General features: G+C 52.6%; 6 protein-coding genes and 1 pseudogene across 22 annotated transcripts; 4 read left to right on the forward strand and 3 right to left on the reverse strand.

Moving 5' to 3' along the window:
- The first annotated feature begins 8270 nt into the window (after positions 1-8270).
- LOC137758985 (mitochondrial import receptor subunit TOM7 homolog) lies at positions 8271-14360 on the forward strand (annotated as a pseudogene).
- RNF44 (ring finger protein 44) lies at positions 13788-29249 on the reverse strand. 12 transcript variants are annotated; one of them, XM_068536412.1, is made up of 13 exons: positions 29044-29175; positions 26863-26929; positions 22532-22710; positions 17709-17860; positions 17311-17500; positions 16950-17117; positions 16369-16545; positions 16101-16262; positions 15894-16018; positions 15490-15577; positions 15280-15401; positions 15044-15143; positions 13788-14840 (listed from the first exon to the last, which is right to left on the reverse strand). In XM_068536412.1, exons 4-13 carry the CDS (start codon positions 17813-17815, stop codon positions 14778-14780), a joined length of 1302 nt encoding a protein of 433 aa, XP_068392513.1. In that variant the 5' UTR covers positions 17816-17860; positions 22532-22710; positions 26863-26929; positions 29044-29175; the 3' UTR covers positions 13788-14777. The 12 variants fall into 12 exon arrangements, with proteins under 12 accessions (XP_068392513.1, XP_068392511.1, XP_068392514.1 ...); XM_068536410.1 differs by lacking the exon at positions 22532-22710; XM_068536413.1 differs by lacking the exons at positions 22532-22710; positions 26863-26929; positions 29044-29175 and adding an exon at positions 29185-29249.
- Positions 29250-36988: 7739 nt separating this feature from the next.
- On the forward strand, positions 36989-76327 carry CDHR2 (cadherin related family member 2). The gene is made up of 32 exons (XM_068536420.1): positions 36989-37046; positions 49363-49429; positions 49698-49769; positions 53538-53677; positions 53789-53842; positions 55875-55964; positions 57808-57897; positions 58524-58649; positions 58726-58872; positions 58953-59028; positions 59128-59243; positions 59669-59902; positions 60842-60997; positions 61081-61242; positions 61529-61590; positions 62169-62412; positions 64811-65050; positions 66781-66850; positions 66982-67587; positions 68423-68494; positions 68921-68970; positions 70338-70489; positions 70639-70747; positions 70839-70927; positions 71550-71618; positions 71726-71803; positions 71898-71958; positions 72047-72171; positions 72710-72823; positions 72905-72985; positions 73329-73386; positions 76053-76327. The coding sequence occupies exons 2-32, from the start codon at positions 49378-49380 to the stop codon at positions 76188-76190; spliced, it is 3933 nt and encodes a 1310-aa protein (XP_068392521.1). The 5' UTR covers positions 36989-37046; positions 49363-49377; the 3' UTR covers positions 76191-76327.
- A 985-nt stretch (positions 76328-77312) lies between these two features.
- Positions 77313-80276, reverse strand: GPRIN1 (G protein regulated inducer of neurite outgrowth 1). The gene has a single exon (XM_068534645.1). The coding sequence runs from the start codon at positions 80151-80153 to the stop codon at positions 77313-77315; it is 2841 nt and encodes a 946-aa protein (XP_068390746.1). The 5' UTR covers positions 80154-80276.
- A 16851-nt stretch (positions 80277-97127) lies between these two features.
- Positions 97128-104835, reverse strand: SNCB (synuclein beta). 4 transcript variants are annotated; one of them, XM_068534646.1, is made up of 5 exons: positions 104715-104835; positions 101866-101907; positions 101536-101654; positions 97562-97651; positions 97128-97212 (listed from the first exon to the last, which is right to left on the reverse strand). In XM_068534646.1, exons 1-5 carry the CDS (start codon positions 104833-104835, stop codon positions 97180-97182), a joined length of 405 nt encoding a protein of 134 aa, XP_068390747.1. In that variant the 3' UTR covers positions 97128-97179. The 4 variants fall into 4 exon arrangements, with proteins under 4 accessions (XP_068390747.1, XP_068390749.1, XP_068390748.1 ...); XM_068534647.1 differs by having other exon boundaries at positions 97180-97212; positions 97562-97633; XM_068534648.1 differs by lacking the exon at positions 101866-101907.
- A 12430-nt stretch (positions 104836-117265) lies between these two features.
- On the forward strand, positions 117266-120434 carry EIF4E1B (eukaryotic translation initiation factor 4E family member 1B). Its single transcript, XM_068534921.1, has 8 exons — positions 117266-117282; positions 117421-117433; positions 117615-117784; positions 118065-118160; positions 118774-118837; positions 119572-119685; positions 119819-119958; positions 120320-120434. The coding sequence occupies exons 1-8, from the start codon at positions 117266-117268 to the stop codon at positions 120432-120434; spliced, it is 729 nt and encodes a 242-aa protein (XP_068391022.1).
- Positions 120435-122680: 2246 nt separating this feature from the next.
- Positions 122681-132506, forward strand: TSPAN17 (tetraspanin 17). 3 transcript variants are annotated; one of them, XR_011073207.1, is made up of 9 exons: positions 122681-122857; positions 127373-127423; positions 127515-127661; positions 128455-128625; positions 130487-130612; positions 131178-131221; positions 131698-131814; positions 131903-131964; positions 132452-132506. XR_011073207.1 is itself a non-coding variant. In XM_068536421.1 (9 exons), exons 1-9 carry the CDS (start codon positions 122771-122773, stop codon positions 132486-132488), a joined length of 846 nt encoding a protein of 281 aa, XP_068392522.1. In that variant the 5' UTR covers positions 122681-122770; the 3' UTR covers positions 132489-132506. The 3 variants fall into 3 exon arrangements, 2 of the variants coding, with proteins under 2 accessions (XP_068392522.1, XP_068392523.1); XM_068536421.1 differs by having other exon boundaries at positions 131174-131221; XM_068536422.1 differs by having other exon boundaries at positions 131903-132506.
- The last annotated feature ends 6105 nt before the right edge of the window (positions 132507-138611 follow it).

The following is a 138611-nucleotide window of genomic DNA, read 5'->3' on the forward strand; positions in this document are numbered from 1 at the left end:
TTATCCTGTTCTGGTTGCTACTGGCCATTCTCCAGATGTTGGCAACTGATACTTTCCACCAGCAACCTCAATGACTCACGTCTACATATTTGGATTCCCTAAAATTCCAGTTCTTCTGCTCCTGATTGGCCTTGTGTGGCAGCTGAGTATGGCGGGATGTGGCTTTGGAGTCAAATCTGGATTCGAAACTGCTGCTTACGGATTGATCTAGGGCAAGTTTCCTCCTATGTAAACCTCATGGCAGTACATCCTTGCAAAAGTCCAGGTGCCATTTTGGGGGGTTTGGGGTGTTTTTTATTTGTTTTGGCCGCACCGAGTAGCTTTCAGGATCTTAGTGCCCCGGCCCCCAGCAGTGAAAGTGCCAAGTCCTAACCAGTGGACCACCAGGGAATCCCCTCCAGGTGCCATTTAAATGAGCTGGTATCTGTGAGTGCCTGGCATTGGGTAGATGGACACTTAGATGAGTGGTCGCTTCCCTCCCTCCTATGCCAGCAGTCCCCTGCTTTGAGTGTGGCCTTCACGCAGAACTACTTCACCCTCAGGACTTCAGAACCAGTCCCTCTCACCACAGCTGTTATCACTCCAACTCCACTGTCCCTACTCTGCCCTCAAAGCCCTCCTGTCCCTTCACCCTCGTTTCAGTCTCCCTACTGGCGTCATCTTGGCTTCACACCTCTCTCCACTACAAGCCAGTACTGACTGTCACAATTCCCAAAGTAAACTCAACCGTTTGATTTCTTTCCTCTTGCTCCTTCAGCTGCAGAATCCTAGCATGTGTCACAGTGAGTTGAAGAGCCCTGGGGGTTGGTGCCCACTCCTTTGATCCAGCTCGAGGAAACCCTATGCATTTCTACGCCATAGGCACTGCTTCACTGTGTCCCCCTTTCTCAAGTCCAAGCCCGCCTGCATCCTCCTCGCTCTAAGCCCACTGCAACATCTTACTTCCTGAGAAAACTGAGGTCTTGTCATAGAACTTCCTCATCTTCCTTTTTCACCTCAAAATTGTTCTGTGATGTCACCTGCTTCCTGTTTCTCTTCTGTCTTGTGGGTGTATTTTCTTTTAAAAGAGATGTAATTTACATCCAGTAAAATGTCCAGCTCTTAAATCCACAGCTTGATAAAATTTTACCTAAGTGTACACCAAAACCAAGATGCAGAACACCACATTACCCCAGAAAGTTCCCTTGTGCACCTTCCCAATCAATAGCCTCTCAGACATAACCAACTATTCTGACTTCTTTCACCATAGAAGTTTTGCCTGTTCTTAAACTTTGTATAAATGGACTCCCTATGTATGTGTGTGTGATTTTATAAGTTGTTTTCATGATGAAATTTTAGGAAGTTCAAAGAAACAGAAAAATGTATTATACCACACTGTCTAGAGATGTCCGCTGTTAATATTGTGATGTATATCTTCCCAGACTTTTCATTGCATATAAAAACATTTTTAATACAGAAATGGGATAATATTGTAAATACTGTGTTATCTGTATTTCACGCATTCTTCTATATCTTTTTTAATGGCTATGCAGCATTTCACTGAATGGCTGCACCATAAATTGATCAAAAGCCTATTATGACACTTAGGTTGTTAAGGTTTTTGTTTGCTTTTATCTAATAGATTATCTAATAGATTGATAAACATCCCTGTAGCTAAATATGCACATCCACGTTTATTTTCTCAGGAAAAAAATTTTTTAGTAGTGAAATTACTGAGTCAAAAAGGAATGGAGGGCTTCCCTGGTGGCGCAGTGGTTGAGAGTCTGCCTGCCAGTGCAGGGGACACGGGTTCGAGCCCTGGTCTGGGAAGATCCCACATGCCGCGGAGCAACTGGTCCCGTGAGCCACAATTACTGAGCCTGCGCGTCTGGAGCCTGTGCTCCGCAACAAGAGAGGCCGCGATAGTGAAAGGCCCGCGCACCGCGATGAAGAGTGGCCCCCGCTTGCCGCAACTGGAGAAGGCCCTTGCACAGAAACGAAGACCCAACACAGCCATAAATCAATCAATAAATAAATTTTTTAAAAAAAGGAATGGAAATTTTTACTTTTTAAAATGTTTGTTATCTCCAAATTGTAGTGCAGAAAAGTTATTTATACTCCTATCAGCAGTGTGTGCTCAGTCTCCCATCTGTGTCATGATCGCCAGATCTTTACCAAAAACTATCCCCTTTTCAACTGCTTGGATTCTTTATCTTCCACCAAAAACTGTTTGGCATCTCCTCCCTTACAAAATCTTAATCTTGCTTTACCCACAAGTCACCACCCTGTCTCCTTCCCTGCCAAGATAGTTTGCACAACCAGCCTCCACTTCTTTCTTAACCTCCTGTTAATTATACTTTCATCTCCACTGACTGTCTCTTATGGTCACCTGTGACCTCTTTTTTTTTTTTTTAATAATGTATTTTTAATTTTTTATTTATTTATTTTTGGCTGCGTTGGGTCCTCGTTGCTGCGCGCGGGCTTTCTCTAGTTACGTGAGCGGGGGCTACTCTTCATTGCAGTGCGCGGGCTTCTCATTGCAGTGGCTTCTCTTGTTGTGGAGCACAGGCTTCAGTAGTTGTGGCACGCGGGCTCTAGAGCACAAGCTCAGTAGTTGTGGTTCACAGGCTTAGTTGCTCTGCGGCATGTGGGATCTTCCTGCATCAGGGCTCGAACCCGTGTCCCCTGCATTGGCAGGCAGATTCTTAACTACTGCGCCACCAGGGAAGTCCCACCTGTGACCTCTTAATTACCGTTTTCATTGGCCTCTTACAAGACCTTTCAGAATGTAGAAGTCGCCCAGCTGATATTTGACACAGAGTAAGCGTCGCCTTGTTTCCATTCCCACAGGTTGGGGGTCAGAATATGTAAACGAGGTTAAAGAATTCACACTTTACCCTGAAGGCCATTGAGCGGCTTTAAACAAGGGATTGGGGTTTTAGAAAGCTGATTCTCCAGTGGGGAGACTGGATGGGAGGGGGCAAGATGGCAGGCAAGACAAAGAAGTGACATGATAAGAGTCGTGGATCAGGAGCGGCCTGGGGATGGAGAGAGTCTAATGATGGACTGAGCACTACTTAGGAGGAACAGTGGCCAAGACTCGGAGGCTGATTAGATATGGAGGGTCAAGGAGAGGGAGAGATTGAGGATGGTTTCAGACAACTAAATTTAGAAACAAAAGTAGTCGCTGGTGATCTTGGCTGGTGCTATTTCAGTGGAGGAGTACAGTGTCAGAGGCAGAAGTAATGCATGAGAGGTGAAGTGGAAAGATCGAGTATAGGCAGCTCTCACAAAATTTGTCAGTGAAAGGTATGGGGGGAAAATAGGAGCCAGGACTGAGGAAGAGTTATTGTTTTAAGGTAGGAGAGACTTCATTATGTTTAAATGCTAAAAACAATGAGATTTTAGAGAAAGAGGTTGAAGATACACAGAGAAGGGATAATAGAGAAAGATGCCACTGGAGTGGTGGGAGGCAATGGCTTTAGGAGGAAGGATGGTAGCAGAAGTCAGTGCATTCTGACTTCTGGAATGTAGGTTTGAAGGCAGAAGCTGAGGGTGTCCCCATGTGATGGTGTCTGTTCTCTCTGTCAGGTTGGGGAGAAGTGATGGGCCAGAGGTCTAAGAAGACTGGGGAGATTTAAAATAGCTGTTTTAGAGAGCAGGACAGAGTAGAGGAAGACTCAGAAGTCTGTCTCAGCAAACTGAGGGCCCAAGCGAGACTGAGACCAGAATACACGGTGGGAATATGCACAAAAAGTCACTAGTCTACCTCCCTCACTGCTGCTGATTTCTTTCTGAAAACAGAGGTCACCTGGGAGCATTCAGAGGCTCTCAGTTCCCCAGCCTAGAAGTTGGGGCCTCAATTCTAGGGCCCTGATGGAACTTCATAACTTCATTTTTCTCTGTTCCTCCACATGGTCACACTAAGTGACACACACAGATCTCTTGATTGTTCCCTAGACACAACAGGCATTTTCCTGCCTAAAGCCAGGCCAAGAAAACTCATATTCAATTGAAATGGTTTAAAGGATGTGCTGTCAATTTTTCAAACTCCTCTGATTGCCAGGAAGGCAAGTGCCTAGACCACATGATTCTAGTCTTCCAGAATCAATCACATTGACAAGACTCTTGTTTAACTCTGGCTTCATTATCACCCAGGTACTGGCAGGAGAGTAGATGTAAATCATAACTGGCCTGGCATACCAGTTTTGACACCACAGAGCTGCACACACCTGGATGTTCTCACACAGCGCTTGCCTCTCTAAAGAGGTCTTTAGTTAGCAAACAAACAGGAAACCCATTCTAGCTAATTTAAGGAAAAAACTGATGTGTTGAAAGACTATGGGGTAGGTCGGTCCCAGAATGGAAAGCCAGACCTCAGAAAGGGTGGGGTCCAGGTTTCAGAAAGGGTGGGTGGAGTGCAGTTGTGGGAAAGGGATTGTCGCAGGTAGAGGGCACATTTCAGATGTCAAGCACTCCCACCTTTGGAGCATAACTGGCAAGCAGATTGAAGTTTCTGTGTTTAGTTGCACCCCATACAACAGAGGCAGAGCCTTTTAAAATGGTGCAGAAAGGCTTCCCTGGTGGTGCAGTGGTTAAGAATCTGCCTGCCAATGCAGGGGACACAGGTTCGAGCCCTGGTCCGGGAAGATCCCACATGCCGCGGAGCAACTAAGCCCGTGAGCCACAACTACTGAGCCCGCATGCCACAACTACTGAAGCCCACGCGCCTAGAGCCTGTGCTCCACAACAAAGTGTAGCCTCCACTCGCCACAGCTAGAGAAAAGCCCGCGCACAGCAACAAAAACCCAATGCAGCAAAAATAAATAAATAAACAAAATAGATACAACATTAAAGAAATAAAAAATGTTTAAAATAAATAAATAAATAAAAATAAAATGGTGCAGAAAAGTGTAAAGAAAATAACTATCATTAACATTCCCACCACTCAAAATAATTAACATTGATATTTTTGCATATTTGCTTCAGCTTTTTTTTTTCCTGGATATGCTTTGGTTAAAATCACCTAAAATGTTTATGTATTTGCTAAAATAAATCCATTCATACTCAGCAGATGTGGCTAATTTCTGGCAGATCTGGGCCCTGGCGCCAGCCCCTCGGGCGACCTACCATGGCCTTGAGTACTGACCAGCCGGCCGTGAGCCTCTGCTGTTCGGAGGGCTTTCCCAGCCTGCACGTCATCTGTGGTCAGAGTAACAGTGGAGGATGATGGGTGTGTCCCAGCTTGTCAGTGGAGGCCAGGGAGTGGACATCATCATACCAAAAATAGTTAATAATGAGAGAGAGAAGAGTTAATTTCACTACGCTGGAACAATGCAAAGAGAGGGCAGGGCCTGTGTAAGATCATCTGGGCCCTGGGACTGGGGTCAACTTCCCACATATTTTTCCTCCCAGCAGCTCACTCATTTATTCACTTATTCAGTCATCTATTTAGAAAACACTCACAGATGCCTACTGTGTCCTTGCCCTTTTGTTAGGGTCTGGGAATGTGGCGAATGTGATGGTCCTTGGTCTGGTGAAGCAGAGTCATGGGCAACAAGAAGGATTCATAACAGGTGAGCCATCTGCGTGGTGTGCAGTGGAAACCAGAGTAGAGTGTGGCCTGCTCTGGCTTGAGGGAGGGGTCTGAGGAAGCTCGCTTGAGGAGGGGACATTCAAGCTGGGCTTTGGGAAGGGAGCATACTTACCAGAAGGAGAGAATTCAAAGCATTTGAGGCAACTTAGTGTGACTCATGGGCCAAGGGAGCAGGGGACACACAGCACCTCCCTCTATGAGTCTCAGTCCTCAGTTTCCCCAGTGGGAACTATGAGGAAGGTAGGAACAGCTTTACAGTCAAGAAAACAGAAGAAGGATCCCGTGAGAGAAAAACTTGGTGTGGTGTGTGCTCACGAAATGTGAGTGGTCTTCCAAGCAGAGAGAACAGCACCCAAAACAAGGGGGTGAAAACAGGGCACGATGGAAAAGAAAAATAAACAGAACTCCTTCTGTGGCTGCCAGCCCCCGAAGGACCCCTCCAAGGGACAGAGATCTTCCACTTTCTGTTGCATCCAGGAAGTTGTAGGTGGCAGTCGGGGAGGGCTCGCCTGGAGCCTGGAAGAGGGGGAAGAAGAGACCAAAGGGAGGCCTCCGTGTGGGCTTTTCAGAGGTAGATTCTCTGACGTGGAGAATTTAGAAGTGGAGACTACAAAGCTATCTTGATTCTCGCATTTTCTAACTGTGCCTAGAAACCAGGCCTCTCTGAGCCTCAGTTCCCCCAAATGGAAACCGAAGATAATAAATACCTCAACTCAGGGTGTTGAGGAGCAAACACTATGGGACCTGGCCCCTGCCTCCTCTCCAACTCCACCCCGTGCTCCTGCCCGAACTCATTCTTGCCTCTGGGCCTTTGCACATTCTGTCCCCTCCCTCTAGAATGCTCTTCTCCTGACTAGCTCCTTGTCATCGCTCAGGTCTCACTAATCTCAATGTTGCCTCCTCTGAAAGACCACCGCTATGTCAGGGTGCCCTTCCCTGTATTCTCCTTCTTGGCCCTTGTTATATTTGAAACTATTGTTTTTTTGTATATTGTCTGTCTCTCATTCTGGAATGCCAGTTTCCTGGAGGCAGGAACTTTGTTTCATTCACTGGAGTTTCCCCAAGGCCTAGAACAGTGCCTGGCTTTGGGCAGAAGCACTCAGCCAGGTTTGTTGAATGACAAACCAAGCACCCTACCAGGCCTTGAGGACCCAGTGGCAACTAAACTGCCTTTATGGAATGTTTAGACTGTTACACCCTCTGTGCCCAGAGAAGAACCCTGAATGTTCTACCTGTCAGCATACAAGCTGAGTTCAAAGGACACTGAGCCCAAAAGTGAGAGAGCATCCAGTCCTGGAGCCCCACCCTCCTCCCTCCAAGGACAACTTGTAGTGTGTGACCCTTGGAAAGATGTTGCCAATGACACCAACTGTTATTAAAATAAAGACACACTTTACTGGCAATTCATTCATTCAAAACAATGGCCACCATGGGCCAGGCATTGTTGTAGTTGGTGGCAGGCAGAGCTTTTGACAGAAAGGAGGTAACCACAATAACCTCTTACCCCCCGCCACTGCCACGCCTTACGTAGCAGAATCGCAGCCCAGAGATGATATGATTTTACTCTGATTCATAATGTCGAATCTTTACCCAATTTCCCTTTCTTTACTTTTTATTTTGAAATAAATATAGATTTACAGGAAGTTCCAAAAACATCACAAAAAGGTCTTACGTACATTAATTTCCCTCAACGATAACATCTTGTGTAAAACCAGAAAATTGACGTTGGCACCATCCACGGATTTTGCCAGTTTTACATATCCCATTTGTGTGGGTGTGTGTAGTTCTGTCAATTTCATCACCCGTGTAAATTCATGTAACCACACCATAATCAAGACATGGAACTGTTCCATCACCACAAAGATCTTGCTCCTGCTACGCCTTAGTAGTCACACACATCCCACCTTAGTCCCCCGTCTCTAACCAACCCCTGGCAATCACTAACCTTTTCTCCATCTCGCTAATGGTGTCATTTCAACAGTACTGTAAAAATGGAATTATATGTCACCTTTGTGATTGGCTTTTTTCACTCAGCATAATTCCCTTGAGATCCTCCAAGTTGTCACATGTGTCAATAGTTCATTCCTGGTGACTTCCCTGGTGGTCCAGTGGTTAAGAACCCGCCTTCTTCAATGCTTGGTGTCAGTCTATTTATCTCTTGTAAAAATAAAATACAGTGTGTGTGAAAAAAAAAAAAAAAAAAAGAACCCGCCTTCCAATGCAGGGGACGCGGGTTCGATCCCTGGTCAGGGAACTAAGATCCCACATGCCGCGGGGCAACTGAGCTGGCGCGGTCCAGAGCTAGAGAGAAGCCCGTGTGCCGCAACAAAAGATCCCACCTGCCCCAACTAAGACCCAACCAGCCATAAATAAATAAATAAATAAATAAATAAATAAATAAATAAATAAATAAATAAATACCTTTTTTTTTTTTTTAACCGTTCATTCCTTTTCACTGCTAAGTGGTGTTCCACCATCTGGATGGACTGCAGTTTATCCATTTACTCATTGAAGGACAATTTGGGTTGTCCCAGTTTGGGGATATTAAGAATAAAAATGGCTATTGAACTCTTGGGTGTGTATTTTTTGAGTAGACACGTTTTCATTTTTCTGGGATAAAATGCCCAGGAGTGCAGTTGGTGGGTCATATAGTAAGTGCATGCTCAGTTTTATAAGAAAATGCTAGGCCGTTACCATGGTGAAGCTGGGCAAAGCGGCAGAGCAGGGGCTGCAGCAGCTCTTCAAGACCGGCCAATTTGCCACTTGCTGGGGTTTTTTATGCCTCTCCTGGTTTACCCAGGATTTAAGAGGGGTGCAGATGCTGGGAATGGCTGAGCCAACCTATTTTGAGCTTACTTTGGGGATCAATGACTATTTGGTCATCTGGATTTGGAAGCAATCAATGGACAGGAACAACATGGAAGGCGTGCGCTCTGGCTGGGATGAGCTGGAACAGCGCTCCCCAGCCAATGGCACAGGGCTCTCACTTCACAGATCCATCTCTACTGACTTATTTATGATAGACTGCATCAAAATTAATATTTTAAACAAGGTTTTAAAATATAAAAAGGAAACTGCCAAACTATATGCCAGAGTAGCTGTGCTATTTAACATTCCCACCAAAAACGTATGAGAAATCAAATTTCTCTGTATCCTTGTCAGATTTGACATTGTCACTATTATTTTAGTTGTTTTAATAGGTGTAATAATCTTATTGTGGTTTCACTTGTGTATCCCTAATGGCTAATGGTGTTGAACGCAATAAATATCCTTTGCTAAAATGTATGTTGATGTCTTTTGCCCATGTTTTAATTGGATTGATTTTCACTGAGTTTTGTGAGTTGTTTATATATCTGACATGAGTCCTTTGTCAGATATGTGACTTGCAAATTAGGTTTTAATTTTTTTTTTTCCTTTTTTTTTTTTTTAGGTTTTAATTTTTGATGAAGTTCAAGTTTCAGTTTTTTTCTTTTATGGACTTTTTCTTTTTTAACATCTTTATTGGAGTATAATTGCTTTACAATGGTGTGTTAGTTTCTGCTTTATAACAAAGTGAATCAGCTATACATATACATATATCCCCATTATCTCCTCCCTCTTGCGTCTCCCTCCCACCCGCCCTATCCCACCCCTCTAGGTGGTCACAAAGCACCGAGCTGATCTCCCTATGCGGCTGCTTCCCACTAGCTATTTTACATTTGGTAGTATATATAAGTCCATGCCACTCTCTCACTTCATCCCAGCGTACCCTTATCCCTCCCCGTGTCCTCCAGTCCATTCTCTACATCTGCGTCTTTATTCCTGTCCTGCCCCTAGGTTCTTCAGAACCATTTTGTTTTTTTTTTTTAGATTCCATATATATGTGTTAGCATATGGTATTTGATTTTCTCTTTCTGACTTACTTCACTCTGTATGACAGACTATAGGTCCATCCACCTCACTACAAATAACTCAATTTCGTTTCTTTTTATGGCTGAGTAATATTCCATTGTATATATGTGCCACATCTTCTTTATCCATTCATCTGTCGATGGACGCTTAGGTTGCTTCCATGTCCTGGCTATTGTAAATAGAGCTGCAATGAACATTGTGGTACATGACTCTTTTTGAATTATGGTTTTCTCAGGGTATATGCCCAGTGGTGAGATTGCTGGGTCGTATGGTAGTTCTATTTTTAGTTTTTTAAGGAACCTCCATACTGTTCTCCATAGTGGCTGTATCAATTTACATTCCCACCAACAGTGCAAGAGGGTTCCCTTTTCTCCACACCCTCTCCAGCATTTATTGTTTGTAGATTTTTTGATGATGGCCATTCTGACTGGTGTGAGGTAGTTTTGATTTGCATTTCTCTAATGATCAGTGATGTTGAGCATTATGGACTCTTTTGGGTATCATACCTAAGAACTCTTCACCTAGCCCTAGATCCCAGTGAAGATTTTCATTTGTTTTCTTCTAAACGTCTTCTAGTTTCATGTTTCACCTTTAAATTTATGATTTTTTTCTTTTTGCTTATGGCTATCCAATTACTCCAGTAATATTTGTTGAAAAAAACTATTCTTCATTGAATGTTCCAAAATCAGTTGGTTGTACTTGTGTGGATCTATTTCTGGGTTCTTTATTCTGTTCCGTTGATCTATTTGTCTATCCCTCTCCTGATAAACTGTCTTAATGCATCTCTACAGTGAAATATTACAATCAGGCAGAGTGATTCTTCTCACTTCATTCTTGTTTCTAAAAATTGTCTTAGCTACTCTGGTTTCTTTTGCCCTTACATGTAAATTTTAAAATAAGCATGGCAGTATGTCAAAAAAACCCACAAAACTTTGCTGGATTTTAATAGGAATTGCATTAAACCTAGAGATCAATTTGGGAAGAAATGACAATTTACTATGCTGTCTTCCAGTCCAAGAACATGACATGTTTCTCTATGTAGGTCTTTGCCTTGTTTCATCAGTGTTTTGTAGTTTTCAACATACAAGTCTTATGTTTTGTTAGATTTACACGTTTCTTTTGTCTTTCAAGTGATTGTAAATATTATCATCAGGTTTTTAATTTCCATTTCCATGTGTTCATTGCTAGTATATAGAAATAATACAATTAACTTTTGTATATTGATCTTATATCCTATGACCTGATGAACTCATTTAGTTCTAGTTATTTGTAGATTCCTTGGAATTTTCTACATAGGTCTTCATCATATCATCTACAATAGAGTTAGTTTGATTTCTTCCATTTTAATCTGCATTCCTAATTTCATTTCCTTTTTCTTGCCTTGTGCTGGCTAGGACTTCCAGTATGATGTTGAATAGAAGTGGTGAAAGCAGATATCCTTGCCTGTCCTGATCTCAGGGCTGGTAAGCACCTAGTCTTTCACATCATTAAGGATGATGTTAGCTGTAGGTTTTTGTATAGATGATCTTGCCAAGTTTTATCATGAATGAATGTTGAATTTTGGCCAAAAAATTTTTTTTGCATCCATTGATACGATCTGTGATTTTCCTTTCCTACAGGCTTTTTGAAATACTGAAAAAAAGCTTAGAGACTTCCCCATCTGACAGTTCGCTCAGACTGGGAACTCGGCTCCTACCACTGGTCTAGTTCACCATGCCCCAGTGTGCGCCAGAGAATGCAACTTGGCCTGGCATGTGGCCAAAGAAGCCCAATGTAGGAAATGCTGCCCGGAGTTATGTATCCACTGCTAGAGATTTACAACACACATCAGCATAGCCAAGGCTCAGAAAAGCCCTGCGATATAAGCTGTTATTCTCAACATGGAATTTCCCCAACTTATCTTACCAGAGTCCTTTTCTGCAGAAACGCCATTATGTTCCACAGGACTTTCTCTGAAACACACTTAGGTAACCACTCAACTGAGCCTGACCCTTATTTTGCCGATGATCCAAAGGTTGAAAGAGAAGTCCCGTGACCAAGGTCACAGATGATAGTGGCATCACAGACAGGCACAGCAGGTCTCCTGCCCCTGGCCCGCTGCTCCTGCTCCCAACCATGTTGCTTTGACATACTATCAAGTCAGCGGGCAGCCCTGCCATACCACAAGCCACCGTGGAGAAGAGGAACGTACCCACATCACCAGTCTGGCCCCTTTAGTGGCTCTCGGGCCCTTCGTCCCCACTGAGCTTGAGGATGAGAGGCTCAAATCCTTGTAGGTTCAGTGCGGCCCATGGGTGGGTGGGTATGTAATGCAGGCTGGGCCACTCATGCTGTTCTAGCTCCCTAACAGTAGCACACGGTTCGGGGATGGGCGTGCAACCTGTTGGTCTAACAAGACTCCAGACCAGGAATTATTAGAATTACTGGGGGGGGGGGGGGGAAACAGTTTTTGCATGGAGATGATGCTAAATTAGAAGAAACTGAGCTAGAGTTACCAGGAAGCACCAGGCAGAACAAAGCTGTAAGATGAAGAGATACCTGGTTCCTTAGGACACGCCTGAGCCCCATCTGGTCAGGCTGAAGCAGAACCTCCCTCCAGAACTTAAATGACAGACTAGTTAAGTGCCGTTTCCCTCAAACCAGTTAGATGGAATCCTGTCGGTTGCCAACAGAATCCTAATTTGCCCATGAAGCAGTCTGGCCCGGAGCAAGTTGTCACTTAACTGGCCCCGTAGATCCCTCTCCATCAGGAGGTATCATTTTCCCCAAGATTCCACAGCGAAGAACAATCTTTTCTGGCCCCCTCATCCCTGTCCCCTACCCACTCTCAGACCGACACCCCCACCCGCACTTCCCATCAAAAGGACGAGAACACAGGCAGCCAAAGGCAGCTTGGGCAGTACTCGATATACATCATACATTTATTATTAGTGAATATCCCTCTGAAATCAGCAACAATATTAAAAAAAATAATGATTGCACTACTTGGTCAAGCAGAACTAGCAAGTTTCATTTTAAAAAAAGTACAAATCTGTTAAAAATTTCAATCAGTATACACATATATAATACAACATACTAGTTATGTTAAATGCTACAAACCAATGTGAATCCAATGGAATGGAGAAAACCACACATTTAAGCTTTAAGAACCATTTTTTTCTCTATATATTAGCATTTTCTCAAATACATACATGGGAAAAATGAGGTAACTGTAAAATGTGCAAGGAACAGGGCTCCCCAAATTACATATATTTATATATATATATGTAATTATATATATATATATACATATATATATATGTATATATATATATATATATATGTGTGTATATATAAAAGACCTTTCTTTCTAACACAGAACACAGGCGCTGGGCCCAGCCAGGGCTGGGGGACGGCACCCACTGTCATGCCTAGGCCAGAAGTTGGTAAATAAAAGAGTAAACAATGACAAGCCCCCACCACAGGAAATCATTGGTAACATGGCATCTATAGCAAGGTCGGCAAATCACAAACATCCTAAATAATTGTTTTATAAATCTTTTTTTTTTAACTTTTTTTTTTTTTAATGTTGTGTTTCCCCCCCAATAGCTGCTCGTTGGAATCACTGCTGCAGTCAACACACCATCCGTGAGCCTGTTTCCGCCTGCCCCAGGAACCGTTAAGGGTTTCGAAAACCTTTTTTTTGGGGGGTGGGGAAGGGAGGGGGCCGGACAGGGTAGTTCTCTGTGTAAAACAGGTGGGGTTTCAACACTGCTATAAATATAGAAATGTCACCTGGAGTTATATACAGTAAGACTCTGGGTTCTCCATGGGGTGGGGCCAGGCTGATGGGGCCCCACGGCGGGCTGGGGGGAGGCGGGGGGCCAGGGCCGCTGCGGGAGAACGAGGGTGGTTGGAGCATCCCTGAGGCAGCAGGCGCCAGGGGCTGCCTGCTAGGATGTGCCGGCCCCACACGCGGTTCGTTCGGGGCAGCAACCCCAGCGGGGGCTGAGGAAGAAACGGAATGGGACCTGGGTGGGCGAGGGTAGGGAGCTTGGCCAGACCCTCCGGGGGCTCCTCCAGGTCTTGGAGGGCAGGGCTCAGGCTGGGAGGGGGCCCCTGGAGGCGGGGTCCACACCCTCCTTGGACCCTGTCCTCCTGGGACTTCCCTGGAGGAGACACGCCCAGGCAGGTGGGAGACAGGCCCTGGCTAGAGAGGGAGAAATGCCCTGAAAAGCGTACGGTCCCGGTAGGCTCTGGGGACGTGTGCAGTACAGTGCATGGCAGTTATCAGCTGAGCACAGACCCCCTCCCCCGCCCCCCTCAAACCCCACCCATGACCGACAGCCGCCCGGCCCCGCCCCAGCCGCGCACATGCATGCAGACCAGGCGGCACCACCAGACCATTCCCTGCCCCTGGGCACTTGGTCCTGGTTGGTCCCTATACACCCCCCCCATTAAACCAAAAGAAAATAAATTGTTTAAAAAAATCCACACCCTCAAATCCTACACGCGATTTCGGGCCAAATGAATAAACAAAAACTGCTGCTCCTCACGTTCATGCAAAACGACAGAGAGGGGAGATCGGGCATGGGTCTGGGCCCTGTCACCGCCAGGCAGAGGCGGCCACCTGCAACACAGGAAATCACTCTCCCTGGCCTGGTCCAGGCCCCCTCAGGATACATGCCGCCCTGGGTCAGGGCCTGCCTCCCACCTGCTTGGGAGGTTGGCTCTGATGCCCTCCAGCCTGGGCTTGGGGCAGGAATGTTGTGCCCGAGGTTATGGTGCTCTAGGGAGCCAGCCCCACCCCACAGCAACCTGGGTGGGGCTGGCTGCCTGAGTCTGTCTGGGGTCAAGGCAGGAGAACCCACTGGCCTCCTGCCACCGTCTGGCCATGGCTGTCAGTGCCACCTGAGCAGAGACCACACCACTTCAGTGCAAGAGACCAGGCGACCCAGGACAGCACCCCCTTTGCCCATCCCGGGGCCAAGGATCTCCACCAGCCACACGAGGGGGATGAACCCCTGGCTCCCAGTGCTGGCAGGGAGAGGAGACAGACCCGAGGGCAAACAGGAGAAAGACTGAGTTAGGGACTCTCAGGCCACTCCCTGGCAGGCGTCTTTTAGACTGGTGGGCAAATGGGGAGGGAGTCTTTGGAGCTTGGCAAATGCAAGGGCTTATTGCAGGGGCTTCTCTCGGGCTGACCCTGGCACCAGCTCTGGAGATGCAGGCAGGAACGGCAGGGCAGGCCTGGGCCACGCCCTCCCCGGCCTTCCCGGGCCCCCGGAGTTTCCAGAGCTTTGGGCAGGGTTCTCCTGGGTGGCTGTGGACCTCACTCAGCCTCCCGGGGCACCTCGGAAGCGTCAGCCCGACAAATGGGACACGTCCGGTTGGCCTGGGGGGAGCAGCCACACATCAGGCTCCACTCTCACCGGACTCCCATCCCATCCGGGGCTGTTTCGCTGCCCGGTGGGGACCTGGCTCCCTGAGTGGAGCCGGAACTTCTGGATGCTGAAGAGGACACGAAGGGAAGCCCTCCAGTCCACCCCCCTCCCTCACCACACCAGGAACACCTGGGAGCGGGCGTGGCTACGTTACCTTCAACCACTTGTCAACACACTTGGTGTGAAACTCGTGGTTGCAGGGGAGGACCCGGAGCAGCTGCCGTGCCTCGAAGTCACTGAAGCAGACGACACACCTGGGAGGAGGGCACAGAGCGTCACCCGCACACTGAGGGCGAGGGCAGGTTCGCGGCAGAGCACGAAGCCCTACCCTGGGAAGACCGCAACCCATCTGTGCTCACACAGAGGCAGGAGGGGGCGCAGGGCACTCACAGCGTCTGCTCTGACTGGTGGCTGTCGGGATGAAAGCGGTACGATGGAAGTTGCTCGATGTCCGCTTTGGTGAGGCCGCGAGGCTTGGCATCTCCCAGCCGCTCTGCCAGGTTCAGGAGGGCCTGGACATGTGCAGGAGGGGAGGGTCAGTGGCAGCCAGGGCTGGAAGTCCCCCAAGCCCCCACCTCCCAGGACAGGGCTCCACGGGACCTCATAGTTCTCCATCTCCACGTCATCCACATCAAGATCCAGGCTGATGGTGGGCCCCATTGCTGTTGGTGACATTGGCAGCATCGAGCTAGGGGGAGATAGGTACGCGGGCCCGGGGTCAAGGTCAGTAGGCATAAGGGGCGCAGAGCTGCTCCCGTCTCCCGCCACGGAACAAAGCCCAGAACTCTGCACTGTTCACACCAGGGACCCCAGTGTCTGTCCCAAGATGCCGCAGTAGGGCAGGGAGCCCAGCTGGTGAGCGTGAGTGTGCATGTATGGTTTGGCGGGGATGCTAGGTGGCTCGAGAGGCCCCGGGGCCCCACGGGGCTGTGTTTGGGTCTAACCACTAGAGGCCCCAGAAGAACAGGGCGCCACAGCTCTGGGGCAGATGTGCAGGTACTTACAGGAAGTAGGGCAGGAAGCTGGGGTAGTATGGTGGTGGCGGAGGCGGCGGGGGTGGCGGCGGGAGCGGCTGTTGCAGGCGGTATCTCTGGGTGCTCAGTCTCCGGGGCATCACGTGGGAATATGGCTGCGAGAGGGGGGCCAGGTGCACGTCAGCCACAGGCCTGTCTCCCGGTCACCCTAGATCCTGGGTGGGGGGTGGCACTTACCACACCAAAGGACAGCTCCTGGTGCAGGGTATCATGGGGCAGGTAGTGCAGGGGCACGGACGGGGACAGAGTTGGGCCCGGGGCAGAGGTGGAGTAGGTGAAGCTCCCCAGGGGGTGCTGATCCCCCCGCAGGTCCACGTCACTGTCAAGGCGCTGCAGGGGCTGGAAGAAGCAGAGGTGGGTCAGCAGAGTCAGTGACAAGGGAAGCTCCCACTTCCCTGCCCCACTTGCCATCCCCTCTAGCATCAGACCCATCGCTCAGACTCACCATACGTGGGTGCTGGGTCTGCAGCGACACAAACTGCCCAAGAGGCGCCATATGAGCGGGCTGGGGGTGTGGGGCTGGCGGTGGAGGGTGCAGGATATAGTGGTCACTGGAGATAAGGTGGGGGTAGGCCTGATAGGGCACAGGGAGCTGCTGCATGGTACACGCCTGGATCAGCTGCTGAGAAAGAGGGCAGAGGCTGGAGAATGTTCTTCTGGGCTCTGGGCTGGGTCTGCTTGTGGCTGGGCCAGGGGCCATTCCACCCAGCGAGCGGTCCCAATCAAAGGCCTCTGGACCATCCATACCTGGCCTAGACCTCCCAGGCAGGATGTTTTGCTCTTAAGGCCCACAGTTACCACTCCAAACCATAAAGCAGGCACTGGGAGCAGGGAGGTCCCTGAACTCTGAAGCGCTCTCCCACTGGACGTGAACGCACATACGCCGTTCTGGACGGGGCTGTGGCCTGGAGCCGAGCAGACACTGACAGCCTGGATGGGCGCTGTAAGCTCAGCTCAGTTCTGACACTGGCCTGTGCCTGGGGCCTTCAGGTGGGGGTGGGGCAGGAGGCCCAGGCGCTCACTCACCGGGGGCGGGAGGCAGCAGAGGGGATAGTGCTGCCCGCTGAACATCACGGAGCATGCTGGGAGCTGCTGGGTGCTGCAGCCAGGGATGTGTTGGCCTGTAGGCAAGGGGAAGCCTTGGGTTGTCACTGTGGTGACTGTGTAGGACAGAGGGACAGGTCCCTGGTGCACCTGCAGGAGGAGAGAGACCCAGGAACTGTAGGGAGGCCACTCGGCTGCCCCCAGGTGAAAAGGAAAGTCCTGCCGGGCCAGCTCTGGTGAAGGTGAAGTCAGGGCTTGCTCCCTCTGCTCCCCAGACTGGCTCGCCAGAGGCCAGGGGCAGCGGGGCGTGGGCGTGGGCATGGGGGGGGGTGGTTCCGCTTACCTGCTCGTGGAGATCAACCATGAACGGGCTCTGCTGGGAGGTTGGGTGCAGCATTCGGGGGCTCCCGCCGGCAGGAGCCGAGGCTCGGCGCTCCTCTACGGGGAGGTATGCTGGTCGGGTCGGCGGCTGCTGGGAGGGTAAGCGCTCATCCTGGGTAGGTGGGCTGGCCAGGGGGCCCTCACGGCCAGGGCTGCACCACAGAGAGGAAGCCCCAGTAGCACTGACGGGGGCCGCTCATTCACAGAGCATGGAGAGAAGCCAAGGTCACTACCCACTGGGGAAGGAAGACAGCTCAGGGCCCTGTGCCCTACCACCCCTGGCCCCTGTGCCCCAACCCAGGCTGACAGCTCCAGTACCAGGGGCTCCGGGCTCCACAGGACTGGGAGGTTCCCTCCTACCTTCCCCAGAGCTGGCCTGGGCTGCTGCTGGGTCCTGCAGAGAATCGCCGCTGACCCACAGGGGCAGAGGGCGGCCACCTAGTCACTGCCAGAGCCCATGGCTGCATCAGGGGAGGCAGAGGGGTGGAGGGGCTGGGCCAGGGCTCACAACCCTAGGAAGCAAACCAACAAAGGAACTAAGGTACAGAGAAGTCCAGTCCCTTGCTCCATTAGGGGTCAGGGAGACAGAATTAAACCTCTGCAGCCTGGTTCCAGAGGCCACTGATGCCCACCACACCCTGGGCTCCCCAGGCAGCGCTGCGCTCTGGCACTAGGGTTCAGGTTTGGCCTGCAGGGAGTCCAGGCCTTAGTTTCCTGCTCTGTGAAATGAGATCAGGGTCCACCTCAGGGTAAGTTCAGAGGACTGGCCGGCATGCTTTCAGGCCAGGGGGCTCTGGTAAGGCTCCCTCAGGGTGGGGTCTCCAGGAAACCCTGTCCTGGCGTGGGGATCTACAACTCTGACCTCTAGGTAACTGGGGCTCCTGAGGGGACTCCAGCGTCCTCCCTTCTGTCTGGTTGGCTCAAGATGGATTGCAAACAGGCCTGGGGCCTAGTTCTCCTTCCACTGGTTAACAGGTGAGACGTTCTGACTGGTTCTTGCCCTCGGGGTTCCCAGTCCAAGACAAGTCAGTACAGTCGTTCCTCAGTATCCATGAGGGATTGGTTCCAGGACCCCCACGATACCAAAATCCGAGGATGTTTAAGTCCCTTATATAAAATGGTATAATATTCGCATATAATCTACACACATCCTCCCATGGACTTTAAATCATTTCTACATTACTTATGATACCTAATACAATGTAAATGCTATATAAATATGATGTAAATGCTATGTAAGTGACAAATTCAAGTTTTGCTTTTTGCAACTTTATGGAATTTTTTTCCCTAAGTATTTTAAATCTGCAATTGGTTACATCCATGGATGTGGAACCCATGGATAGAGTGGGCCGACTGTATACGTTCTTTCCATAATCTCTTCCCACAGTGCCTACCCAAATGGGACTTCACCTACTCTTCAAGTAAGGTATTGTTAGCTTCATTTTGCAGAACAGAAAACTGAGGCTCAGAGACAAAAGGACTCGCCCAAGGCCTCACAATAAGTGTCAAAGCTGGGAGGTGGGCTGACTACCAGCCTCTTGCTGCACACTGATGCTGAAGGGGTCCAGCCCAAGGGTTCTGGCAGGACGCGATGAAGGAAGTCAACCTCTGGTGAACTGGTGGGTCTGGCATGTAGCCAGGCCCTTTGTGTGTGGGGGGAGTGCGTGCAAACCTGACCCAACACAGCCCCCAAGTGGGAGGTGGGGCTTGCTGAGAAAAAAGAGGAAGCAAGAACCTAAACCTAAGGGAGGAAGTTGAGTGAGAATGGGGCGGGGCAGGAGCTAGGGTCCAGGTGGGGGAAGTTGGGGGGACCATTCATTAACTCCGGAGGTTGGAATGAGGCCCTGGCAGGGAAAACTCTGGAACCTGTCAGGCCCTGCAACGCTGAAGGGTGCATCCAACAGGACCAGCCTTTGGCTGTTCCTGCCACAGGGAACCCTGCCACCATCTAACAAAACTCCTATGCTTCCTTCATACCCAGCTTTAAGTGTCGCCTCCCTGCTAACACAGCTAGGGAACCGGTGTACTGTCCCCTCAACACCTTGTTCCTTTCCTCTGTGCTGGGCTTTACGTGCATGGGCCCTGACTTTCAAAATGAGCCTGAAAGGGAGGCTCTTCTCCACTTCATAAGACAGCACAGGGCCAAGGCCACAGCCACAGTAGAGCTGAAATTCACATTTCTCCCGCCCAACCTGGGCTCCAGCACTTGGCAGAGGGGCGGGCAGGGCCCACAGGCAGGGCCCAGTGACCAGCTTGTGTCCAGCACAGGGCAGGCCTGATGTGGTAAATGCACACTGGAGAACCAATTACATAGGTCTAAGGCCATGTCTGGCAGCAGTGAAGTTAGTGCCAATGATTAAAAACTGGGACATAAAAAAATCTGTCCTTTCAGTGTGTTGTGTGTGAGGGGGGAGGAAGGAAGCAGAAAATCTGGTCCCACTGGGCCCTCATTTCTGCTTGACCCACCTCACTCTGGGCATGAGTTTTCTCTCCAGGCCACGCCAGGCCCATTCCTTGCCTGCCCACCACAGGTGACTGGGGTCGTGAGCCCCCAGCGTGGGCCAAGTGCATATCCTTACACTCATGTGTACACACACAGCCTCCGTGATTCCTGCTGATAATCCAGCCGAGCAAACAAAGGCCAAGAGAGACTCAGAGGAAACCCCTAAATAACTGAAACAACAGACTCCTGACCCACCCAAGATTTTTGGATCAGAATCTTTGGAGGGTTGGGGAACAAGGGCACCTAGATTTCTACTAAATTCCCCAGCAGTTTCTACAGCACAGGCAGGTGTTTGAGAACCTCTGTTCTAACTGACCTCAGAGATCCTGGGAGCCCACAGTCCTGCCTATGAGGAGTATTAACAAGAACTACAATACTTCCCATGTGCCATCCTAGTAAGTCCTCATAGCAACCCTCAGAAGTAGGCATGCTGAGGCTCAGAGAAGTGAGGTCCAAGGCCAGTCAGTGGGAGTTGTGAGTGCACTGGGACATGGCAGTGGCCTCAACTGCTCCTCTTGTGCCAGGCTGTCTTGCTGAAGTCCGGGCAGTGTCACGGCTCAGGGGTGCAGAATCACAGCGGCCTAGGCCCATGGGAATCTGCTCTGGCCAGCCTCTTCAAGCACACCCACACCTCAGGAAAGGAAGTGGCAAGAAGCTGAGAAACCCAACCACCAGACAGAAGGCCTCTAGCTGTGGTTGATGGTGCCAAAGATGACAGTGTTGACCCTTGCATTCTTAAACACAATACCCTGACTTCTGGCCAGAGTCTTGGCTGAGGATTGGGCACATCGCCTCCACTCTCTGAGCCTCAGTTTATTCATCTGTAAAATGGGAATAGCCCAATAATCGCCTCCCAGGACTGCTCAAAGGCCGCTGCAGTGATTTGTAAAGCTTAGGTGTGAATGATCACTATCAGAAAATAGGACAGGCTGACCTTCACCTTAAAGATGCTACTTTAAGCTCTGCAGGAGGCAGCTGGGAAACATGCCTCCCTCAGGGAATATCCCCTCCCAGCTGGCAAGGGAGGGGACCCTGGTTCTTGACTGGAGACAGAGATGGCCCATGGGGAACTCACCCACTTCACAGTTGAGTAAGCTGAGACCAGGAGAAAGGAAGTAACTTGCTGCAGACCACAAAGCCAAAGAGGGACAGAGTTAGTCCTGGCTGGCCCCCTAGGCCCAGATTTCCTCAACCCCTGACTCTCATTACCATCAGTAACCTCAAGAATTACCTAATGCCAATTCTCTACTGCAGGCCCTAAAGGAGATCAGGAGAGCTTTCTCTTTCAGGCATCCTGACTAGACCTATTGTGGAAAGAAGCAAGTAAGGCCCAGAGCTGGAGCAGCAACTTGCTCAAGGTCAAACAACAAGGCCACCACCTAACTGCTCTGCCTTTCACCACACCTCCTCTGCGCTGGGCTCTCAGTGAGGTCTCCGTAAAAGGGTCTTCAGGGTCCCTAAATCCAATCTTGCCCAGAAGCAGGGACTGCACCTTGCATCCACCCCCTCCCCCAGGAGGCAGCCAACTCCCTACTTCCTATCCCCATCCTGGTCTAGGGAGACCCTGACATATCATTTGGGCCTGGGGGCTGTTTGCAGGTACACGGACTGTTTTGCAGATAAGCCGAGTCAGGCCCTGAGAACAGGAGCAGACTCAGGCCGGCTGAGAAGCCCCCCCTCCCACCCCTCAAAAAAGAGGCGGGCTGGGCCCAGCACTGACTGGTGGGCAAGCAGAGCTCCCCAACTGTGGGGACTGGAGGCAGCTGAGAGCAGGACCACCAGGCTGCGAGCTAAGAGTTGTTGGCCAGCCCAGACTCCCTGGGTGACCTTGGTCAAGGAAATCTTCCCTTCTGTGAGCCTCAGTTGCCACAACTGTAAAATGGGAGTGGAAATCTCTCCTTCCCAGAGCTCCCAAATAAAGCCACAAGAGGCAAGACGCAAAAAACCAGGTAGTCACATTACTGGGAGAGGAAACCAGTGTCCCTGAGGAGCAGGCCCCTCCTCAGTGTGGGCCAGGAGCAGGTTGCGGGGTTCGGGGAGCTTCCTCAGCCATCCCTCCCTGGGACTGGGGACGGGGGTGGGGAGGACGTGGTACAGATACTCGCCCAGAGAGGGGCCTCCCGTCCCCCTTTCACTCCTTTGTGCCGGGCTCGGAGGGACATCGGGGGCTGGAGGCCATACTGCGGCGTCGGGGCCAGAGCGCTGTGACTTTAAGAGCCGAGGATCCCGGACCATGTGCTCGGCGTGAGACAAAAGCAACAACAAAGGAAGTGGCGGCGGCAGGGGGAGGGGGCAGCTCCTTCCTCTCCAACCGCAGCGCTCTGCCTCTGGAGAAGGGAGACTCGGCCTGGCCTTGGGGGGCGCTGGGGGTGGGGAGGGGTCCCGGATTCTAGAGGCCTCGCCGTCCCCCCTACGGACTGCCCGTAATTAACTCCTGCAGAGCCAGCTAGATCACAGCCCCCAGTCCCAGGGGAAGGGGGGCAGGAATTCCATGGATGCGGAAATCGGGAGTTGGGGGCTCTGGCCCCGACTCACCTTCGGCCGCCTGGCCACACGTTGACTCCTTTGTTCCCGATCTAGGACGGCCAAGCTGGGCAGGGGGCGGGGGGCTGGGAGTGTGCTGCCTGGACCCTTTAAGAGCCCCCGCCCTGAGGAACAATGTGCTCCCTTCCCCACCCACCCGGTACGGGGGCAGTCCGGCTCTTCCGGGGCCCTCTTTCTTTGTTGTCCGTCCGCCGGGCGTCTGCCTCGCGAGGCCCGCACGCGGTCACAGTCTCTCGGCCCAGGCCCTCGGGGAGCGGGAGGCGGCGCAGGACGCGGCCGGGCTTGCGCAGCTGCCGGCGGCTGCCCCTTTAAGAACTGGCCGCGGCGGCAGCGGAATGTAACAAACCCCACATTTGATTCACAACATTCGAAGCGGCGGGCTCGCGCGCCGGGAGGGAGGGGGGCTCGCGGGGGCGCGCCGGGAGGTTCCGGCAAACAGTAGCCGGCTGCTCCCCGCGAGGGTCCCGCCCCTTGCTAAGAGTTCCGCCCCTCGGGGGCGCCAAGAGCCAATCATTCGCCGAGACTCGGCACGTGATTAGTGGGCCGCCATCTTGGAAGGCAGATTTTTTTTTCTTAAACCCCCTTCTCGCCCCCACCTCCTCACTTAAAGTGCCCGCAGCCATCACAGGAAAGGGGCGGGGCCACATGGTCTGACCTAAAGATGGGAGACCCCGCGGTAAGCAACACAAATTGGCTGTAACTCTAACTTGCTATGCAAACTCACGAATCACTCATGCTTCTGAGGCTCAGTTTCCCCGCCAGAGAAGTGGGTCCCGCCGGGAGAGCCGCAGCCAGGACTTACTGTGTCATGGTCCCCTCCTCGGGACGGCGCCTGGGACACAAGTGCAATGGACCTGACCTTCGAAAGGGCAGGAGCGGCTCTTAAGCCAGTCCGAGTGGTTAGGAAGGCTCTAACAGCCCTGGGCCGGCAACCTCCCCGGAGATGACGTCAGCCCCGAAAGCTACTGCGCCGCGATGACATCATGGCCTGGCCGCCTCGCATCTCCTTGTTTATACTGCGCGGTGGCTTTAAAAAGTTGGGAGGGGCTGGATGGCCCAACGAACCAATAATGGGCAACCCATGCAAATAAGCGAACGCTTGTCGGGAAGGAGGATTGGCCCGGCTCGCGTTGACGTCACAGAGACATTTAACCACCCCGCCCCCAGCGTGGCCAGGGAAAAGGGCGGGGAACAGTTTGAAGCTGGAGCAGCAGTCGTCCCGCGCTCTAATTGCTCTAGGCGAGGCCTCGGAGAGCTCCCTGCTTAGGGGGAATTGGGGAACTAAACCCAATTAAGTCTTTAGTTTTCTACTGTACTCCTCCTAGCAATTATGAGACGGATTACTACAACCTGCCCATTTTACAGATGGGTAGAGAGAATCAAGAGGGGTGTCATTCACCCCAGGTTACACAGTGAGGAAGAGTGGCAGAGCAGATACTTGAACCCAAGCCAAAGCCGAGCGTCGTTCCCCTTTGCCGCGATGCCTCCCCAGGCAGACATTATACAAAGTGGGGTATTATCTCTACATCGATAGAAAAAAAAAAAAAAAAAGCTGGGAGCTGGGAACAGGCCAAATAAATTATGCATATAATCAATAACTGGACTCCTCCGTATGCAGCTGCACTGACATAGGGCTACCTCCAGCACAGCCCTAAACAAGATACCAGCACAAAATGTTAAACATTTGTTAAGTCTGTGTGGTGGGGTTGCTGGGGGTGTGTGTGTGATTTTCTATGCTTCTTTGGTATACTTCATAATCTCAAATTTAAAGACTGAAAGATACTGAACAGTGTAACAGTATCAATGTTTTTAAAAATTGGATATATACAGTATCTGTATATAGAATATTTCTGGAAGGATATACAGGAAACTTATTAATAACTGTCCTCAGGGGGAACTGGAGGAGAGCACTGGGTCAGGATAGACTTTTTATTGTATATGCTTTTGTATTTGTATATGCTTTTGTACATTTGCTCCTTAAAAACAAAACAAAACAAAAGGTTATACAGTATAACCTACTGAAAATTCTAAAGAAAATTACTGTGAAAGAGTATGTTTTAAATATTTTAAGCCATAAAAATCTTGTGTTCCTTTAGAGTCAGAAATCCCCCTTTGGGAAGGGTATCCAGTGGAAACAATCCAGAAGGAAGTTGGGGAACAGATATGCTTATCCAAGTGTTGTTTAGACCAGCAACAATCTGACACCACACTGTGGATGGCAGCCAGCAACACAATGACTGAAAATGGTACCCACTTGCTGTTTGCATATCTCTAAGGACAGAAGATCAAATTCATGATGCAGTGCTACAGATGTTACCTGGAATGCCAAACTCTATCCATCATAGTTAAACTATGTGTGCATGAGAATAAATGGGGATGCCTTTTTCTAACCATCTCCTTATCAGCAACTCTCCCTTCTCCTAAATCCCTTCCAACCTTTTATTTTTCTCACTCTGTAAAAGCAATCAGAAAATCCTTCCCACATTCAAAGTGCCTACATTGTTAAGACCACTCCCTGGCCTTCCCTGGTGGCGCAGTGGTTGAGAATCTGCCTGCCAATGCAGGGGACACGGGTTCGAGCCCTGGTCTGGGAAGATCCCACATGCCGCAGAGCAACTAGGCCCGTGAGCCACAATTACTGATCCTGCGCGTCTGGAGCCTGTGCTCCGCAACAAGAGAGGCCGCGATAGTGAGAGGCCTGCGCACCGCGATGAAGAGTGGTCCCCACTTGCCACAACTAGAGAAAGCCCTCGCACAGAAACGAAGACCCAACACAGCCATAAATAAATAAAAAATAAATAAATAAATGAAAATTAAAAAAAAAAAAAAAAAAAAAAGACCACCCCCTGCTTGCCTGTGTAGGGATAGAACCTGCAATGGGTCCCTAATGCCTGGCTTTCAGGGCTGTGCTTAACAAGACAAGCTTTCCCTACCAAACTTTTCAGGCTCACCTCTCCCCAGCCTCTCTCCCACGACCATGGCAGTGCTCCCTCTGGCCTTCCCTGCCTGAGATGCCCTCTCTCTTCCTTTCTACCAATCCATTCCTCTTCTCTGTCCCTTGAGGCTCAGCTCCCATCTCACCTCTTATAGGAAGCTGTGAAGTCTCTAGCTTGTACTGAACTCCTCTGTCTCTGAACTCAGGCCTAGATGCACCCTGACCTTCACTTCATGCCATTTAATTTGCACATAACCCTGACGTGATTGCTTCGTGTCTCACTCAATAATCTCCTCCTGGGCTTCCCTGGTGGCACAGTGGTTAAGAATCTGCCTGCCAAAGCAGGGGACACGGGTTCGAGCCCTGGTCCGGGAAGATCCCACATGCCGTGGAGCAACGAAGCCTGTGCGCCACAACAACTGAGCCCGCGTGCCGCAACTACCGAAGCTGGCGCGCCTAGAGCCTGTGCTCTGCAACGAGAAGCCACTGCAACGAGAAGCCCACGCACCGCAATGAAACGTAGCCCCCGCTCGCCACAACTAGAGAAAGCCCGTGCGCAGCAGCGAAGACCCAACGCAGCCAAAAATAAATAAATAAATAAAGAATCTCCTCCTGGCGGAAGAGGACTCAGCATTTTTAAGTGCACTGACATCCAGCCTTTACTGAGAGGCAGACACCACAGCGGTAACCAGTCTCATTTTATGGGTGAGGATCTGAGGCTCAAGGAGGTGAAGTGACTTGCCCGAGGCCACAATGTGAAAATCCTTTACCACTCCCCACCCTCAGAAAGCGACTCCAGTAACTACTCCACAATCCAGTTACTCCTTTGAAGCCACCAAGACTCTGACTGTGCCATTCTCTGTCTAAAATGTCCTCAACACCCCTACTCACCTCTGGCCAAACCCTGCTCAACCTTTGGGGCTCAGCTCAAAGGCTGCCTCCTCGGAGCCTCTCCTGACCATCTCCTGGCTTCTTCAATATACAGCATGACTATTATTACACCACATCAGGATGGCAGAAGGTATCTCCATGGGACTGCTCTCCCTACCCGCAGCAGGGCCTGGCTCACACTTCCCTGGATGCCCAAGGAAGGGACTCTGTATTGCCCTTCCTTGCCCCTGATGCTTCAGGCCAGGAAATCCTTGCCCTGCGTTCTCTCATGCATGACCCTCTGCTTTACGCCCCTGGGAGGCCCTCAGTAAATTCCCACAGACCTCTGGGTTCCCCCCAGGACCGGAGGCCAATAACACATCTCCCTCTGAAAAACCTTGCTGGGTGCATGCAGAATCACTCTGGAGCAAGAGGGAAGGAGGCTCAATTTTACCAGATTTACCAGAGAAGCCAGAAGTCTGGACTTTCCTCTCAGGTTCACTGACAAGTCTTATGCTGTGGAACCCCAACGTGGGCCCACGGCCTGCACACCTACTATGTGCCCCATTCTTATCACCCCACCCCCACCCCCTTGAAGGCAGGTTCTGTTACTTTCATCTTACACAGATGAGGAAAGTGGCTAAGGAAATGACTCCCCTTACCACAGATCCCAGAAGTGTGGCCCAGGTAGGGGTGGCTCACTCTTGCCCAGGCATCTGCCTCGAAGTTCTGTGGAGAAATCAGGGTTCTAGAGTCTTCTGCATGATCTGGGCAAGTCCCACCCTGATCATCTCATTGGTCCTCCCAATGACCTAAGAGCTAGGTACCAGTGTTTGCTCCATTTTACAGATGAGGAAGCTTGGGCAAGAGAGGATATGATTCACCCACCATCACACAGCCATCAAGGGGCAAACCTGGGATCACATTTTAATCGAACATTAAGTTTGCTGCATGCAACGCAAATGCCAACACAGGGTCCCTAAGTGTTGCTCAATAATCAAAAGCACAGATGTCCTGGGGCAAGAGACTCTCCAGATCCCAGAGTGGAAGAGTGGCAGAGAGGGATTTGAATCCTGGTCCCTCGAGTGCAAAGTACTGGATGCTACATTCCAGCTTCCACTCCCAGGCCTCCTCTGCAGGAGATGGGAGGGATTCTGTGCACGCAGGAAGAAGGCGGGGTCATCGGTTCCTGCTGGGGCCCTCTCCTGCTCCATCTGCCTACCTAAGACCTGGACAGCTGGCTGCCTCCTTCCCTCCATCAGGATCAGAAAGTACTCCACTCCTTTTTTCTAAGACCCCTCAAACTCTCCTCCAGATGCAGGGCCTTCCCAAGTGGAGCTGGCAGAACATAGAGATTGAGGGACCATCCAGGGACACACAACACAGCCTGGTAAAGCCAGCTCAGGACACAGACCTCCCAGCTACCCCAGGGCATCAGACTTGAGCCTCACACTCCAGGCTGGGGGTTGACAGGCCCCCTGCCAAGTCCTCTCCGCTCAGGGCAGGCCTGAACACACCTGAGCCCCAAGCTTTGGCTCCCCTAAAAAGCAGAGGCTGTTTGTGCATATGGGGGAGGGCAGAGTGTCTGTAAAGGTGTTCCCAGGTCTGGGTTCAGGGCTGCAGCACTCTGGCTCCAGCTTTGAGACTTGGTCACTTATGTGGTCTCACTCTTCCTCAGTCTCATCTGTAAAACCAGGATGATGACAACACTAACGATAGATGACATTTACTGAGCACTTAATGTGTGTAGCACTGCTGTTCATCTCCTATAGGCTACTGAGGGGGCAGGCATACACTGATGGTTAAATACAGAGCCTCTGAAGCCAGCCCACCGAGGCTTGGACCCTGGCTCTGCCTTTTATCAGCTTGGTGACCTTGAGGGAGTCACTACCTCTATGAGGCTCACAGTTTGGCCAGGTGTAAAATGGGGGTGATTATACCTACCTCAGTGAGTCAACAGTGGCTCTCACTTGTGTGTGCATCTTCGGCGGTACCTGCCTGGCTTTCTGGGTCTGGGTCTGCGCTTGAATGTGTGAGCTTTGAGGCTAGGGCGTTGGGAGGGGCTCCCCTTTCTGACTACCTCCCCGCTGTAGCTCTCACCACTGGAACCCGCAGAGGAAGGAGCAGGTACCGTCACCACATCATCCGGTGATGAAAGTCGGGGGCTGTAAGAGTGGGGGTGCCTGGCAGACCCAGGGAGAGATGAGACCAGCCTAATTCCCCATTTTCCCTCCATCCAAGGCCAGCTTCCTACACCCACGTCGCCTTCCTGCCCCCGACACCATCTCGACTCGGGCTTAATAGCCCTCAGGCAACAGAAGGTGTGACCTTGGACAAGACACAGACCCTCTGGAGCCCCCGCCTTCCTACGCCCTCAAAGCAGTAACCAAGCCGCTGGCGCGCGGCGGTCTGTTCCCCGGACCCGCAGCCGCCCCAGGGCAGGGCTCGGGTCGCTCTGGATCCCCAGCGGCTGGGACAAGGAGCGCTGGTAAAGTGTTTGGGACAGCCGTGACGAGGCCAAAGGACTGCAGCTCTGTCCCGGACGCCTGGGGCCCAGCCGAAACCGACACTCGCCAGGGGTTGCGATCGGGGCATGCGTGGGGCGCAGGGCACGCTGGGACTCGTAGTTCCCAGGGGCTCCCCGTACTGGGGCTCTTAGACCTACCGGGCGGAGCAGCTCTGGCTCCGGGTCCCGGGACAGCGAGCTCCGGCCCTGCGGACGCAGGCAGCGGCCTCGCTGGAAGTCCCCGTGCTACAATGCCAGCCCGCAGCCGCCCCCTATCGCTCCGTCTCTCTGGCCCCGCGCCTGGGGCGCACGGCGCAGGGTCCAGGCCGGGCGTTACCTGGGGCCGCGGCGGGGCTCCACCCCCACCGGGAGGCCGGCGCGTCGCTCCCGCTGCAGCCGGGGGTCCCGGTCCCGCTGCGGCTCGCGCCGCCTGCCGCGGCCCCCCCTCTGGCCCCAGGCAGTGGAACCGTCCACGAACCTCTTCGCCCGGGCGCGCGCAGGCGCGCGCGAGGTCCACGCCGGCTACGCAGCTTCACCCTCCCTCCCGCGAGCGTAAGGAAGTACCTGGACTGCACCAAGCGCGCGGGAGCGGAGGGTGGGAGGAGGAGGAGCGTGTTTCGGCCACGCCCACTCAGTGTCCGGCGGCAAAGGGCGCGCAAGGGCAAAGAGTCCAGGGCCTGGCCTCCCAGCCGCCCCCTTACTACTGTGTGCCCTTGGCGAGTGACTAAATAGGAAATATAATACGACTCCGTGGTCGTTCAAAGAACCTTCCCTTCGCGGACAGTTTGTTCCCCTCCCGCAGCCTCGGAATTTGTGTGTGTGTGTGTGTGTGTGTGTGTGTGTGTGTGTCAAGGATACATATACAAAGAGCAAAGACTATGGGGTCAGCAGTTCTTGGTTCCTCCCTTTGTGTCGTTCTCTGAGCTTCAGTTTCTTCGTCTGTGAAATGTGAGCGATGATACCGCCTTTGGGCGGTAGGGAGACTAGTGATAAGAGAATGCGTATGCCCATGGCTAGAGCTAGCCTGGACCAGAGCGTGGCTGATACCTGCTCAGGCCCGGCATCCCCAGTCCCAGAGGGGATCGCCGCTGCCTGCATCCTTGGGTATAATTAGCCGACGAGGACTACAACTTCCAGTGCGCCCCGCTCCGGCTGGGTCGTCCCGGGAGTTGTAGTCCCTGAAGTCCTCACCTCTCAGAGGCTGCCCTCAGGAGGCCCCCTTTTCTCAGCCCAGGACTTGGCACCTCTGCAGAGGGCTGTTTTAGACCCGCTACCTCGAGGCCGATTTGTTTTTTAAAGCTTGCATTTGTTGAGCTCTTTCCATGTGCCAAACAATATTCTAAGTGCTTAAAATGAATTAACTTAGTTGGTCCATAAAGTCCAGCAACCCAGTGAGGGAATATTATTATTGTCCCTCTTTTATAGATTTGAAACCGAGACATAGCCAGCTAAGGGATTTTGCTAGGAAGCGACAGGGCTCAGGCGGGACATTCAGAGGCTGCTTTCTACCCCACTCTGGTTCATCCTTTAACAAACAAGTTTATTTGTTTTTTGGTTTTTTTTTGTTTGTATTTGTGTTTTTGTTTTTTTCTTTTTAAATCAGAACTACATTAAAGCCTAATTTAGGGTATACTTTGTAACTCTACAGTAAAATAAACAAATCTTACGTGTATAGCTTAGTGCCTTCTTCATAAATGTATACCTCTGTATAACTAAAATCCAATCAAGATCTAGAAAATTTTCATCACCTCAGAAAGTTTCCTCTCACCGCCTTCGAGTCAATTTACTCTGGTCATAACTATCGATCTGGTTCCTATCACTATAGATTTGTTTTTCATGTTTAGAACTTCATGTCAATGGAATGGCTGGCTGTATAAATACTGCCTTCTTTCATTCTGCATCATGTTTTTTGAGATCCAACTGGTGTTGTGTATCAGTAGTCTGTCCTTTTTTTGCCCCCAGCTCTACTGAGATCTAAGTGACATATAACATTGCATAAGTTTAAGGTGTACAATATTATTCGATACATGTATATATTGCAAAATGTTTCCCAAGATAAGGTTAGTTAACACATCCTTCACCTACACAGTTGCCATTTTGTTGTTGTTTCGGTGAGAACATTAAAGCTCTACTCTCATAGCGACTTTCAAGTATAAGATAGATCCAGGGCTTCCCTGGTGGCACAGAGGTTGAGAATCCACCTGACAATGCAGGGGATACGGGTTTGAGCCCTGGTCCATGAAGATCCCACATGCCATGGAGCAACTAAGCCCATGTGCCACAACTACTGAAGCCCGTGCGCCTAGAGCCGGTGCTCCACAACAAGAGAAGCCACCACAATGAGAAGCCCGCACACCGTGGCGAAGAGGGGCCCCCACTCGCCACAACTAGAGAAAGCCCGTGCGCAGCAACGAGGACCCAACGCAGCCAAAAATAAATAAATAAAAACAAATAAATTTATTTAAAAAAAAAGATAGATACAGTACTGTTAACTATAGTCACCTTGCTGTACATTAGATCCCTAGAACTTACTCATCTTATAACTGAAAGTTTGTATCTTTTGAGCAACACCTCCCAGTTTCCCCCAGCCCACAGCTCCTGGCGAACACCATTCTACAACCTGTTTCTATGTATTTGACTTTAAAAAAAAAAAGGTCTACACATAAGTGAGATCATGCAGTGCTTGTCTTTCTTTATCTGGCTTATTTCACTTAGGAAGGTGCCCTCCAGGACTATCCATATGGTCACAAATGGCAAGATTTCTTTACTTTTTATGGCTGAATAATATTCCATTGTGTGTGTATATATATATATATATATATATATATATATATATATATATATATATATATCACAGTTTCTTTATCCATTCATCTACTGCTGGACACTTAGGTTGTTTTCAAGTCTTGGCTATTGTGAATAATACTACAATGAGCACAGGTAAGTTTTTTGTTTTTTTGTTTTTGTTTTGTTGTGTTTGTTTTTTAACTTGCTGGCTAGTAATTCATTGTATGAATGTACAGTAGTTTTTGAAACCCAATCCTTTGAACAAATGACCCCTGAGTTCCAGCCACCTTGGTCTTTCAGTTCCCCTGAGGGCCCGGTTCTTTCCACAGTGGGGTTTGGACACACTGTTCCCTCTGCCTGGGCTTCCCTTTCCTTCCTCTTGGCCTGGCCTACTCTGCTCTCATACAGAGTCTCCCTCAGTGGGGGCAGGGATGCTCGTGCCCACCCCACCAGTGCCCACCGCCAAGCACAGTGCCTGGCCAAGGTGAGCAGTAAGCCCCTGTCTGTTGAATGGACACAGAAGTGGCAGGGGACCCCAGGAGGGCCGTGTGACACCAGGTTGCATTCCTAGAGGGCTCAGAGGCCTGTTCCATCTCAGAGCTCCACGAACTGGACTGACAGAAAACAAGCACATGTTATTTCACTTCCCCCTATTTTCCTGATGTGGAAACTGAGGCTCAGAAGTGGAGAGTCGTTTGCCCTAGGGCACACAGCCAGGAAGGGACAGAGCTGGAATGGGAACCCAGGTCTGCCTGGCCACAATGCGGGCCTGGGATGGTGGTGGTGGGGAGTGATGGGAAGAGCCCGAGGGAAGGCCCTGGGGGAGTTGTCTCAGAGCAGAGGGGGGAAGTGGGGCCTGGTGCTCCCAAAAGTCCAGCCCCGTGGAAGTGGCCGGGCAGCTCTCAACTCAATAAAACAAATAAAGTTGGGGCCATAGAGTGGAGGTCATGGGATGAGGTGAGCTCCCCATCACTGGAGGTGTGCAAGCCATGGCAGAACAGCCCCTTGGAAGGGGTCCTTTAGAGGGACTGTGTGCCCTGGGAAGGGGCTCAGTGGTCTGGAGGGAGGTGAGGAGTTGGTCTTATGGGTCCCCAAGTTCTTTCTAAGGTGGGAGGTTGTCTCTGACACCAAGGGGCTCCTCTTGGGCTGGTCCCTCAGCTGTAAGACAGAGCGATGAAAGAAACTTTTACTCTGCAAAGCTGTGTGCAACAGGGATGGATGACTGGAAGGTTGAGGAGGGATCAGACAGATGCACAAAAAAGAGCCACACTCAGCCCAGGCTCTCTAGGTCACCTCTGAAGCTGCACGCTGTGGGGGAGGGGTGGTGCCTCCATGTTGCTGATGAAGAAGTGGCAGCTCAGAGATGAGTGACTTGTCGGACATCATACAGCTGGTCAGAGGGCAAGTGAGGACTTGATTTCAGCTTGATCAATTTCTGAGCATATAGTGAGTGCACACAGTAGGTTGCCAGCAAAGACAAGCAATGAGAAATTTTTCTGATCAAAACTTTTAAAAACCACACCCCTGAGACAGTGGCTACAAAGGATCCCTGATGTGTGTCTGAATTGCTACCTCAGGTGCACACCTCTTTATCACTTGCCCTGTGCTGGTGCTTTACCATGTTACCTGTTTCATCTTTATACCAAACCTATGAGTTGGTTTCTGCTGTTGTGCCCATTTTACAGATGAGGACTTTGAGGGTCAGGGAGATGAACTCCCTTGCCCAAGGCCCCCAGCTGGTAAACGGTAGGGAGATGATTAGGACCAAGGTCATCTGAGTCCACATTCTGGCCTCTTAGCCCTACTGTGTGCCTGGCCGTCCGCCAGTACCCAAAACTGACTCTGGGTCTGGATCTGTGACTCAGACCTGGATCATCACAGCCCAGAGCCAAGTGAGCTTTTCAGGCTGCCTTGTGGCAGGCAGACAGGTGCCCCTTGAGATGGTAGTGGCACCATCTGGCCACACCCGGCTCATCCACACACTGGCCAAAGGTCTGGGCAGGCCAGGACATGCCCTGTGGGGGTCGGAGCAGTGATCCAGAGCTGTTGGCCCCAGCGGTCAGAGCAGGGAGGGAGAGCAGGGCCTTAGGTTGGGGTCTGCCCTACCTGGTCCTGGGCAGAGAGACCAGGCTAGCTCCCTTGGTCTGGGGTGGGCCTGGAGCCTGGAGCTTTGGGCAGTGTTGCCTACCTCTCCGCCTACCAGTTAAGCCACCAGTGATCCCACCACACCACTACAAAGCTAATCTTCCATGAGCCTTCACTCTGTGTTAGTCACTGTGCTCAGGACTTTAAGTGCATGACTTCATTTCATCCTTACCACCACCTTCTGAGGTAGGTTTCATACATAACCCATAATTTACAGATGAGGAAATTGAGGCTTAGAGAGATTCTGTAACTTGCCTCACTACAGTTGAACCCAGCCCCGACCCTGAACCTGATCTCTTGACAGCTATGTTATAATAGCCATGTCAAGTGCCATCCAACCTCCTGCAGCATCCTTTCCTTGGAGACACACAAGAGGAAACACCTCTTAGGTATTAAGAATTGCACCATAGCTCCCAGATCCTGGCTCGCGATTCCTCTCTCTCTCTCCCACCCCCCATCTCTGTTGCATGGATGCTGAACTTAATGGATCCCAGATCCTGTTTCCCCCTTTGCCTTGCCTGCTGGGAAGCTCAGAACCCAATTCATGGCCCACCTCTGACATTTACCCAGAACTTCAAGGCAAATATTTAAATATTTTATGGACTCTACTCAGGCCTAAATTTTCCTCATTTTTCTCATTTGTTTCCCTTTCATCCAGGTTTCTTCACTTTTTAAGCTTGTTGTAGCACATAATTTTTCCAATTTTTAAAAATTGTGGTAAAATATATAACATAAAGTTTACCATCTTAACCATTTTCAAATGTACAGTTCAGTGGTATTAAGTACACTCATATTGTTGTGCAAACATCTCTGCCATCTGTCTCCAGAACTCATTTCGCCTTGCAAAACTGAAAGTCTGTATCCATTAAACAATTACTCCCCATTCCTCCCTCCCTCAGCCCCTGGTAACTACCATTTTCCTTTCTATCTATAATTTTCACTACTCTAAGTAGCTCCCATAAGTGGAATCAATTTTTGTCTTTTTGTGACTGGCTTGTTTCACTTAGCGTAATGAGGTTCATTTATAGCATTTGTAGCATGTGTCAAAATTCCCTTCCTTTTTAAGGCTGACTAATATTCCATTGTGCGTATAGACCACACTTTGCTCATCCATCCATCTGTCAATGACATTTGGGTTGCTTCCACATTTTAGCTATTGTGAATAATGCTGCTATGAACACGGGTATACACATAGCATATATATTTTGATAATCTGTTTTAAAATTGGAGGTTTAGGAAACAAAGTGCTTGGCATATTGTAACTACCTGATACATATATCTATTGAGTGTAAGTCAGGTGTGGCACCTGCCATGAGGAGAGGGCCACCCAGGATGACGACAAGACAGTGGGCATGTGTCCTGAGCAAGCTATGGATTCAATGCCCTGGGAGCTCAAACAATTGGTGGGTGGGGTCCTTGCTATGTGCCAGTCCCCATGCCAGGAACAGTATCTCAGTGATCTGGTTTTATCCTCACAAGAATCCTGTGAAGTAAGTAATATTATTTTCTCTAAGTTATGAATGCAGATGTCCAATATCATGCTACAGGGAGAAGTGGGGACTCCAGGAGGCTTAACAGGGAGATGGCCAAGCCAAGTTCAAACTCTGGCCTCTCTGACCCTAACTCTGTGCCCCGTCCTTAGCGTCTGGGTGGGGTGGTAAAAGGATGGGGAACTTCCTGCCTGAGGGGCATTGTAGTCAGGACAGACTAATTCAACCAGACCTAGCAAAAAAAATGAATGTATTGTTTCAATAATGGAAGAGTCTGGTGGTGATGGCTTCAGGCATGGCTACATCTAGGGGCTCACACAAAGTCTTGAGAAGTCCACGTGTCTCCATTTCTCAGCTCTGCTTTACTCAGTCTTGGATTATTTCTCTGTAGATCTTTCCCTCATGGTAGTAAGACAGACAGCTGTTGGAAGTCGCTTTCTCACAGCTTGGACATCCCAGCAGGGAGCAACGAGGTTCTCATGCTCAGCAGTTCCAACAAAAGTCCTTTATTTGAGTCCCACTGGTTCTAACTGACCCAGCTTTGGTCACATGCCCAAACTCAAACCAGCAGCTCTGGCCAGGGGGATGCTGTGCCGGCCTGGTCAGGCCTCATCACATGCACCCCATGGGGTAAGGAGAAGGAGGGGCGAGGAAGTTCCCCAAAGGAAAACTGGGTGTTGTTACCAGGGAAGTGAGGAGAGCTGCTAGGTGGCCAGAACAGGGGGTGGGCAGGGGGAAGTGTGGAGGAGGCCGCACTGGGTGAGGAGAAATGGGGAGGGCTGAGGTGAGCGAGGAGGACTCTTCCCTCATTGCAGGGCCTTGGTGCTGTGGTCAGAGTTGGTTCCTGGCTTACGGTCACTTCCCCTCTCTGAGCCCCATGACACTTCTCTGTAGTGTAGGCATGGTTATAATGGAACCTGCCTCTCCTGGGCAATGTCAGACATCAGAGAGACCATGATGTAAAGCACACCGTAGGTGATCAATAAATGCTGATTCCAACCCCACTCAGGAGACACAAGGACATCCTCCCCTAGGACTTCCCTGGAGCTGAGAGTGTATTTGCATCTCATGATCTCTTTTGGTTGTTCCAGGCCTCACTGAGTGCCCATCCTGGGCTAGGTGTCTCCCTGGCCACCCTCACTGGCCCCTGGTGCGGGAGGACCCAGCGCCCCATGGTCCAGACACAGGCAGCATGGCTCAGAGAGGGGCGATGACTTCCCCAGGCCTCCCAGCCCCAAGAACTTGAGATTCCCTTTCTCCTGTGTCAACACGGGGATGGTTGGGCCTGAGACTGGAGGAGGAGTTGGGGGTTTGGCCTCTCCTGGGAGGCCGTGGGTTCTGGGAAGATATTTAAAGCCAGCCTGAGGGTGGATGAGCTCCTGGGGGGCCGGCTAGATACCCTCTGAGGGCCTCAAACGAGGGGAACAATCAAGGTTGCCTTCACTCCTCAGTGAAGACCTCGTGTTTGACTATTACACTATTTTATTGTTCCCTTCCCTGACCTATTGCCTTTCTTACCTTCCTCACAGGTCCTCTGTCACTGAAGACTCTTGTAGCAAGGAGGGGATGGAGGGCTCACCCTCCCCACATCCCTCCTGCCCCAGGGCTGGGCCTGGTTCCCACATTCTCCGGGCTCGGTTCTGCCAGGCCCTGGCTACTGTGACCTAGGCCTCCAGGCCTGCGAGCACAGGGACTGGCACCTTGATCCTGCCCTCCTACCCTCTCCTCAGCTGTGGTCCGGGCCTCCTGAGGAGCCCTTCCCGTCCCAGGAGGTGTGGTCTCTCTCAGGGTTAATGATTGCTCAGGGGAGGCGGAGGTGGTGTCAAAGTCTGCTGGCCACACCACTGCAGGCCCCAGAAGGTGCCCACCTGTGCCGCAGGGCCCATCATCTGCCTCCGGGGCCCCTTCCGGGGCACAGGTAGGGAGGGCACGGCTCCTCTGCAGCAGGGGCGCGGGGTCTCCTGGCCAGGGGTAGGGACCGAGTGGGGTGGTTGGGGCCATGGGGAGCTCTGGGGGTCTCCCCCGCAGCTGGGTGGGAGCCTGGGAGGAGGGAGCAAGCACTGGAGCTGAGCTGAGTGGACCTGGAGTGAGTCCCAGCCTGGCCGCAAGGCCTCAGTGTCTCTTGCAGTGTGAGGCTAGTAATACCTATTCCCAAGGTTCCGATGGCTCCCTTCCCTTCTAAGGCCTTGGGTGATTTGGATCCAATGAGGTTTCTTCTCAGGACAGAAGGGAGGCAGGTGCCCTAGAAAAATGAATTCACACGTCCCGGCCCCTTTCACGGGAAGCCTAAAGGGGGGAAGACAGGGTGGCTGAGCCAGGGGGCTCCAGAGCTCAAAGAGAAAGGACTGGGCTCCAACTCCAGCTGCTTGGGTTCAGATCCCAGCTCCATCCTGACTTTGGGTGGGCTCCATAACTCTTCTGGGCCTCAGTTTCCTCATCTGTAGAATGGGGACGGTAATAGTGCAGGAAAGACGCTGGAGAGCCCCAGAGCAGTTTGGCTTGTGGTCGGTAATGAAGTCCGGTGCCTCCTCGGCCCAGACTAGGAAGTGTCTAGCTGGGACTCACTACAGGTGGCCCCCAGCTCTGGCACATTCCCAGGCCCCGACACATCTCTTTGCCCTGGGGTACCAGGTGGAGACTTGGCTGAGAGCTGAGCCGGGCCTGGGCCTCTTCCCTGAGGCAGGGACTGCTGGGTTGGGGCACCAGGCACAAAAGCAGGGACCTGGGGAACACTGAGATCCAACTTATGGAAATAGGCTGTGACCAGTGTGTGGACTCTGGCTCTTATCCACACCCTATTCTCAGGGGGGAAACTGAGGCCGGGAGGATAAGGGCTTGCCTGGGGTAAGTGAAAAGCGGCAATCCAAACTCAGGTCATTTGACTCCATGTCTGTTTGCCAGGGAAGCAGCCTGGGGATGGGACTGGAGGGGCCCCAGGGCCCTGGTGGCATCAAGTGGAGCCCAGACCAAGGCTTGCCCAGGGGCTCCTGGTTTGGGAGCCAGTCTGGGTCTAACGCTCTGTCCCTTCCTCTGGGCCATCCCTCTCTGAGCTTCTCTGAGCCTCAGTTTCCTCACCTGGACCCCAGAATGATAATTCCTACAGCTGGGAAACAACTGTGAGAAGTAAACAAGAAGGCGAGAAAGCAGAAGTGAGAGTTTGTGGTCAGTTGGAAGTGGCTGGTGGCTGAGCCTGCCTGCAGGGGGCCCATGGGTGAGGAGGGCCACCGCCCTCTCTGACCCTCCTGGAGGCCCTGAGCAGTCCTAGGGTCCACACTCCCCGTGCCTCTGAATTCTAGAAAGTCTTGGAGCCGTGGGCTGTTGAGAGCTGTGGCTGCCGCAGGGGGTGGGTATGCCCCACCCAAAGGGACAGGCCCAAGGGCCTGCATGTCTCATGGGGTGGGGGCCAGAGCCACTCTAATTCACCTCTGCATCCTTTTTGACCCTTCCCCAAGCACTTTTTGAGGGCTGGGAAAGGCGAAGTGTAGAGACAGCTTGGGGGAGGGGGCTTGGGGGAAAAGAAGCTGTAATTTCTAGAATGTAGATAGTCTCATTTTTCAGGAGACAAACTGAGAGTCAGAGAGGAGCAAAGCAGAGCCCCAGGGCTCAGCTGTGAAGGGACTGGGGCCTGGAGAAAGCCATGCCTCCTTCACTCCCATGCCTCGGCCTAGGGCTGCCTGGCACGACGGAGCCCTGGGGAAGGGACTGGCCTGGGCCCTGTCGGGTCCCTTCCCCAGTACAGCCCATGGGCAACTCCATTCACTTCTTCTTTTCCTTCTCTTTCTCCTTCTCCTCCTCCTCCTCCTCCTCTTCCCCCTCTCCCTCCCCCTCCCCTCCTCTTTTCTTCTTCTTCTTCTTCAATTTAATAGTATTTTCAATGTTGTTAGTTTCAGGTGTACAGCAAAGTGATTCAGTTATACATATATTCTTTTTTCAGGTTTTTTTCCCTTATAGGTTATTACAAAACATTGAGTATAGTTCCCTGTGCTATACAGTAGGTCCTTGCTGGTTATCTATTTTACTCCATTCACTTCTTGTTCATTGGTGCTCGCTCTGTCCCTTGCCCCTGCTGGCGTACCAGCAGCTTAGGGGCCAGTGGAGGGGCCACCAACGCCTGAACTTGGTTCCAGACCTGACCTGGCCTTGGAGGATAGAGAGAATTTGCACATATGCAGAAGACTAGGGAAGGTGTCCTGGGCAGAAGGCACGGCATATGCAAATGTCTGGAGGCAGGAAAACAGGCTGTGTACTGAGAACAGGAGCATTCAATGCCCGTGGGCCACAGGAGGGGAAGAACGGCTTGTGTGGGAAGAGACCCAGCAGCTGTGAGGCCCTAGCTTGCCAAGCGGAGGAACAGGAAGTGGCTTCCGCAGCCAGTGGGAGCCATGGCGGAGGTTTGAGCTTGGGAGTGGCCGCGCCTGGTGACGTGGGTGGGCAGGCTCACTGGTGGGGCAGGTTCAGCCTGTGCCTTCCCCAGCTCACACGGGCTCTGCGCATTTTTCTCAGGTGACCGAATCCAGAGGATGATGCTCTGACTGTAGAACTTTGACCTCATTATGATCAAATGAGCGTGTGTTTATAAAAGTTTTTGTGACAAGGAGGAGGCAAGATTGCGTGAAAGCCAGGGCTGTGGCGAGGCAGTGAGAAAGAGTGCTGGACTGGGAGGCAGCGGGGTGGCGTCCCGGCTCTGCCCCGACTGGCGTGGCATGTTGAACAGGAGCCTGAGCTTCCCTGGGACTCAGGCCTGAAGGGGTTGACAGCCCTCTCTTCCTTCCCGGGGGACGGTGAGGGCTTGACGCAGGTAAAAGACTGCGTGTGCCTCACACACAACATCAAAGGTCACCGTGCTGCTCTGAGTAAGGGTCACAGGCCTCTCGAGGCCCCATGAGAATGGGAGGGGGGAGTCAGAAGAAACTATGATGAGTGATGGGTAGAGCTGGGTGGGGGAAGGGGGCCTGGAGGTGGAGGCCTCAGGGACCCTGCAGAATGAAGCCTGTGGTTAAGGCTGTTCTGCCCCCATCTCGACCCTGGGGGCTCTGCACAGCCTGTGGGAGAGTCTGGCCAAAGGGGAAGAGAAAACCAGAAGGCTGGCAGGAGAGAGCACAGACATCCTGCTCTGAGTTCTGATCCCGTTACGCACTGGGTCGCGTCACTTCCCATCCGGGACCACAGTGTGCTGAGGAATCAGTGGTAAAGGGTGCAAAGTTCCAGCCACAGCACTCGGCCATCATGCCTGCTCCCTTCCCCGGGGGACTGGATCCCAGGACAGGAGTCTCCTGTCTTCCCTACTGCACTTTGACTTGGTGAGGAGCACAGCTGGCACACCTGCGGCCACACATTTAAGTGCCCAATAGTCCTATGGCTGCTGATTCACCTCTAAAGGAGGGGAAACGAGGGAGCAAAAGAGGTGAGGGTGTTAGGTCCAAGATCACACCCCAAGGGGGTGCCAAGGCTAGCTGCATCTGGCCAGTGTTAAGGGTCCTGGATTTTGCTCACACAGTGGATGCCAGCAGTCTATCAGCATCACAGGACCCCAGCTCCATCTGCATCTCCGCTATCAGCCCACCACCATCATCATCTCCGCCCCACAACCATCACCACCACCAGCTCCATCTGCATCCCCACCCGCATCATCAAAAACATCACTGTTGCGTCCATCCCCACCACCATCACCACTTCCATCCCCTCTGCCATCCCTACCCCTAACCCAACTGCTCTCCTTGTCCCCCACCCACCTCCACAACCAGCTCCTGGACCGCCTCAGTCATGCACTACTCTGGACCCCAAGTCCATCACGCCAGCAACTCTCACGGCATCGCCATCCCCACAGCACAGTCGTCGTCTCACTGAGGACTGTGGCTCAGCACACGTGACTCTGAGAACTGAGGGCTTATTAATTCCTCCCAAGAAGCGGGTCCATCTGCATTTCCCAACCTGGCTGAGCATAGCCCTGCTGTCCAGCATGTGGGCTGTCCCCAGCTATCATCTTTGGAGACCTTGGCAAGCCAACAGTTTTCACAGCCACTTCCCCAGGGGCACTGGCTAGAGTCCCACTGCAGGTGATGACCCAGAAATACAGTCCTTGGCGTCATCCACACACAGCCCTGCCCTGTTCTTGACCTCTACACTCAATCTCAGGGCATGGGCAGGATGATGGGCACAGGGGAGAGACGGGAGCGGTTTCTGTGGTGACCGCGCTGGGAGTAGCAGTCATAAAGTGAAGATGGCTCCACAAGATGCACAAGGAAGGGATTTGCATTTGCTGAGCACCTACTGTGTGCCAGGCACTGAGCTGGCACATTCCATTCTCATTCGCCGCCCCCCCCGCCCCCAACTTATCACTTATTGGAGGTATCATTCCCATCCTACAGATGAGGAAATAGGCTCAGGGAAGGGCAGTGAATTGCCCAGCGCAGCTCTGCAGCTTCTCAGCTCTGTAAACTCAAGCAAGGCTCTTCACCTCTCTGAGCTTTAGTTTCCCCGGGTGTAAAGTGGGTATAATGGCTTCTACCCTTCAGTGCTCTTGTGAGTGTTACATAGCACCCGGGCCAGGGTCTGGCACGTCGTAGCTGTTCCTTACGTGGCAGCTCTTACTGTTCAACACCACGATGTCGAATGGCTGCCACATGTTCTGCCAAGGGTTCGGCCACATTTTTCTTAAGCATTTGCTTGTGTTTCATGTTTAGGTTACTTCCATTTTCCAAGGTCAGAAATAATCGCTTGTGATGAACAACTTTCTGCAAAAAGTTTCTTTATTTTAGGTTAGTTAGATTACTGGGTCAAAGAGGGCGCATGTTTTAAAGATTTTGAGTCCACAGCTGAACTGGGTTTTTCCTCTCCTGCTGGGGTCCTGGCGGAAGGTGGGGCTGCACCCTTCCCTCTGTGCATGGGAGAGACCAGGGCCTTGAGCTTGGAGAACTGTGTTTGAATCCCACTCATTTCTAGCTGTGAGATCCTTAGCAGATCAGTCTGAGCTCCAGTGTCTCTGTCTGCAAAAGGATATTAAATTATGTGAATTCCAAACATCCGGCCTCCAAAATATATCTCTACTCTCGCCTCTTCTCTCCAGCCCTGCTGCCACCATTTCAGCCCACTGGCACACAGCAGCTGGAAAGATCTTTTAGAAAAGTAAGTGAATCCCTGTCGCTCCCCCGCTCAAAACCCTGAAACGATCTTCTGTTTTTCTTAGAATAAAACAAACCATCCTCACCATGTCTTACAGGGCCCAGCATGATCTGGCCCCAGCCTACTTCTCCAAGCTCATCTCCCACCCCTCTCCCCTCTGTCCCTGTGCTCCAGCCACACAGCCCCTCTTTCAATTCCTGGAACACACCTGATTCTTACCTGACCCGGGGCCATCTCTTGTATTGTCCGTACAACCTGGAAGGACCCTATAACAGTGCTCGCTCTATCAAAGTAACATGGATATTTAATGTAAACATTCCAAATAATACTACAAGATTTAGAACAAAAACCGGCCTCTGAGCTGCTTTTTTCCATGTTTTTGTTTGATTTGGTTTGGGTTTTTCAGTGTCTGTCACTGGTGTGCAGGTTTCCATGATTTGATGTGTTTGCTTACTTCCACGGTGTAAATACTTCCATCCCCGCTGATTTCAAGCTGCCGACATAATGCCAACCAGTTTGCTAAATTCCTGAAACGATGGGTGCCATTGCCTCTGTCTTCCTTTCGACGCCTGGTGATCCCTGGCTGGCTCTAACTAAGAAGGAGGCTCCAAAAAGCTGACTGGGGCCCTGTGGGTGGGGCTTGTTTCCTGGACGCCACACCATAGAGTGATCCAATGGAGGCTCCTGCAGTTCAGAATCTGTGGGGCTTTTCTCTTAAGTGGGTCAGCTTTCTCTGATTTTTATTTCTGGTTGTTGGGGGAGGGGTCAGATCATCAGCCAGTGCTCTTGGGACTGATTGGGGAAAAGAGGCTGAGAGTGTCACCATTTAGTGTGTGGTCTTTCACTTAACCCCCTGTCTTGCTATGGTGCCCCTACCTCCACTGGGCCTCATGTCCCTGAGTCCAGAGCTCTCTGATTCAGCCTTCCCAGGAAGCAGCCTCCTTGTGCTCTAGGGTGAGAATGAGGAAGTAGTGTCCGGAGTCTAAGTGCTTCTCATGCAAACCTTCAGCCAGTTTCCTGCCTTCAGGCCACTGCATACCTCTGCTCTCAGAGGGTCCTAGAACCTTCAATCCTTCAGGCTTGTTGGGGTTTTGAGCTTGCTTCCTGTGGGTGTTCTTTACCCCCATCCTTACTCAGGTTTTTTTTTTTTTTAATTAATTAATTTATTTATTTATTTATTTATTTTTGGCTGTGTTGGGTCTTCGTTTCTGTGCGAGGACTTTCTCTAGTTGTGGCAAGCGGGGGCCACTCTTCATCGCGGTGCGCGGGCCTCTCACTATTGCGGCCTCTCTTGTTGCGGAGCACAGGCTCCAGTCGCGCAGGCTCAGCAGTTGTGGCTCACGGGCCTAGTTGCTCCACGGCATGTGGGATCTTCCCAGACCAGGGCTCGAACCCGTGTCCCCTGCATTGGCAGGCAGATTCTCAACCACTGCGCCACCAGGGAAGCCCCCTTACTCTGGTTTTAACTATCATTAGCTTGATAAGGTGATCGTGTCTCATCAATTCATTCCAATTCTAAAATCTTTACTATCATTTTAGTGGGGTTTCAAGAGGGAGGAAGTGGAGATCAATGTTGAACTGTCCATGGTTAACAGGAAGCGCCCTCCTCTACTCCTTACACCTCTTCTCACCCCTCAGATCTCTGCTGACATTTCACCTCCTCAGAGACTCCACCCTATGTTTTCCCATTGTCCACTCCTGCAGAACAAACCATGCCAAGGCTCACTGGCAAACAGCAACAACAGTCATTTATTATGATGGGAAATCTGCCATTTGGGCAGGGCTCAGTAGGGATGGCACATCTGGAGGTAGAGGGACCATTTCAGGATGGCTCACATGCATGGCTTGCTTACATAGGTGGGTGTTGCCTATCGACTGGGAGCTCGACTGGTCTGTGGGCCAGGGGCTTTGGTTCCTCTCCACATGAACCTCTTCAAGGAGCTGCTTGGGCTTCCTTATAGCATGGCTGTTGAGTCCCAAGAGAGTGTGGTCCAAGAGGCAGGAAGGGGAAACTCCCAATATCATGAGACCAGGGCCTGGAAACTGGCACAGCATCTCTGGTGCCATATTCTGTTGATCAGTCACAGGGCCTGCCCAGATGTCTTAATTGTAAAACCTGTGGGATTTTTATTTTATTTTTTTTATTGAGGTATGGTTGCTATACAATATTATATAAGTTTCATGTGTACAACATAGTGATTCACAACTAACCTTTAAAGGTTATAATCCACTTCTAGTTATTATAAAATGTTGGCTATATTCCCTGTGTTGTACAATGTATCTTTTTAGCTTATTTATTTCATACCCAGTAGTTTGTACTTCATCCCCTACCCCTATCTTGCCCCTCTCTTCCCTGTTCCCACTGGTAACCACTAGTTTGTTCTCTATATCTGTGTCTGTTTCTTTTTTGTGATATTCACTAGTTTTATTTTTTAGATTCTACATATAAATGATATGATACAGTATGACTTATTTCACTTAGTATAATACCCTCTAGGTCCATCCATGTTGCTGCCAGTGGCAAATTTTTATTCTTTTTTTATGGCTGAGTAGTATTCTACTGTATGTATTTGTATATATATATGTACCACAACTTTATCCATTCATATGTTGGTGGACACTTAGGTTGCTTCCGTATCTCGGCAATTGTAAATGATGCTGCTGTGAACATTGGGGTGCATTTATGTTTTTGAATTAGTGTTCATTTTTTTCCAGATACATACACGGGAGTGGAATTGCTGGGTCATATGCTAGTTCTATTTTTAATTTTTTGAGAAACCTCCATGTTGTTTTCATAGTGGCTGTACCAATTTACATTCCCACCAACAGTGTACAAGGGATCCCTTTTCTCCACATCCTCATCAACATTTGTTATTTCTGTTCTTTTTGATGATAGCTGTTCTGACAGGTGTGAGGTGATATCTCTTTGTGGCTTTAATTTGCATTTCCCTGATGATTAGTGATGTTGAGCATCTTTTCATGTGCCTGTTGGCCATCTGTATGTCTTCTTTGGAAAAATATCTATTCACATCTTCTGCCCATTTTTTAATCAGGTTGTTTGGTTTTTTTGATGTTGAGTTATATGAACTGTTTATGTATTTTGGATACTGAGCCCTTGTCAGTCGCATCATTTGCAAATATTTTCTCCTATTTGGTAGGTTGTCTTTTCGTGTTGTCGATGGTTTCCTTTGCTGTGCAAAAGCTTTTAAGTTTAATTAGGTCCCATTTTTAAAATTTTTGCTTTTATTTCCTTTGCTTTAGGAGACAGATCAAAAAATATTGCTACAATTTTTGTCAAAGAGTGTTCTGCCTATGTTTTCTACTAGGAGGTTTATGGTTTACCAGTCTTACATTTAGGTCTTTAATCCATTTTGAGTTTATTTTTGTATATGGCATGAGAAATTTTTCTAATTTAATTTTTTACATATAGTTGTCCAATTTTCCCAGCACCAGTTATTGAAGAGACCATCTTTTCTCCATTGTATATTTTTGTAGGGTTTTTTTGGCCACGTTGCACAGCTTGTGGGATCTTAGTTCCCCAACCGGGGATTGAACCCAGGGCCTCGGCAGTGAAAGCGCGGAGTCCTAACCACTGGACTGCCAGGGAATTCCCCAGGATTTTTAATTTATGCAGATGACTGAATGATGACCTGGAGAGGCTAAAGCCATTGAAGGAAGATTTTATTACTCACAGTTCCCTAGAGGAGGGGGCATGCCACACCATGCAGGGCCACATGGGGAAGCACCAGGTTTGGCCAGGAGGCAGAAGGAGTGAGGGGAAAGCAGGGCCCAGAGCCCTTACTGCATTTACCATGGGAAGGAAGGTGGGAAGGAAGCTGCAGGTTAAGCAGCTGAGCAGGCTTAGGATTGGATAGTTTGACTAATTTTGGCAGGTTATAGGAGTCATGCTTAAACATTCAGTACCTGGTGCTGGGGAGATTTGAGACAGCAGGAATATTGGTTTGGTGTGTGAGAGCTGATAAAGGTGGCAGCTGGGAATACAGGCTTTGATTTTGTTGGTTTATATATGAGAGGAGTGTTTGCAGACAAATCACTTGTTATCTCTAGGAATTAGCTAGCCCTGATAGGGGCAGCCTTTCCCAGACCAGCAAGGCCCCCAAAATGTCAAAGCATCATAAAATACGAAAATAAAAACATGATGAATGCACCAGATTCAAGGGGAGCAATTCTCACATCTTGCTGAGAGGAGTGTTAAAAAGTCTGCAGCCCTCTTTATCTGCCAGACTGCCTAAAGTAGTGTCCCATTACTGTACTCTCGCAATGCCCACATTCTCTTCCTTCATAGCACTTAATGCAGTAAACAATTAGACAGTACTTTCCTTGCTTGTTTAGGGTCTGTCTTATTCACTAAGCATAAATTTGGTGAAGGCAGCACCTTGACTGTTATACCTACCATTGTATCCCCAGTGCTGGGGACAGGGTCTGGCACAAAGGACACCCAATAAATATTTGTTAGGGGAATGAATGGATAAATCAGGGTACTCAGCACAGAGTAGGTGCTCAGGAAATGTCAGCAGATATTTAAAATGACCAACCCTCTTGATGCCCCAGAAGATCTGGGCAAAGTTGGGCAAAGACAACTCTGAGTTAAAGAGGGAAGACTAAAGCTGGAACTTCAGGACAGGTGGAGGCAAGCCAAGCCCAGAGGATGGTGGCCAGATTGGTGCCAGTGTCCCTCTGGCTATCTAGGGGACATTGACCGAGAGGGGCCTGTGAGGTGACCAAGGCAGGCCAGGGCAGAATATGGGGCTCCCAATGATGAGAGGGGCAGAAGACAGACTTTTATCTCCTCCATGATAATAGTTGCTGCCATTTTTTTGCTAACATACTTTGAGCCAGGCACTGTGTAAGCCTCACACAGACCCTGTAGTGTAGGTGCTGTAATTATTCCCAATTTACAGATGGGGGAACTGAGGCCCAGAGAGGTTAAGTTACTTGCCCAAGATTACATTGGATTGACACCCAGGCTCTCTAGCCCATATGTTTACCCCTTGCACCCTGCCCCACCTCTCAGGCTTTCCACGTCAGGCCACTGGGGTTACAGTGATTCACTGGCACACTCATTCATTCATTTCTGAAATGCCCCCTGAGCTTTCCCTGGGCTCACAGGTCCTGGGGTCACAGAGATGAATCAGACCTGGACCTTGCCTTCACATCTCTCCTGGTCTGGAGGGAGAGGCTGATCTGCAAAGAGATAATGGGCCCTGAGAGCTACAGAGGTTAGGCTAGGATCTGAGCAGCGTCCAGTGAGGTCTCTAGGCCAGCGCAGGAGTCAACTCCTCCTGTGGGAACACTGAAGGAGTGTCTGGACAGAAGATGACCTTGGGGCTGCTCATCAGTTAGCAAGGCAGGGAAAGGCATTCCAGAAAGAGGGAACTGCGTATGCAAAATGAGGGAAAACGGAGTGGGTCTGTGGATATGGGAGGTGTGAGGGAGGGAAGCAGGGCGTGGTTAGAGAGGAAGCTGGGGAGGGGGCAGCAGTGCTCAGGGCCAGATGGTCTGTTCGAAGCCTTTGTATGCAGTTTGGCAATGGGGAGCCACTGAAAAGTTTGGAGCAGGGGAGAAAGGTGATTAGAGGGAGTGAGGAAGGATAATTTTGGTTGAGAGGACTTGATTAGAGACGGAAGGGAAGGAGACCGTGAGGAGGGCTGAGCCGGGGAGAGAGGAAGCCTGTTGCAGGATGGAGAGAAGTGTAAGAAGTTCAGGAACTGGACTGGATGTGGGACATTCGGGAGACGGGGAGTCAAGTGTGATGGGGGAAGTGGGCGATCCCTGAGGCAGGAACACAGGAGGAGGGGTAGGTGGTGGGAGGGAGAGGAGTTGTGGTTTCTGATGTGTTTCACCGTCAAGGTTCAGCTCTGGAAGCCATTCCGCACCACCCTCGGAGGACCTGTCATACGGAGTCTGCCGTGGGTGAGGGTCCCTCCCTCTTCGTTCTCCCATAGCTTTGGAGTCGGGCTCCTCTGGAAAACAGCGCTTGTCTCAGCCGCACTGGGGCAGGAGTGGGAGCTGCCCAGGACCCAGTGAGGGTGCTTAGCAGCAGCTGTGTTCCTTTGTGTGCTTTATAGCTTTAATTTATCTTCGGAAAAGTTAATATATTCACTCAGCACGAAATCGAAAAAGTACAAAAGAGTATGCAATAAAAATCCTGTCTTATGGAATGATTATGTAGATGCAAGCGTGCAACTCATTTTCTTGACAGAGAGCACGAAGCATTTGCGAAATCTTGCTTTGGTAACAATTGTCTTTTGGGATGAAAGAGCCTTGGGGGTTCAGGTATCTCTTGATGACAGTGAATCAAAGTCCCTCTTTTCCCAGATGAAGGATAGCTTGCAATGTAAGATGACCAAGAAGACTGGGCAGGACAGGGTTTTCCAAGCGTTCCTGCCCAGCTGTCAATCAACAAGAGGAGCACAAAGCCCTTCCTAAACTGACTTGACCAGGGAACCCTTCTGTTATGGGGCATCTTACAGGACTGGGGTTCCATGGAGTACACTTTGAGAAAGGATGCAAAGGCAGCTATGAATTGTGTCAGCAAGTGGGACAAAGGACCGAGCCCCCCCACAGAGGCTCTGGATGGTCCTGGACAAGTCATAGTCCCTCTCCAGGCCCCTGATTTTGAAGGATGCTGTTAGCTTGGACTTTAAACAGGCAGGTTAGTGCAGTGGTTGAGGGAATGAATTCTGGAGTTCAAAAGACCTGTTTTCAGAGCATGGTCTTGCCATTGACTCTCTGTGTGGCCTCAGGCAAGCCCCTTAGCAGCCACTTAGCTGTAGGAATAAAGAGATTATGCATGTAATATACTTGGATCCATGCCTGCTACACAGTGGGCACTGAACCCTGGGGTCAAGTTCAGGGTCAGTCTCAGGCTGGGGCTCTAGACCAGACTCAGCTACCCTGCCCCTCCCCGCCATGCCCCCCAACTCCCCGTCCCCTGGAACATCTGGCAAATGGGCAGAATTTGATAGGGGCCTGGGGGGAACCTTGAGTGATGGAGGTGAGTCGGCCGGGGTCAGACCCGACTGATCAGGGTCCACCAGAGGAGGGAGGACTGGGTTCAGGTGCCCCTCCCCTGATGCCTCTTCCCCCAGGTCCCTCCAGACGTGATGGTGTGGCCGTGGCTGTCCTGCCTCTTGCTTCCTGCCCTCATGGTGTCTGGTGGGTACCTCCCCTCCCCCACCAGGGCAGCACTAACCTGGGGATCCTCGGCAGAACCCTCCAGAAGGGTGGGATGCTGCTTCACCAGCAAACACCCAACTCCTATGGCCCAGCCCCGGGCTTGGCTGCTCTGGGGAGGCCTGGAGAGGAATCCAGTCCTGGGCCGGTGAAAGTTGGCCAGTGGGACTGGTGTGGGCTCCCACAGGGGCAGATGGGGGTCAGTCTTTATGGAGGTGTCCAGATGTTCCAACACTCTGTGTCCCTACAGTGGCAGCCAACGTGGCCCCAACATTCCTGTCCAACATGTCGGCAGTGAACCTGCCCGAGGACCTACCAGTGGGTGAGTAACTGTCCCTGTGCCCAGACTGCACCAAACACTTACCCACAAGAGGGCCCCAGGGGCTCCCCTGTGGGCTTGCTCCCCATCCCTGCAGCTCCACGGCTCGTCATGGGGCAAAGGTGGCCTGAAGGAAGTTTGTTCCAGAAGTTTGTTTTCTCCTTTGCAGCTTTTGGGTCGGGGGCCCTCACACAGCATCAAATAATCAAGACTCACTCCAAGAGAACATTCCTCCCATTTCCCATCTCTTTCAGTCTTTCTGATTTCCCAAGGGAGAAAGTATCCATTTGGTACCATTATTTCTCTTCTACCTCTCTCACTTGCTCATCTCTCTTCCTCCTCTGCTATTTTTTTTTTTTCAGACAGAAAGAGAGCAGGCTTTAGGCTCAGAGCCTTTCATGCATACATCTCACCAGAAATTGATACTTCTGCTGTCTTCGTTTGTAGAGTTACCTTCCCTCTATGGCTAGTGAAATGAGTTTTCTATGTACAGTAGCCATCTAGTTTGCTTTTAAAATAAATGTATTTACATGAAACAGTAAGTCAGTTAAAAGGAGGGTCATAAACACTGAGACGTGGATGTGGTAACGATCTTGGCAGTGTACAGGAGTGAATGATGTTCATGAAACATTGTTTTGGATGAAGCCACAGGGACTGGATGCCAGATTCCCAGCAGGCAGGATGGGGTTGAAGAAGCTGAAATGATAGATGACTGTATTCACTGGGATATAGGGTCAGCTGCGCATAACAGACCCCAAATAACAGAGCTGTAAACAAGGTCAAAGTTTCCTATTCTCTTACATAGTCATCTAGAGCAGGGATCCATCAGGCTGTTCCGTGCCCTATGCTTCTGGCATCAGGGACCCTCCTTCCATTTCCAGGTTCTGCCTCCCCTAGGGCCTGGCCCTCATCCACATGGTCCCAGATGGTTCATGTCACGCCCTTTTCCAGTGAGAGCTGGGGGCAATAAAGGGCCAAGAGGGCTCATTTCTTTCTCCTAAGGACAGGGCTCCAGATTTTACACATGTTACTTCTGCTCACATCTCATTGGCCAGAACTTAGCCACATGCCCTAGCTACAAGGGAACTGGAGAAATGAGGTCTTTATTTTATTTAGCCATGTGCACAGCTCAAAATCTGGGGTTCTATTAGTCTGAGAGAAAGGGGGTTGTGAATACTGGGGGACAATTTACAGTCTTTGTTGCAGTGTCAGAATTGGGACCCCAAATATCTAAATCTACTAGATGAAGCAAGAGACTGCATCAAAGGTGAAATCCAAAGTCTGCCTTGGAATCCAGAAACCCAGGTCTAGGTACATGAAGAAAGGGTGGGCGATGGGCTTCAGAGCCACGAAGGCCACATCCATTTGGATGTGGTTGCCAGGACAGCAAGTCTACTAAGGGTTATATTAATAAACGTTTAGATCCCAGGATGAGGGAGGTGTTAGTCTCATTACATTCTGAGTTGGCACAATCCTCCCTGGAGGACTGGGCTGAGGTCAAACTATTTGACATCTGTGAATACAACAGAGAAGTAGTATATACACGTTAATGATATTTTATGTATATTTTCATAGCTGTTTGGTCGCAGATAAACACACACACACCTCCAAACAAATGTCACAAATATATTAACCCAAATGTCCTCAAGATCTCCATTCTCTTGGGTGACGCTTTAATGTCAGGTCTGATCTCAGCCAGACCAAATGAGGGTCTTTTCTTTGATAACCACAGGGCCCCTCTCTGGGCTTTCTCAAACCAAAGAGCAATTTCTTCCTTTCTGAGATGAATTGTATGGCTCTCTTGGGATGAGAAAGCATTTTCAGTCAGGTTTTTAAAAAATGTTGTTTATACCTTTTATTTTGAGGTGTAATATATATACAGGGAAGCACCCCGACCCACTCTCTCCCCTTCTAGTCACTCCCCGTCCTTTCTCTCCTGCAGAAGACCTGTTTTCTTGACACTCACACTGTATAGTAGTTTAGTTTCGTCAGGCAGACTTTTTAAAATACGTCAAATTTGAGTTTAAAGACAGAGACCTAATATATGTCTTTTATTTCTGCAGCTCTTATTGATTTATTTGTTACAGTTAATTTTTTTTCAGACAGACTTTTAAAAAAGCTTTTCCTTCCTGATCCTTCTTTCTGTGTCTGTGAGCACATGTGTACAGAGAAGGATTTACACATCCCCACTCACTTCCCATATTTCCTTAGGTATAAGGGCCGTATCAGTTTACATTTTGACATTTTTGAATCAGGATGTGTCTTATATTTGAGATAGTCAGTTAACACAGAGTGACTCCCCACCCCAGCAGTCATTAAATTGACAGTGTGTCTCACAACAGAGGAAACATACTGTAGATACTAACAGCTTTCTAGCCTGACGGTCTTCCTGGAGGAGAGGGCCTGGGTGGGAAGGGACCAAGCTTTCTAAGGAGTTTCTGGAGGAGCCAGAACTATTTGGTCAAAGAAGAGCAGACTCCAGATGTGCTGCCCAGACTGTCCCTGAAAGGCTGTCGTGGCAAGAGAGGGGGGCAGGCTGGTCCTCTGAGACCCTCAGGCTGGGTGCCGGGCCCCACCACCATGTCACTGTTCTGGCACTTTTGCTTTTGTAGGCCTCTCCCTCCAGAAAAATACATTAAAAATATACTTTAATATACTGCATTGGCATAAAGACAAATATCCTGAGGGCTAGATTATAATCATTAATTCCTTTTGATTTTTTTTTACCGTTTGAAAAAATGAGGTATAATTGACATACAATATTATATTAGTTTCAGGTGTACAACATAATGATATATTTGTATATATTTCAAAATGATCACCACAATAAGTCTAGTTAACATATGTTACCACACATAGTTACAGATGGCTTTTTTTTTTTTTTTTTTAAATGAAGGTCTTTTTTTTTAAACACTATTTGATTTATTTTTTATTTATTTATGGCTGTGTTGGGTCTTCGTTTCTGTGTGAGGGCTTTCTCCAGTTGTGGCAAGTGGGGGCCACTCTTCATCGCGGTGCGCGGGGCCTCTCACTATCGCGGCCTCTCTTGTTGAGGAGCACAGGCTCCAGACGCGCAGGCTCAGTAATTGTGGCTCACGGGCCCAGTTGCTCCGCGGCACGTGGGATCTTCCCAGACCAGGGTTCGAACCCGTGTCCCCTGCACTGGCAGGCAGATTCTCAACCACTGCACCACCAGGGAAGCCCGATGGCTTTTTTTTTTCCCTTGGGATGAGAGCTTTTAAGACCTACTCTCTTAGCAATTTTCAAATACCCAATACAGTATTATTAACTCTAGTCACCATGCTGTACATTACATCTCCAGGACTTATTTATTTTATAACTGGATATGTGTACCTTTTGACCCTCTTCACCCATTTCTCAGTCCCCCGCACCTCACCTCTGGCAACCACCAATCTTCTCTGTATCTGTGAGCTTGGTTTTTGTTTTTAGATCCCACATGTAAATGAGATCATACAGTATTTGTTTTTTTTTGACTTATTTCTCTTAGCAGAATTCCCTCTAGGTCCATCCATGTTGTTACAAATGGCAAGATTTCATTCTTTTTTTAAGGCTGAAAATATTCCATTGTACATGTATACCACATCTGCTTTACCCATTCATCCATTGATAGACATTTAGGTTGTTTCCATGTCTTGGCCCTTCTAATTTTAAAAGAAGTTTGACATTCTTGTGGGCCTCGTGGGCAGCTTGGCCAGGCCAGCATTGAACTAGGTGGCCGTGGACCCTGTGCATTCCCTGTCCCGTCTGCAGGTGCTGAGGTCTTCTGGCTGATAGCTCAGGACCAGGACAATGACCCTCTGACCTATGGGATTAGTGGCTCCTATGAGTACTTCTTTAATGTCACCCCGAATACTGGGGAAGTGAAGCTGGCCAAACTTCTGGACTATGAGGTAAAGGGAAGCAACCTGGGAAGGCCTCGTGAGGGGTTGGGGAGGTAGGGAGGGCCCTGGTGGGCAACCGAACAGGGCTTACCTTGGTTCCCTTCTCTCTGCCCACTGCAGACGCTCTACTGGTTTGCCATCAACATCTTTGTGAACGACGGTCACAACAACCCAGTGAGTCAGAAGTGGGGAGGGAAGGGAGGTCCAGGGATCAGAGAGCAGGGGACTGAGGGTCCACCGCTAATTGCCCACCGCAAATAAGCAGAGAGCCCCAGCTAACAAAAAATGAATTGAACGTTTATTTTTATCGAAATTATACGTCTCCATTTTTTGTCATACAATATTAACCAAGATTTTAGTATTTATTATAATTTATATTAATTATACAAATACATGGTTTATCTTTTGTGTATTTTGTATATCTATTGTATATCATTAATTACATTATTATTTTTTAAAAGATTTATGTATTATTTTTTATTTATCTTATTTACTTTTGACTGCGTTGGGTGTTAGTTGCAGCATGCAGGATCTTCGTTGAGGCACGCGGGATCTTTCGTTGAGGCACGCGAGCTATTCGTTGTGGCATGCGGGCTTCTCTCTAGTTGTGGCGCATGGGTTCCAGAGCACGTGGGCTCTGTAGTTTGCAGCAGGCGGGCTCTAGTTGAGGCGCGAGCTCAGTAGTTGTGGCGCATGGGCTTAGTTGCCCCGAGGCATGTGGGATCTTAATTCCCTGACCAGGGATTGAACCCGCGTCCCCTACATTGTAAGGCGGATTCTTTACCACTGGACCACCAGGGAAGTCCCAATTACATTATTAACTTGTATTACTACACTTATTAATAAAAAAACAAGTGCCAAATACCTCCCTACCCTCTCTCCACTGAGGTCATCACTTTCAGCCCCTTTGGCTGATAGGTTGGTCTTAGTGTTCATGTTTCTCAATAACACACTTATACAGCTGTGTCTTGTGTCTGTGAAAGTTGGGGGTTTTGTCTTTATAACCTATTCCCCAAACCCTATCCATTAAAAAAATCATTTTAATGACTTGGATATTCATAAGTATTTTCTCTTTGTAAACATTTTTAAAAGTGCAGATAAAGCTCAAGTCCCCTTGGGCAACACTTCCCAGCCCACTCCCACCTGAAGTGTCCGCCGTCACTGTGTTGTTTTCTATCCATCGCTAAACATTGACATGCATATATGCATCCACGGAAGAAAGATGGTAGTTTTGGGTGCGTTTTCTGAAATCCAAGTGGGATCCTACTGCATGTATGGTCTTGAACTGCCTTGTCGACTCAACAATCAGCTTTGGAAGACTTCCCTGGTGGTCCAGTGGTTAAGACTCTGTGCTTCCACTACAGGGAGCCCGGGTTCGATCCCTTGTCAGGGACGTTCCGCATGCCGCGGGGTGCAGGCAAAAAACAAAACAATACAACAATCAGCTTTGGAGTCCCTTCTGTGTCTGCACATGAGTCTCCTGTTTCCTGTATGTCTATAGCCCAGTGTGGGGACTATAAGCACCACGGTGCTTAGCTGGTCTCCTCAGCACTTAGGTTGTTCACAGCTTTACGCTATGGCTAACAAAGCTAAAAGGAACATTCTTGTAATAGGACATTTTAGATTTTTTTTTAATGACCTAATGATTTCCACAACATACTCTCCAAATGGTTCAGTAAATCTGTGGAGAGAAAAACTAAATAAGGGGTAAATCTGGATGAAGGGTATCAGGAATTCTTTGTACTGTACTTGCAACTTTTCTGGCGTTTGAAATGGCATCAAAAAAACACGGAGGGGAGAGGGGGAAGCTGGGGCAAAGTGAGAGTAGCATCAGCATATATACACTACCAAATGTGACACAGATAGCTAGTGGGAAGCAGCTGCATAGTACAGGGAGATCAGCTCCGTGCTTTGCGACGACCTAGAAGGGTGGGATAGGGAGGGTGGGAGGGAGGCTCAAGAGAGAGGGGATATGGGGATATATGTCTGCATATGGCTGATTCATTTTGTTGTACAACAGAAACTAACATAGCATTGTGAAGCAATTATACTTCAATAAAGATGTATTAAAAAAAAGTCACCCCAGACATCACCTGATTGTTCTCCTGAGAAGCTATACCAACTTGCACTCCCGTCCTGATGCTCCTGACGTTGTTTTCTCAAGCTCCCACGTTTTCTGGGCTAACCTGGGCTTTCTCACTTGCAGGTGCAGAATGAAATGCTGGTGATCGTGGAGGACAGAAATGACAACGCACCCATTTTCCAGAACACAGACTTCTCCACCAGCATCAGTGAGGTAACATCTGCCTTAACGGGGTGTGTGTGTAGGATGCAGACATCCCACAAATCTGCTTAGAGTGGGAAGGACCAGAGATAGCCAGCAGGGCATCCAAGATTGGGAAGTGCACCTCCTAGAAAGGGCAGCTGCAGGAACCAAATTCAGGGGGTTGCATGTAACCCCATGTACCAGAGCTACAGCAACATTTTGCAATCTATCAGACTGGATTGGAATATCTAAGTTATGATAGTCAGAGGTGGTGAGGGGGAAGGAATTGATTTTCTCATGTTTCTGAAAAATTTAACAGTATATCTGACTTCAGGCATGGCTGGATCCAGGTACTCAAGCCATGTCATCAAGAAGAGATTTCTCTCCACCTAGCAGCTCTGCTTCTCTTGTTGCCACCAGCCGGGGGTGGGGCGAGCAGTTCTCCCTTATGGTGATAACAGTGTCCCCCAGCAGCTCCAGGCTCACATCCCACCAGCTTTGCAATTGCAACACAGACTGTCTCTTTCTCAATGGTCCCAGCCAAACCCCCAGGACTGACTCTCATTGGCCCATTTTCGGTCAGGTGCCCATCAGTTGAGGAGTATGGATTGCTCCAATTGTCTAGGTCTGCATCATGCGCTTTCCTCTCTAGCAAGAGGACCAGCCCCACTTGAAATGCATAGGCAAGGAGGAGGTTTCCCAGTGGTCCCAGGGCAGCAAACACAACACCACTCCTGAATCTTCATTACCACGTGGCTTCAAAGTCCTGACAGGTGTGGGTCCCCCTCCCCCAGGCCAGACCTGAGGCTGGTGAGGTTCAGACAGCCCTTCAACAGGCTCTGATTGAGCACCTACTGTGTGTCTGGCACTGTCCTTGGTGCTGAGGATATCCGGTGAAGACAGACTTGGTCATCACCCTCGGCAGCTCACATTGTAGTGAAGAGCACAGACAACAAAACATTTAATCAACAAAGCATTAAACAAACAGGATTATTTCAGATGGTGTTGAGCTCTATGAAGAGCATAAAACATGACTGGGGAGGGGCCTGCTTTAAATTGAGCCAGTCAGGAAAATCTTCTCTGCGTAGGTGACATCTGAGCAGAACTAAATGTTGAGGAGCCAGCATGGGCTGCTCCAGGAAAAGGATATTCCAGGCAGGGAACAGCAGCTGCAAAGGCTCTGAGGTGGGAATCAGCCTGGAGTGTTGTAGGCATAGCCAGGAAGCTCGTGTGTGTGGAGGGAGGAGGCTGAGGAGGAGGTGAGGTCAGAGAAGTGGGCAGTGGCCTGACCCTGGAGGGCCAAGGAGGCAGTCTGGACCATATTCTGGGCAGAATGGGGGAACCACTTGTCGGTTTTGAGCACGAGACTGATGTGGTCTGGTTCAGGATTTTCAAAGATCTTTTTGGCCACCATGAAGAAATAGTGAGGGTGTGGACAGGTCCTAGAGGAAAAGCCTCCCAAAAGAACCTTACAGCTCTGCGGGGTGCTGTGTGGAACCTATTGCTGGAGGCTACAGAGAACACACAGGGATGTTTAAGCAGGGGAGTGGCACAGCCTGAGTTCTGGAATGATCACTCATGGTGGTCCTGAGGGGCGCTGCAAATCAGAAGCCTGCTCAGGTTTCAGGGAGGCTGTGTGGGGAGAGGAGAAGGGGGAACTCTGCTCCCTGCCTCCATCCAGATGCTCCCAGAGGCCCAGACCAGGTGGGAAGGAAAGGGGGACATCTGTGGAATGCTGGGTTTCAGGTTCTGGAAGGTCCATCGCTATCCCCGTGGTACAGTTGGGGGCACTGAAACTCCAGGAGGGGGCATGATGTGCTTGGGCATGGAAGAGATGTGTTGGAGCTCAGAGGTGACAAAACCCTTGTTACAGACCCTGCCGGTTGGCTCCCTGTTGCTCTCTGTGCTGGCCAAGGACAAAGACACTGGGTCCGGAGGCGCAGTGGTGTACTCCATAGAGAAGGTAAGTGTGTGCGGGTCCTTGTGAGAGTGTGGGCTCCACCTCCCCTCATGGCCACTAGGGGGCAGCATCTCCCACACAACCTGCAGGGACCTTGTGGAGCAGGGGCTCTGCGACGGCCCAGCCCTGGTCCCCACGCCTTCCTCTGTCCCCCTCTGGACCTCATTTGGCCCAGCCGCCTAAGGAGGGTGCCTGCTGCAGACCGGACCCTCCTCCCCACCCTCTCGCCTGGGGCACTGTCTATGACTTTGTCCGGTTAGCGTCACACCACCTGGTGGCTGCGGCAATCCTGGCTTCAAAGAAGAGGAAATCAAGTCTCAGAGAGGTCCAGGGTCTTGTCCAAGGTCACACAGACAATGGCGGGTGTGACCCCAGTTCTCACGAAGACACATTGGCTAGCCACGGCCCCCATCATTGAGTGCCCACTACGTGCCTGGAACCTACCTTAGCTCATTTGACCCTGTTTTCATCCCACTGAGGCGATATCTAGCCCATTTCCCAGGCTCAGAGAGGTTAAGTGACCTGGTGAGGTTGAGAGCAGAGCCAGGATTCGACCCCAGGTCTCTCAGAGCAGGTCCTGGGGGCAGGGCCGTCCCGGGGGAGCCTGGCCTGACTGTGCTCTGCCTCAGGTCATCCCTAGCACGGACAGCAGCGAGTACCTCTTCAGGATCCTGCCCAACGGCTCCATCATCCTCAACGGCAGCCTCAGCTACAACAACAAGAGTGCCTTCTATCAGCTGGAGCTGAAGGCCTGTGTGAGTGCGGGCGCACGTGGGGTCGGGGGCGTCGGGAGCCGAAGCCCCGGCTTCACGGAGACCCATCTCCCGGCAGGACTCGGGCGGCAGGTACAACAACAGCTTCGTCGTCCAGTGCTCCTCGCCTGTCTTCGTGTCCATCTCTGTAATTGACAAGCCGGACCTGGACCCCCAGTTTGTCAGGGAGTTTTACTCGGCCTCTGTGGCTGAGGATGCACCCCAGGTGTGCCAGGGAACTGGAGGGGTCTGGGTGGAGACGAGCGGTGGGGAAAGGGTCTGGCCACTGACCGTGCCTTCTCGCAGGGAACCTCGGTGCTGAAGGTGGAGGCCATGGATGGCGACAGAGGCATCAATGACCCTGTGATCTACAGCATCTCCAGTGAGAACGGGGTGTCCCCAGGCTGGGGCTGAGGCAAGGGAAGGGGTGGGGGCTCCGTCAGAGCCACTGGAAGCAGCTGCTCCTGCTGCCTTTTCCCAGACTCCACAAGGCCTGGCTGGTTCGACATTGGACCAGACGGGGTGATCAGGGTCAGCGGTTCCCTGGACAGAGAGCAGCTGCTGGAGGAGGACGAGGAGGTGCAGGTGCAGGTCACGGTGAGTGAGAGGGCCACTGCCCACCTTGCACCCTGACTTTCTATACATTTATTTATTTATTTATTTATGGCTGTGTTGGGTCTTCGTATCTGTGAGAGGGCTTTCTCTAGTTGGAGCAAGCAGGGGCCACTCTTCATCGCGGTGCGCGGGCCTCTCACTATCACGGCCTCTCTTGTTGCGGAGCACAGGCTCCAGATGCGCAGGCTCAGTAATTGTGGCTCACGGGCCCAGCCGCTCCGCGGCATGTGGGATCTTCCCAGACCAGGGCTTGAACCCGTGTCCCCTGCATTGGCAGGCAGACTCTCAACCACTGCACCACCAGGGAAGCCCTGCACCCTGACTTTCTAAACTCTGACCTTTGATCTCAGCTCTCTCTGAATGCTGGTTTTCTGACCTCTGCCTCTCGGCCTCTGCTCTGCTCTCAGGCCACCGAGATGGACCCCAACGTCTATGGGCAGGAGGCCAAGGTGAGCATATGGGTCACGCTGAGAGTGACAGACGTCAATGACCACAAACCTGAGTTTTACAACTGCAGCCTCCCAACCTGCACCTTCACCCCCCAAGAGGCTCAAGTCAACTTCACTGGCTACGTGGACGAGCACGCCTCCACCCGCATCCCCATCGATGACCTAACCATGGTGGTCTACGACCCAGACAAGGCAGGGGCACTCAGACCATGCGCGGCATGGGCGGAAGTGATGGTTGGGAGATCGCTGGGGGGGCGGGGGGAGAAGTGGCGAGTGACCAGCAGAGTGTGGTACCACAGTGCCCGATGGGGCAGTGTGCAGTGGGCAACAGTGGTGCTGACCATGAGTTGTGGTCGGAGCTGTTGGGTGACATTGGAACTGCTGAGTGTTGTTGAGCTGGTGGGTAGCCTTGTGTTCAGGGTGGTGCTACGTGGTGGGGAACAGAAAGGCAGCACTGAGTGGAGGTTGGTCCTGGATGCTGGGTGTTGTTGAGTGGAATGTAATTTTTGGCGGTGTTGAGTAGAGGGGGTAGTGATGTGTGGATGGTGAAGTTGCGGGGTGCTAGGATAGTACTGGGTATTGGGGGATGTGGGCAGTTTTGAGCACAGTATGGTCTGGGTGGGTGTCAAGTTGGAGGGTATTCCTAGGTGGAGGTTGATACTTAGTGCTGGGTGATTTGGGTAGTATTGAATGCTGAATAACTATGGATGGTGTTTGGTAGTATTTGGCGATAATGAGTTGGTACAAAATGTCGATTGGAGGGTGATATAGGGTAGTGGTGGATGGGTGGGTGTGTTGAGATGGTGGTTGGCCTTGACTGGAGAGGGGTGTGGAGTAGAGGGGGTGTGGATAATGGACCGACGTTGGACATTGATGATGTTTGGTGTTGGATTGGGTGGTGGAGGGTGGTGCATGGTGGCTGGTACGGAAGACTCAAAGGGAGTGAGGGGTGTGTGTCCAGGCGCTGCAGCCCAGGCTGGGGCCTCGGGGAGGTCTTCTTCTGATGAGCCCACGTTGACAGGGACTAGTGACTAGCCTACCCTCCTGGGACCTGTGGCCAGGGATTGGGAGAAAGATGCAGGTGGGTACATTGCAGGAGTGGGGTCCCTAATATATAGCCCACGTCTACAGGGCAGCAACGGCACCTTCCTGTTATCCCTGGGGGGCCCTGATGTTGAAGCCTTCAGCGTCTCCCCAGAGCGGGCGGTGGGCTCAGTGGATGTGCAGGTGCTGGTGAGAGCACCGTCGCTGGTGGACTACGAGACACAAACGGTGATGCTGGTGCAGGTGAGGGGTGCTCTGGGGCACCAGGGAGAGCGGGCCACGGGGTGCTCCAGTCCCAATGCCGCTGCCTCTTCCCCTGTCCTCAGGTCGTGGCCACTGACTCGGTCAGCAGAAGCTCCTCGGTAGCCTTGGTGACCATCCACCTTAGAGACATTAATGATCACAGGCCCACATTCCCCCACAACCTGTACAACCTCAGTGTCTTCGAGCACAGTGCGGTCGGCTATGTGGTCACCAACGGCATCCGAGTGAGTGATGGGGGACAGGGCTGGGCAGGGCTGGGAGAGATGCGGAGATGGGCAGACCTGGGGCTGTGGCCCTGCTGGAGTTTCTGTATCATCTGATGTCAGCGGGGGCCAGCAGGTGTGTATGCCCGTGCGTGTGTATGTGATGTCTATGTGTCAGTCTGAGTGTGTCGGGGGCTTCTCCCTTTGGGTCAGGAAGCAGGACGGCCCTGTCCTCATCAATTGCACGGTTGACAGTGCGGGTATGGCTTCTGCTCAGTGTCCCATTATCTATCTCTCTGCCTCACAGGCCTCCGACCCAGACACGGGCGAGGGGGGCCGCATCACCTACAGCCTGCTTCCGGGGAATGGGTAAGTTATCCGGGTGGGCAGTGGGCGGGTGGGCGAGCAGAACCCAGGCTCACCTCCCTTCCTCACAGCAGGGCTAGAGGAGTCAGATAAAATATAGGGCACCCAGTTACATTTCAATTTCAGATAAACAATGAATGGGGGTTTTTTTAGTATAAGTAGGTTGCAAATATTCCATGGGATGTCCTAAAATATTTTTCATTGTTTATCTGAAATGCAAATTGAAGTGGGCATCCTGTATCTTTTTTAATTAATTAATTAATTAATTAATTTATGGCTGTGTTGGGTCTTTGTTTCTGTGCGAGGGCTTTTTCTCTAGTTGTGGCAAGTGGGGGCCACTCTTCATCACGGTGCGTGGGCCTCTCACTATCGCGGCCTCTCTTGTTGCGGAGCACAGGCTCCAGACGCGCAGGCTCAGTAGTTGTGGCGCACGGGCTTTGTTGCTCCGTGGCATGTGGGATCCTCCCAGACCAGGGCTCGAACCCGTGTCCCCTGCATTAGCAGGCAGATTCTCAACCACTGCGCCACCAGGGAAGCCCCATCCTGTATCTTTATTTGCTCCACCTGGCCACCCTGCACAGGGCGGACATCTTTGCGGTGGATCCAGACTCGGGGACAGTGACGGTGAGAAACAGTGAGCTGCTGGATCGGGAGAAGCAGGCCGTATACTACCTCACGCTGCTGGCCACGGACGGCGGGAACCTGTCGTCCTCCACCATGCTGCAGATCGTCGTGCTGGACATCAATGACAACAAGCCCGTGGTCAGCGGCTCCTACAACATCTTTGTCCAGGAAGAGGAGGGCAATGTCTCCGTGACCATCCAGGTGCGAGCCAGCCTGTAGCTGACGGGTGAGACGGGCACATGGCACCATGCCTAGCTCTGTAGTCATGCTGGTCCTGGGTTGGAATCTGGGCTCTGCTGTGTAGTCCTGAGAAAGTCACTCAGTCTCTCTGGGCCTCCGTTGCTTCTTTGGAAAATGAAGACAATCTCAGTACTTATTCCCAGGGTCATAATGGATGTAAAGTGCTCGGCACAAGGCCTAGCACAGAACAAGCCCTCAAAAACATATTGCTCTTTTAAATTCAGGCCCCTGCCTCATTCCAAAAAGGATTTGAGGTGGCTTAGATTTAAAAGTGTGATAAAAGAAATAAGGAAAAAGAGAAAATAAGGATGGTATTTTTTTTAAGTGCACAAAGGTAGAAGCCATACAATTGCTAGGAGTGGGCTGAGTCCTCAGTTCTGAGCTTCCTAATGGCCAAAGCAAAAATGGAAATGAGATCCGTGGTCAGGTTCACAGACTCTGTGAGATAAAAACCCACTACTGGCTCCAGAGGAACACTGGAGAGAAGCTTCGCCCCTGATTCTGAGACTTTCAGAAGCTTCTCCACTGAGTCATCTGTAAGGGGATGTTGTGAGAATCGAGAAACCAGGTCCTCGGAATGACAATCACATGGCCGTGGAGCCCTCCCATCTTTCTGGGGCTTGTGGTTTCCAGAGTACATTCCCATCCCTGATCTCTTGACAAACTTATGAAGTAGGTGCTCTAATGCTCCCCATTTCACGGAAGGAGAAAACTGAGGCTCAAAGAGGTTAAGTGACTTTTCTGTGGTTATACAGCCAGTCAGTGGCAGTGCTGAAACCTGGGCCTTTCTTCATGCACCTCAGTGCTCCTCACCCTGGTCTGTGAGCTCTTTGGGGCAGGAGCATTTCAGATCTGCTGCCAGAACCATGGTGCCCAGTGTGAGCCCTGAGAAGTGCTTGGTGAATTAACCGGCCTGAGTTCAGAGTGCCAAGGAATGAACAGACAGAGTTTTTCATTTCATAAACACGATCCCAACAGATCTGAAACAAAAACCTGAAAGTGGCAGTGGGCAGAGATGAGGGGAAAGAATTGGATCCAAGTGGGACTAGCCCAGCTCTGGATTCAAAGCCATATTTGCTGAGCATCTACTATGCACCAGACCCTTTGCTGGGCCCTGGGTCCTCCGAGATGAATCCACCATAATTCCTGCCTTCAGGGAAGGTGGCGGACCATCATCCAAGGGTGTCACTTGTGCTGTACTGAAGGTAGCACAGGGGTTGTGGAGGACCAGGGGAGGCACCAATCTGACCTGGAGTCAAGCAGGCAATGTGTAGAGGGCATTCACGTGCATGTTCAAAGCCTTGGTGGCAGGGAAGAGCATCTTGTGCTCTCCGTGCTGGATCACCCCAAAGGCACACTAAGCATGTGTTCAGGACCTTGGTAGGACAGAAACACACACACACACACACACACACACACACACACAGATTGGATGAAGAATTTCAGCTATTTAAAAAATACAGCACTGAAGTAGTCATCATGGGAAAATCAGAATCTTGTTGGACTTCACACTTATTTATTTGGCCGTGCTGCATGGCTTGTGGGATTTCAGTTCTCCAACCAGGGCTTGAATCCGGGCTACAGCAGCGTAAGCCCAGAATCCTAACCACTAGGCCACCAGGGAATTCCCCCACAATTTTTTTTTAAATTTATGGCTGCTTTGGGTCTTCACTGCTGCGTGCAGGCTTTCTCTAATTGCGTGGAGCGGGGGCTACTCTTCGTTGCGGTGCGCGGGCTTCTCGTTGCGGTGGCTTTTCTTGCTGTGGAGCACGGGCTCTAGGCGCGTGAGCTTCAGTAGTTGTGGCTCGCGGGTTCCAGAGCGCAGGCTCAGTAGTTGTGGCGCACAGGCGTAGTTGCTCCATGGCATGTGGGATCTTCCCGGACCGGGGCTCGTACCCATGTCCCCTGCACTGGCAGGCGGATTCTTAACCATTGCGCCGCCAGGGAAGTCCCCCCACACACACACACTTATTTTTGTTTGTTTATTTTAAACTTCGACTGTCTATATTAATACTGTCCCCACTCCTCCCCCCCCACTAGAATATCAACTCCATAAGGGCACTGTCTTGATCATGGCTCTATTCCCAGTACTTAGACAGGGCTGGGCATATGGTAGGTAAACATTTGTGGGATGAATGAATGACCTCAATGTTTCAGACCTCAGAAGCTCTTGAAAGCTGTTGGTCTGGCCCTCTCAGATGCGAGACTGAGACTGGGAGACTGGGGGGCATCACTCTGGCTTTAGGCCCAGTTACTGCCCTCATGGGCCAGCGCTGCAGGGGGAGTCCAGACTGCAGGGCAGGGGCTGGGGCCGGGGAGCACCTGATGGCTGACGTCCCAACCTTGCTTACCTGCACAGGCTCACGACAATGACCAGCCAGGCACCAACCACAGCCTTCTGCACTTCAGCCTGCTGAGCAGCCCCAACAGCCACAACTTCTCAGTGGACCCCGACAAAGGGATCCTCAGAAACCTGGGGCCCTTGGACCGAGAGGCCATCAACCCCACCCTGGGGGGCCGCATTGTGCTGACCGTGCGCGTGTCTGATTGTGGCGAGCCTGCCCTCTGGACTGACGTCAATGTCACCATCACTGTGGAGGTAAGGTCTGGCTCAGCCGGGGACAGGGTCCAGGATGAGCCCTGTACTGGGGGGGTCCTGAGCAGATGGCCAGCTCCCTGTCCTCCCAACTCAAGTCACATTTCTGCCCTTTGCAGTGCAGTGGGTAAAAGAGTTCTGGAACCAAGCTGATGGGCCAGAATCCTGGCTCATTTGTTGTGTGGTCTTAGGCAATTGCTCAACCTCCCTGTGTTCTCAAGTTCCTCATCTGCAAAATGGGGATGAAAATAATATAAAACAAGTTAAAAAATGGAAAGTGTTTCAAAGAATGCCCGGCCCAGAGAAGACACTCAGTATATACCTGGTCCTGCAAGGGAGGGATTGGTTAGCACCATTTTATTGATCAAGGGACTAAGACACACAGAGGTTCAGTAGCCTGCCTCGGGTCACAGAATGGGGTTTTGAATCCAGTCTGTCTGGTTCTAAGGCTGCCACTGGGTCACAGGCACCTTCCTCTACAATGTCCACAATGTGGTTGGTGCCCCCTCGGGTTGTGCAGTTCACAGCCTGCACCACCCCACACAGCAGCCCTGTTTCCCACTGGATTGGAATGTGCCGCTTTCCCACAAGGATCAGAATGAGACCTCAGGGAAAATAGAGAAACAGAAGCTGGATGAGGATTTGCCAGCTGTCCTTGGGGTGGAAGTAGGCCACAGAGAAGGAAGAAAGCAAAATTGCATTTCCTGAGCGAGAAGGGTCCTTTCACACCCATGAGCTCTGTGAGTAGGGAGGACCACTCCACTTTGCAGATGAAGATATTGAGGCCCAGAGGGGTCAAAGTCACATGTGAGGAAGAGGTGGAGCTGGACTGAACTCAGAGCTGTGCTCTTAGCCCCTCCTGTGAGTTAGGACGACCTTGAGAATGCAGCTGGCCATGTGCACGGGGGCAGTAGCGCCATCTCTGGGAAATCGCCATCAGAAATTACATCTGGTTAATGGGGAGATGGCTCTGTTTTCAAAGATGTTCCTTCTACCATTATTTAGAAAAAGCTGAAAGCAAAAGCAGACACCTCTGGGCCATCCTGGGGAAGGACTGGGAAAGCCAAGGGCGCCCAGCACACACCAGCATCAGGGGAGGAAGCACAGGCAGAGTTGGCCTGATGCTGTGACAACAGGGGCAGCGCTCTGTCTGGGTGGGGTGACCAGGGCTGGAGAGGGAAGGTGAGAACAGAACACAGCGGGAGTCTCAGGACAGGACCAGGTCAAGCCCTGGCAGGTGCCCCCAGCCCAGCCCCACCTGAGCACAGAGTGAGTGTCTTGGGATCGACCGAGGTCAGGAGGGACAGGAGAAAGGAGGGGACCAGGGAAACCTTGGGCCTTTGTGGGATCATGGTGGTATTGGGGCCAACCCAATAAATCCGAGAGATGGGGAGTCAAGCTGGGCCAGACAGGGACACAGGTGGGGACTCAGAACTATCCTTCCCAAGAGCAGGGTCTAAGACGGCTCTGGGTGGTGCACAGGGAAACAGAGTGTACACCAAACTTCAGAGTACCGCCACAGACCTCTGAGCCCCAGGGGTGGGGTCGGGGCGAGTTCTGTCCGCTTGAAGCCTGTTTCATCATCTAGGAAGCAGGCAGTGCTGTCTGAGGAGACAGGGACAGAGAGTCTGGGCCTCAGGCCAGGGGAAGTATTGGCTTCTCAGACTGGCTCTGGGGAGGCTGAACCTGGGGTCTCCTGAGTTCCCTGGGCTCAGAACTGCCTCTGTCTGCAGGACATCAATGATAATCTGCCCATCTTCAACCAGTCCAGCTATTCCTTCTCAGTGAGGGAGAGGGACCCAGGTAAGTCCTCCCTCGGCCAGGCTATACGACCCCTTCGAGGGCAGGCCTGAAGCCCCCAAGGGGGGTGAGGACAGAGGATGCCCCCAGTGGCCGGGCCAGTGGTCCCTCCACACTCCGCCCCTCATTCACAGGAGTGCTGGTGGGCGTGGTGGAGGCCTGGGATGCAGACCAGATGGAAGCCAACAACCGCATCAGCTTCAGCCTATCAGGGGGCGGTGCCAACAACTTCTTGCTCCGAGGCTTGGTGCTGGGGTCTGGGCGGGCAGAGGGCCACCTCCAGCTGCCCTCGGGCGTGAGCCTGGACTATGAGACACAGGACTCCTTCAGTCTGACAGTGAGTGCTGAGAACCCAGACCCCCAGGGGCGTGACGCCACAGCAAAAGTCCTCGTGAATGTGGAGGACGTGAATGACGTGCCACCCACCCTGGACTCAGCCTCGCTCCGGGGCATCCGTGTGGCTGAGAATGGCTCGCAGCATGGTATAGTGGCTGAGGTGGTGGCCCAGGACAGGGACACCATGTCCCAGGTGGAGGTACAGCTTGTGAACGTCATCTGTACAAAGGCCGGGGTCGACGTGGGCAGTCTGTGCCACGGCTGGTTCTCTGTGCTGGCCAATGGCTCTGTGTTCATCAGTCAGAGTGAGGTCATCGACTATGAGACCTGTGACCTGGTCACGCTGGTTGTGCGGGCCTATGACCTCACAACGGACCCCCGCTTCCAGGCCTACAGTGACAATGGTGAGGCAGCCTGGCCTGCAGGGCTCAGCAGGCTGTAACATAGGGGCTGTGGGAAAGAACTGGCACCTGCAAGGCCTGGGTTCAAATTGTGGCTCCAGCCTTTACCAGCTGTGCCACTGGGAAAGTCATGACACCTCCCCAAGCTTTAGTAGCCCCATCTGTCAAGTGGAGTTGGGTAGTAGGTTGGCTGTGAAGATTAAATGAGAATATATATGTAAAGCATTTCATGCAGTGTTTGGCACATAATAAGCACTTAATTAATGCTATTATGTCGTGAGGCAGCGTAAAAGAAAGAGCACACTTCAGAGCCCATTGTGCACTCAGATCCCACCTCTGACACCAAGTAGCAATAACAATCATATTAACAGCTAGCGTATATTGAATCCTTACTACAGCCAAGAGCTATGCCAGGTACCTTGCAAGCATTTCTTCATTTTATTCCCACACAATCCATGTGGTAGGTGATCCCTATCCAATTTTATAGATGAGGAAACAGGCACAGGGTGGGCAGTTCAATAATCTAGATTACACAGCTAGTAAGGGTCAGAATAATGTTGTGGTCAGGTGGGACATACCTGGGTTGGGCTCAGTCCTGGCCCACTGTTCTTGCTGTGTGACTTTGGACAAGTTGCTTGTCCTCTCTGAGGTCTGGGGAGGATGCTCCCTCCTACGAAGGCCAGAGGAGACTGAGTCAGCATCCTGAGTCAGGAGCAGGGGAGGGGACTGAGCATGGATGATGCATGGGAGGGAGGCTGCTGGGAGCAAGACTGAGGACCAGACTTTCTGGGTCAGGTCTTTGCTTAGAGACCAAGGCCAGCCAACATTTCCCCCCTAGGAAGCCTCCCCATCACCATTGAGGATGTGAATGACAATGCACCCTACTTTCTGCCTGAGAATAAGACTTTTGGTAAGCAGCAAGCCCCTCCCTCCCCACCCACACTGTACTCTGCCAGGACTACCTTTGGGCAACTCCCACAGATGCTCCTCAGACCCCAGGTGTGCCCTTAGAAAGGGAAGAAGGCCTCCAACCCTGCCTCTCCCTCAGGGTTTCAACAGGAGGGGAGACCTGAGTTTTTACCCCAGCTCTGTCCCAACTCACATCTGACCCTGGGCCAGGCCCTCCTTCTCTGGGCCTCAGTTTCCCCATCTGCACAATGGGAGGTGGAGGACCTGCTAACTAACGGCTTAGGGGTAGTTGTAATGGGGGTCTCTGGTGGTAGAGAGGTTAAGGGCAGGTTTGGTGGGATGAGCCCTGAACTGGGCTTAAGGTCAGCACTTGGCCAAGTGGGCACTGGCCCTGACCCCACTGACCTCTTCCTGTCCACACCTGTAGTGATCATCCCAGAACTTGTGATACCCAACCAGCAGGTGGCTTCTGTCCAGGTAAGTCCTTGGCTCCAAATTTTGTCATTCACATTAGCTCCAGGAGACACAGGGCCTAGGCCTTTAGGTCCTTCAGCTGCCCCCAAAATGTTTTAACACTAGAAAGAAAATCTATTGGCTCCGACATATGAAAAGAAAACCCCAGAATGGAAATGAATACCTGCTTAATTGATATGATTAAACTCCATTAACTGTTAAATGTAGTATTCATAAAAATTTCATGACCATAAAAATCACTTGCAGTGGTTTTCTCACTACACCAGAATTCTGGAGCATTACAGAGAAATCATAGTAACTGTAAATTAAACAAGTTCCTCATATTAAATAATTTCCAGAGCAAAATTGTAAAAATACTTTCAATTTTTATGGCATTGGATGTGTTTATTAGAGGGTGGCAGCTGTGCCATGCGGGGTGGGGGGGCAGAGCGGCCTCCCACACAGCTCTGGGGCCTGGGCCTGGCTGGGCTTCTTACTGAGCTGGGGAGCTGCCACACCTTTCTGGAACTCACTTTCCCTCCTGGACAAGAAGCTGTCAGTTCTTTGCAGTAACTCCTTAGGGTTAAGAGATGGGTTGTATGTGGGCGCCACTCCCTGCGCTGTGGAAAGGGCACAGGTGTGGAGATGGATGGGCCTGGCCCTCCCCACTTAGAGCTGCGTGTGCCTGTGGGCAGGACGAGGTCTCTCTCAGAACCCCAGTGTTCTCCCATAAAAGGGGGATAGTGATTCTCCCTCTCTAGGTTCTTTCTAGGCTTAAACAGTCAGTTTTCCAGTCTTCAGCCAATTGCATTCCAATGTCATGAGTCTGGCCATGGCTTTGAACAATTTTCTTTAAACTGACTCCTTTTTGAAACATAAACACCAGGTTTGGCCTCATCCTGAACAGTGCCGTCAGTGGACTCACAGCTCTGTGTGTTGGTTATATTCTTCTCTAAAAGGCACTAGAATGAATAAAAATGCTTGTGCCCTCTCCCCACATCATTTCGTGGTCCACTTGGGGAGTTCGTACTCATGTTAGCAAGCACTGAAAGGAGGGATCTAAGGGAAGGTGACTGGCACACAGTAGGTGCCCAGGAAATCTGAGTGTCCCTGAGCTTGTGTGTGTGTGTGGCAGTGGCGGGGGAGGGGGAGAGCAGGGTGGGATTTCCACACGGGAGGGACTTTGGACAATGACCTGTTGAGCTGGGGGGCCAGAAGCAGGGACTTGTTCAAACACTGTTTGTTTAAAGCATTTGGTCAGTGGCCTGGGGAAGGCTGATAGAGATCATGGGGACCAGCCTCCCAGGCCACCCTAGCTTCAGACTCCTGCTGGGGATGGAGGGGTGCCTGGCCTGGCCTGGCCCGCAGATGTTGTTCACCCTTGCTCCTAGGCCAGAGACGATGACTCAGGGAACAATGGGGACATCCTGTTCTCCATCCTCCAAGTGGATTTCATCGCTAAGGATGGGGCCGTGATCCCTTTCCGGGGCTTCTTCCGTGTCTCCACTTCCTTGGAGGCCAGCGTGTTCATTGGCAACATTGAGTAACTGTGGGCAGCCCCTGGATGGGGTGGGGGGAGCCAAGCAGGGCCTCAAGGCAGTGAGTTCCTCATCCTGGGAGGTGTACAAGGAGGTTCCAAGGAGACTTCAGCTTGGGTTTCAAGACTGAGCTCTGTCCTCCTACCTTCCATAGGCTGGTGACCAACCTTGATTCCACTCTCCAAGGCACTTACCAAGTGACGGTCAAGGCCCAGGACAGGTCTTCTGAGGGTCCTGCCCAGGAAGCCACAATCACCCTAAATGTGAGTGTCGGGTTCTGCCTTCAGTTCCTAGTGCCCTCTGCCAACCCCTGGGTCCCTTGTGCCTCATCTTCCCCATGCCTTCTTTCTGTAGCTCTTCACTGTGGACCAGAGCTACCGTGTGAGGCTGCAGTTCTCCGTGAGCAAGGAGGAGGTTGGCGCCAACACGGAAGAGATTAAGGCGTAGGTCCGGGGAGCTGGGAGGGGCCTGTGGGGAAGAACATGGCCTGGGAGCCTGGTCCCTGACAGAAACCTGGATGGCATATCTCTTAACCCTGTCCCTGACCCACACTTGACCTTGTCCTTGTCTTTTTTTTTTTTAATTAATTTTTATTGGAGTATGGTTGCTTTACAATGTTGTGTTAGCCTCTACTGCACAACAAAATGAATCAGCCATACACATACAGATATCCCCTCCCTTTTGGACTTCCCTCTCATTTAGGTTACCGCAGTGCATTAGGTAGTGTCCTTGTCTTTGACCCTGTACCTGTACTTGCACTTCCTTTCTGCCTGCCCCCAGAAGCCTATGGTTGGCTGGGCAGAGACAGGCCTAAATAGGGCTGCCATGTACAGTTGCAAAGGCTGTGCATTGCACAAGGGCACTCTGCTTGCTAAACTGTAAACCCAGTCCCAGAGGAAGGGGCATCCTTGTCTAATTTGCACAGAAGTGCTACTTGCTTAGCCAATGGAGCTGTCCAGAGGAGGTGCCCCTCACACAATCCCTACTTCCACTGGCAGAGCCCTGGCTACAGGCCTGGGCTAAGGCCCCTACCCCAGCCCTCCGTGACACCTGCCCCCTTTGCAGGGCTCTTGTCCAGGCGACCAGGACTACTGTCTACATTGTGAACATTCAGGACATAGAATCCACGGCTCGGTGAGTGCCCACAGGACTGGTGGCTGGGGCGAAGAAGAGAGGACCAGCAGCAGGAGGGGCCTGCCTGGTGGTTCTGGGCTGCTGGCTTCACCTCTGCCCCATTCCAGGGCCCGAGGCCGTTCCTACCTCGATGCCTACTTTGTCTTCTCAAATGGGTCGGCCTTGACCGTTGACCAGCTGAGTGTGTGAGTGGGGCTGCCCTTGGGGTGGGCAGGAGGGTGAGCAGGAAGCCTGGGGGATGCCAACGTCCCTCGGGCCTGAGCGGGGCTCTGTGGCCAGGACGATCCGGAATGACGAGGACTCCCTGACCAAACTGCTGCAGCTGGGGCTGGTGGTGCTGGTGAGTGTCGGCAGGGTGGAGGTAACAGGGGGGTGGGGAGGGGGGTGTTGACCCTACATCCTCCCCCATCACAATCCTTCTTCTCCAGGGCTCCCAGGAGGGCCAGGAGTCAGAGTTGCCGGACATGCTCCGTAACACCATCATAGGATTGGGAGTGGCTTTGCTGCTGGTCATCGTGATCATGACCACGGTCCTCGTGTGTACCCAGAAGAGGTGCTGCTCCCATCACCCCCTGTGTCTCCAACCTCGCCTCTCCCACCACCCAAGATATCCGAGGGGTAGAAAGACCTGGGGTTTAGGTGTCAGGTACATCTGTATTCAATCCCCGGTGACCCGTTATGACCTCTTGGGTACGTTAAACTCCCCTCCCCAAGCCTCAGTTTCCTCATTTGCAGAATGGGCATGACACTAGATCCCTCAAAGCATTCAAGGGAGCCATGCACATCTCATACTGAGCAAGGTGTCTGGCACATACTATACATTTAATAAATGCTGCTTCTTTTTCCCTTTCCAATACATATGGAGCCAGTAGCCACATCTGGGTTTGATTCTAGGCTTTGCCACTGGTCAGCTGCGTGGTCTTCAGCAAATCATTTCCCTTCTCTGGTTCTTCCTTGTACCCTTGTAAGATGGGGCTAATACTCCCACCTGCCAGGGTTGTTGTGAAGTCACACTCTCAGGGCCTGCACTGGGCACACAGTAGGTGTGCAGGGAAAATAGTGATGCCCCCCCCCCGCCATGTTCCCCACAGCTACCACCGGAAACTTCGGGCTATGAAGGCTTCCAAGGAGGCCCGGAAGACAGCGGCGGGGGTGATGCCCCCAGTCTCTGCCATCCCCGGGACTAACGTGTACAACACTGAGCGGTAAGTGGGGGTCGAAGGATGGGTAAGAGGCCCCATGGGGTGGTTGAGGCCCATGGTCACTTGACTGGGTCTTCTTTCCAGTGCCAATCCCGTGCTGAACCTCCCCACCAAGGACCTGGGCTTCGAGTCCCAATCTTCCTCCAGTGACTTGGACCACATCAGGTGAGCAGGGCTGGTTGGTAGTGGTAGTCATGGTGGTGGTAATGGGATGGTGACAGTGATGGTGGTGATGGTGATGATGGTGATGGCGATGGTGCTGATGGTGATGGTGATGGTGCTGATGGTGATGGTGGTAGTGGTGATGGTGATGGTGGTGGTAATGGTGGTGGTGGTGATGATGGTGGTGATGGCAATGGTGGTAATGGTGGTGGTGATGGTAGTGGTGGTGATGGTGGTAGTCGAGGTAGTGATGATGATGGTGGTGGTGATGGCAGGGGTAGTTGTTGGCCAGAGACAGGGAGGCCTGAGCCTGCCAATTCTCTGAGCTCCATTATCTCCCTTACAGCCTCAACTCCCTGGATGACAACTCTGTGGATCTGGAAAATAGCAGGCAGGAAATCAAGGCAAGATGGGGGATGAGTTGGTGCCTGGGGCTTCTGACTTGGGGCTCTTCTCTGAAGGAGTGGGTTTCAGGACAGAGCTCGAGGGACCTGCTGCTGCCATGGGTGTGTCTGCATCTGGCCCTGGGAAGCCCCACGGCTTTGGAATGGGGCCCGATCCTCTACTCATTAACTGTGACCCTGAGTGGGTGAATTCTTCCCTCTGGTTCTCAGTTTTCTCATCTATAAATGGGGATCAGAACACCAAATATGCAGGACTGCAGTGAGGATGAAATAAGAGTGGGTATAAAAATGATCTGGCATAAAATGAGTGGTCAGGAATCTGGTTCCCTCCCTTTATATCCTTTATATAAAAGCTGGTGGGGCGGGGGGAGGAGATCCAGAGATGAACATAATCTAGCCAAGGAGCAAAGGTAGGCTCAAATGAACAACGATACCATCATTTGTTCAATAGGTTAGTTGGTTCAGTTAGACCAAGCATTTGTGCAGCCTGGGCTGCTGACTGGAATCACGTGGGGAGCTCTTTAGACCTGAGGATGCCAGGTCACAGCTCAGAGATTCTGATCAGATGGCTGGGGTGGGCCTGAGCAGGAAGGTGCTTCTAAAGCTTCTGGGGTTCTAATGTGCAGGCAGGAGTGAGAACCACGAAAGTGGGAGAGTAGATCAGAGGGCTGGGTGGGGGATGGGACGCCAGAACCAGAAGGAACTACCCTCTCCTTCCCACTCTGAAAACCACCACTGGAGGAGAAGCTCTAACACCCACTGAGTTTTAATAGTCTGCGGTTCTGTGTGTGTGTGTGTCTGTGTGAGCGTGTGTCTGTGTGTGTGTGTGTGCGCGCGCGTAGGGGTGGATATCCACCCACCATTCACTTTATCCACCCTACTTTGGGTCCTGCCCTCAGCCGGGCCCTGCCCTTCCAGGGGGTCCCTTGCTGTCCCTCATGATTCAGGACTCATTTTCCCTTGAGGACCCCTTAATTGGAAAGATTTGGTTAACCAAAGCCTCTCGTGGGTGTTAAAATATCAGAATGCTGCCCAGGGACCTGGCTGTAACAGGGAGGCCTCCAAATGGACCCCCAAGGATGGGGGTCATCGATGGTGGTCCAGGCTGCCAGGCAGTGCAGGAGGCCTCTGGGTGGATGGCTCATCTCTGGTTCAGGATGATTTGGGGCAAAAACTCCATTGAACATATCTGGGGGGAACTGAGGCAGAAGGGAACAGTCTTGTGGGCTGGAGCTTGTGACCCAGCAGGTAGCCCCTGGTGGAGGCCAAAGCTGACCCCCAGAGGGGAGTGGAGTCAGAGACCCCAGCAGTGGGGCTGGACCTGTGGGCTGGGGAGGTTCAGGGAGCTCTGAGAGTCTGAAGAGGGAGAGGGGGCCAGGCCGCTAAGAGTCTTCAAAGCCAAGAAAGAGCCAGTCCTGCAACGGCAGGGGGTTGTTCAGCTTCTGAGAAGCTGCCCGAGGCTCCACCCCAACTCCTGCAGTGGTAGGTGGGCCTTGGGGTCTCTGGGTGGGGAACGCAGGTGGGGCTTCTTTCCACAGATCCCTTGGTGCCCTGACTCACCTAAGACTTCCATAAATGTTTGTGTGGAAGGTCTGCGAGATCTGAGGGCTCATCCAATCCAAACTTTTCAAGCAATCAAGGCCAGGGAGGGGTGCTGAACTGCCCAAGGTCAGAAAGCTTGCAAGGCCAGGGCAGCCCAGAACCCAGGTATCCTGTCTCCCGGGCCAGGCTGCACTTCCTGGGCTGTACTGCACCAACTGCTCCCACTGGGGATCTGTGTAGAGGGCTCTGGGAAGCTCAGGCAGAATGTTTAGTCCCTCCTGGGGCCCCTCATATGTTCCACTGTTTACCAGGGACCAGAACAGTCACAGTCTGGAAAAAGCCCTTAGTGTGCCCTGGGGAGGGTGGAGGTGGTGGAGGCTCTGTCCCCGTGGGTGTCTATGTGGTGGAGTAGCCGAGCCTTGGGGCCTGGCTGGTCCACTGGAGGGATTCTTGTGAGGGTGTGAGTGTGTGACACATCACATGGGGAGGGGTAAGAGGAAAGGCAGGAGACGAGAGAGTGTGTGCCATGATGGCCTACAGGTGGGACCCTGGGTGTGACATATCCCTCTGGGGTGGCAGAAGGACCTGCCAAACTCAACCAGGAGCAGCGCTGAGCCATGGACAGGCTTTAGAGCCAGCAAGACCAGCGGTCCAAACCCTGCTCTGTCCCTTCCTGGCCAGAGAGCCCTCCGAGCCTCAATTTCCACATCTGTAAAGTGGGGGACATGATCCCTCCTTCGGGAGTCCTGTGGGTACCTCAGGTGACGGATGGTTGTGCCCAGCACGGTGCCTGCCATGAGGTACAGGTGGCAGGAACTGTGCTGGACTGGCTCCTTGGCACAGGACACAGGGCCTGGCATCATTCAGGACTGGGCAGAACACCCAAATGCCACCATGTCCATGGGTGGGCAAAGGCCAGAGTAGACCCCTTAGGCCCACCCCTTCACCTGAGCCCATCTGTACCACCAGTATCCATGGCCCCTTCTGGGACAGAGTCAGGAAACTGAGGCCCCAGCCATGGAGCCATCTGGTCGTGGGCTTGAAGGCCCACCCACTCTCCTAAGGACTGGGGAGATCACCCCATCTTGGCTCTGGCCTCACATCTCCCCTCCCTCTTCCCACAGAAGGAGCCCCTGCACAGTCTGATGGGGCCGGATCCAGAGCCCCTGAACAGAGTGCTGTCAGAAATGAAGGTGGGCACACATGGACAGCAGAAGGAGCTGGCCTTCACCAACCCTGGCCTGAATACCACAGACCTGTGATGGGGGCCTTGCCACAGGACCCTGGCCACAGAGCCCCACATGGGCCCCCACTCTTCTGGGTCACCTCAGAAGAGGCCTTGTTACCCCTAAATTATACCTACCCCTCCCTGAACATAATAAGATATCATGTTGCTCCACCCCCGTCTGCTTGTAGCCAATCACAGCTGACAAGAGTTGGGGGAGTATTTTATTACCAATGTATATATTATGACAGTTTGTAGCCAAAAACCGCGGCTGGAGGGGTGGGGCACGGGTACTGAGTTGTCACAGGGGACTTGTGGGGCTCACAGCACTGGGGGACGGAGGGCTGGAGAGGGTGGTCTTTCAGGGACTACTGTGGTTGTAGAATGAGCTCTCCATCCTGCCCGCAATACCCAAGACCAGCTGTCACCCAGGCTGTCTGTGAGCCTCTGACTGTGATCCTCGGACCTGTCTGAGCCCTCTCCCCTTTCTGTGACTTTTTCAGCTGCGCCCCCAGGGCACTCCTGCAGCTGCCTTTGGCCTGTCTGGGAATTGTGAACCAGTGTCCAGTGGGGGTGGGGATAGGGTTGGGGATTGGGCCAGGTGAGGGGGAGACAGGAACTGGGGACAACTACCAGCATGCAAGAGATGCCCAGGCCATGGGGCCAGCCCGCTGCATGGACATGCACTCGCATACACCCGGGGCCTTGCACATCGGGGGTCTCACATGTCAATCCTTGCACACTTGGGGTTTCTGTACACAGTCTCTCCCGTTCTGGGGACCTGGCCGCCGCTGGAGACCACAGTGCACCAGTCTGGACATCTCAGGAGCCTGCCTCAGCTCTCAGGGCTGGGAGCGTGGGTGCTGAGCAGGTCCCCAGAGGTCGCCCAGTGTGACCGGGAGGGGGTGGAACTGAGGGCTGTGACGGGACAGTGGGGTGTCAGGGCTGGGTTCGTGGGCTCATGACCACGAGGGAGCCGGGTAGAGGGAGTTCATTTGTGTGTTTAGGAGGGGAGGGGACTGGAAAGACAGGATAAGACCCTAGAGGCTGCCCGCCCCTCGGAGGCCTGTCACGCGTCGAGGGGATCCCTTCTAGGGGTCTGGGGTCAAGAAGGGAGACTGAGAAGGTTGGAAACCCGGGCGTACAAAAGGGGAGCAGATCACTCGGCCGTGGGTCCGGCCCGTGAGCAGCACCGCGGCCGGCGCACACTCTGCAGCAGCGCGCGGAAGAGGCCGGGCGGGCGCTTCGCTGCGCCGTCTGGGGGCGCGGTGCGCACGGAGCCCACACGGCCCGTGTCTTGGCGCGGGGCGGGCGGCGGCGCGGGCGCCCCTTGGCGGCCGTGCTCCTCTATCTGTCGCTCCAGATGTTTCTGGATGGCCATGCCCAGCACCTCCACCTCCATGGCGGCGCCGTACACCTCCCACGTCATGCCCTTTTCGTCCCAGCTCACGTCGCGCACCGGCTCAGCGGCCTCTGGGGGCGCCACGGCGGCCGCCAGTGCGGAGCCCGGCCGCACCCGCACTTCGGGGAAGGCGGGCGGCGCGGCGGCCTGCGGCGTCATGGGCTCGGTGGCCACGGAGCGCGTCTCGGCGGCGCCCAGTGACACCTGTAGGCCCGCGTCCCGGCGAGAGGGCGGCCTGGGCGCGGGGCTGGGTGCGCGTGGCGCCGCCTGGAAGCTGAAAGCCGAGCCGCCCCCGCCGTCCTGCGGAGACATGGGGCTCACGGCCACCGACACGCAGGCCTGCGAGCCCGCCTGCGTGCCCGCGTCCTCGCGTGGCGGCGTGGCGCTCGCCTCCCACGACGGCGCCTTGGTGAAGTTGTCGCGAGTTCGCGGCCCCAGCGACGGCGCTACGGCCTCCAGGCCCGGGATTCTCTCGGCCCTAGTGGCCGCCGGGTCCTTCTGGCCAAGGCTGCAGGCCTCGGAGCTGGGCAGTGGCGCTGGCTCCACGCGACCCCCGCTATCCGCGGGGTGAGAAGCGGAGCCGCAGGGTTTGTCATCTGCCTGCCTGGAGGAGGAGGCCTCCGCCTTCTCCAGAGTCAGGTGGGCCCGCTTCCCCGAGGATGGGGGTTCCCCTTTTCTCTGAGGCCCAGAGTCAGTCTTCCCCAGGGCTACAGGCTCCAACTTCCCAGAGACGATCGAGGATCCAGGATCCCCCTTCTCCGAGGTCAGCGGCTTCTCCTTCTTCAAAGATTTAGCCTCTGCTTTTCCTGATGAGGCAGTGCCCTCCTGCCCAGGGGAACTTGTTTCTGCTTTGCCCTCAGACTTGGGTTCTGCTTTCCCTGAGGCCCTGGGATCCACCTTCATGGAATTCATAGGATTGCCCTTCTCTAGAGGTGGAGGATCCACCTTTCCCTCTGGGACAGCTTCTGCTTTTCCCAAGGATGCCTGGACTGTTTTTCCTAGGGTTGTGGGGGCCACCTTTCCTGCAGACTCGGAGTCCATGTCTCCAGGGGGAACAGTTTCTGCCTTTCCCTTGCATACAGGGTCCACTTTACCCAAGGTGGGGGGATCAGCCTTCCCTGAGGCCATGAGACCCACCTTTCCAGGGGCCACAGGACCTGACTTTTCTGAAGATAGTGGATCTGCTTTTCCTCCTGTCACTGCCTCAGCTTTTACAGAGGATGGGGGACCCGCTGGACCTGAGGACACAGGGTCTATCTTTCCTGATGATTCAGGATTCACTTTTCCAGAAGATGATGCTTTTGTATTTCCCACAGAAATGGGATCCCCCTTTCTGGAGGACACGGGGTCCTCCTTTCTTGAGGATGCAGTTTCTGTCTTTCCCACAGACATCAGTTCTGCCTGCCCAGGAGACAAGGCCTCTGGCTTTCCTGAGGACACAGGATCCACTTTTCCCAAAGAAACTGGACCCGTCTTGCCTGAAGACACAGGGTCCATGTTTTTCAAAGATGTGGGATCCATCTTTCCTGAAAACATGGGATCCACCTGTCCAGTAGACATGGTTTTTGTCATTCTCATAGACATGGACTCTTGCTTTCCTGAGGAGGCAGGATCCATCTTTCCCAGGAACTGAGGGTCCTCTTTTGTAGAGGACACGGTTTCTGCATTAACCATAGATTCAGGATCTGTCATCCCTAAGTGAGTAGGATCCACCCTTCCAGATGACCCCAGAGCCACTGTTCCAGGGGATACAGGCTTGATTTTGCCTGAAGACCCTGGAGTCAGCATTCCCAAAGACCCGGGATCTGTCTTTTCTACAGATGCAGAATCCGTGTTTTCCAAGGACATGGGATCCACCTTTTCGGAGAGCTCAGGATCTCTCTTTCCCAAGGATACAAGATCTGTCTTTCCTGCAGAAGCAGGCCCCACCTCTTCTGAGGACACTTGAAGGTCTTTTCCTGAATACCTGGGCTCCTCCTTTTTTGGGAATGCAAGATCCACTTTGCCCAAGGATACAGGATACTCCTTCCTTGCGGACATTGTATCCACCTTGCTGGAGCACTCAGGATCTACCTTTCCCAAGGATCCAGGATCCTCCTTTCTTGGGGTCACAGGATCCATCCTTCCAGAAGCCACAGGATCCCCTTTCCCCAAGATTACAGGCTCTGTCTTTCCTGTAAACATGGGATCTGCCTTCCTCAAGGACCCGGCATCTTCCTTTCCTATGGAAATGGAATCTGCCTGCTTTGAAGACTTGGAATCCATCTTCTGTAATAACATAGGATTTCTGTTTTCTGAGGATGAAGGATCAGTTTTCACTGAGGACACAGGCTCTGGCTTCCCAGAGAAGGTGGTTTCTGGTGTCCCTGAGATCAAGGCTCCATGTGTCCCTAATGTCTCCTTGGTGGCTGCCTCTTGGGGAGGGATGCAGGTCAGGGAGGGGAAGGCCAAACTCCTGCCAGGGCCCTCAGAGCAGGATGCCCTTTCCCCAGCCCCAGTGGGGCTGCTGTGTCTAGAGTCCATGCCTGGGCTTTGGGCAGGGGTGTGCCTTGGGGGTGCAGGGCTGGCCTTTTGCTGGGAGGGGCAGCAGTCCCTCATGGCCGGGCTCCCAGCCCCCAGGCTCCCATTCTGTGGGCAGCAGAGGGCTGTGGGCTGGGGTCCTGGGGGGCTGGAGTCCTTTCGAAGCAGCTGGAGCCAGGCTGGGTCTTCAGCGCTGCCCAACTGCCCTCATGACCATGCTTGGGCCCCAGGTTTCTGTCTGGTTCTGAAACACAGAGAGAGCAGACTCAGACTCAGAGGGGATCCAGTGGGGAGGAGCCTCCATCTGGGCCTCCTCCTTCTCACTCTCTTTCTAGCAGGCGGGCCTTCTCACCACGTTCTCTGCCTTTGTCTGGTCCCCTCCTGTCCATAGGGTCTGGGCTAAAAACATGAACCCAACTATGTCATTCCCCTGCTTCACTGCTCCCAGTGGCCCTCTGGATAAAGGTCAGTCTTCCTAAAATGGCATTCAAGGCCCTTCACAACTTGGCCACAGTCTAACTTTTCCACTTCATCTACCATCACCCCTTCCTTATCAGCCCACCCCATGCAACATGCTACCTAGAAGTTACGCTTTTCTCCTTTAGGCCATGGGTCACAAATTCTGATGCCATAGGAGCCAGGTAGGTAATTTAATTGAGGGAAACAGACTGGGTACAGAACAGTAGGGAGTGGTGGGGACTAAGGCAAAGTGGAGAGCACATGCCCTGTCTAAAGGGGGAGCCATACTCCATCAGCCAAGTACTGCCCTGGAGAAATGCATCCTAGTAGTATCAGTCAGAAGTGGGAAATATAGAAGTTTACTGTAAAATATCCCAATTAATTCAAGATTAAAAAAAAAAAAAACACAGTATGTGGCCCAAACAAAATATGTCTGCAGACCACCAGTTTATGTCTGTGTAGGCCCTGGGGAGATGGGAATGGTTTACAGTCAAGGAAAGGACATAGTCTGAAATGTGTGTTTTCAAAGATTGCTTAGGGATGGTGTGGAGGCTGGAGGGGAAGGGCTGGCCAATCATTTATTCAATCTCTCATTCATTTAATTTTTCATTCGTTTACCCAGCCCCTTCTCTGCGATAGTCTAGATGAGAGATGGTACAGTGAAGGTTGTGGGAATGAAGAGTTGGCAGGATTGAGAGGTCTGAGGGAAACTAACAGGAACCAGCTGGCTGTAAGAGGTGATGGTGGGGGTGGCCTGCAGGATGCTGGCTACGGTGGCGGGTGCTGGACAACAGATCTGGGAAAAGGGGGAGTTGCATTTTGGACAAGCTGAGTGTGTGGTGCCTGGGGGATATCCAAGGAGAGGGTCTGGCAGGCAGCTGGATCTGCATGCAACTCTCGTTTATTATACACTCAGCGGCCAAAGCAAGCAGAGTTCCCAATTCCCCCCAGACCTCTTCCTCCTGCCATCTTCTCCAAAGCCATATTGCTGGTGCTCAGGCCAATATCCCTTGACTTTTTCTCACACCCGGCATCCCACCATCAGCAAAACATAATGGATCTACCTTCAAAATATATCGAGAATTTGGCCACTACCGTGAGCCAAACCTGCACCATCTTCCACCTGGATTATCCTTGCTTTTTCCTTCACCCCATATAGTTTTTTTCTCAACACAGGAACCAGAGGGATCTTAGTAAAACTCAAGGTAGATCATGTCCCTCCTTGGCCCAGAACCATGCAGTGTCCTGCCATCTCATGCAATGTAAAAGTAAACTCCTTACCATAGCCCACAGGTTCCTGCATTTTCTGGCCCTGTCACCGCTCTTGGCTTTGTCTCCTACTGCTCTCCTGTGATTCCCCTGCTTCAGTCACCCTGGCTGCCCCGCTGATCCTTGAACCCACTGCCTTGGGGCCTTTGCACCCGCTGTCTCCTCTGCCTGAAATGCTTTCCTTCCCAACATCTGCATCTCCCTGAAGCTTTCCCTGACCCATCCTGTATAAAATAGCCTCCTTCGCAACACTGGCTGACGCTTTCCATTCCCCTTGCCCCGATCAGTTTTTCTTCATGGTACCTGTCTCCAGCCACCATATTGCATATGTTTGTTTATTGCTCGTGATTTGTCTCTCCCATTAGAATGTCAGCTCCAGAAGTGTGGGGACTTTGCTGTGTTTCCTGATGTGATCTCAGGGTTGAGAACAATGACATAGTAAGCATAGTAAGCAAGTGGCTCCCAATAAATATTCGTTAAATGAATGACTGAATGACCTGTCTATGATGCTAGTCCAACCATGCCACTCCTTGGCTCAAAACGCTCCTTGCTTTTTCGGGGGAAGTAAATTGGTTGTAATGTTTTTGGAAGGACATTTACCAATTCTTATCAAAGTTTACAATGCATACAGCATTTGGGCCAGCAAGCCCACCTCCAGGGTGGTCTTGAAGACAGACAAATGGTGCATGAGAACATGGCTGGTGATGAGAAGAAAACCAGGAAGTGGGTTTGTAAAATGTGGGACAAGCACAGAGGACCTCCCCTCCCCCACAGCTGTTAGACTGTGTGGAGTGATGAGGAAAGATGCCCAAGATAAATTAAGTGAAAAAAAGCCAGAGGATAGCATGGCTAGTGGGATCCCATGCGGGTAGGCAAGGAAAAGGACATACACATCTGTAGGTTTATTTATAAAGAGAAAATTTCTGGAAGGAAACCCATGAAACTTTTAGCAGTGATTGCCTTTGTGAAGAGAGATCAGGGATCTGGAGGTGGAAGAGACTTTTTCTGAATGCCCTTTTGCAATACTTGAATTTTGGTTGTGTGCACATATTTTTTAAAAACAGGAAAAAAAAGAAACTTTTAATGACTCCCTGTTACTTTCAGGGTCAAGTTCCAACTCTTCAATGTGCTTCTAAGCCCCTGTGTATTTACTCACCTGCTGGGCTTTATCTTTCATTATGCACTCCATCCCCCAAAGCATGTGTACACACACACACACACACACACACACACGAAACCTCTTTGGGTTCAACCATGGGTTCACATTCTTTCCAATCTTGGCCTCTACACACCTTCCCGCTTGGCTCTTATTAAACCTTCAGTCCTCAGCTTAAACGCCTCCTCCTCCAGTGAGCCTTCTTTGCCTACCAGCTTCCTCAGGGTCCCTGTGGCCTCTTGTTCTGCCCCTAACCAGACTCTTGTCATTCTGCTTGTAGCCCTTTACACCTCTGTCCCCGCCTAGCCCTCAGGTCCCTGGATGGGGACTCAGCTGGTATTGTTCACGACTGAGTCCCCCACGCTTTGGGCATATGGGACTTGGGGGGATGAGTGTTATCACCAAAATGGGGGCATGGGGGGAGGGGCAGTTTGCAGAGGATGGTGGGGGACTGGGTTTGGGGAAGTTGAACTGGGGTGCCTGGGGGACTTATAGGGGAGATATCCAGGAGGCTGCTGGGAGACAGGTTTGAAACACAGGAGAGGTCTGCTGCAATTCTTCGGATCTGGTTTTCATCAGCATAAAAATGGCAGGGGTATGGTGAGCTTGGGCTGGAACTGGAAGGAGTCACCAAGGGCTATAGAAGGTGTGCTCTGAGTCTTCACCACCCTTCCTTTCACCCCTGGTAGCTCAGCCCTCGGGTCCTCTCACACCAGCCCCTCCAACAGGCTCCCTCCCCCTGGGTGAGGCATGGGTAGGAAGTTGGGACAGCTCCCTGATTTACCAGCTCTGTGACCTCAGGCGAGTCCCATCTCCTCAGTGGGGACCCTAACAAACCTACCCCCTGCTCGCACAGGGCTGCAGGGAGAATTAAAGATGAGGGGTGTGCACGTCTCTGCTACTTTAGGGCTGGGCTGTGTACATGCAAGGCCTGTTTTTATCTACTCAGCCTGTCAGAGCCCAGCTGTGCTCCCAGGAGGGGGCAGGGGAGGAAGGGCCAGCAGCACAGGCACAAACTGGCAAAACCTCACCCTTGGACATGGCTGATTAACTCAGAGTGCTTAAAAAAATTTTTTTAAGGAATTTAGTCATCAACATTTAAAAATTAGAAGGTTTCACGTAAAAATCAGATTTCTAGCTTCTCTTGGGAAACTAAAACTTGGCAATCTGAGCATGCTTCCTGCATGGCAGCAGTCAGCTGGAGCCAAGCAGTGGCTACTTCCTTAGATGGGGGTACACTCTCCAATTAGCCACCATCTCTACCCCTCCCAGTGGTGTCCTGGACACTGAGGTTGACTGCCCGCTGCCACTGATCACTGATTTGCACCATCATTTTTCTTATAGCAGCCCTTCATGCATGCTACCCACCTGGCCTGTAGCCACCTGAGTTTTGACCCTTGACCTAGATGCCAAGAAAGGTGGGAGGTGACCTCAAGCCCTTACTATGCTTATTATGTGCAGATCCCATACACCTTCCAGGCAGATGTTGTGTTCTTACTTTCCAGAGAAGGAAACTGAGGTTCCAAGAGGCAGGCATGGCCCAGCTGGTAACATACCCCTTCCAAAAGTCCTCCGGGAAGAGGCCGGCTTCTTAGTTCTCAGCTCACAATTCTCTGATATGGGATAAGGTCCAGGATTGGGACAGAGAGCCTGGCCAGGGAGTTAGAAAGATGTGGGGTCAAGCTCCAGCTTAGTCATTGACTTGCTACATGACTTTGGGTGAGTTTTTCCACACCCTGAACCTCCGTTTCCCAATCTGTGAAATGGGGGAGAGGAAGTAGTTATATTTAGTAGAGCTGGCTGAGCCCTGGGTTTAAGATCTGCCAAGATACCATTCCCAGAGGCTCTGCTGCTCACAGTTCTGCTAGACTATTCCAGGCTCTCAAAGAAGCCTTGGTATCCTCCAGCCTCTTCTCCAAAAGGCAACTCAGGCCTGGGGCCCTACCTCCTCGCCTCCCATCTCCCACTGGAACCCAGCTCCATCACTCTCCCACTGTGTGCTCAGCCCTGGATGCAGCATTCTCAGGCTCATTTTAGCACCTGGACTCCACAACAATCTCATGAAGGGGGCATTATCATCCCATTTCACAGATGAGGACACTGAGGTCAGAGGGAGAAAAGACTTGACCAAGGGCACACAGCTGGGATGGGGGGCTCTGATTCAAAGCCTGTTTTGTCTGAATCCAAAGCCTGGTTCTTCCCACTCATATCAGCTGAGATCCTGGACACTGATGCTTGGCTCTTAAAACCCCTTTCTGCTCTTCAGGGTCATGCCAAGGGTCCTCCCAATCCCCTGGACCTAACAGGCAACAGTGTGAGGGATCGTCTAGGAGAGGAAGCAAGAGTGTCCTCCGTGCGGGAACCCACCTTTGGAAACACCCTATGAGCAGATGAGCCTGCACACTTCTGCCGCCCGATTGAGGTAAAAGGTTGAAATGACCCCCAGTTGTATGGGCTGGCTCACCCAGCATGCAGGAGAGCACGTAGGTGGCTTGTGGACATCTGCACCAGCTTAGGCCAGCCTGGGGAGCCAGGACCTGGCTCCTACCTTCTGCTCAAGAACTTGGTGTGCACATGTGCAACCTGTATGTGCAGAATGCCCTGTGTGTTTGTGTCTCATGGTGGCCACTTGGACCCTGTGGGTATGCACATGTGTGGCCACATGGCCTCAGAGCCTCACTCATGGGAGAGATGGCCTGGGTATGTGCCCAAGTGATTGTGCCCTGCTCCCAGGCAGAGAAGCCCCTGTGAATGCTCACTCAGGCCCAGAGACCTGACCAGCCAGTTATTTTCCCTTTAGGATTTCTTCCCTAATTGGAGCCAGGGTGCCAGGCACCTGCAAACACCTCCTCCCATGGCGATAAGATTGACAAAGGCTTCTGGTACTTCAGCAGGTGTGAGAGAGAGAGAGTGTGTGTGTGTGTGACAATCCTGGTGTGCTGTACTTCACCCTCTCATCCCCTTGTCTCCTACAACCCTCAGAGCAGCAAAGCTTCCTCCCTGGGGCTGGAGGGGAGATGGAGTCTAGCAAAGGGTGATATCCAGTCTTCCTTCCAGAAATGGCCTCCAGACCATCCGTCCATCTATCCACAGGAGAGCAAGACTGGACATGCAGGAGTGGGTGTGTGTGTGTGGAGAGCAAGCTAAAAGTGTGTGACGGAGTGTGTGACACACCTGCTCCGGGGTCTGGGGGTACATGAGGGATACCATGACGTGCAGCTGTGAATAGGCGCAAGCAGGCCAGAGCAGGATGGCTGCGAATGCTTTGTGATCGGGGAGTATTGCTGAGTTGAGTGTGCTGTGATAGGCAATGGCTGGTGTGAGTGTGTAGCTATGCCTGGGTGTGTACCAAAGGTGTACGGGGTGCGTGCACAGGTGACCATGTGTATGAGTCTGATGGAATGATCAAGGGACACAGTGTGTGTAGACTTGTGGCCTCGAGCGGTGAGTGTGTGACAGTGTGTGTGATGGAGCCCCAGAGCGTATTCCACACTGAGCGTGCGACAGCAAATGTGCTCCATGGTGCCAATAGAGCCACTCGAGCGCCGAGCTCGCTCCAGGGGGAAAATGAATCAACGCGGGCGGACCCCTCCCCGCGGTGGCGGGAAGCGCCCCCTCCCGCACCACGGCGCCAAACAAAGCGGCAGTCAGCGGCGAGGCCAGGAGCGGGGCCGGGGTCTTACACACAGGGCGGGCTGGCCCGCAGGGCCCCTCGGGTGCTCGGCCAGGACTGCGGACCCACCCCCGCCCCGCCCCTGAGAGGAACCTGGAAATGGACACCCGCCGTCCCGGCCGCGCGCGTACATTCACCCGGGCGCACGCCAGACACGCTGCTCACGGTGCCCAAACCCCGCCACCCAGGAGGTTCGAGGACCCTGGACAGCGGCTGTGGGGCAGCCGCGAGCCGAAGAAGGCGGTCGACACCGCCCGCCTGGAGCGGGCAGCAGGTGCAGGCGCGGCGCTTACCCGGCTGTGCCGCCGTTCCGTCTCCTCGGCGCGCTGCGCTCCGGCTCCCGTCACCGCCACCGCTACCACCACCGCCGCCGCCCGAGCTGCCTCGGCTGCCTCCGGCAGAGCTGGCGGGCGGACCGCAGACTCCGCTACGCCGTCCCCCGCGCCGGCTCCGCGCTCCAGCCCCACGCCCCGCCCCGGGCATGCGCACTGGCCGACTCGCGGCCTCAGAACCCGGGAGGGGGCGGTGCCCGCAGGGAAGCAGGGGCCCAAAGGAGGGAGGGGCGCCCCTCGCCCACCGCCCCTCACCACGGCCGCTGGGCTCCTGGGTTCCCCGCCCTCCTCGACCCGGTTCCCATTTCACAGACAGGAGACTAAGGGGCGGAGAGGCTGCCTATTTGCTGCGCGCCTGTTGAGGGAGGGGCGCGCTGTCAGATCTCACTCAATCCAGCCCGGTGAACGCTCTCTGCTTGTTTCACCGAGGAGGAAATTGGGGCCCAGAGAGGGGAAGCCGCTTGTCCGCGGATACTCGGTCCCTGGAGCGGGATCCAGGTCTGCGCGATCTCCGACCTCCCCCTGCGCGGAATTTCCCGCCTCCGCCTTGGCCGCACTTCCGGCCTTCTCCCCCTCACCTCGCCCCGCCCCCGCCCCCTTTGTCTCGCCTCCACCCACGCTCCCGGGAGTGGAGGGACCTGCGTGGTCGGGGGAGCGCCTTCGATTTCCCCGCTACCGGCCTCCCTAGCCGGGGTGCCCTCCCACCTTCTAGTCTGTGCAAGCCGGGTTCTCCTCCTCCTGGGTACCCTCAAGCAAGTCATCTCACCTCTCCGAGTCTCAATTTCCCGATCTGTAAGGTGGGACTAACATTAATCACCTCACAGTAAGTGGTCTTGGAAGGACGAAGGAGCCTGAAGTAGGTGTTCAGGGCCTTCCAGCTGAATCTGAATTGCCAAGGACATGAGGACTTGCTGCCCACCCTGCCTCGACGTTTCTAAGCAGAGAAATTGTCCCCTCCCCTTTGACTTCCCAGAGGAGAAAAAATAAGTCTGTAATTGCCAAGAGGTGATAAAGCCCTCTCGCTTGTACTGTGAAACCACCTACTAAAAATGGTAACAACTAACGTTAATATAATGCTTATTTAGGTGCAGTGTTTTTATGGTAAAGCCCGCAAGTTAACCTAACAACTAACGTTACCTTAATTTTGTTTCCGGTTTCATCTAATTTCAATTTCCAATCACTTATAAGCAAGTTAATATTACTGTATTATATCCTTGTTTTTCAGATAAGAAAACTGAGATACTGATGATAAATCACTTGTCTGCGTTAGTAGTGAAGCTAACTCCTGAAACTTCAAGCTTCACCTTTACTTTCTATTCCTCTCACTTACCTGGTGAACCATAAGTCACCGTGATTGTTAAAATAAAAAAATTTTTTTTTTTTTTTTAAATCTAGATGGCAAATGAAGAAGGGAAAAAAAAAAAAATCTATCGTATGACGTCTTTAGCCAGCATTGCAGGGAAGCAAAAAACGGGAGCACAGAACCAATTTTCAGCACCACGGACAACACTCATGCAAGGGCGCTTCCCCACATCTCTGGCCCTGAAAATTGCTCATTCATTGCCCACAATGGCACTTCGCTTCACAGTTTACAAACCCTATTCTGCGCTCATCGTTTCATTTTACTTTCCCTACAGTCCTTCAGGGTAAACATCATTGGCTCCATGACACAGATGAAGACATCGAGGCTTGGGCAGGTTCACAAGACATGAAAAGTAGCAAGAACGTGGCTGTGATCTAAAAAGCCCCCCACACCCCCACCCCTGGGCAGGGCGAGTGTGGATGGGAGCGGGATCAGGGCAGGAGTGAGGAGGCCGTAGCAGCTGCCCAGGTGAGAGGTAATGATGCCTGAACCATTGGGATGGAGGGGAGGGGCCAGATCTGAAAACTATTTAGGGGTAAAGTCAACACGTCTCCGTCATGGGGTGGATGTGAGTGTGAGCGGAGAGAGGATTCTGCTGTCCCTCTGAGGTTCTGCCTTGGGGAGCCAAATGGTTGGAGGACAGATACCTGATGAACCCTGAGGAAAGAAGGGACTTGTGAAACAGCCACACTGAGACATCCGAGTCCAAAACTGAGCTCTGAAGTGGCCAAGCCTGGCAACAGACCAGGGAGCTGGTGATGGAGGTCAGGAGAGGTGTGTTGGTACATGAGGGGAGAGTACAGGCCAAAATAGGGTGAGACAAGGGCCCATCCTGAGGAACATCAACATTAAGGGAAAAGGAGGCTGCAAAGAAGAATGAGAAAAAGTGGTCTGAGAAACCAGAAGAAACCCAGGAGAGTGTGATGTCTCAGAAGCCAAGGGGAGAGAACATTCCAGAAGGTCAGGGTAAACTGCATCAGGAAGACAAGATACAGCCTGAGAGTTGTCCTCTGGACTTGAAAAAAAGATAATGGAAATTTGATGAAAGCATGGTTAGTGGAGTGGTAGGGGTGGAAGCCAGACTGGGGTGGGGGTGGAGCAGGGACTGATGAGTTAATGGGAGCAAGGAGGTGGAGAGGGCAAGTAGATGACTCTCAGGTTTGGGCTTGGAGGGAGAAAGGGGATCTGATAATCTCTACAGGGGCATTGGAGGCATTGAAGTCCTGATGGGAGGGGGCCAGTAGAGAGGGAAAGGAAGATGCCAAGAAAGGAGATCATAATGGCTGGGCCCAGATGCTCAGTGTGGAAGGACAGGATGGGATCCAGCACCCTGGGGCAGCTCACAGACCCTGAAATGAAGATTCAGGGAATATGGTTTATTTGGGAGGTGCAGGGACACCAGCAGGGGAGTGGGAAGGTGACCCAGGAAGGGAAGGCATCCAATAAGAGGTGGTTATCAAGCCAGCTACCACAGTGGGTGAGTGAGGCTTAATCCTGCAGGAAGTCTTGGGAAATGGGGTAAATGCACATCTCAGAATTCCCCTGGCTGAGGGCAAGGAAGCTGGTGTATTTATATCCCAGCATCTGGCAGACATTGGTGAAGAGCCAGCCCATGGGGCTGTGTGTTAATTCCCAAGCACTTCTAGCCCACAGTGCATGTGGACAAAGTGGGTTCCAGAGCCCGTGGACAGCTCTTCGATAATGATGCGGGTAATGGCTGTTGGGAGTCCTACTGGTGGGCACAGAAATAGTATGGTCATCTGAGGGGATGTAGTCAGAGCTCTGGCCATGTCTACTACATGGGCACAGTCAGGGCCTTTTTCCATCGATGCCCTTTGCCACGCTCCAACCACTCTCGTTCCACGGTGACTTGTTGATAAAAAACCCATTTAAAAATGAAAATTTCCAGACAACAAAACAAAACACTGCCAAGGCGGAGTGGGAGCTCAAAAAGGGCATGGAGGTAGGCAGCGTGGGTTCATATTCTGACTTTGCCAGTTGCTAGCTGTGTGGCCTTGACTGAGGTCTCTCTAGGCCTCAACTGCATCATTTGTAATTCTTAGCTCTCAGAGATCTGAGGAGGATGTAGGGAGAAAAAAAACCCCAAGCACCAAGCATAGTGTAACACTTGTGGTGGATGCCAGGGTATGGCAAGCCCAGCACTGTGTACCCTTGTCTGACCACAGCACCTCCATTTTCCTTGGGGAACCCCCTCCTCACTCCAGTCCATGTGGTGGAGTGGGATGGACCCACTGCCATTGTTAGGGAGGGGCAGTGACCCAGGCGTGGCCAATCACTGTGCAGTGATTAGTTCCAGGGGTAGAGGTGGAGCAAAGAAGGACCACAGCCAGGGCAACTGGCTGTCCCACTTCCTTGGAGCTTTAGGGATTGCTAAATTGGTGGTGTGTCTGCCTGGAGCTGCTGAGGGTCATCTTTGTCCCCATGTGGAGCGAGTCTGCCTGGGCCCAGACTGTGGCTCATAGGGTTCAGGCTCATCCTGTGACAACCAACATGATTACCCGCACCGGTGTGAGTGTGTGTGCGTGCGTATCTCTGGTTAGTCTGCCTCCGTGAAGCCATATACACTCATACACACCAGAAGATAAACAAGTGCCTGCAGCTCCTTGGCTGGCGCCCAGGCTGGGGGTGGAATAAACAATCCCAGTGACTTTCTGAAAAGCAAGCGTGTGTGGCAACAGGCACCATGGAGACAAGCAGACTGTACCAGAGCAGAGACAGCAGCCACCCCCCAGTGCCACCCCGGCCCACCGCCACACACATGCACATACACACGCACATCTCATGTTCATATCTACTCCATCACACACGGTCCCGCTTTCAAACCCAGGCACATCACCTTTGGGATCTGGCCCCCATTCCAGCTTTGCTTGAGACTAAAGGCCTTGAGAAGGTCTGAGATTTCCAGTACAGTGGCATTCACAGTTCCTCACCCCTTGCGTGGACACTGGTCCTGGTCTAGGCCAAATTTCAGCAAACCATAGCCTCTAGGAAAGGTGTGTGTGTGTGTGTGTGTGTGTGTGTGAGAGAGAGAGAGAGAGACAGAGACAGAGAGGAGAGAGAGAGAGAAGGGGAGAGGGAGAGAAGGAGAAAGAGGTGAGAGGGTGGGCAGGATCACATGGTGGGCAATGCCATATAAACCCAACTTTCTGGAAAGTTCTTCTCTTTGCTTCAGAGGTGCACACACAACACACATTCATCTGCTCCTTCAAGAAACACTCACCCAGACCCCCCCACCCCCTGAGGCTTGTATGGACACAGCCCTGGATACAAACACTCAGATATGTATCCATCCTCATGCATGCAGGGTATAACCCAGTATCCCCTAGATGGTGTTGGTGGTGGTGGTGGTGTACCATTTACTGACTGCCCAAGTGTTTTACAGTCATCTCTTTATATTTAACCCTTAAGAAAAACCATATGAGATTGATATTATTATTATTCCCATTTCACAGATAAGGCAACAAAAGTTCATAGAGGTTAAGTAACTTGCCAGGGTCACACAGAAAGTGACAAAGCTGGCAGCCAAACTCCTGCCCACACTATTAGCCCCTCTTCATTTAGTCAGATATACATGCAACACCCATGCGTGCACAGGTGTGCGTGTGTACACACACAAACCCTGCCTCCTCCGTCAGTGCAGGTAACTGATGTCCATGGGGTCATTTTCCTCACCCTGACCTCCTCATATGCACCACTCCCAGACCCGCACAGCACTGCCCTGATATTCATGACAGCCCCTTGTCCAGGCACCTATGAGCACAGCCTGCTGCCCACAAAGGTCCCCTCCCCCCAGCAGCTGTAGGCCCCGGCCCAGCTGGGGGCCACCCTGGGATTTGGATGGGTGACTCAGGCTGAATCATGGCCCAGCTGCTCCTTGGCAGCCCTCTCCCCTACTCTGCCCAGAAAGCCTATTTTGAAGGCAGAGATGGGCCTTGCGTGGTGGACAGGGAGCGGGGCAGTAGGGGGTGGGGACAGGGAGCATGGGCACTTGAGCAGGAGGAATCAGGCACAGGAGGGTCTCTGTGCCCTCCTCTACTCCTCAGTGGTCTGCAGGTGCTCTCAGGCAGCCCCCAACCACGCGCCTCACTCTGCCAGGGAAGTGGATCCTTCTGCCTCGACATGGGCAAGGGGCTCCCTCTCTGATCTCAGGGCCCACTTTGGCTCCCCTGCCCCACCTTTTGGCCCTAATAACAACAATAATGACAATATTTACTATTCTAATTGATCACTCACATGTTACAGTATTCTACAGTTTCAAAGCACTTTCTCATCAGTATTGCATTTGATTCTCTTATTAGTCCTAGAGTGGACTAATAGCATCCTTAGGAGTGGAAATTATCATCCTTACGTTTGAGCTGAAGAAACTGAAGCTCAAAGAGGTTATGTGAACCATCTAAGGTCACACAGTTGAAGTGACAGAGCCAGGAACCAAACTTAGGCTTCTTGGTCCAATCTGTGGAAGGTAAGCATTAGGGCTGGAGTTAAGCTGCAGTTGGGCATGGTGGGAACAAGGTAGGGAAATGTGGGGCACGGCAGGGCCATGGTTGGGGCACTGGAAGTGGCATGGGGGAGTGGCAAGGTAGGGGGCCTGCCTAGTGGCTTGTTGTGCAGCAGGATCATGACAAAATTTTTCTCTTTACCCTTCTGCAACTAACAGATTATGGAATCATTTATGCTTTTAAATCTTCTTTTCCATGTTTCAGGCCAATGTCCTATGGCTAACAAGTGCAGAGCCATGGAGTTTCTACTGAGAAGTCTTGACCCATAGGACCTTTGCTTTCCAAAGCCTTAGTTTCCTCATCTGAAAAAATGGGTCTGGGCCTCCAGTGGGGCAGAGTGTTGAGAGGCGTGAGTGCAATCATGTGCATCATGCCCTTTAGAAGCCATGAAGGACTTCACAAAAGATGCTGGTTTTCACATTTTGTTTTATCTTTAAAAAACACCCGTGGGTACTGGGCAGAGGGCAGGTGGGCTTCTGGGAACCTGGGAGCAGTGCCGAGAAGGGGAGTGGGTGACAGCTCTTCCTTCCCCCTGCCTGGGCTCGGCCTGGCCTTCCCCCACCCTCAGCCCAGAGCTGGTTTCTAGGCAACAGGATGGATGCAGGGATGGTTCGGAGGGGAGAGAGCTATAAATAGGGAAAGGAAAAACAAAAATAAAGTTCCAGAGAAGGTTGTGGAGCCACATTACTAAGGGTGGGGGTGGGAAGACAGGGAGGGAGATGGGCGAATGGTGGGGCAGAGGGACAGCCCCCATCCCTTCATCAGGGGAGAGGGCAGTTTCAGGTTACCCAGCTGGCAAAGGTCCACAGAGTGCTGACATGTGTGAGGAGGGGGTCTCCGTGTGCACAGCTAAGCAGATGGGGGTGACAAGGAGAAGTCAGTTCTGGTTAGAGAACTAGAGGAAGCTCAGAAGAAGAAAGGATTTCAACAGGCAGAGTTGCAGGCAGATGTCCAGGTGAAGAAAAGAAGCAGGCAAAGGAAAGGAAGGTGTGAACCAGGTGGGGTGGGGCTGGACTCACAGATCTCAGAGGCCTGGCCAAGCGTGGCCTCGCCAACCACACACACCGTGTCCACAGAGACGCAGCGGGGCTCTTCCTGTGCTGTGATGCTCGCCCTCCCCAGATTTCCCAGGCCACCTCTTTTTCATTCAGGTTTCAGCTCTACCTCGCCTCCTTAGACGCTTGACCTGACCACCCAATTGAATGCTGGTCACCACCCTTACTGTGTCACATTCTATCACATTGCTCTGTTTTATGTTCTCCATAAAACCCAAAATTATCTTGATCCATATATTTGCTGATCCATGGACATGAGTTCTGCCAGGGCAGTGACCCGCAGGGCTGTTCCCTGCAGCCCCTTACTTCTAAGAACAGAGCAGGTGAGCAACACACACTGTCGAATGACTAAATGCACACAACGTGTGGGCAACCTCCATGTACACCTGTGAACAGAGATACACCTGCATCCATATGTAAGTGTGCACACTCAACACCCCCCCCCACAATCTCACTTGCAGTCTCCATGAAATTGCACAAGCATCTGTTATCTCCACTCTGCTGCCTCCACATTTTCCTGTTGTTGGTGGGTTTTGTTTGTCTCCCCTCAGAGCAAGTCCCTTTTGGAAAATTCCTAAGGAACTGGGCTTCAGAGTCAGGCTCGGGGCTGGATGTGGCCTTTGCCACTTCCCAGCAATGTGACCTAGGGCAGGTAACTCTGCCTCTCTGGCCTCCATTCTCTCATCCATAAATTGGGGCTAATAAGGAATCCTTGAGGACAGTTTCAAGTGAAATGAATGGAGGCAAGTGCTGGATGCCTGGGAGATACTGGGCACTGGGGAAATGGCTCTGTCCCTGTCCTGAGGGTGGAGCCCATGAGCTGTGTGTGCTCACACACGCACTCACAGTCAGGAATTCGGTCTGACACAGGGCTGGCATCTTCCATTGTCGCTTCTGGGCTTGTGCCTGGAATGCATTTAAAGTGACCCCTGCAGATGAGAACATTGGTCTCTGAACAGAAAATCAAGCTCAGAAAACCAGGTGTGTGGCTTGGCACCCGGGAAGGAGGAATAAACCTCTTCACAAGCCAGATGGTGGACCTGGTTTGGGCATCTAAAAATGGATATCAGGTGCTGGTAGCTGGCAAGGGGTTGGCAAACTCAAATTCCTCAGAGGTCAGGCAGTTCATGAAAATGAGTGAAGTGGATGGGAGGAACACACTAGGGAGGGAAAGGGACTGTCGCCAACTGGAATCAAATGAAAAATATTTAAACCTTGTGCTAGAAAATTAAACATCTCTACAGGCCAAATTCAACCTAAGGGCCACGAGTTTGCAATCCCTGCAGACTGTGGGTTGTAAATAATGTCTTAATTCAGCCAGAAAGGATCTGGCCATCCTAGAACCCGCACGTTGAACCAGAGAATTGGAGTCCACCGGTTTGTTCTCCCTACACACACGTCTGCCATAAGCCTCCTACTTCCAGAAGTAAAGGCTCGTACACTGCAGGCCAAGGTGACCCGAGTGGATCCCGGTCTCCCCCAGCGTTCAAGGCCTTCTCGAGCCAGGCACCACCCCCCGAACAACTCAGGGAAGGAGGGGGCGCTAAACACCTGGCGGTTGACTGAATACAGCAAGCTCCTTCCAGCCCTTGGGGCTGGAGGGGCGAAGCAAGGTTTGAGTCGGAAAGGAGGTCGGACCTGGCAGAGAAGGGGCTGGGTCTTCCTCAGGCAAGAATGGGGGTTATTGCGGCAAAGCAGAGCCAGGCTTCCGCATGGGTGAGCCAAGTTAGCCCGCGGCTGCGGCAAAAGAGAGCAAGAGCACTGCATCGTCGGGGGCGGGGCCTATCACTGGTTGGGGCGGGGGGAGCTTCTGTGCTAATCAGAGCAGTGCCTTCGCCTTGATGGAGGAGGGGCCTCTGCTCAGCAAGGCGGCATCTCCGCCCCCCTACTTCCCTGCACCGCGGCGGTGCTGGGGGCCCTCTAGTGCCAATACTCATCCACTCAAGGCGCCAGGTCGGCTTCCCAGATTTCTGCAGACCCTTGCTCACCTCAGCCGAGGTCGCAAACTTTCGGACTCCTTTCCGGGAAGGGTGGAGCACTGGTTGCCCGAACTCTGCTTTTTTCCGTGGCAACTGCCCATTTTCCCTCCCCTGGGATGAGTTTTTCTTCGGTGAGCAGGTGTGCGCAGGGGTATGTGCGTGTCAGCGTTCTCGCGGGGAGAGGTTTGAGTGAAGCAGCTTCTTCCAGTGACCAGGCTGCTGTTTTCCCAGAGCTTCATCACGGCGCGTGTGCAACTCTGAGTGCGAGCGCGGGTTTGCACGTGTCGGCCAGCGTGCGTGCACGCTGGTCCGCGCGTGCGTGACCATCGAGGCGCCTGCGCTGCATGCGCCTTGAGCCTGTCGGCCCTGCGCCTTGGCTGCACCGGGCTTCCCTCCGCCCAGCACGCCCAGTAGGTGCTTTACGGTCCAATAGGTGGCGCCCGAGGCCGCCTTCCCGCCTCCCAGGCCGCAGCGTGGCCGAGCCTGGGGGCAACCCTCCATCCAGGTCGTCCCCCGGGGGTGCGAGGCGGGTAGTAGCTGAGGCCAGATGTGGTCAGTCTTGTACCTGGGCTGAGTGTGCCGGGCCCCAAAGAGGGGCGTGGGGCAGGCTGGGACGTGGAAGCCTGTCGGTCGTCCCCATCCGGCGCCCAGCCCAGCCCAGCCCAGCCCTGCCCGTGCGGCGCCTGCTACAGACAGATTGGCTTTATTCATGGACACCCGGGGGGCGGCCGGGCCCGCCCGCCCGGGACACGCTCACACGGGGGTGGGGTACTCTCCATGCCACAATCACGACACACGACGCCCGCGCTCGGACCGGGCCGGCTGGGGGAGGGGCATGGCACAGCCTGGCTCCTGGTTTTGGTTAAAAAAAAAGGTTCTTGGGGTCGATGTGGGAATGCGGTGGGGGGGGGGGGGTTCTGGGGCTGCCCGGGGTCCCTCAGAGAGCCTCTGTCGGGGGTGGAGGGGAGCCGTTCCTTTCCGATTCGTTTAAAAACACATCGAACATGCTACATCCGCGCAGACACTGGATGGGATGGGATGGGGTGGGGAGGGGGCAACATAGGTGGGGCGAGGCTACCAGCCATGGCCGCAGCCCCGGCCCTGTCCACTCCCCGGGTTTGGACGCGGGCAGGTGGGACAGACAGATAGACTCTAACACAGGCTCCGAGGGGGCGCCTCGAAGCGAAGGAAGATCTCGTGTTTTAAGGGGAAGGGGTAGAAGGACAACCCTGGCTCTGGGGGGCGGGGCACGGGACAGGGAAGGGATTGTGCTGCTGGTGGGGGGCCGTCCTGGGCCCTTACGCCTCTGGCTCATACTCCCGATACTCCTCCTGCATCAGAGGGATGGGGGTGGAGTGGAGAAGAGCAAAAGAGGAAGGGGTTGGAGACCAAGTGGCCAGGCCCGGCCCAGAGACCCCTCCCCCTCAAGGAGGAACAGTGCATGTCCCTCCCCCTGGGCAGAAGAGAAACCTGGAAGTTGGGGACATCTGGGATGTTCTGGGCAGGGGTGCCTGGCACCCAGTGCTAGGCCCCATCTGTCCTCCCTCCCTGCTGCCACCTCTGGTGTCTGGGTTCTAGAAAAGGGGGGCTTGAAGCTCCCAGGCCCAACCTTATCCTGCCAGGAACCTCCCATCCCAGCTGGGGATGCCCAAAGCCCCACCCAGCCTTGACACCCCTCACCTGGGGCGGTTCCTCATAACTCTCCCCTTCTGGCTCCATCAGGGGCTCAATCAGCGGCTCCTCTGCAGCTTCCTGGGCCACTTCCTCTGGCTGCAGGCAGAGAAGAGACAGTGCCCATGAGGCCAGCTGGGGATGCCCCTCAAATTCCTACCTTGGGAAGCTTTTGGCTGATTGGGGGAAGGCTAGGCTTTGTTGGCAATGCAACCAGAATTTTTAATTAAATTGTTTATTTGGAGTGCCTTGGAAGTGGGATGGAGGAGTGAAATTCCTCCAATTATGGCTTGAAGCTGGGGGTGGCGAGGGGGAGAGGGCTCTCCATACCCCTCTCCCCAGCACGTGGCAGCCTCCTGCGCTTCCATCATATGGACTGGGTGGGATGGGGAGATAGATGGCACACTCAGTCACCCATTTATCCCTACCCTCTTTGTGTCAGCTCTGTGAGGGGGTGCATATCAGGTCCCCAGAGATAACCCTGGAGGGTCCTCTGGGCTGGAAGGAGATGGAGACTCAGGGACAGGGCTGAGCAGGGGCTCTGAGCCATTCCCCTGCCACTTTCCACCCATCCCTCCCCCAGGGCCCTGTGTGGCCTGGTTTCTTCAGCTGTTGCTATTTTAAGATAAGCTGGAAGCGACAGCTCATGGTGTTGCTTGGATGTGTGAGCTAAGACTCTCCCCTCCCCACTGCATCTGCTGTCCAGACCGGTGCAGACCAGCAGGCACGTAAATAGGGGGCTGCCAGACACGTGGCCAGTCCCCTGTGGGCGAGCACATGTATGTGCGCAAACACGGGACTGAGCTGGCTGCACACGTGGGCACTCACAGTAACCTGAGGTCCAGGCACGGCTGCACAAGGCCACATGTGGGGGAACCTGTAGGCAAGGGGCACACCACCTCCCCCACTTCCATATGTAACCACTGTCCCTCCCTACTGGACAGAGGTGAGAATTTTGGGACCCTGGAGGGCTGGCACCTCTACACTCTAGTTGCTCCGGCTCCATCCAGGCAGCTTCAGCTCCTTCACATTACCTGTCATGGGCCCTGTGGGCACATGAGTTTACACTCCTGGCCTGGCTCACTTTCCCCAATTACAAGTGGGTCCATCAAGGCCCAGGAGGTGGGGAAATTTTAGTTTGCCCAAAGTCACCCAGCTATGACCAGAACCCAGGAAAGAAACAGACTATTAAGAATCCCAGCTCTGCACATTATTGGGAAACAACTCAAATGTCCAACAACAGTAGAATGGATGTGTGCTCTGTCATCCTATCACACAGTGGTTACTGCACCTCAAGGATGGGGAACCACAGTGCACACCACAGCATGGTTGACTCTCACACTTACTGATGAACGAAAGAAGCCAGGTACAGAAGAGCATGTGCTCTAGGATAACATTTATGTGAAGCTGAAAAACACCCAACTTATTTGTGGTGATAGAAGTCAGGAAGCAATTAGCTGTGCGGGGGGAGACAGGGCCAGGACAAAGGTGAGGAGAGTCAGGTGCCTGGGGTGCAAATGAGACCCTGGAATAAGCATCCTCCCTTAAATTTTGTGCCCCAGATACCTCACTTCTCTCACCCTAGTCTTGGCCCTGGGAGTAGGGACTGGGAGGAGGTGTAAGGGAGGCTTCTAAGGGGCTGATGTTCTGTGTCTTGATCTGGGAGTTGGTTACTTGGGGAGAGTTGAACTTGTGAAAATTTCATGGAGCTGCATGCTTTCTGCATGAATGCTGTACTTCAATAAAAAGTTCACTTAAAAACCATCCTAGCCTGGCCATTCACTACCTCTTTGGCATTAGGTAAGTCGTTTTACCTCTGATCTCAGCTGCCTCGGGTGGGAAATGGGATGGTGTCTCTGCTTTGTATGCACATGGGGAGGCTTCCATGATAACGTATGTGAGCAGACTGGAGGTAGAGACAGAAACTTGCGCCCCCGGCTTGCATGGGTTCTCCATGGGCCCAGTGGCCCCAAAGGCCTGGCTTTGGATTGTAAGTCTATGATCTTGAGCTCCCTTGAGAGAGGAGGCTTGAAGTGTCAACAAGTGCTGGTAAGAGGAAGGCAGCCTGAGAGAAATGGTTCTGTGCAAGGTCCTCACCAAGCCTTGAGCTGAGAGCTCAGGCCCAGACCTGCCTTCTCTGCACCCCAGCTCTCAGCGCTGGGCCTGGCCTCATGTTGGCACCAAGGGACTACAGTGACATGAACCTGAGCTTATCCTCCCAACCACCTTCTCAGGGGGGCAGTCAGGATTTGTGATCTTGGGCAAGTCATTTTACCTCTCTGAGCCTCAGTTCCTTCATCTGTAAAATGGGCTAATTGTGATGCCTTCTTTACAGGGATGTTGTGAAGATTCAATGAGTGACTCCATGTACAATGTCTAGAACAGTGCCTACCCACACAAGAGATCAGTGAATGGGAGCAATCACTGGAAACATAAGGATAAGAAATGGAAAGTCACACAGCTGATAAAATGCAGAGACAGGACTTGAACCAGAACTTCTGAGTCAGGTCCCAGCTTTCAGACAGGGGAAGGAACCAACTGTGCAAAATGTCTAGAGTGGAGGGTGCTGTGGGGTCTCCTCAGCATGGATACCCTCATGCTGAATGCACACTGATCTCCTGATCACGCTGAAGGAAGCCCCACCCCCACAGAGGCAGAGTCTGCACTTACACGTGGACAACACAGAGCACCCCATGGGAGGCGTGTCTGTACAGACATCATAGAGACCCACAGAGTGCACTGTCCTAGCACACCTATGGTGACACAAGACCTTGGGGGCGCACACAGGCTGACCATGTGATCGTGGGGCCATCATCTCTTACTGAGCACTCACTATGCCATCCAGGCTTTTCACATCAGTAGTTCTCAAAGTGTGATCCCTGGACCTGCAGCATCAATATCACCCAGGTACTTGTTAAACATGCAAATTCTCGAGCCCCACAGACCTGCTGAATCAGAAATTCTAGGGATGGGACCAACAGTCTGTATTTTAACCTGGCCTCCTAGTGATCTAATGCACACTTAAGTTTTTGAGAACCTCTGAGCTACATTATCTCTAATCTACCTAAAAGTCCTCTTGTGCTCATCTCCCGTCTTAGAGGCAAAGAATCAGGCTCAGAGACATGATGGGACCTGCGCAGGGTCACACAGGAAGTAGTGGAGTTGGGATTCAGATCCAGCTCTGTGGGGCTCCAGAGCTCACAGCTCTCACCCTACAGCATGTCCTAATGAGGTATCTGACTTCATGCACACGTGGGTAGCCACCACCAGTTGCCTGGGGTAACATGTCTGCACAAATGTGTGACACACAGTTAGCCCCTCCCCATGGCCCACTTCTGCTCATACCTGCCTCAGGGCCTTTGCACGTGCTCTTCCTACTGCCTGAAATATACTTTCCACATGGCTTGCCTCATCCCTTGGGTGTCAGCTCTAAGGTCACCTCCTCGGAGAAGCCTTCCCAACTAAAGTAGCCCCCTCACCCCTTGACTGTCTGTCCCCTCACCCTTGTTGTCTTTTTGTCATAGCACATACCCCTGTCTGAAACCATCTTGCTTACTGGTTAGCTTTTTACTGTATCTTCTCCCACTACAGTGTCAGCTCCATGAATGTAGGAACCTATTCTGTCGTAACCCCTAGAACAATCTCTCTCTGGCATGAATACTTGTTGACTGAAAAGACATGAGTGAACAATCAGTGACATATGTGGATGAGGCCAAAAGTGGTCCAAATGACACTCACAATCAGGATACATGCATCCAGCCAGATCTGGGTCACAGTCACGGGGAGTGCCATGCCCGTACACAGCTTCATGCAGACTCATTCTGAGCTGCATCTAGCAGGGCCCTGCAGAACGTGAGGCAAGGTGGCTTGTGCCCCAGGCTGGCTGGGGGAACAGGGAGCCTGGTGGCAGGTTTATGGGTGTGCCTGGCATGTGTGTGTGTGTGTGTGTGTGTGTGTGTGTGTGTGTTAGAAGGATAGCTCACCTTAAGATCGGTGGGAAATTCCTCCTTCTTCACCAGGCCTGTGGCTGCTGCGATATTCCCAGCCCCAGAGAACACGGCTCCTCCCAGATGAGATGCCTGCTCCTTGGTTTTCTCAGCCACTGCGTCAGGGAGAGGGTTGGGGGCCAGGGTGAAGCAGGCATAGATGCCACCCTCCTCCATAGTGTCCCAGGGCCTGCCTTCCCATGGAGCACACCCCCAGGAAGCCTTGGGGGTGCCCTCTTCCACCACCCCTCCCCCCCCAGTCTCTGGGTGCCAGCCAGATCCCAGGCCAGGGTGAGGACACAGGGCTGAGCAGGGCTGGGCTGGTACCTGAGGCCACTCCTTGTACAACCCCCTCTCGGGTCTTGCTTCCTATGGGGACAAAAAGGAGCACACGTAAGGGCTCTGAGCCAAGGGAACAGACTCCAGCAAGTACAGTGGTTACAGAGTGGGCAGAGGGACCCAGTCAGCAGTGGGCATCCTGGCCCTTCACTGCCTCCTTGGGTTCCCAAATCCCACAAGTGCCCCCCATGCCTACATCCTCAGGACTTCCAGTTCTCCCCACTCTCTGTCCCCTGCCACCCCCACCTGATATGATACCCACACCTCTGGTGGATGTTGCCTGAGCGCCAGCACTGGGAAAGCACTCTACCTGCGCCGGTTCATTTAATCCTCTGTCCAGGATGGGAGCAGATGGGGGTGGAACTGGGGGCAGGGCAAAAAGGCTCTGTATTTGGAAAGGTGCCCCTGATGCATAACTGCCCACATCCTACCCGAGGACACTCACATCCCAACATTCCCCGCTTCATTTCTTCTAAAGACTCTCTTCTAACTAGAGTGCAAATCCCTCCTTCTGGCCAAAGTTGGGAGAGTCTTAGATGCAGAATGGGTGTATAAGGGTGACGTGAAGATGGTGACTGACACCCATGGCATTGGCTGGGTCTTTCCAGGAGGGTAGCGACTGGGAAAGGCAAGAGACCCTAACCTGAGGTGGTGGGGGGTGGATGCCCTCAGGGGAGTGGGCTGTCTCCCATCCTGAGGATTTGGCAACCCAGACAACAACTGACAGAGCCAGAAATGGGTGTCTGGGCCAGCTGAGGCCGGCAGAAGGAGGGTGCAAGAAGACAGGATTCTCAGGGCTAAGGCCAGCTAGACCCAGAGACTGGCAGGGGTCGGGGGTTGTGCATGCACATCCATTTATTCCTCCCACAAATGTTTGTTGGCACCTGCTCTGATTCAGGTTCCAGGCCAATGGCTCACTGTCAGATGGGGGAAAGAGAAGAGCAGAGTTGGTGCCCTGGACCTCAAGTAGTGGGGAGAGGACTTCCAGCCTCCAGGGGGTATGTGATGGGGGAGGGGGCACTGCCTGGGTCTTGACAAATGGGGAGCAGGTGGATATGCAGAAAGGAGACTGAGGAGGGTGTCCCAGGCACAGGGGACCATGTGGGCAAGGCATAGAGAGGTGTGTTTTCAGGGCCTGCATGGAGCACATCGACGGGGTCTGTGTGCTCGAAGCAATGGAAACTGAGGCAGGACCACAAAGCATGTTGAATGCTAGGCTACAGGGAGCTGAGGCTTTGATGAGTAAGAATTGGGGGCCATCAGGATTTCCTGGTCAGGGGGAGGAGCAGGAGGTGCCCATCTAAGGGGAAAGGGAGGGGCCGAGTCTGTTAGCAAGGAGACAGTGTCAGGGGTGCCAGGAGTCCACAGGAGTGAAAGGGCTGAGGGAGAAGGGAGGAGGGAAGAGGGAGGCCAGAGCTGGGGTCCAGCAGGTGTGGGCTCAAGCCTTCTCCTAGTCTCCATCACCTCTGCCCTAGCTCCAACCACCCTCATCTGGCGACTATGTTACCCCCCAGTGGGCCTCCCTGCAATTTGTTCTGTCCCCAGAGGCCTGAGGGACCTTTCCATACTGAAGTCAGATCCTGTCGGTCCCTGGCTTACAGTCTGTCATGGCAATTATAATAATGCTTTGCCCGGGCCTGCAAGGGCCCCTCATGAACTGGCTCTTGCCCACCTTTCTGATCTCATTTCCTACCACTGCTTTCTGCCCTCTGCTCTCGAACCCAGTGTCCTTCAGCCCATTCCAGGCCTTTGCACCTGCTTTTCTGCACCCCCTTCCCACCCTCCTTATTCTTCGGGCTCAGCTCAGACGCTACCCTCTTTGTTTACTCTACCAAAGTGGCCCTCCACCCCAGCCACTGGATGTCAAATCCCACTACTGGAATACTTGGCATCACTATCAGGAGAGCCGGCACCTACCAGCACATAGTAGGTGGTCAATAAGTATTTTTCAAATTATCACAACTCCAAGTCTGCCACAACCCTGGGCAAGTTAACCAGCCCTCTACAGCCTGAATAGGAGATAATTCTACGGACCGCACAAAAGTTAAGCCCTGAATCAGCAGACAGAATTCAATCAGTTTCTTGCCTCCCTTTATGCAAATGATCCTGCAGGCTCCCTCTTTTTTCCCACTTAGGGTGAGACATTTTAACCACTTGGCCTTTCTCCTGATGACAGCTGGCAGCTGCAAGGAGGGTGCACCCAGAAGAGAGATGCCAGTGGTGGAACCGCTGGGAGGAGGGAGACCCAGAGAGAGATTCAGAGGTGGAAGTAGCTGGAGAGGAGGGCTGGGAGGGAGCCCCAACAATACAGGGGGGAGCACAGCAAGGGGAGGGGGCATTTTGGAGTCCATAAAGCTTGACTCAAACTCCAGCTTCGGGTTTTATCAGCTGTGACCTTGACCAAGATAGTTAAACCTCTGGGAAGCCCCAGTTTCCCTGGTCTGTGGATGGGCAGGGAGCATCAAATGAGGTAATAGATGTTATGGATGTATTTCACAGGGTACTTGGCAGAGAGTAAGGGCTCAGCACCAGGTAACTATTAATAATGGGAAGAATAAGGAAAAGAAGGCTGTCTCCTTTGATCCGCATTGGTCCCTGGACTTTCAGCTGAACCTCACCCTCACCAACCTTTCCCCCATTCCCCCTCCGGTCGGTCTCATCACTGGCCCAGGTTCCATCGCTGGCTATGACTTCAGTGACCCCTGCTGACCCGGCCCTATCTGCTGACTCATATTCTCCTGCCCAGACCCCCCACTCCCTCCTTCTAAGGACCTCGGCTCCACTCCATCGGAGGACACCCAAACCCCTGCACCCCGGAAGACCCGCCCCTCGCCCACCGACGTAGAGGACACCCTCCTTGGTCTTCTCCGCGGCCTCGGTGACCCCCTGCTTGGTTTTCTCCGCGGCGGCCACGACGCCCTCCTTGGCCATGGACAGGCCCTTCATGAACACGTCCATCCTGACGGCCTGAGGAGAGCGAACACACGGGCACGGATGTGCTGGCCCCGCGTTCTCACCCCAGCCCTTCCGGAGGGACGCTGGTGTCCCCTCCCCTCCCTCCTGAGACCGAAGGCGCCCTTCCGGGCCCGGAACCCCCTCCCGCCTTACCCCCTCCCCAGCGCTAGGCCACAGGGCCGCAGCGAGTCCTAGCGTCCTTGAAACCGGGGACGCAGGAGAGGCCACCGCCTCGGTTATCCGGGGCCCTGCAACCTGCAGCCCCGCGGAACCGGAGTGCTGGGCAAGGCGCGAAGCCCCGGGGCCTGTCTGTACACACACGACAGAGTCACACGGCCATGCACACAAACATACTCCATGGACACGCTCACGTGCACAGAGGACATGCAGGCGTTCAAACGCGCCCGGACACCCTGACACACGCGGGGCACACGGCCGCGGACGCACGTCCACACGGCCACCCAGGCAGTTGCAGACACCGAGCAACAGAGACACATATCCCGGGGCGCACACTGACACGCACCCACCGGCGTCCTCTTTCAGTTCTCCAGCCCCTTCCCCATCCCATCCAGTTCCCTCTCCATTCCCAGCCATTTCCTCAGCCCGGGCGCCCGGAGCGCGGCCGCCTCACCTGGATGCGGGTTCCGGGCTGGGGATGGAGCTGCGGCTGCGGCTGCGGCTGCAGCAGCGGCAGGCGGATGCAGGGGCTCGGCTAGGACGGGCTGGTGTGGGCTCGGGGCCGATGGGGGATCGGGCAGTGGCCAGGCGCTCAGCTTGGTCTGCAGCAGGCGGGGCGCGAGCCCTGAGCTGGGGCGCAGTAGTGCCCTGGTCTTGGGTGCGTCGCCAGCCACCGCTCGCTCCTAGCGCCCTGCTCGCTCGCGCGCTTCTGCTCTGGCTGGGGCGCTGCGGCAGCTCTGAGCTCAGCGCCCCCACTGGCGGCCGCGCCACCCCTCAGCCTGACTGACAGGGGGCGGGGAGGGTGACATCTCCGCGGAGCCCGCTAGCCTCACGGGGCGGGCCCGGGACACGCCGCTGGGCACCCCGGAGCGTCGTCAGACTCAAGTCCTGCCCCCAAGAGTCTAGTCTGGTGAGGGAGAAAATGCGGGGTGCTGAGAGTAGGGACGTGCAGTTGGTTTTAGAGTTCAGACCTGTTTGGATCTCAGCTGTGGTTTTATTAACTGTGGGACCTTGGGCTACTCAGCTCTCCTTTCTGACTGTCAGTTTCCTCTTCTGTAAAATACGGATGTTTCATTCAATGAACGATTATTGAGCGCTTAGGTGCCAGGCAGGTTTGAGGCTGGAGACAGCGGAAAAGGAAAACAAGGTCCCTTGCTCTTCGGGAGTTTACAGTGGTGAGTTTCTGTGTGTGCAGAGATGGGTCACAGGACAGAAAATAAACGTCAACACTTAAACCAAACAAGGTTATTTCAGCTTCTGAGAAGTGTCATGAAGATGATGAAATGGAGATGAACCAGAGTTACTAGAGGAGGGGCACTTGAGACCAACTGGTCAGGGGAGGCCTTTGTGAGAAGGTGAATGGGAGCAGAGACCCCAGAGAGGCGCCAAGGCCAGGATGCTTGAGGGCAAGATCCATAGAGAGGGCACTGCAAGTGCAAAGGCCCTGAGGCAGGACTGTGCTTGGGAACAGATAAAAGACTGAAGAACCAGGAGGGAGGGAGAAGGAGGTGGACATGATCCTTTTTAGTGTGGTTATGGTCTGGATTGTCAAAATGGCCATAGAGTGCCAGGCACACATATGTCCTTAGTTGGTATATGACAGAATTATGCCCAAAAAGCTGTGGGATCCCAGAGGAAAGGGACTCTGACAGCTCAAGGGAGTCAGGGAAGGCTGTACAGAGGAGGTGACATCAGAGCTGGGCCTTGTGGGATTTCATCTGGCAGACAAGGGAGGAAGGGAATATTAGGCTGTGGACATAGCATGGGCAAAGGCACTGTGGTTGGAAATGCAGGGTGTGTGAGAGGGCAATCAGGAACCAGACTACACAGGGCCTGGAAAAAAAAATGTTCCCAGATTGCTGGTAGAGCTGCAAATTGTCACATGCGTTTTGGAAGGTGATTTGGAAACATTTACCAAAGACATAAATGCACGCTCCTTTGGAGCCAACAGTTCCTCTTCCAGGAATTCATCCCTTGGATCTCTACTCATACAAGCACACAAAGACATTTGTGCAAGGATGTTCACTGCAGCCTGGTTTATTGTAGCAAAAAATGGAAAATAATCTAAATGTCCCTCTGTAGAGGACTGGCTAGTTAATTGTGTTTCATCCACTCAGTGCGACTCTGTACTGTCATTAGAAAGGATGGGCTAGACCCATGTGTACTGATATGGGAGTGTGACAAGACATGGTGTGAGGTGAGAGAAGCAAGGTGCCAAACTGTAATGTGTGGAGCTAGGCAATTTTTTAAAAAAATTATTTTATTGAAGTATAGTTGATTTACAATGTGTTAATTTCTATTGCACAGCAAAGTGATTCAGTTATACATATATATATACACATTCTTCTTCATATTCTTTTTCATTATGGTTTATCACAGGATATTGAGTATAGTTCCCTGTGCTATACAGTAGTACCTTGTTGTTTATCCATTCTATATATAATAGTTTGCATCTGCTAATCCCAAACTCCCAATCCATCCCTCCCTCACCCCCTGCCCCCTTGGCAACCACAAGTCTGTTCTCTATGTCTGTGAGTCTGTTTCTTTTTCATAGATAAGCTCATTTGTGTTATATTTTAGATTCCACATGTAAGTGATATCATATGGTATTTGTCTTTCTCTTTCTGACTTTACTTCATATGATAATCTCCTGGTCCATCCATGTTGCTGCAAACAGCACTATTTCATTCTTTTTTATGGCTGAGTAATATTCCACTGTATACATGTACTACATCTTCTTTGTCCATTCAACTGTCAGTGGACATTTAGGTTGTTTCCATGTCTTGGCTATTGTAAATAGTGCCACTATGAACATTGGGGTGCATGTGTCTTTTCGAATTATAGTTTTCTCCCACTATATGCCTAGGAACGGGATTGTAGGATCAGATGGCAACTCTATTTTTAGTTTTTTGAGGAACCTCCATACTGTTTTCCATAGTGGCTGCACCAACTTACATTCCCACTGACAGTGTAGGCGGGTTCCCTTTTCTTGTGGAGCTAGTCAATTTTGATACAAGGAAAATACATACACTCACACAGTTATATACAGACACCTTATATATAAATATAGACATCTGGATATACAAAGAACACACCTGCAAGGACTTCCAAAACACTGTTAACAGTAGTTGCCCCTGGCAAATGGGATTGAGAGAACTCAGGGAGAGAAGCTTGTACATTTCATTACCTTCCTTCTTGTGCTGTTTGATTACTTTACCTTGAATAGTATTTTACTTGTGTAATTTTAAAAGCTAGCATGGGGGACAGCATGGCCTCTCATCATTGAAACTGCCTTCTTCCTATGTCTGGGGGGTCCCGCACCTTATGAGGCAGAGCCCATCTCCCCACTCCAGGAGCTGACGATGCTTTCCCAGCTTTCCTTGCCAGGACATGTGACCTCAGCCCCAGACTTGGAACCTGAACCTAGTGCCAGGAAGAAGCAGGGAAGGAGGAGAGTCTGCTCTGGTGAAGACAGGTGATGGTGATGGTGTGGCAGTTCCTGCCAGGGACCAGGGGCAGCACTACTTCTGGGAGCATCAAGCACCAACAGGGCAAGCTGTACTGTCTGTACTCAGCTGTAGCATCTGGGGAGTCTTCCTGGGACTGCTTGACAATGTGATTTGGCCATCATTCCAGGCTGCATGGTCTCCAAGGGGACTCTGGCTTTCCAGGAGAGTTTCTGAGCTGCCCACTATTGGATAATAAACTCCTTATCTGTTTAAATAAGCCAGAAGTGATGTTTGTGACTCTCGACTAAGATCCCCTGAATGTCAGATGAGGAAGGACCAAGCACTAGGGAGGAGAGAGGAGGAAGAGAGAAAGAAGACCATACGAAGGGTGTCTGTACTCCCTATTTTAGGAATTGGGGAGTCACTGAAGGATTTTAAGTACAAGAGAGACCTAAATGAGACTTGCATTTTATGGGGCCCAAATGGAGGTGGGTTGGAGGGGGACACTGCTAGAATCAGCAAGAGCAGTGAGGAGGCTGGGGCAGAATCCACTGGAGGAATGATGAAACCTGAACCAGGGAAGCCTCGATGAGGCTGGAACAGGACTGGAGGGGAGACATGAGCAACACTGAGGACATAACTTATTAGATGTCGGGGAAGAGGGAGCGAGACGAGTCCAGGAAGATTCCCAGGTTTCTGGCTTGGACAATGGGGTGAGTGATCCTGCTGCAAAATGAAATAGGCATTGAGGGGGTGGGGCAGTTTTGGGGGGTGATGGTGAGTTTGTCTGGGGCACACTGAATGTGCAGTGCCTGATAGACTAGCTGGACGAGGAGTCCAGCTGAGAGTTGGATATCCGAGCCCAGAGCTCAGGAAGTCACTCCAGGCTGGCTTCAGGTATCGATTTGGGCCCTGGTATAGTGGGAAATCTTTAATACATGGCTTTCCAAGCAGGGAAGCACCTTGATTTGTAGAGTTTGCCCATACCCATGGTGTAAATTCTCCTGCTGTGGTTGATTTCAAGCTGTCACTGTGATGTCTCTGAGCATTTCCACCATTCAGATAAAATAGATAAAAAATAATCTTGGGCTTCCCTGGTTGCGCAGTGGTTGAGAATCTGTCTGCTGATGCAGGGGACACGGGTTCGAGCCCTGGTCTGGGAAGATCCCACATGCCGCGGAGCGGCTAGGCCCGTGAGCCACAACTACTGAGCCTGCGCATCTGGAGCCTGTGCTCTGCAACAAGAGAGGCCACGATAGTGAGAGGCCCGCGCACCGCGATGAAGAGTGGCCCCCGCTTGCCGCAACTGGAGAAGGCCCTTGCACAGAAACGGAGACCCAACACAAGCCAAATATAAAATAAATAAATAAATAAATAATTTAAAAAAATAATAATAATCTTAAAAGCATAGATAGTAAAATAACTAGGAAGTTATGTTTTGAGTGTTTATTATCTTTGTTTTAAACATATTTATATAACCATAAATTTATATAACTTAATTTTTAATAATGGCCTTAACACCTGGCTCACAAAATTCCTGAAACTTTGTTCTAAGGAGCTGGTCCAAGCCAGCCCAGTACACCATTGGATTCGTAGTCATTTGCATAGAGGTGGTGGATGGAGGATGCAATAGCCCAGGGGAACAAGGAGAGTGAAAAGAATGGAGGGGCCAGAACAGAATCCTGATTTCCTGCAAACTTCCTGAGTTGCCAGGGGCAGAGGAGCCCAGGGAAAGGCTGAGAAGGAGCAGCACAGAGAGGAGGAGAAACTGGAGAGAGCGGTGACAGGGAAACCGAGGGATTAGAGGACAAAATGTTACAGAGAAGCCAAAGCAATGAGTAGTAAAGAATCCTCGGATGGTCAGCAAGCAGGCTGTGGGGGAGTTTAACAGCAGCAATAGGAGGTGCTGGGAGTCCACGAGGGAAGAGGTACCTAGGGAAAGCCTCCAGGAGAAAGTGACATTCAAGCTGGGTTTTGAAAGATGAGAAAGACCTTACAAGTGGTGGTGAGCTTTCCCAGCAGATGATCCAGCAGGTGGAAAAGTCCAGAGTGTAAAAGGAACAGAAAACAGGTTGAAATCTGAATCAGGTGGGAAGTTCATTTGGCTGCTAATCAGAAGCTTAGGCAGGGCTTCCCTGGTGGTGCAGTGGTTAAGAATCCGCCTGCCAATGCAGGGGACACGGGTTCGAGCCCTGGTCCAGGAAGATCCCACGTGCCGCGGAGTAACTAAGCCTGTGCACCACAACTACTGAGCCTGCGCTCTAGAACCCGTGAGCCACAACTACTGAGCCTGCATGCCACAACTATTGAAGCCCGCGTGCCTAGAGCACATGCTCTGCAACAAGAGAAGCCACCGCAATGAGAAGACCGCGCACAGCAGCGAAGAGTAGCCCCCGTTCGCAGCAGCTAGAGAAAGACCGCGCAGCTACGAAGACCCAGCGCAGCCAAAACTAAATAAATAAATTTATAAACAAAACAAAACAATCCTTATATTAAAAAGAAAAACCAACCAGTTTCTTCAACAAATAAACTATAAGGAATAAAAAAAAAAAGAGATGGAATCAGGGAGAAGACCTAGAGATTAAAAGAGATTTAAAAAAAAAAAAAAAAAAAAGAAGCTTAGGCAAAGCAGGTGTTTATTCTTTCACTTAAAGAAGCCGTGCTACTGCAGTAGGCAGTCCATAGTTGGTGTGATGACTTCACAGTCATCAGGGACCCAGAATCTTACCTTCCTGTTCTACCATTCTTAGTACCTGGATTCCACCTTCAAGGCCCCTTCAATGCCCAAGATGGCTGCTGCAGTTCCAGCCATCATGTCTATGTAGAAAGCAGGAGAAAGGGAAGTAGGGTAAAGAGAGTACCTGCCAGTTTTCTGTCTCTTTCTTAAGAAGTTTTCCCAGAAGCCAACAATTTCTGCCTACTTCTCATTGGCTACACCTAGCTGCAGGGAGGCTGGAAAACTCTGGTCATCTTGATGGGCTTATGACTTCCTAGAATCAAAGTATGAGAAGGGGAGAATGGTTACTGGTGAGCCACTAGCAGCTCTGTCCCCCCTCCCAAAGTTTTGCCCCCAACTTATTATTTTTAAAAACTTCAAACCTCGAGAAAAGTTGCAAACATAATACAATGAACAAAACCTTCAGAAAAGTTGCAATATTAGCACAATGAATACCCAGATATCCTCACCTAGATTCCCCAGTTGGTAACATTTGCTACATCTTTGTTTCTCTCTCTGCATATGTGCTGTCTCCAGAAGAAGGTGGCATGGTTACTGGGCCACTACTTTCTAGCACAATGGATTCTTTACCCCATGTCACATGGCCAGCCCACCTTTAGGGCATAGGATGGCGGAGCGCAGGCCCCTGGGTCTCTTTCTGGCCAGGCACTAAACCTGTGAGTTCTTGGGGCCCTCTCTTTGTTTCTGTTCTCTCTCCCCACTGGAAAATGGGCCGCTCCACTCCTCTCTTTTCTCTCCCCTTCTTACGAGTGTACCAAGGAGCACAGTTATTGAAGCTTCTGGAGAGGAAAGGCTGGGAGAGTGTGGAGAAGGGGTTGGGAGAAAATCCCAGCTGGAGCAGCAGGTGCTCTCTTAAGAGAATCCCAGGGATCCTAGCTTTGCCTGGGTTCTGCAAAAATCCAGAAGTGTCTTTATAACTCTGAGTGTGGTGCCTGACAGTGTGATTGAACATTTACCAACATTACTGCTGTCTGGGCCTCAGGATGGAGAGGAAGACAGGCAGGAGGGATTGGGGTGCTAAGAACAGAGCGGGGTGGGTGGGTGATATTGACTGAACACCTGTGTGCCAGGCACTACATCATTATGCCCTAAAATCAATCCCTTAAAGCAGGCACTTTCATTCCCACTTTACTGATGAAAGAACTGACACCCAGAGAGGGAAAGTCATGTAACTGGTCATTGGCCTCTATTCTTTTCAGTCGGATTTCCTGAGTGCCTACTGTGTTCCAGGTACTGTTCTAGGTACTGGAGATTCAGCAGAAAACAAGATGCATGAAGTCCTTGCTCTTCTAGAACTTACTATTCTAGAAGGAGGCGGCAGACAATTAACAAATGAACTAGTGACCAAATAAAATGCCTTAGATTGTGTCCCTTTTGTCAAAATCAGTGACATTCACCTCGCTAAATCTAATGGTCAATTCTCCCTCGTGACTCTGACTTCTAGGTACTTGCTCTGAGCCAGGCCCTGCTCCAGGAACTGGAGAACAGAGTCATGAGTAAAAGAGGCGCTGGGGACCTTATATTCTAGTACCAGAAAGCAGATGATGAGTAAAATAAATAAGTAAAATATAGGGTGCATCAGGAGGTGATAAGTGCTTGGAGGGAAAGCAAAGAAGAGAAAGAGCATGGGGGTGCTGGGGTGAGGCTGAGGGCTTGACCAGTTAAATGCAGTGGGCAGGGAAGGCCTGGCTTGAGGTAGGAATTGAGGGAGCAGCCACTGTAAAGTCCTAAGGCAGGCGTGGGCCTGGCACGTTTGAAGACCTGCAAGGTGGCCAGTGTGGTGGAGTGAGTGAGGGGTGGAGAGTAGTGGGGAGGGAAGGCTGAGAGCTGGCACCTTACAGACCCTTGTAGTGTGAGCTCAGGAGTGATGTGATCTAACTTTCCTTTTTAAAGATTGCTGTGTAGGGAGTAGATTGTTCTTGGGCCAGGGTGGAAGCTGGGACCAGTTTGGATGCCATCGCCATAGTACAGGGAAGATGAGAGTCCGCTTGGGCTAGGGTGGTGGCAATGGAGATGGAGAGAAGCGGCTGGATCCTGTATATTTTGAAGGTAGAGCTGAAGATGGGTTACAAGAGAGGAGTCAGGACCAGTCCAGAATTTTTGGCTGAGCAGGTGGAAGGATGGAGAAGATTGTGGGAGGAGCAGGTCTGGGGACAGGGGAAAGTCAGGAATTCAGCTTTGGATGCAATAAGCCTGAGCCAGATGCACATTAGATACCCAGGTGGAGCTGTGAGCAGGCAGCTGGATGTGCTCTTTGGGATGTCAGATTGGGGCCACAGGTGTACTGTATTTGTGACATTCAATGCCCAAGACTGGGTGAGACAGTGAAACAGTAAGTGTTGACAGATCAACGCTCTGTCAACACTTAGTCCTGGGGCCTTCCAAAGCAAAGAGGAGGAACCATCAATTTTGTTCACGTCTTTACCCCCCATTGCCTAAAACAGTGCCTGGCCCAAAGTAACTGCTAGGTCAGTATTTTTTGAATGAATGAATGAATGAGTGGTGCTAAGTGCTAAGAAGGAAATAAAATGGATGCTGAGTTAAAGAGTATATGGGGGACTTCCCTGGTGGCGCAGTGGTTAAGAATCCACCTGCCAATGCAGCGGACACGGGTTCGATCCCTGGTCCAGAAGATCCCACATGCCATGGAGCAACTAAGCCCATGCGCCACAACTACTAAGCCTGCGCTCTACAGCCCGCGAGTCACAACTACTGAAGCCCGCGTACCCTAAAGCCTGTGCGCAACTACTGAGCTCATGTGCCGCAACTACTGAAGCTTGCGTGCCTGGAACCCGTGCTCTGCAACAAGAGAAGCCACCACAATGAGAAGCCTGTGCGCCACAACAAAGAGTAGCCCCCGCTCGCCACAACTAGAGAAAGCCTGCACGCAGCAACGAAGACTCAATGCAGCCAAAAAAAAAAAAAAAGAAGTACATGGGGGAGAGTGGTCTACTTTAGATAGAGTGGTCAGGGAAGGTCTCTTTGAGAAGGTGGCATGAGTCAAGCCCTGAAGGACAGGGAGAAGTCAGTCATATAAAGAGTTGGGGAGAAATGTCAAGTGCAAAGTCCCTGAGGCAGGAACAAGACTGGCCTCTTGGAGGATCAGCATTGTAAGCCTGGATCGTGCAGGAACTTGCAGTCCCAGAACCTAGACTGGATCACATCCTGGGTATCCTGGAGAGTTTTAAAGAGAGGAGTTAAGTGATCAGACTGATTGTTTAAATAATCCCTCTGAGCCAGGTGGAGGATGTTTTGTAGGGAGGCAGGAGTGGAAGCAAGGAGAGTGTTAGGAGAGAAAAGGCAGTGGCCCAGGCCAGAGATGGCGATGTTTGCTGAGGTGAGGGAGGGAGAGTAATGGGCAGATTCGAGATATTTTAGGAACAGAATGGCAGGACTGGGATTCAAGAGCCCCTGCTTGTTCAACCCCACTGTGAAAATGTCCTCCACAGACAGACTTGGGAGGGCCTGGGGTAGGGACCAGAACCCCATAGGGCCGGGGGGGTGGTTTCCTCCTGGGGTCTCTTCATAGTCACCCAACCCCAGACTCCAGGGGCTGCCCCACGCTGGAAGACGTGGAAGATGGTGGGAAGGGGTGCTGTGGCTGCTAGGATCATCCCATGCCAGGCTCTGGGCCAGGACTCTAAGGCAGCTAAAACCATGTCCAGCACTTGGAGAGGGTCCTTTCTCCCTTTTTCTCCATCAAATCTGGATTCGTGATCTCTCCCCAAGCCTGGCCCTCCTCCAATGCTTCTTCTGTCCAAAATTCTTCAACATTCCTCCCATTGAGAGGTGGGATTATGTCCCTGTTGTTGAATGTGGGCCCTGGGACTCAAAAAGAGTACACTGGACATAAAGCTGTACCAGGTTTCAGGCTGAGGCCTTAAGAAACTGGCAGCTTCTGCCTCTCATCTCTTGGGACATTGGTTATGAGAACCCAGCCACCATGCTGTGAGGAAGCCAAGTGGTCACATGGAGAGGCTACATAGAACTGTCCCAGCTGACACCCCAGTTGAGGTTCCATCTGTCAGCCAGCAAAGACCGCCCCACTGTGAGTGAGCAGATAGCCCCAGCCCCAGCCTGTAAGCCACTCCAATCGATAGGGCTTTGGAGTAGAGATGGGCCATTCCTATCTAGTGCTACCCAAATTGCAGATCTGTGAGCAAAATAAATGATTATTGTAGTTTTAGGCCACTGTGTTTGGGGTGGTTTGTTATGCAGCAACAGGTAGCTGGGACTTCATGCCCACCTCTCCAGAGCCTATCCACCACCAAGCACTACTGAGTCTTCCTTCTAAATACATGTTCTCTTCATCTTCCCTGCCACCCCTTTTGTGACCTGGACAGCTACGTCAGCATCCAAGTAGATCTCCTCCCACTTGCTCTTAATTGCACAGGGTCTGTTTCCTACACAGCAGCCAGAGAACTTGCTAGAAAGCCCATCTGATTACCTCCCCAGCCCCTCTGTACCCACTTGAAGCACCCAATGGCTCTCCACTCTCCTAAGATCAAGACTCACCATCCTTGCCCCCTTTAGGCGTCAGCCACAGTGGTGGTCTTTCTTCTCTTCCTCCAGTACCTCATGGGCCCTTTGCCCCAGAGCCTCTGCACGTGCTGCTTTCACTCCCCGAGATGCCCTCCTCCACCTACCTAGTTAATGTCTTGCTCAAACGTCACCTCTTCTGTGAACTGCCTCTGAGTCGGTGGTTCTTGAAATGGGGTCTCTGACCAGCATCATCAGGGAACTTGTTAGAAATGCCAATTCTCAGGCCCAAGCCCTGTGCTAAGGCATCAGAAATTGGGAGGCAGGGCCCAGTGGTCCGTGTTTAACAAGCCCTGCAGGTGATTCTGATCCATGCTCTTGAGAAGTGTTGCTCTAAAGCCCAGGTCATGGATTTTGTCTTCTCCCATCTGTGAAATCCTTTCCTTCAGAAGTCTGCATTTATGATGACACAGGTCTTTGTGAGGTTACCTGATGCCTGGCTCCCCTGATAGACCAGAGCACAGGGGCCACTCATCTTCTGCACCTCACTGCCTCCCAGGCCTAGGCCTGGCACACCCTGGAGCTCAGGGATGCGGGTTGAACAGATATTAACCGTCAGCCTCCAGGTGGTCATGGGCGCCTCTGGCTGTGGGGGAGGGGAAGGGACTGGTCCCTTACAGAGCTGGGACCCTAAAAGTGGACAAGGGGAGGGTGAGAAACCTTAAGAAGTTTGGGGAGGGTTCAGCCCCTGCAGAAAAGGCTGCTGTTCAGAAGGCAGGGAAAGGGTCTCCCCAGCCAGAGCTTTCCCTCCTTCCCTCACCTCCCCAGTCCCTCCTCCACCCTGGGGTAGCCCTCAGCTGACTGCTATTGACCACTGAGCCAGGCCTTGTTCTGTGGGCTTTACGTGTTTTATATCATTTAATACCTAAGCTTCTGCGTTGTGTATCATTAACATTCCCATTTTATAGACAGGGAAACTGAGACTCAGTGAGGTTCAGGTACTTGGCTGAGGTCAGGGCAGGGAGGACTTGAACCCAGGCTGTATGACAGGTGTACTGGCCCTTGACATCCATGCCCAGGTGGAGAACACTCAGATGGCCCAGGAGGTAGGAAGCAGGAGTGCAGTGGGCTGGCGGGCCTGTGTGGAACCTCATTTGCTCTTTCCAAAGGCAGCGTCATCTGTAGCAGATTGGGAGAAGGAGGCCCCAGTGTTGCCAGACCTCTCTAAAATTTCAAGAGCAACCAAAAATGTGGATTTTTAATATCCTCGTTTCTAAATAATCACATTAGAAAGAAAACCCTTAGATGCTTCCAGAGACCAGATAAATGCCTGGGTCAGATGACACTGATGGTGAAATCGAGGGGGTGAATGACAGCAGAGCCAAAAAGGAGACACCACAATATGTGTATAAGTTCTCTGACCTGGCCCCGCCCTGCCCCCCTCCCCCATGTCAGAGTCGCAGCTTCTGCCATGTCTGGGACGGTCTGCTTTAAATTCAGCGTCCACCCTTGGTGGCATGCGGTTTCACTAAGGGCAGACCCCTAATACTGATCCTTACCATCGTGTCTCAGCCCCCAAATGGCCAGCGCCATGTGGGCGGAGGCTAGGTCTGCCTGGTCACAGCTGTGTTCCCAGCCCCCAGGCTGCATGCAGGTGCTCACTAAACGCTTGCTGATGGAAATAATAGTGTAAGCCCTTCCCCCTCTGAACACCCCCACCCCCACCCCTACGCTGGCTCCTCCCAGTCCCCTGTCCTGGGTGAGCGGGGCGGGGCGATGGTGGGTTAAAGGCCGGCAGCTGGGGGCCCCCTCGCATGCTGGGTGCCTGTGGAGTCCAGGCTGTAGCATGGCTACTGCGCGCTCTGTAAGTCCACCCGCCCGCCCCCTCGGGCAGCGAAGGCCGGGGCTCACCGCCCACCTTGACTTCTTTCCTTGGTCAGGCCAAAGAGGCTGAGGGTGGAATCCAAAAGTGGAAGAAAGAGAAGGAGGAGAAAGAGAAAGAGGAAGAGGAGGCAGCAGCGGCGGTGTGGGTGGGAGAGGAGGCTCTGAGGAAGGCCCGGGCCGAGGGGCCCGTGGAGAGCAAGCTGGAGTTGCACCCGCTGCTGAACAGGTAGGGCAGGCCCTCCTCTTGGCCTTGGACTCACTTCCTCATCTGGCAAAGGCCAGAGCTGGCCTAAGACTTGGGCTCTGGTGGCCCTTCCAGCCTTAACCCAGCTGAGATTCTGGGTTAAAGGCCCTCACTCATCCCCTGGCCCTTCAGGATAACTGGCTCCAGTCACTTTGGGCGGCCTGTTTGCCCTTGGAGGAACAGGGCTTCCCTGCCAACCTAGCTGCTGCTGGGGGCGGGCAGGTGGGTGCACTCTGCTTCCTCCTGGCCCGCCCTCCTCCAGGTGGGCTCTGTGGTTCTTCAAGAATGACTGCAGCAGGGCCTGGCAGGATAACCTGCATCTGGTCACCAAGTTTGACACCGTGGAGGACTTCTGGGCGTGAGTGTCTGTCCCTCATGGAGGAGGCTGGGGCCAGGGGGTTCTGAGCTGGGGATCCTTCCCAGACCCCACCCCTCCAGGGAGCTGCTTCCTACACAGCTTTCCCAGTCTTTCCTGGGGCCTTGCAGCATCTGCTGAGGACTGGGGCTTGGTGGGTTCTGCAGGGAGGTGGCGGGGGGATTGGCCTGGGGCACATCCCCCCCTGAAGCCTCCTTGGGACTCAGGGAAAGAGCCTGGGAAGTGGGAGAAACAAGGAGTTGACCCTGACTCTGCTGCTCCATGCTTTGTGACCCTGGGCAAGTTCCTTCCCCTCTCTGAGCTTGTCTCAGCCACAAAGTGAGTTTTAGGCTGTCTCAGTGTCTGTGGTAATCCAGTGAGGGGATCTGAAGGGTGCTTCACAAACCCTAGAGGTGGGTGAGAAGGTGGGATTTGAAGGTCTGGGCAAGTGGGGATGGAATTCCTGGCAGGGGGCACCAGTATGAGCAAAGGCTTGGAGGCTGGAAGGTGGGTGGAAAGCAGTGGGGTCTGGTAAGAGATTGAAGGGTCTGAGGCCAGTTGGAACCAGGCTCTAAAAAGCCTGGACTTTCAGCCTGGGGTGGGGGCCTCTCTCCAGGATGTACAATAACATCCAGCTGGCCAGTAAGCTCTCTTCCGGCTGTGACTATGCCCTGTTCAAGGTAAGCCCTGCTTCCCCGCCGCCCCCTGCTCCCCGGGGCACAGGGGGGGTGATTCTTCCCAGCTTCCTACCTCACAGGGGGTTTGGGGGTGGGGTGCTGAGGACAGCCTCCCTCAGAGCCAAGTATAATTTCAGATCGGAGGACCGCTCTGCAGAAGCATAGACAGAGTGTCAGACCTGAGCTGTACCTTGAAGGACAGGGGAGGGGGAAGAAGGGGGAACAAGGAAGGAGTCTAGGTTTCTGGCCTGGCTCCTTAACTAGGGACGTGCATCAGAATTGCCCCAGGACACTCATCAATGTCCAGGCCTGTCCCTGGAGGTGCTGTGCAGTGGGGCCCTGACATCAGCATTTAAAGATTTCCCTAGGTGACTTGTGTCCAGCTGAGCCTGGGATGTCTGCCTTTGGCCACACTGGGGTTGCCCCAGATGCTTTCTTAGTCACCTCCATTTGAACTCTCATATCAAGGAACTTGGTTCAGTAAAGGAGATAAACACACACCCACGCAAGGCTATGTGAGGTGACAGATGTTGAGGCTTAGGGGCCCGTGGGAACTCACAGGAGGGTCTGGGGGGCTGAATGGCTGGTAGAACCTGCTTGTACAGGAGGGATGAAGGCAGAGAGGTTTTGGCCTGTGGAGGCCTACTGAGGGGCTAGAGCAGGACCTGGGGAGGTGGCCAGGCCCTCACTTTCCTTTGAACAAAGGGAGGTGGTTGATCTGCCAGCCTGCCTCCCAGGATGGCATTGAGCCCATGTGGGAAGACAGCAGGAATAGGCGGGGTGGCCGCTGGCTGGTCAGCCTCTCCAAGCAGCAGCGCCACAGTGAGCTGGACCACCTATGGCTGGAGACGGTGAGTGGGGGGCTGGGCGAGGAGGCTTCCCAAGGGAAAGGGGCTGGGCTGGTGTGTGGTGGTGGTCTCAGGGTGGTGGGGGCAGACTCTGTGCCCGCCAGGAAGTCTCATCCTCCTCCTTTTTTGGCTCCAGCTGCTGTGTCTGATCGGGGAGAGCTTTGAGGAGCACAGCCGGGAGGTGTGTGGGGCCGTCATCAACATCCGAACCAAGGGGGACAAGATTGCTGTGTGGACGAGAGAGACAGAGAACCAGGAGGGAGTGCTGCGCATTGGGTGAGGGGTATCTCTGGCACAGGGTGGGGGCTGGGTCTCTTCTAGGAGAGAAGGGGAAGGTGGAAGGGGTGTGGTTTGGCCTGCACGGGAGACCTCTGGAACTCTGCATGCTGTCTCTCCCTTCTTTCTTCCCCACTTGTGAAAAGGGTGTGGCATCTCAATTTCAAACTGTTTCTTAATAGACCTCTTTTCCTTTGCACTAGGCACATTTTGGGTTTCCACATGGGTAAGACAAATACAACAGGAGTTACTGTGGTTGGAACCAGGGTAGGAGCTCTGAGCAAAGGACCCAGGGTCCCACGTTATCTCCAGGACCCGCTGCTGACTGCCTGTCTCCTTTCCTCTCCCACTTACCTCCCAGGCGTGTCTACAAAGAGCGCCTGGGACTCTCCACAAAGACCATCATTGGGTACCAGGCCCACGCAGACACGGCCGCCAAGAGCAACTCCCTAGCCAAGAACAAATTTGTGGTGTGAGGGGACCCTGGCCCCACTGCCCATTTGGCTGCCCCTGAGCCTCCCACTGCTGTGTGTGTGTGTGTGTGTGTGTGTGTGTGTGTGTGTGTAAAAGGGGCTGGGCTGGGGGCAGATGGCATGGTTCTCACCTATTCTGGAGTGAATACGAACACTCTTTAATGTGAATTGGGGCCCAGGCCTAGGGGCAGTTCTGGTGGGGGACCCAATGTGAGGGACCAGGGCAATGGAAAGGTGGAGGAAACCCTGGGCTTGTTTCACCCTGGGGGTTGGGTTGGGTAGAGTGGGGTGAGGTGAGTTATTGGTGGGAGGAGGGCTCAACTGCAGGTGGAAAGATAACAGGAGAGAATCCTAGGTTCTAGGACTGACTCTGTGCTCCCCACCTCGGGGAAAGAGGCTAGGTGGCCTGAGGGCCAGACTCTTCCATTTTGGGGGAGGGGGCTCAAGGCCGCTGACCCAGAGCTGGAGCTCAGGGACAGGAGTGGGGAGCTCTCTCGAATGATCACTCTGCTTTAAAAACTTTTATGGATTGCCTCTCATCAGATTTGTAGCCTTGGAGCCTACCCTGTATCCCGCACCTCCCCTCAGCCAGCTGTGCGTGGGTCCCTAGAGTGACAGGGGTGGGTGGCGGGGGGGGGGGGGGCTGATGAGGCCCTGGCCCAGGAGAGGTGGTCAGGCCTTACTATGGTTCTGCTAGACGATGATTAACTGGAAGGTGATGAAGCTTAAGCCCCTTTCTGTTTCCTATCTAAATAAATACTTTTAAACAAAACCAGAATTATTTTTAAAGAGGACTCTAAAATTGAGTAAAATTCAGGCCCCCCAAACCTTGATCTGCTCTAGTCCTGCCTTGAGAGGGCTCATGTGAGACCCCCCAGGTACCAAGGAGCCTGATCAGGGTGGAAGCTGGTAGGGGGGAGAGGGGTTAGACGGTGGGGGAGGGGCTTTAACCGCCAAAGGGGTTTGAGCCAGGGGATGCAGTGTATGCCCCTGGCAAAACTGAAGGGGCAGGGAGCAGCAGGAGTGGCCCTCGCAAGACCCAGGTGTCATCCGGTCTGAGTTTGAACCAGTAGAGGTAGAACTGAATTTCCGTGGCTTCCTTGGTGGCCCAGTGGTTAAGAATCCGCCTGCCAATGCAGAGGACACGGATTAGAGCCCTGGTCCGGGAAGATCCCACATACCTCGGAGCAGCTAAGCCCGAAAGCCACGACTACTGAGCCTGCACTCTAGAGTTGGTGAGCCACAACTACTGAAGCCCGTTCTGCAACAAGAAAAGCCAGCCTGATGAGAAGCCCACGCACGGCAACTAGAGAAAGCCTGCGCGCAGCAACGAAGACCCAACGCAGCCATAAAGTAAATTAAAAAAAAAGAATTTCCGTCCAGTGAGAAGCGCTTTTTTAAAAAACTTATTTTTACTGGAGTATAGTTGCTTTACAATGTTGTGTTAGTTTCTACTGTACAGCAAAGTGAATCAGCTATACGTATACAAATATCCCTCTTTTTTGGATTTCCTTCCCATTTAGGTCACCACAGAGCAATGAGTAGAGTTCCCTGAGCAATACAGTAGGTTCTCATTAGTTATCTATTTTATACATAGTATCAAGTATATATATGTCAATCCCAATCTCCCAATTCATCCCAGCACCCAAAAAGCGCTTCTGATTGGGCTCCACTGTAATAAAACGTCCTGCATGTGTGCTAAAAACACCATCCTTATAACCATCCTCCTCTCGCTCACCAGCTCAGTAGTTACTCCTCTCCAGGGATGGGAACAGACGGCAAGGCCGGGGGTTGGGGTGGCGCTGGTCCTGAGCTTTGCGGTGTGGGGGGAACTAGGGGTCTTTCGTGTCTGCGACTTGCGGCGCCCTCAGCATCTCAGGTTGGTCTGAAGGACGCTGCAGCGGCCAGCGCATAAGGAGGAGTCAGGCCTAGACGCTGGGCTCCGAGGGGGCTGAGTCGGGCTGTGGGGAGGGGCCTGGGGTGGGGCCTGTATGGGGGCGGGGTCCGGAGGGGGACAGTCGGGAGGGGGCGGAGCCAAGCCCAGAGACTGGGCTCCAAAGGGGAGTAAGGCTGGGGGCGGAGCCTATGGAGGGGGCGGAGTCAGGCCTAGAGGTGGGGCTCTGAGGGGGACCAAGCAGGGGGCGGTCCGGAAGCCGAGGGCGGTCCCTGCGGGGCGGACCCTGGGGGGCGGACGGGGCCCGACGGGCGCTCTGGGTGGCCGCGGCCATGAAGCCGCAGCCGCCGGGCTAGGCCCCGGGCGGCTCCAGCCCTGGGCGGCCCGCAGAGGGCTGGGCCCAGCCCCCGGCTCCGGTTCCCGGGCCGGCGGGCGGCCGCTCACCATGCCCGGCAAGCACCAGCACTTCCAGGAACCCGAGGTCGGCTGCTGCGGGAAATACTTCCTGTTTGGCTTCAACATCGTCTTCTGGGTGAGCGCGGGGTGGGTTCTGGGCCCTGTGCTGGGGATGGCGGGAGAAGGAGCCTCAGTCCCCTACTAGGGGGAGACACTCTCTGCCACAAGGGCTTGGGACCGTCCCCCCACTCCTTCCTCCCACTCGCACTTCCACGCCCACCCCCAGGACCACCCGAGGGAACTACGAAGAGGCCCGGATTGCAGGGGACGGGTCCCAGCCACTGCGGTAGTGGGGGGGAGGGTAGTCTTCCGGGGTCTTCCCGAGGCCCGGCGGAGAAATGGGAGGTGTTTCCGTGAAGACCCCACGGCATGCTTAGTGCGGGCGCCCCCTCTCCCTCCCAGCCCCCTTGCTACCCTGGGGTGTCGGGGGTGCGCGGAGCCCCAACCCTGGTTTTACCCGTAGGGAGGAGAGCCTCCTCGAAGGATGGGATCCCGTCTCCTGCCCCTTTACCCCTCCATTACCTGGGCCTGCTGCCTCGCCTTAAGCTCCTACAAAGGGGGAGGGGTAGGTCAAAGGTCGAAGCCCCCCCCCACCCCAAAGAGGCTTGCGGGCAGGGAGGGCCAATCGCCCTAGTTCTCGGCCGGAGACAGGGGATATTTCCTGATGAGAGGCCAGGAGAGCTGGCCCTGGGGAACAGAATTCAACATCCACAGCTGACCAAACCAAGGCTCCAGGGTGGGGCTGCCCCTGCCTGGAGAAGGGAGCTGCTGGTGACCCTCCCAGGGTGGCATCTGTAGCCCTGGGCCCTGCCAAGTCATCTTTCCCTTCTCCCTCCCCATCCCATATCTCCAAGGCTACTTGCTGCCTCTGCAGTCTCTGCTTCTGACGTCTTGGGTCAGAATGCCAGGCCCATTCAGTTTTGTTTAGCAGGGCTCAGTGGCACTGCCCTCTACCTACATGCTGCTCATGCAATGTGGGTGCCCTTTGGCCTCAGCAGTGCCCAGCCTCGAGGGTGTGAGCCATGTGCAGAGAGCGCTAGTCAGGGAAGTCTGAGACTCTGGGCGAAGCAGGCCTAGCTGTGAGACAGTGGGCAAGTCACTTCTCTCTGGGCCTCAGCTTCCCTGGCAGCGAGTGGGTGATAATGAAGCCTGCCCCTCAGGACTGTTACGCAGATTAAATGAATTATAACTTACTGTATTCTTTTTTTTTTTTTTTTTAAAGACAATCAGATGTTTTATTTATTTATTTATTTATTTATGGCTGTGTTGGGTCTTCATTTCTGTGCGAGGGCTTTCTCTAGTTGCGGCAAGCAGGGGCCACTCTTCATTGCGGTGCGCGGGCCTCTCACTATCGCGGCCTCTCTTGTTGCGGAGCACAGGCTCCAGATGCGCAGGCTCAGTAGTTGTGGCTCACGGGCCCAGTTGCTCCGCGGCATGTGGGATCTTCCCAGACCAGGGCTCGAACCCGTGTCCCCTGTATTGGCAGGCAGATTCTCAACCACTGCGCCACCAGGGAAGCCCAACTTACTGTATTCTTGCAGCTACTTTATTATCTACATTTTACAGGTGAAGTAACAGGCACAGAGAGGTTAAATCATTTAACCCAGAGTCACTCAGCCAGTAAGTGCAGAGCCAAGGTGACAGCTCAGTGGGCAGTAGATGGAGGTGAGGCAGAGCATTAAGCAGAGGGAGCCCCCAGATGTCAAGGGGCGAGAGGCATGAGAGACCCAGGCTTGTTCCAGGGTCCCCCAGGGTGGGGAGCCTGAGTGTGAAAGGCCCCAGGGCTGGGGCAGAGAGTTTGAGTTTTATGTTGAGGGCAGAGGGTAGCACTGAAGGCTTCAGTGCTGGGTGACGGGTATGTTCTAGCTTCTGTTTTGGAGGCAGATCTGCCTGGCTGACACAGGGAGGGTGAGTGAGGGGCAGAGTTTGGAGGTAGGGAGACCAGGGAGGAGGGCTGGGGCCCTCCAGTTGGGGTGGTGGCGGGTGGGAAAGGTGAGGAAGGCTCCAGGGGAAGTTATGAGGCTGAATTGACAGGACTGGGCCACTTGGGGGTTTGGTTTTGGGTCAAGGTGGCCTGAAGGAGGTACCTGTGAAACAGGCCCAGAGATTTTTTTATTTTAATGGAAAGCAGACCCTTATGTTACCCTGCTCAGAACCTTCCAGTTTTTTCTCACTAGAATACAGTCCAGACTCCTCCCCGTGGCCCACAGCACCCTGTGCTGTCTGGTCTTGCTGCCCTTCAGTTTGTCCCTTGCACCGCCAAACATGATCTTACCTCTGGGCCTTTGCCAGTACTTGCGCCTGGATTCTCTTCTCTTCAATGCACCTTTTCATCATTCAAACCTCAGCTAAAGTGTCACCATGCTCCCTAACTGAAACATGCCCCCACTACCCTAGTAACTCCCCATTTCATCACCCTGTTTGATTTCCTTTAAAGGCTCTGTTGGTATCTGAAATTACCTTGTTTGCTCACTGTGGATTTCCCCCACTGGAGTGTAAACTCCATGAGGGCTGAGAGCTCATGTGTCCTATTCCCTGATGTATTTCTGGTGCATGGAATGGATCCTGGGACATGGAGGCGTTTGCAGCAGGCAGGTGGACTAAGGGCTCTAGAGCCAGGGAGAGGTTTGGGTGGAGATCAGGAGATGCCAGTGTCATGATGGGGTGAAAGATGAGTGTGAGAAGAAGAAGGGTAGAAGGCTGAGGTTGGAACCTGGTGGGGGAGGGGGGTAGCCATGTGCATGGCGCAGGTGAAGCAGAGCATTGTAGGAGGGAGGCTGAGAAGGGGCAGGAGGAAGAATGGCATTGCGTTAACCATGGAGAGGTTTGGGAAAGAGAAAGTAGTGATCATTCGCCTAAAGGCCATGGGCGGGTCAAGTGGGATGAGGCAGGAGAAGTGATGTTTGGTGTCACATCCCAGATCCAGTGTGGGGGAGGGAAGGAAAAATATTTCTAGAAAAAGAGTACAGCAGTGGGAGGAGCCTGGGGTTGGAGAGGGGAAGGTGCTAAAGGTGGCAGGTCAGGGGTGGAGCTGACTGAGGCTCTGTGCTGAGGGCAAGGAGGCTGCAGAGAAAGCAGGTGGGAGAGGGAGGTCTGAAGAGATGGGGTCACGGCCTTGGGCTTGGGCCAGAGGAGCACTCTCCCTCTGAGACTAGATGTCCTGCCTGGGTTCAGGCAGCTGCCCTCGATATGCAGGGCTCTTCCCAGTACGGAAATGAGGTGGGATAGTGGGTGGTGTTTAGAAGGCCTAGGCTGGTGCCCCTCTGCTGATCTGGGCTGAATTGGGGTTCCCTGTCATTCAGGGGTCTTTGGCTGTGAACTACAAACATGTACTCTGCTAGATAGAGGTTGAAAGGGTGGGACGGGAGTGAGGTGGCAGTCACAGAGTTGCAGGGCAGCAGGAGAACCAGACTTGGGAGGGGGCAGAGAGGATGCCAGGAGCCTGGAACCCTAACATAGGCCTGGGGTGAGAACAGAGGCTCAGGAAACAGCTGCTGCCTCTTGGTGGGACTGTTTTGGCCATCCTCTGCTCCAGTTCTGAGTTCCAAGAAGGGGCCTGCCTTTGTCTGTGTTAGGGCTGGGGACGGTTCAGTCTTCCAAGCTGTGTCCTGTGGGAAGAAACACTGAGATGCATTCTTGGGAAGATTGAAAGGACCCTGAATGTAAATTGATACAGCCACTATGGAGAACAGTATGGAGGTTCCTTAAAAAACTAAAAATAGAACTACCATACGACCCAGCAATCCCACTACTGGGCATATACCCTGAGAAAACCATAATTCAAAAAGAGTCATGTACCAAAATGTTCATTGCAGCTCTATTTACAATAGCCAGGACATGGAAGCAACCTAAGTGTCCATCGACAGATGAATGGATAAAGAAGATGTGGCACGTATATACAGTGGAATATTACTCAGCCATAAAAGGAACAAAACTGAGTTATTTGTAGTGAGGTGGATGGACGTAGAGACTGTCATACAGAGTGAAGTAAGTCAGAAAGAGAAAAACAAATACCGTATGCTAACAAATATATATGGAATCTAAAAAAAAGAAAAAAAGAAAAAAAAAATGGTCAGAAGAACCTAGGGGCAAGATGTGAATAAAGATGCAGACCTACTGAGAATGGACTTGAGGATATGGGGAGGGGGAAGGGTAAGCTGGGACAAAGTGAGAGAGTGGCATGGACATATATACATTACCAAATGTAAAATAGATAGCTAGTGGGAAGCAGCCGCATAGCACAGGGAGGTCAGCTCGGTGCTTTGTGACCACCTAGAGGGGTGGGATAGGGAGGGTGGGAGGGAGGGAGACGCAAGAGGGAAGAGATATGGGGACATATGTATAAGTATAACTGATTCACTTTGTTATAAAGCAGAAACTAACACACCATTGTAAAGCAATTATACTCCAATAAAGATGTTAAAAAAAAAAAAAGAAAGGACCCTGGATCCCATATGCAGCCCTTTCCCCTCTTTCTCTCTTTCCCCCTGGCTTCCTGAAGACCCTGAGCAGTAGGGGGGAGGGGGCTCTGCTGGGGGTGGGAAAGGATGCTGGTGCCCCAGCCCTCAGCTCTTTGCTGCTGCTCCTGCAGGTGCTGGGAGCCCTGTTCCTGGCCATTGGTCTCTGGGCCTGGGGTGAGAAGGTAAGGTGGTGGGGTAGGGTGTGGGGCTGCTCTGGGTCAAGATGGTGGGAGGGCCGGCCCCCCCCCATTTGCCTCTGCTCGCCCTTCACAGGGTGTTCTCTCCAACATCTCGGCGCTGACAGATCTGGGAGGCCTTGACCCCGTGTGGCTGTTTGTAGTGGTAGGAGGCATCATGTCGGTGCTGGGCTTTGCCGGCTGCATTGGGGCCCTCCGGGAGAACACCTTCCTGCTCAAGTTTGTGAGTGCCCTCCCACTGGGGACCCCAACCTCCTCCCACCCACTTCTTGCATAGTTCATGCTTAATAACGGTAGTTTTATTATTATGTTATTGTAACAGTGATCACCAGATTTGTATTCTCCACATTTATAGTATCCTTTCTGTTGTAAGGGACCGAAACCTAGTGGCCTAAGCTAAAAGGGCCACTAAGAAAGGCCAGGGGCGTGTTAGCTGCCAGCGCATTTGGATCCAGGAGCCACCACAGTGTCACTTGTCCTAGTCGCTCTGTTTCTCAGCTCTGTCCCTCTGGGTTGGCTCCAGTCCCCTTGAGGTGGAAAGATGTCCAGGAATGGGTGGGTGCTGGCTTCAAGCTGCCCTCCCAGGAACTCCTGCTGGAGGCTGAGTGAGGTTCTCCCTTCCCAACCATTCTGCCAAAGTCCTTCAATTGCATCTCCCTAGTCCTGATTGGCCGCCTCTGGACCAATCCCTGTGGTCCCAGGGGAGGTAGCGCTCTGATTGATGGGCTCTTGACGCATGCCCAGTCCTCTATGTGGGAATGGGAATGGGGAACGAGGTGGAGATGGCTCCTTCGGAGCCGCAGAAACTGAATGTGTGTGTGGAGAGTGGTTTCTCAAAGACAACAGGGTAGGTAAGAACAGCACTATCTTTTTTCATCATAAAACAATACTAACATGATAGAAGGTGGGGACTCTGGGCTGTCTTGGGTCGGGGCGCAGGAGGTTGGAGCCCCACCCAGTGGCAACCCCAGACCCTGTATCTCTGACCCCCACTGTCTGTGTGCCCCCAACCCCAGTTCTCCGTGTTCCTTGGCCTCATCTTCTTCCTGGAGCTGGCAACAGGGATCCTGGCCTTCGTCTTCAAGGACTGGATTCGAGACCAGCTCAACCTCTTCATCAACAACAATGTCAAGGCCTATCGGGACGACATTGACCTCCAGAACCTCATTGACTTTGCTCAGGAATACGTAAGTCCAGCATCCAGCTCTGACCACGTGCAGGAGGCACCTACCGGGCAGATGAATGAGGGAGCAAGTTCCCTGTGTGCTGGGTCCGTTCCCTCGCCCACCAGGCCAGGCAGGCCCCAAGGAAGCGAGCTAGGAAGGCCCCTGTCTGAGAGGAAGCCAGCCCCCGGTGATCTCCATGTGCCTAGCCCTGCATGGACACAGCATTGGGAAACAGAGGCCAGAGGATCCAAACTGGCAGCTCCTAGGCCAGGCTTACAGAACACTTAAAGGAGGAAACGTGGCATAAAAATATAGATTTCTTCTACTAAACTGGGCCCACAGTATGGGCTGGCGCTACATTGCCACTGCCCCCTTTGCTGGTAGAGGGACTGTTTGCCCCGTCCCCGCCACTCTATTTTATTATACCTGTCGGCCCTCTTCCCTCATTTATATTATTTGTTTGGCCTCTGAACATATTCGAGTTTGAGACCCGCCCCCCAGAAGCTCTGCCCTCAAGCTTGCAAACCTAACCCCTGTGAAGAAGCAGTCAGTGAACAGTTCACGAAATCCTAGACACCTCCCGCCTGCATGTTCTCACCCACTCACACGCGTAGTCACACACACTCAGAGTCATACTGCTTTGGTGCCATCCACCCCAAGAACTGCTCTGGGATCCAGAGGTGAACCAGAGCCGGTGCCTGCTTTGAGGAGCTTCAACCCAGGGCAGAAGTAAACAGGGAGGCAGGTGGTTAGGATGTGATTTATTTGTTCATTCAACACAGAATTGTTATGGACCTATTGTGTGCCAGGCTCTGGGCTAGGGGCTGGGGATTCAGAGGTGAAACAAGCTGGGACCTGTGTTTGTGGGGATGGTAGTCTGGGGGAAGAGACAGATGATAAAAGAGCAAAGCAAACAAGCGTGTGTGTGTGTGTGTGTGTGTGTGTGTGTGTGTGTAGAATTATAAATTGTGGTAAGGGCTGAAATGGGGAAGCTCGGAGAAGGGGAAGGCCTCTTGGGGGCAGCCTTGTGGGAGGAGAAGGAGCAGGGAGATGAAGAGAGGGGCAAGTGCTCTCCAGCAGGAGCAGCGGGTGCTGACAGAGTGAGAGGAGGCAGGCAGAGGCCAGGCTGTGTGCTGGGACCCATGCAGGCAGAGCCACATGGCCGTGCCTCACTCCCCTGGCCCAGCCCACGGGGTGTACCTGTGTCTGCTGCTGAGCTGGTCCCTTGAGGGCCAGCTTTTTAGCAGCCTGTGCCATGTCAGTGAGTTAAGGCTGTGTGCTCCTGTCTCCCCACTAGATCATGAGCTCCCTGCTTCATTGCAGCCCCACGATGTGCTGGGTAGGGGTAATGGTGATACAGGTGCTGACAGCAGCATCTGTGAAGTGGAATGGGATCATTGTGAGGGTGGCAGGATTGCCCTCCTGTCCCGGCAGAGAGGAAGGGAGAAGGTCTTCTGTAAAAATCGCTGGGGCAAGTGTGGGGAGACGGGTCACAGATGTGGGGTTCAGTGGTGCCTTTCCCCACAGGGTTGGTTGAAACTCCAACCCGTCAAGGTAGCCTGGAGGAAGCCACAGTCCTTGGGCCACCATCCTTGCCCCCTCCCTTCCTTTTCTCAGCCTTTCTTGGGCTAGGGGACAAGCTCAGGAGCCCCTTCCTACTCCCCCCATCCCCCACCAACCCAGGCAGGAGCCTCAAGCTGCTCTGGTGGCCCTGGGCCCAGGCCTGGCCTGTCTGTGGGGGAGCTACCCGCCTGCCTGGCTGCCTCTAGGCCCCCTCCCGGCCAGCCCAGCCCTGTCTTCCTGCAGCCTGGGCCTGTCCCCAGACAGGATGGGGCTCCTGGGCTGGGCCTGGCTCACCTGGGGTTCTTCTCCCACCCCGTAGTGGTCTTGCTGCGGAGCCCAAGGGCCCAATGACTGGAACCTCAATATCTACTTCAACTGCACTGACGTGAACCCGAGCCGGGAACGCTGCGGGGTGCCCTTCTCCTGCTGCGTCAGGGACCCTGTGGTGAGTGGGGCCTGGTGAGGAGGGGTGGGCCTCGCAGTTCGCAGGCCCAGTCTGGGAAGAGCCCATCCCCGGGCTGGCTCGGCCCCGCCCTGCTCTGGGGGCTGTGGATGTGGATGTCGGGGGAGGTCAGCTTACATGGGAGTAGCCCTGTGGGCTGGGGAGTTTGTGTCCATGGGCAGCGCTGAGGCCTGTTGGATAGGGACTGCTCCTCTTGGGCCACCATGCTGGGGTGGCAGGGTTGGGGGTTCTGACCCTTTTATGGCTTTCTTTAGAGCAGAAGCTTCTCGCAGTGCCATCCCTCCAGTCACGGTGCACAGGGACAACGAGGGCCAGGCTTCTTCCCATTCTTACAAAACTCGAGCTGTCAGGGTTCCTAAAAATGAAGCAGTTCAAGCTGGTGGTGTGGCCATGCGCCCTGGCATCAGGGAAGGAGGTGCACGGGTCCCAGCCAGCCTAACTTAAGGAGCGGTGGACGTGGCGGAATCCATGGTTCCATCTGCTTCCCCTGAGACCCCATGGATGCCCCCCCACTGAGTTGCTCACTGGCCTGTTTCTTCTCAGGAAGATGTCCTCAACACTCAGTGTGGCTACGATGTTCGGCTCAAACTGGTGAGAGGGGAGGGGACAGGGCTGGGGGCAGCTGGGGGCACTGGGATCGGAAGGTGGGGGTCCCCTATAGGCTCTAAAAGGCCTCAGGGATTTGGGGGAGGGGATGCTGAGTCCTAGGAGGCACGCGGGGCTTGGTACTGCCAAACACAAGGCAGTGGACTCCACTAGAGGGAGAAAACAGTAAGACATGGATGAAGAAATATGAACAGTAATGTGACAATTTCAGCTAAGCACTTGGAAGAAAATAAAATCAGAGAAGTGATGGGATTGGGGCAGGGCAGTCAGGGAAGGCCTCTCGGAGGAGAAGACATCTGTGCTGAGACCCCGATGAGGAGAAGGCCCTGCAGTGGAGCTCCAGGCGGCAGGCACTAAGGTGTAAGGTCCTGGGCGGGGCTGAGCTTAGCAAGCTGGACTGAGATGGGGCCTGCAGTGGTGGTGGGTGGGCTGAGCCGAGCCTGGTGCCCATCTGTCCCCAGGAGCTGGAGCAGCAGGGCTTCATCCACACCAAAGGCTGCGTGGGCCAGTTTGAAAAGTGGCTGCAGGACAACCTGATCATCGTGGCTGGGATCTTTGTGGGCATCGCCCTCCTCCAGGTACCGCTGTGGCCCTGCATGCCCTCACTCTGCCCTGGACAACCTGCCCTGCCAGTGGCCTCTCCCTCACCTGCTCTCCGTCTTACAGATCTTTGGTATCTGCCTGGCCCAGAACCTCGTGAGTGACATCAAGGCAGTGAAGGCCAACTGGTGAGGCTGCCACGCTGGCCATGGCCACTCGCCTGGCTGACCCAGGGACCCCCCCCCGCCCCCCGCAACTCTGCCCGTGATGGGCAAGGCTGCAGGAGGTGTTTCTGCTTGGACCTGAACCCCACATAGGGCTTGCGTGCCTCTGAGCTGTGCACCCATGGAGAGAGCTGCATGGCTCTGCCCGGGCTGCCTGTCCTGTAGCTGTGTGCACGGAGGGTGGGTGTGGCCAGTCGGTGTGCACAGGGAGCCGCCATCTCAGCTGTTGTTGGGTGGTTGGCTCTCCAGGGGACTAGGAAGGGCACAGCTAAGAGGGGGCAGGCCAGGTGGGGTGGGCTTGGGGCCTGCTGTTGCGTGGGACACAGCCTCACGCCTCTCAGAGCTCTCTCCACTAGCTGTGACCTTGACCCTGCCAGGAGCCCACTTCAGCCTCAATGTCTCAGACTCTAAAATGGGTCCAAGAATTTTCTCTCCCTTGCTTGCCTCTCAGGATCAAACATGACGATGGCTACAGACTACTCAAATAAACAAAACCTTGAAAACCACTGGCTTCCGCCCGGCGTCTTGAAGGTTCTATCAGCTGCAGGTTCTCAGCAGAGCTCTCCATCTTGGGCCCTGGCCTGGAGCCATCCGCCAATGTGTTTTCTTGGCCTGGGTAGTATATACATTTGAGCCAACCTTTAAAATTTGGTGTATTTCACGTAAAAGTCCAGATCCCCAGCTTCTTGTGAAGATTGGCCATCTGGCCACAGCAGCTCTTGGGACATTGTCTCCTGGGACATGTGCTTCCTGTTCTCTGAGGGACCCACCTGGCCTGTGCTGCTCACCCTGTAGGCTGGGGTTGGCCTCCCCACTGCTGTAGGGTTTTTCCCTGCAAACACCGCGAGGCTGCCGTGGGCTAAGCCTGGGGCGAGGCACCAGGATGTGAAGAATGGGGAGGCTGGACCCTGCCCTGAAGAGGCCACACAGCCTAGGAGGAGCCCAGCCACACTGGAGACTGAGATGGGTGCCCAGGAGAGTGGCTGAGGGGTGGAATGGAGATCAGGAAGGTTTGGGGAAGGAAGTAGTTGGAAGTTGAAAACTTGGCACACATGGGGTTGGGGGGAGCCTGCTTTGGGGCCCATGGTGGTTGACGCAGGGGCTCACTTGGAATCAAATCGAAAATCTTCATGGAGGCCTGCAGAGCTGCTTCATGGCCACCAGAGGGCGCACCAGCAAGCTTTGCCTGGGTCTGGCTGCTTCGTCCACAACCTCACTCTGGTACAGCCAAGTGCCTGGTGTGTCCACCCAGCTTACCAGTGCTTTGGGTTCAGGGAATTTGAGAACTTCAAAAGGAGCAACTGGCTCAGACTTGGGAAGCCTGCTGCTCTCAGCTCTGCCTCTTAGCTGCACGAAGGGGTGTGTGTGGAGTGAATGCTGCACCCATCCCTAGGGTGCCCTTTGTGGATAAAAGGAGGGATTTGGGCTGGTTCACAGATCTCCTACTCAGATGCTCTTAAGGTTGTATAAATGAATGAAGTAGGCCTTTGACTTGTGAGGTCTTTGCAGTGCAACTGACTTTCCTACTGTTCCTGAAGACTACACAGGGAGACATTGCTTTATGACGAAAAATATTTGGACCATCAAGTTGATAATGGCAGCTGTCCTTGAGGTACAATAGAGTGGTGGGGACTGGCAAAGCACAGGTCCCCATCTGAAGTTGGTGGCTGTCATTTAGTTGTGGCTAATTGCTATAAAGTGGGAATGCAGGTCTAATGTCAGAAATCTGGAGAAGCCAGAAATCCAGGTTTTTATGTGAAATATCCCTATTTTTAAGGTGTTGACAACTAATGAAAAAAAAATGCTGCAAACCCAACAAAAGAGGAGGGGGCCAGCTTTGGCCCCTGTGTCACTATAGTTCCCTCTGGGATAATCACCCACCTGGGTCCTGGCTGCTCTGCCATTCAGGGGTGGTGGGAGCTGCTGCCAGGAGGGGAGGGTGTGGGGTATGCACCCAGCATTGTAGCTCCCAGACACAGGCTGGACAGTGTCCTGGGGTCCCTCACAGGTGCCAGTGCACTACAATAAATGCAGCTCACGATATTGTGCACGTCTTGCATTTTTTAATTTCACAAGCTTTTACTTTTCATTTTCCCCCTCAAACCTCACAATCCCCTTGTGAGGTGGAGACTCTTTTCCTGATGAAGAAACGGCTCAGAGAGGGGAGTGAGTTGCCCACCACACAGCCGGAGGAGGCACCCAGATCTGAGCCTTCTCGCCGGAGTTCTGCACCAGACCCGTCCTGCCTTTCTGACGCATTCGGGTGACACCTGCACACTTGAAGTGCAAACCAGTAAGGGACAGCAAGGGATCGTTCCCCAAGCATGAGTTGAGCTTCCACACGGGTGCTGGGGATGTAGAGGAGAGAGAAGGGCAAAGTCCCGGCCCTCGTGCTGCATTCTCGTGGGGGAGACAAGTAGGCAAATAAGGATTTTTGTTAGTAATATAAGCTATGAAGAAAATAAGAGTGATGGGCTAGACAGTGATGGCTGGAATGCCTGGGAGAAGGGACCCCTTGCTGGGGTGGTGGAAGGAGTCCCATATCTGGGAAGCTCCAGGGGAACAGTATTTCAGGTTTTGGTACCAGCTGCCCTAGAGGCCCTGAAGCTGGGTGGGCTTGGCATAAGGGAGGCTGGGGTGCTGGAGAGGTGGGAGTGAGGGAGGGGCAGAGGGCACGGACAGAGGGAAGTGGTGGAACCAGGATATATTTGGAAATAGGACTAATGAGATGCATGGGAATGATGAAGGAGTGGTCGTGACCTTGGCTGCGGACCCAGAGTTCTCCAAAGCTCAGTTCTGCTACAGGACATCCATCCCTCCATCCACTCAGGTAGGCCCTGGCTGGAGGCTGGGGTTGCTGAGGCAGCTCAGACTTGCCCTTTCCCTCCCGGAGCCCACGGTTTCCTGGTAGAGGCTGGTGGAACAGTTGGTAGTGGTGCAATGTGTATGCGGCGACGAGCACACGATGATCACTGCACGTGTCATTTCATGCTGGTGAGAGACAAATCTCCTGTCCCCAAAGTAGAACTTGGAGCAGTTCTTTTCCTTGGACTGAGGAGCCCTTACCCAGATGGGACCTCTCCGGATGTGTAGAAAACACAAGGAAGCTTATAAGCTACCCACTGCCCGTCACACTAGGATCCCTGGGACTTGGGGACCAAGGTCACCCTCCCACCCTCTGTCAGGGACACTGGAGGTGACAGGGGTGGGCATTGTCTTGCAGCCTGGGAGACCCTCAGGAGCCATGGGCCTACCTAGTCTAACCAGAGGAGAGGCTGCCAGCAGCTCCCCTATCATCTTGGCAGGAGGGCATCTTCTGACATCAGGCTACCTTGTGCGTGGGGAGAGGGCGGGGGAAGAACTGGAAGGGACAGATTGAGCCGGACCATTGAGCCCTTGGATCTCTGGATGAGGAGGTCAGGTGGGCTATGGAGTCTGGGGCCAGGGTTCACTTCCAGAGGGTGGCTGGCGCATGCCTTGGAAAGAGACACTCATGGCGGCCACCAGAGGGCACCAAAGCGCAGCCCACGCAGGCAGCAGAGTCAGCTGTGGACAGAGAGGGGCTGTGGGTCGTTGGAGGGAGGTCCGCGTGGCTAAGCAAAGACATGCCACCTTCCAGAGACCTGGGGGCCCACCCTGTTGGTACCAAATCCAGACCTTGCCACCCTCTGCTTTATTCTCCGAGGACTTAGAGCAAATGACACTGCCTGCCCCACAGATGCCTCTCCCAGTGCAGTGCTCAGGGAGACCTGAGCCCACCTTCCCATCCCTGAAGGCGGTGATGTCTGCCAGACATAGCTGGGAAGGAGGTCACTTTCTCTAGGAGGTTGAAGCGACATGCTCCAGCACATACACCTCCATTCGCTCATTCAGCCAGCTTTACTGAGCACCGAACTGTGTGGCAGACACTGTGGTGGGCACTCGGGATACATAAGGGAGCAAGACGAGACCCGCACCCTTGTGGTGTTCACGGTCCAGATCAGGGCTGGCAACCTTTGTCTGCAAAGGGCCAAATCGTAAATATTTTAGGCTTTCAGGTCATACAACCGCTCAACTCTGCCTTTATAGCAGAAAGCAGCTCTTGACAAGACAAACGAATGGGCTTGGCCATGTTCAAATAACATTATCTGGACACTGAAATTTGAATTTCATATAATTTTCATGTGTCACAAAATACTATCCCTCTTTTGATTTTCAACAATTAAAAAACATAAAACCATTCTTTTATATATAGCTCTGGAGCTGTGTAAAAACAGGCAGTGGGCCGGATTGGCCTCACACACAAGCTGGTATGGCCGCCCCCCCCCCACCCCAGGAAGGGAGAAGACCAGGCACGGTGAGCCTCACTGCTGTGGAAATATGAGTGAGCAAGGGGCCTTGGGAGTGTAGGGGCTAGGTCAGGCCTCGGCACTAAATGGGGTGATCAGAGGGAGCCTTGATGAGACAGCAAGATGGAGCAATGACTTTTTGTATTAACTTTAAATCATTTTGGTAGCACAGGTAAAAATAGGAACCCAATCTACTTAAAAAATGGATGACTCTAAGGTCCCCTTACTGCCCTATTCTATTCCCCTCTCCTCTCCCAGTGACATTGAAGCTGTGAGCTATAGATCCCTCTGGACCACTTACATTTTAAAAATTTCCTCCTCGTATTATGCACTCAGAGACAGTGTTCAGCGTCGTGTGTATGTGTGTTAAGTGGCGGGATACTGTCCGCATCTTGCTGGGCTAGCTTTCCCCCCGCCGCTCCCCACACACACACCCGTGATGTGTTTTGAAGACAGAGTCACATTTGTGCATGTAAAGCTGCTTCATTTCTCCACTTCGGGGGTGTTCCCTGTGGGGATAAGCCATGTTTTGCCTCTCCATCCCTTTCCTTGACTGTCCATGGAGAGTGGACAGTCAAGCTCTTCCCACTTTGGGGCTCTTTCTGCCACAAGGCTCTGGTGAGAGACACAGCCGGGCCTCCTCTCCTGGGGTTCCAGCTGGAGCAGCCACTGTTCACTGCACAGGACGAGGGCTGCAAGGGAGGGTGGCCCCAAGTCGGGGCTGATGGCAGAGGTGGCTCCAGCAGTTCCCTTCCTGTGCCGAGGGGCATCATTTGTGCTCCTCAGCCCAGGCACCGGCCTGATAGGCTGCATTACCACAGATCTGGGGCCTGGAACTCAGCCCATCAGAGGTGTGAAAGCCACACAATTAGTCCTTTGGCACTGTGAAGGCTGTTGCCACGGTAATGCCTCCCTGGTCCCTCGTGCAGCCATGCAGATAGATGGGGACATCAGCCTCCTGCATACAGAGGGGCCTGCGCTGTGGCCTGAGAGAGGGTCCTGCCCTTGATCGAGGCTGTTGTCTTAGGCTCCTGGAGGCCTGGATGCACCTGGACACCTGGGTCCTGCTTCCAGGAATGATCCTCTGGGAATTAGCTTTCCAGGTCTGCCTCCCACTGAGGCCAAATGCTCCCCAGGCTGCTCCAGCATGCCCCATCCCTAATCTGTGGGCATCTCCTGGGAATCATGCCTTGGGGGGGAGTCCCAGCAGAGGGGCCACATGGAATTCCAGCTAGCTCACCCATCAGCCAACATTTGCCAGGTACCTTTGTGTGCCAGGCTGGGAATTCTGCAGTGGCTCCAACACAGTGTCTGCCTTCAGGGGGCTCATGGTCTGGTGGGAGACGCAGACAGGTGAATCACCAGTCTTTATGAGTGATTTATTTGTTTGAATAGATGGTGCAGGCATGTGGTTAAAAACTGCAAACTGCGTGGAAGTCTCTGTGCAAATCTTCCTCTCGCCCCTGTCTCCCGGTCTCCTGCCCCTACCCGGAGGCAGCCACTGCTGTCAGCCCTGTCCACTTCCGTGGAGATGGTCTATGCATTCAAAAGCAGATCTCCTCAAGAAACAAAGCCAGCCAGAACCCAATCCACATCCTGCACCACTGGCGGCCTCTGTCTGCATTTTTCACTGACCAGCATTTCTGGGAAATAATTACGTATCAGTATGTACAGATCCACCCAATGCTTTTCAACAACAGCAAACCCATAATAATAGCAAGAACTTATACTTACTCTGTGCTGGACGCTCCTCTAAGCACTTTATTTATATTAACTGATTGACTCCCCGCAATAGCTTGGAGATGGGTGCTCTGCCTATCTCACTCCACGGGCAGGAGGTTGGGGATGCCCATTGTGTGATGTGGCCTGAGTGACTCTCACCACCCTCCTGATGGACATGGAGGACATTTCCAGGCAGTGAGCACTCTGGTACTTTTATCTTTGGGCACTTGTATCTCAGACAATGAATGCTTGGAAGTGAATGGCTAGGTCAAAGGGCAGGTACATTTTGAATTTACATATCTATTGTCAAATTACCCTCTGAAGAGGTCAAACTCGGTTACTAAGGTGGCACCTGCCCCTCCTGCTCTGGCAGCAAGGGCTAGCACTGCCTTTATCCACCCTTTCTATCTTTGCCAACCTGATAGAAGAAAACCATCTCTTCTCGTGGTTTTCCTTTGCGTTGCTCTTATGAGAGAGGTTGAGTGTCTTTTCAAACAGATCAGTACAATCTGGTAGAGTCAGAATTACACAGAGCGAGGTCCAAAGGGACTGGGAGCCAAG

This window comes from Eschrichtius robustus, chromosome 2, assembly GCF_028021215.1.
Source record: "Eschrichtius robustus isolate mEscRob2 chromosome 2, mEscRob2.pri, whole genome shotgun sequence".
NCBI classification, from domain to species: Eukaryota; Metazoa; Chordata; class Mammalia; order Artiodactyla; family Eschrichtiidae; genus Eschrichtius; species Eschrichtius robustus.

Coding starts and splice junctions, on each gene's coding strand:
- RNF44 (XM_068536413.1), bottom strand. CDS start 17,815: ATGCAGCCATGGGCTCTGGCAGTGACTAGGTGGCCGCCCTCTGCCCCT. Junction 15,578..15,893: donor AGCTTCCTGCCCTACTTCCT/GTAAGTACCTGC, acceptor ATCTCCCCCTAG/CTCGATGCTGCCAATGTCAC. Junction 15,144..15,279: donor CACCAGTCAGAGCAGACGCT/GTGAGTGCCCTG, acceptor CCCTCCTCCCAG/GTGTGTCGTCTGCTTCAGTG.
- CDHR2 (XM_068536420.1), top strand. CDS start 49,378: ATGGTGTGGCCGTGGCTGTCCTGCCTCTTGCTTCCTGCCCTCATGGTG. Junction 61,591..62,168: donor AGCCTGCTTCCGGGGAATGG/GTAAGTTATCCG, acceptor CACCCTGCACAG/GGCGGACATCTTTGCGGTGG. Junction 65,051..66,780: donor ATGTCACCATCACTGTGGAG/GTAAGGTCTGGC, acceptor CTCTGTCTGCAG/GACATCAATGATAATCTGCC.
- GPRIN1 (XM_068534645.1), bottom strand. CDS start 80,153: ATGAGGGACTGCTGCCCCTCCCAGCAAAAGGCCAGCCCTGCACCCCCA.
- SNCB (XM_068534646.1), bottom strand. CDS start 104,835: ATGGACGTGTTCATGAAGGGCCTGTCCATGGCCAAGGAGGGCGTCGTG. Junction 97,652..101,535: donor AATTTCCCACCGATCTTAAG/GTGAGCTATCCT, acceptor CTCTGCCTGCAG/CCAGAGGAAGTGGCCCAGGA. Junction 97,213..97,561: donor GTTATGAGGAACCGCCCCAG/GTGAGGGGTGTC, acceptor CCTCTGATGCAG/GAGGAGTATCGGGAGTATGA.
- EIF4E1B (XM_068534921.1), top strand. Junction 118,838..119,571: donor GTGACTATGCCCTGTTCAAG/GTAAGCCCTGCT, acceptor CCTGCCTCCCAG/GATGGCATTGAGCCCATGTG. Junction 119,686..119,818: donor ACCACCTATGGCTGGAGACG/GTGAGTGGGGGG, acceptor TTTTGGCTCCAG/CTGCTGTGTCTGATCGGGGA.
- TSPAN17 (XM_068536421.1), top strand. CDS start 122,771: ATGCCCGGCAAGCACCAGCACTTCCAGGAACCCGAGGTCGGCTGCTGC. Junction 122,858..127,372: donor GCTTCAACATCGTCTTCTGG/GTGAGCGCGGGG, acceptor CTGCTCCTGCAG/GTGCTGGGAGCCCTGTTCCT. Junction 127,662..128,454: donor ACACCTTCCTGCTCAAGTTT/GTGAGTGCCCTC, acceptor CCCCAACCCCAG/TTCTCCGTGTTCCTTGGCCT.